The sequence below is a fragment of the Semicossyphus pulcher genome, unplaced genomic scaffold (assembly GCF_022749685.1).
Source record: "Semicossyphus pulcher isolate SPU_LCO1_2020_fin unplaced genomic scaffold, fSemPul1.0.p SCAF_18, whole genome shotgun sequence".
Lineage (NCBI taxonomy): Eukaryota > Metazoa > Chordata > Actinopteri > Labriformes > Labridae > Semicossyphus > Semicossyphus pulcher.
Window position 1 is genome coordinate 17446337 of NW_027211691.1, and position 116559 is coordinate 17562895.

Sequence of the window (116559 nt, forward strand, 5' to 3'; positions counted from 1 at the left end):
TAGACATCTAACAAGGGACAACTCCACTCTGAGAGGATTAGTGTAAGTCGCACTGATAATGAAATCATGGGCTGAGTAGCTCTTGGGAGGATTTTTATACAAAAGAAGCCTGAATTACTTTGTCTTTTCTTTTTCAAATCCGTCCTTCTCTATGGTGAGAACATTAAGAACAGTATGAATTCTGCAGCGCACGTCGCCCTGTGGCCCCCCGTCCCCTCCAAACATTTCCAGCGTCCATAAAGAAAGTGCTTAGCCCGCTCTCATCAGCAGCGGAACACATCGTCATGGCATTAATCTGCTGTAAGGCCCGCATCCGCTTTCACACCAAGGACTTCAACTGGGATTACACAGACGATCAGCGTTCCCTCGCATAAATAGATTATTACACAAACTAGGTTCAGAAAGTGGGCTGTGCTGCGGTGAATAGTTGAGTGTCATCATGAATGTCTAAATTATCATAGAAACATAAGAATACAGTGTAAATATCCCGCTCAGTTCTTAAGTGAAGTTACCGCTCAGTAGCTTTATTGTTTGTAATGAACCGTTACAGTATTATGCGATGTATATGGTGTTAACCTAATGAGGTTAAATGATGCGATATTGAGATGACACGTTTGTTATACTTCTGAACTAACTAAATAAAACATTATTTAATTTTGGAGTTAGAAATTAACTTTCTATCCTGAAGTCAAATGAAGTAGAAAGAGTGTTCTGCCATTAAAGAATCTCTACGCTTTAACGCATTGCTTCATGTTCTTCCAACAATGTCACATATGAAGTGGCTGGTCCGAATAAGTGAATCTCAGAGGTTTACGGTCATTAAAATCCAAGTAATACAGAAAAAAATATATTCAAACAATTGAAAACAACACCTTACGACTTATTTTAATGTTGTTTATCTTTGTCCACTAGCTGTCCATGACCTTGACCTTTAGTTCTACTTGAACTGATACGAATAATAATAACCCTTAAGACCTAAAGGGGTATAGATGTGGGCAAGAGCAATGTTTGGGGTCTGTCATGGAATGCTGTCCCATTATCCCATGTGATATGTCCCATAATGTCATTTCACAGGATATCATGGCCATCATGTTACGCGGCATGTTGTATTCTGTCAATCCACTTTATGTCATGTCATAGAAAGTCATAAGTCAGGTCCTGTGTCCACTACGTTTCTTTGCACTGGCAGCACCAGTGACCTCACGTTTGACCGTTAAGTTCACGTTCTCGTAAACTGCTCTGTATGCTCCATATTTGCTTTTTTTAAGGACATTTTACAAAGAGAATGTAAAAACAATGGAAAGGAATCGTCCCGTCCCTTCCTGATTTTGATTGGTCTTGAGGGAGAAGTGACATTAACGAGCGCATCCATATCATGTAGTTCCACAGAATGTCATGTCATGGAATGTCGACACATTTTGCTTCGTCATGTATTGTAATGTGCCATCATGTCATTAGCTGTGTCCCAATCTAGGGGCTGCAGCCTTGAAGGCCGATTGCGTCACAGAAGTGTGTCGAAGGCGGTCCCAATTCGAAGGCTCCTTCAGATGCGGCCGACAAATGCGTCCTCCGTTTCCCCGGCCCATCGCATCCCGAGATGCATTGCGCGCCAATTCAAACTAAATGGCGGACTTTAAAACGGCCGAGGAATACACTTTAAAATGTAAAGGTTTTTGGTTTCAGCTGAATAGCTAACTTTACACGTTTAAGAAAATGAAAGGGCCCTTGAAACAAATTATCTTTAAGATAAGAGGTTAACTTACGCAACGTTAGTTATGCTAGCTAGTTATCCCGCTAGCTACCTTTTGCTAGGCGACAGGAGCGGCGCTCGGTGACGCAAGGGTAGCTTTAACGGTCTACGCAGGCTATGAATGGAGCATCCTCCATGGCCCGTGGATTGGGACACAACGATTGAATGTTCTATCATGTCATTCCATGTTGTAGGAAGTTCTCCGTCATGTGTTGGAATGTTATGTCACACTATATCATGCCTTTTAATGTCACGTCAATTCACGTTGTTTCGTGGCTCGGAATGTTAATACGTGACATGTCATGAAATGTCTTCACATACTCTGTCATGTCACTGCATGTTATGTCAATAGGTCATGTCATGGAGTTACATGTCTCCTTATTTATGCCATCACATCATGTTATGTAATATCATGTTATATTTAATGTGGCTTGTGGAGTCTGTCACATTATGGCATATCATGGATTATTTCTAATATGTAATCATGCCATGAAACTGTCATGATATTTCATATAAAGGTATATTATGCTCTTTCATGGTCCACTATATTATGTCATGTTATGATGTTTCTATAACATATTATTTTTCACTTTAAATCTGTTGTTTGATATTCACAGTATTGGAAGGAACCTCTCTATTCAGACACTTCATTGGAAGTACCTGTTCACCCACGCTTTCACATCACCAGGTGAGGATTTTCAGTTATCTTAAAGTATTTACAGACTGAGTCATGCGCAGACGCCCTCTTGTTGTCTTTGACGCACCATAAACAGCTGTTACTTGTAAAAAGGTTACATTTTTGTTCGCCTAACACTGTGAGACATTCACCAGTGACTTGAGTTATGTAGTTCTGGTCAGAGGATGAAGATTTCCTTGAAATGTCGCGTCACAATCCCAGTGAAACTGACCTGTAGCTTATGCACAAAAAGCTCGGGGAGAATGTAGGTCAAAAGCTAATTATGTGGTCTGGCAAGTGGGGCTTATATCAAGATATTTCACAAGGACTACAACAGATCTGCCTGCACATGCTTGCTCAAGACTTGTACCATGTGATCGCTTAGGCTATTATTTGTTTGGGTATGGGATACAGTCACACCTTCACCTCATGAACTTAATGGTCTTCAAAAGCCAAAGTCCAAACGTCAGTGCGAGCTGTCACGACGCTTTTGTCGACTTAAATCAAAGAGAGATTCAACCACGATCGTATTTGTCAAACCCGTCGCTCTCGGAGGGGTCTCGCAGAGGAGAAGTAATTTAGGGATCAGGCGGGGCGAGCCACCTGTTGAAAGACAGAGGGTAAAAGGTATCTGCAAGGCCTTCCCAGCATGCCTCTCTTCACAGCCAGGAAGTACAGTTTCAGGACTTAACGTTGCATTCCTCACGCTGCCTCGGCTGTGATCTCACAGGAATGCTGCTCCCAAAGTGTGTGAGATTAATATTTAACACAACATCGGTTGAAATGCTGAACAGGGTCTGTGGTTTTGTGTGGCTGTGTTTTCTTAAGAGCTCTGCTGCCACCGTTATCAGGTTCTCGTTCATAACAAAGTATTTATGGACTGTCTTTAGTGATTGATGCACAGGTGGGTGCGCTGTTGTTGTCCCAGTGTACAGGCTTGGTTTTAAGGGCACAGGTAAGATTTTGCACTGCTTAATAACTGTATTTTTATTCTCAGTTCTCTCAAGATGTAAGTTAACCTGTTAAAATCCACCAGATCAGGGTTAAGGTTTTGGGACGCCAAAGACACCACAAACGAAAACCTCACTAGCTCCCAAGTAGTATGGCCCAAAGGTCTAAAACTTTACGGAGATGTAGCTGAGACGGCGTCAAAATTACGTGGTAATTTTCATAGAAGCACCTTAAAGCATGGCCTTGTTGATGCTTCTCAAAGATGTCTTACTGAAGCCCACGAAAAATAACTTTTCCTTTATATTTGAGAGGATATAGTGACGGTTTTATTTTAATATAAACTTAAAAGAAACATTTTCACAAACTAGACTATAGCATATGGACTGTACAACTCAAGGCGTTTATACGCTACATGTCACATTCACCCTTTCACACACATTTGTACACTAATGTACCATACAAGGCCACCAATAAGCTCAGACATTCATCGTAGGCGACGCAATTTGGGGCTCTTGCCCAAGGACGCTTCCTCATGTAGACTGGTGGAGCTGGGTATCGAACCGCCAACCTTCCATTTAGAGGGCCACCCAGTCTACCTCTTAGCCGCAGCCGCTCCTCATACATGTATTTTTGCCTTACACTTCTTCTGTCAAGCTTTTTAACGGCATTCGATTACAAAAAAATGGTGGTTTTAGACAGATTAAATGATGAAGATAAATTTCCCGTATAATTTAACTGAATTATAGTGAACAATTTAAGCAGGAAGTCAGTGTTTTTCAGATTCTTTTAAAGCTACTGGGTTAATAATAGAGCCGGTAGATGTAGTTGATCCCGTTTGGAATATTAGCCACTGAAAACTAGTTGAAACATCAATTATTCAAATATCTTTTTGCATTTTTACATGAGGAAAGTTAAATTATCATCCTGCTTTTGAAGCCACAAATTCATACATATAAATTCCTCATTTTAAAGTATTTTCATCTGATTAAAATGTCTTCTTCACCTTCTATCTTCCTAACACAAACGTTGCCGAGACAGTTTAAAAAAGGTAACATTCACTGACATCAGGAGAAACCTGGGTCCACATATTGCTATAGCAACAACAGCCCGGGCCATTGAGATATGAACAATGTGACGGGGCGAATGGAGCCGGCTGAGGCTGGCGGCGCAGGAGAGATGGGAAAGTTGGGCTGTAATGAAGACGTATTGGGTGTCTGCTGCAGTTGTGCCGGAGATCATTCAGGACGACGTTATTTGGTCCTCCTGCAAAGTTATTATATTCTCCAAATTCAGAGGGATGATGGAGATTTGATGGATTTTCGGCAAATTAAACCGAACGCACATTTTACTAAATTGTTTGTTTTTTTACCTCATGTATTAAAATTGTGATAATTGGGCCTAACAATATGCAAACGGTTTAAAATTAGACTACACACATGCTGTTAGTTTGTCCGTTAAAGTATTACCTACCAAACTTACATGGCTTCAAATTGAATTAATAAAATATACAGATTTAAATTTAAAAAGAGGGAAGGAAACCAAAAAGCAGCTTGTAGGTAAAGAATGTGGAGAGTCTCAAGACACAGGAAAAAAAAACAGTAGGTCAAACATAACTCCCTCGGAGCGATCATTGCACTGATTGGGTGACAAAGATGAAAAAGCTCCTTTCAATAACTCAGACTAATGTTGTGCCTTTGCTCAGACCGGCTGTTGCCCCGGGTGCGTGTGAAATGCTTGGCGTGGACAAAGTAAACCACGGCCGGTGCCCATGCTCCATTGTCCTCAAAGCCTCCTAAAGAGGTCTCTTCACAGGTCCAGCAAACACACTCTCCAGACTCTTGGCATATCTCTGAAGATCCTCCTTTTGTGTGAGGAAACACATTACTCTCTCAAGGAGAGGAACAGGGGAAACAAGGCAGCGCTGGTGAAAAGGCTTAAGTATCTCACCCCCCACCCCCAGACCGCCTCTTCTCCTTGCCGGATGATAATTGGGACGAAACACTTTTTTTTGGGTCCGGGCTTAATTCAGTGAGTAAATTGCAACATGGGAAAAACATGAATGGGGCCCAAGCTGTGTGGTGACTCAGCCACAGAAACGCTAAGAGTCGCTCTTTGTGGGCGCCTACAAAAGGGAAATGTTCTGTTAATCAGCATTGTTATATAAGTAAGTGTGCTTTCCTTCAAAAAATGTGTGATTGAACGCTCCCTCCGAGGGAAAATATTGATAGTGAGGGATGAACACTGCAAATATTACCCGAGCATAACGTTGGGAAAGTAAACCGGAGGGCGCTCACAGTTGTAACATCTGTGCGTCCGCTTCATCCGTGCGTAAACACAAAGTTATGAGTGTGTTCTGTGACTGCATCAATCGGTCATTTCTCACAGCCGTTTCATTCCTCGCAGTTGGCATGGAAAACAAGCCACAATGCTGACCTGACCAGCTTATGCCGAATTGTTTCCCTCTGCTTGTATGAAAAAAAAAATGCAAAGCAGATTAAAATTCAGCGAGGAATGCGGAGTATGCCTCCGTGCGAGGATCAGCAACAGTCTAAACTACGCTACACGGTTGTTTACTTCACGTACAGAGGAGGTAGCTAACGAATGATGCACCTCAGAAAAAAGACTTTACGCAACAGCTTCACAAGTAGGTCATATTTAGTTGTAAGTGAGAGAAAAGTGCAGAATAAGTAGCAGTGTTCAGGTTTTGATTGTGTGTATAGTGTGCCATTATAAAAAGAGGCCAAATAAATATTATGCAGAGGAAATTATGAATGAAACCGCCTCATACAGGAGCTACTAACACTTAAAACCTTGGGCAGGTCCCGCTTCAACCAGGAAATAGATTGAAAATAAGAACAAGAATACACAAAAGTATAGCTTCAGGCAATCTCAGGTGATAATTTTCCAAATTGCTAGTCTCCTCTTTCTACTGTCTCAGTGTACAAGTTCAAATCCCTCCTCAGACAGACGACTCTCTCATTACCGCTCTCTCTGCACAGATGATGGGAACAGGTAAACAGGTAGCACTACAGCGGTGAGCCCAGTGTGAGTCAAGATGAACTGAGGAGTAATGATACAAAAGAGATGGGTTTCCAGTATGAAGTGAAGTCACACTATTTGACAGGCTGAAACAAAGCTTGATCAGTCAACCCAAAATGTTCATTTCAAAAATGAATCATTTAAGCGCTTAAAGGTACAGTGAGGAGGTTTGAACTGGTTGTGAAAGTCTCACTTTAATACTGATGACCTACAAAGAAGATATTCCCAAATACTTATTTTTAATACCTGTCAGCGCTGCAACAGGCCGGGATCAGGCACGCAGAAGAGCCTATCTTAGCATATTCCCACACGAAGCTAAGCACCAAGTTGTACATTAGCTGAACGTTAGCGAGATAAAGGGCATGATTACCAAAGAGTGACTGACTCCACCTCTTTCTAGTATGTCCTCCGTATGATTAATTGCAAGACATGGCTATGTACATTCTGTGGAGTTGCTGTAATACAACTCCTTTATGATATAGCATGTTGGCATTTCTCAAGAGCTTCTGCATATCTCGCTTGCTATCTGCTAGTTTCAATGTTAGGCTAAACTATGTGTATGAATGGTACTAAAATAAGGTTTAAAAACTGGAGTGGAGTTATGACAGTTACGTAACGTGTTGCATCTTAAATATATATTTACTATAGCTGTTTCCCAATTCAGGGGCTGCATCCTTCGATGGACGTACTTCAAGGCTGATTGCGTCACAGCGGCATGTCGAAGACTGCCTTCAGATGCGGCCGATAAACGCGCCTTCTAATTCCCGGGCCAAGAGGGATCCATCTGGAGCATACTTTGCCGTATTGGGATACGTCTGGGCCGATTCATTGCACACCGATTCAAATAAGATAGTGGACTCTCAAGCAACTGGGGAATACGTTTTGTATTTGGTTTCAACTTAATCTAGAAAAAAAAAATTTTTAAACTAAAGGGGCCTTGAAACTTCAAATTATCTTTAAAATAATAGGTTAAGTTACGTAACGTTAGATAGGTTGGCTAGTTAGCTAACTAGCTACTTGTTGCTAGGCAACAGGAGCGGCACTTTGCATAACCAGTTGTTCCCGCCCTTACCCTTGAGTCACAAACAGGAAATCCCCCGTAGACCAGACCGTCTCATTTTAGTTCGGCGATTTCAGTTCTACGAATGACTCATCCTCCGTAGCCAGCGTCCTGCGAAGGATGCAGCCCCTGAATTGAGACACAGCTTACATATAGATACTTCCCTCGTCACTGTGCGTCCTGTAAAAATCTGTGTTTAAAAAAATAAAAAGAAGTCACATCTTTCTTTCGCTAGCTTTAGGAAAAAAAGGCATAGGCTGGCTAGATCATGATCTTTGAGACACGAGACGTACCGCCTTTGTCCACCGTGGCCGCCAAGCTGCACTGAGCATACATTAGACAGTTTGTGTTTATGTTTATACCTCTAATGTTACCGAGCACCTGATCAGAACACAGTGTACTCGCTGCTTCAGTGAAGGATCCTGGGAATGTGCTCCGCGTTTCCTGGTGTGTTCTGTATATTCAGCGCCTGCAATGGGCAGCAAACCGAGACACATAAAGGATGATAATCTCCTTGGAATTCCTCTGCATTTTCTTATAGAGACGAGGGGAGTGATGGACAGTGGGGTTGAAAGGTCAACGGGACCAGTTTGCTGAGGCCCATCTGTCGGCTCCTGCTCTGTTTACGCACCATCTCAGGAGTGAAAGGCAAGCGTCTCAAGAGCTATCCTGTTCTCATAACACCACAGCGCTTCATATTGGTGGAGGAGACACAAGGGGAGCTTGTGGTGGTCTGCGCCCGGCTACCAGCAGTGTCCCCCCTCCTGCGGACAAAACCTAAGAAGGGATAGAAGAGGCTTCGACTCGAGAGGGCCTTCACTTCACACTAGTTTGATGCTGCAGATTTCTAGACAATGTTAGCAGATGAAAGCTACAAATACATAAAAGCTTTAGATGTTTTTCTGTTAAAGCCAAATCACGTCAAACTGCTGCTATTTATAGACTGCTTTAACAGATTTGACACGTCTATAGAAACACATGACAGAGGTAAAAATAGATAAAACAACAGACAGTAAACGTTGGAAACAAACGCCAAGAAGCAGCCTGTGTGTGCGTGCCCCTTTTCAAAGGCATGCGCTATAATTACAAATATCACCATCAAAATGGGATCTACACTGTAAAAAAAGAAGTGGTTGTTTCAATTAGAGAGCCGGCTTCCTATTAGCTTCATATAATCTTGTTTATCAGTGTATTTTTCTGTTTTCTTTGCGCCGTATAAAGTTAACTCAGGAAGAACACATTTCATGCTTTTAAAATGACACATTCACACCTGCAGGCCTGCCGGGTCTGAAACGCTCAGTAAGTGCTCCTTACCTGCCTTTTCGACTCGACAGGGAGTCGTTTCATTCACAAAATCTATGATTATAAGTTTTAATAACACCGTGCCACTCAATGAGAGCTGACTGAATATCAAATGGTGATATATACAAAATGAGATGGTTATCCCAGCCATTTGAAACTATGATACTGTACTTAGAGTGCATTTTGCCTTAACTTGTAAAAAATTACAGCCCTGGCTGTGTATTTAAGAGGAGCTGACTACAGTCAGAAGGCAATACATGAACAGCCCATGACCACATTAAACAGCACTTTAATATTCCACTTCAAAGATGCAGAATAAGAGCACCAGGAGCAACTACTGACTGCATAAACAATAATTTCACACATCATTATAAATATTAGTTGAAATCTACTTTTCAGCAGGATTTTATTGTGTTAACCTTGCGTAATGAAAGGGTTGGACGATGAATATGAGAGGAACAGTTCTTTCATATTTTATTTGCAGGATACAACTCGAGTATTAAACAGTTTATTTAAATATAAAATTGTTAGCTCAGCTTAGCATAAAGGCTGGAAACCGCTGTCCAGAACCTCTAAAGCTCTATCTAAAATGTTATATTGCTTTTCTTTAATCTGTATATAACCAAACTTGTTGCTTATACAGGAGGTTATGTGAGGTTGCCTTGCACAATGACGATGCCAAGACTTGGAGTAAAAGAGTGAGATGTGCAAATGGCAGAAGAAAACAGAGGCAACACTTAAAAAAGTAAAAGTTTAAGTGTTTTTGTTCTGTGACTCATTCTTAAAATGAGGTTTACACGAGCCACACCACAATTTTAAGATGTTATTCTTTAATATAAAAGAGGATGTAATTACCAAACAGCCCTGTGAGCAATGTTCATTACATTAATCACAGGAGATTAAGCCGAGGTAACATCAGTCAAACACTTCAGTGGCGTGAACCCTCCAAAGAGGAAACCATGAGGCTAAATCTTTGGAGATAACCTCACTTTGCTTTAGAGTTGTGTGAACTAGGGAAATTCCTATTGTTGGCAGATGTACCAGCAGGCCTAGAAAGTCCTTTAGGCATCTGCCGTGCAAGTCTTGGCTACACGAGACACAGCCCGAGGAGCTCAGACAAAAATATTCAAACCCTGAATACAAAAAAAGAAGTCATCACACCGGTGCGTGAACAACATAAATTGACTTGTCAACCGATGTGTAAAAAAAAATCACAATTATGTCACCTTAATTTAACGCCATTCAGTAAGTAGCTAGTAAGAAATAATGATGGGACAAATGGGAACATCAAAGTACTAGTGAAACATTTAGACTCTCTTTGTGAAGGCAGACGTGGGCACGCCCGGACAAGCCTGCGTGAACATTTAATAAATCTTACATTGAAGGAGGAAAACCCTTAACAGATAGATTAACTGCTGACAGCTTTATGACAAAATTACTATTGTTGCACTCGGAGCACTCATCATTAGTTAAATCAATGCTAAGGCATGATCATTTATACTATACCGCACTCCCGGAGTCTCAGTCAGCCCTTTCATTTGGTCCCAGTCTATCACCAGTCTGCAGCAGAACAACACACAGGCTCTCCTAATAGCCAGTAGTTATGACAGTATGTCATGTGATACCTAATAGCTTTTAACAAGTACTCTATATCTCAGTAAAGTTTCAATAGAATTTGCAATGAGCTTATACAGTGTGTTTAAACTGCAACTTTAGACGGTTAAAAGGGATTTTCTGCTTCAGTTTGTTTGATTTAGTTTAACTTCTTTTGGAACCAGTGCTGAAGCCCAATTTAGTCAAACTGGGAACCAACACTTACCGGCACCATCTGTATTTACTTGAAAAGTTAGCTAGTTTACTGGATAATCTTCGATGTATTTAAAAATGGCTTATGTGCTGGATTTTTGAGCACTCTGTAAACATTGTAGTACATCATAGCATGCGTTAGCTTACTTGTGGTAAACTTGCGATGACACCGTTTTACACCCATTTTTCAACACAGGAAACAGTACAAGCAACATTTCCTTAGTTTGAGATGTTAATATTTTTAGTAGCCAATACAGCAGTTAGAAACATTGGGCTTTACTTGCTTTTTTCAATATAGTTCAGTAAATTGTTTACGGTGTTTCAGTGACATTATTGCTAACATGTTAGCTAACAGTTGCCTACTTCCTGTAGACACGGAAAACGTTAGCATTCATGTGTTTTTAGCCACCAGTGTTGGCAAACTACTTACTGTTACATATTACTTGTTGAAAAAGAATTAACTGTATTTACTCCTCAAAAGCAAAGGTTATATCACTTATTAAATTGTCCATCAACAGCTAGCTTAGCTGCACTCCTGCATTTCTGTCTCTGTAGCAGCTAAATGTTTTACTAAGGTCATTGCTATGTAGCCGCTAACTGTGTCTGTTTGATTAAGATTAACTTCTTTTGGAAGCATTGCTGAAGCCCAATTTAGTCAAACTGGGAACCAACACTTACTGCAAAGTCTGTATTTACTTGAAAAGTTACTGGATAATCTTTGATGTATTTAAAAATGGTTTAACACGCTGGATATTTTGAGCACTCTTTAAACACTTGTAGTACATCATACATGCAGGTGTCAGCTTACTCATGGTAAACTTGCAATGATACAGTTTTACACCCAACACAGCAAACAGTACAAGCAACATTTCCTTCGTTTCGGATTTTTATATTTTTGGTAGCCAATACAGCAGTTAGAAATATCGGGCTTTTTTTGCTTTTTAAAAAATGTTTACGCCGTTTCATTGACATATTACTAACATGTTAGCTAGCAATTGCCTATGCTTCCTGTAGACATGAAAACATTAGCATTCATTGGGAGTTGCAAAGATTATATCACTTATTAACTTGTCCATCAACAGCTAGCTTAGCTGCACTCCTGCATATCTGTCTCTGTAGCTACTAAATGCTACATTGCTATGTAGCCGCTAACTTTGCTGTATAGTTAGCTTACAGAAAATATATTTAGGCTTCAGGTCATTAGTAGTAGACCAAACCAAAACAGTAAAATTGTGGGCTGTAAAACCAAAACAATTAGCTTAAAGATGCTAAAGCGTACTCTGTGGGTTTGTCACTAAAAGAGATGTCTCTTACATTACACAAAATTATTTAATTCATTGCTAAACTATAAACATTGATAAGTACAGCTTTAAAAATGTGGCAGCCCATCAAATAGTCCAGAATTCTGTCATCAATCATGTATTTGAAGGTATTTCTGCTGTCTTTTATTTACATCTTGAGGATAATGTGAACTAGCCTGGGGGAGTTTCACTCTGCTGTCGCCTGTTTAAAACTCATGCACCTGAAGTATAACAGCAGTCTTTAATACAAATGAAGTGGAAAAACACCCCAAACAATACCAACTTGTCTGAGGGAAATGATTAGGCTAAATCACATTTGTTTGGCTAAAGCAGCTTAGAGCAAGAAGCATGCAACGCTGAGGAAATAACACAGCCACTGGTGAGGGGCTTAACAAATACCAAAAGTCTGACAAAACAACAAACAGTCGGGGCTAATGGCCTCATTCACTCTGTGCTTAGGTTCATGGTCCAGCATGAATTTCAATGTTTAGCAATGTTCTGAATGTACTGAGAGTGTTTACAGACTTTTATCCTACATCCAGCTTTCTGCTACTTTTACTGCTTCGAGGTCCATGGGGAAAAATAAAATCATGTGATTTAATTTAGCGTGAATTAGATTCTTCCTTTCCTCTGTAAGTGACTAAATCGTTGGCAGGATAAATCATCCCTTACCTTTACAGCTGTACTACCATTGATGGACGTCTTACTCTTGGCAATTTCTGAGTTTTGACTACATCTCTTGTAAGTGCTCGCTTCAACTTTGAATCTCACTCGACACATTTCCCTGTCAAGACGGGGCAATCTAATATGCCCTGAGCCTCGGTTCAGCCCCCTTTTTTCTTCTTCAGCGACAGCCGCACAAGCACAGCCCCAGCCGTTCGTAACTTCATCTCATTCACATCATCCATCACGAAAGGTGTGTCTGTTTACAAAACCTCGGCGAACGCGACACTTAGCACGTCGGCGGGTACAAAGCCCCCGCTCGAGTGATCTGGGCCCGGCAATGAAAGATGAAAGCTCAGACTGAGACTTGCGCTCTGAAGCACGTGTCTGGGTGATGCTCTCATCGGCCTGCAGACGGACAGGTGGAGGAGAACAAGTGTGAAGACGGAGGGCAGGGAGGATGGGGGGTTAAGCCTCGGCCAAGGTTGGGCTAACCTCATTCCCATTTGATACACTTTGATATGTGCTCTCCACCTGAGCCCAGACTGTGAGTGTGAGGGGCGATGAGCAGGGACTTGTCTGACGCTTTATGGGATGCGCCGTTTGTTTATTAATCACTAGGTTCTGTGATGTGTCTCTCATCACCCCAACAGGTATAATTAAGCTTTAAAGGGCATGGGAGGCTTGATGTGTCTGCAATTCATTTTGTTTTATCTCCTTCTTCCTTTTGAAGTCACTGCTGCGTGGGTTAGGTGTGAGTGTGGAGTGTGTGCGTGTGTGTGCATGTACAGTAGGCGTGTGCGTGTAAATCTCTGTATGGTCAGAGAGCTTCTTAATAAAGATTTTCTCTGTGGTTCCCATGTTGCATGACCTTCAAAATGTCTGCTTACACGCCAGCTTGTTTTTCTCCTGACACGTCTTGTTTAGCGTCGGCAGATTCAGTCGATTTGAGGAGTGACAGTTCAAAGGTTGTCAGTTTGTGATGGCCAGGTATTGTGCTGCTTGTATGACATCTTGGGTTCCCAGCAGGCAGCTGCGGCGGGGTTGTTTTCAGCGCAAGTATGTGACAGATGTTTGGAGGGGATGTATATACAAAAGCGTCTCATGTTGACTGACGCAGCGCTATTGACCTGATCAAAAGGTCAAGCGAATTGGAATATAGATCAGAGAAATGTTTGAATTTCATGAGTTCTTCCCACTTCATCTCAACTAAAAATAATTTCAGGTGTCAATTGAGATTTGTTGAATTTGATGATAGGCAGGAATGTAAACAAGGCTGCGTTGCACAAACCTTGATCTTCCATTTCAGCTCTCGCCTCGCAAATCAGATCCTCACCTTTACCTTAAACACTCTAGCATCTCTTTTCCCACATTAGAAGCAAAATTAAAGATAAGTTGCATCTGAAATATTTAGCTTGAAAGCCAAACAAAGTTAGAAAAAACACTAGCTACCGGTAAGTAGGCCAAACTTTTGTCCATGATGTGCTTCTTCTTGGTTCTCTTCCATGTGATCCTCTGTCAGGAGCAGGCAAAGGTGTGAAAAGATGAGAAGCTCACCTGTTTACATTGGCAGGCAAGAGGAGACTGAGCAGGCAGACAGCCAGTAGCTGTCACTTCTCCTGCTGGATCCTCTTGTTGTGTCGCCTCACATGTGAGCGGATCGATGCAGCTTGTTGCACTTAACATGACGAGCACGGGTCAGGGGAACGTTTCAGGATCAGTCCTCCTGAAGGAGCGCTTATGTAAATTGAGATGCATGTGGTTATTTTCCTTGACTGTATTTGTTTCAATACTTCCTTCTTTAACTGTCTGTAACTCAAATCTTAAGTTTTCCGACATTCAACATTCCCGTCCCCGGCCAGTTTACAAGCTGTCTCTCAAAGTGTTCTCACCTGAATGCCTCATGGGAAATGCAATTAAGAGGTGTCAGTCAAACATCAAATCAGCAACTTCATGCATACAACTTACTAATTCAATCTGTGCTGCAGGAAAAACTCACATTTACTGCAAATCTTAATAGTTTACAGACAGATAGGATTAAGTTAAGGTGTTTGTGTCGTTAAAAGAGCACTATGAGATGCTATCTTTCAAAATACTGCGATAGATAATCATTCATCAAATGATCAGAGGAATAGATCAGATGAGACAGACAATGGAAACAAAAACATCTGTGGCTGCACTTTTGGCACATCGAGGAACAAGTAAATAAGTGTTGCTCCTTTATCTTTCATCGCGCACTAAAATTACAACAAAAAAACCAAGAGACTTTGCTTGTTTGGCAGAATCTCAGCGTGCTTTGAAGTGTGCGAGAGATGGTGAATGACTTGCCCTCTTAATGGTGAAGCAACATGTGTCATGCAGTCAGAAGAGATTTGGTGTTTTTTTTTATGTTCACTTTGCTTTTGATGATCAAATTGTTTTGGAATTGGTTTTTCTTGGGTGGAAGTTTGCATTAGGAATGAGACATGACCCACGGCGAATGTTGCAATGCATTGCACATGCAATAAGTCAATCAATCAAGTTTTATCTATAAAGGGCCAAAGCACAACAAAAGTTAACTCATGACACTTTAAGAGCAGCAGGTATTTAAGAGACCCAACATTAAGGGGAGGGGTTTTATGCTAATTTCAAGCTTCACATTTCACTCTGTGATACCTGTGGAGTAGCTTAGCATAATTTACGGTGAAAAAACTCCTCTCTTTTCTCACACTGGTGCTCTGTGCAGGCCCTCATACAGCCTCTGCCTGAAACGCTCTGTCTCAGCTCTCAGCTCTGTCCCTTTAAGAAACCCCGCCCCTACAAGTACCACTTTCTTCTGATTGGCCAGCTCTCCGAAGCCTGCTGAGGCTGCACTTCGTGACGTCATAAAGTGCAGCATGTAGAAATAAACTGTGTGAAACCTGATGTTCACAGCAGCCTGCAGGCTGAGCTGAGAAGCCTGGGGATTACTCCAACATACGTTTACCGACAGATTCGAAACTTTACCCACGTTTAGTCTGGACATCCAACATTGTAACATTATGTCTTAAAATGTGAAACAGCATAATACCCCCTCTTTAATCCACCAATTAGCAAACACTTTGCAACAGTGGCAAGAAAAACTTCCCTTTATTTGGCAGAAACCTCGAGCAGAACCAGACTCACCGGTGGACAGCCATCTGCTGCAACCTGGGGCGAGAGAATCTTTGCATTTAACAGCAGAACAGCTTCTTGTGTTAGTCTGAAGCAGATATTCAAGGTTATGAAAAGTTCACTAAACTTTTCAGAAAAATTATCAGCATGATAATAACTGACTGCAATGACAGAAACCATGTTTGAGAAAAATGTATTTGACGTGTATTTTGACTCATGTCCCATCTGTTAACATGCAGGAGGAGGGCTTTATGACCTATACTGCAGCCAGTCAGCTGTTTCAGTGTTTCAGATGTTTTGGCTTCACTTTTAGGGAGCCGTCATGTCGTCGGAATATATAAGGGGGTTATGAGGAGTGGCAGTTTTTATGATATATACTATGAGACGTGTAATTCATTTACTGCCAGAGATTTTCCCATTCCATTTATTGCATGGCGTTTATCCTTTTATATCTTTGAGTGTGTTAGGCCGTTATGGGCAATGTTGGAAATCAATAAACAGGACTGATTCCCGGATTTTGATTTGCCATACATCTTTGACATGAGCCTTAAAAATAATATCAAATATGAGAAGGCCAAAAAAAAGTACATATAAACAATTTGGACCCTTTCAAGTTGCGTTTTTGGCACTTTAAGTTTTAGCACTGTTGTTGTCTTAAACCGGTCTTAAATTGTGTGCAATTACGGGCTAAATATGGCGCTTCCCACTATCTTCCCACCCCTCATCACGTAAATATGGACTCATCCGCTGTAGTACATGTAGGGTAAGAGGAGGAGACAGCAGGGTCCTGTGCAGACGCGGAAAGTCCCCAATTATGTGGTAATTCTAGAGAGTGGTTGTGATATTTATTCTTATTGCCCAAAGAACTTGGCATTTATGAGACTCACCACAAACACATTCCCCACGGCACAGGCAAACTTCAGGCTCTTTGCTCTCGTTCAATCAGATGAAATAGCGGCTGGTGTTGATTTATGGTGGAGTTTGGAAGGAAGTCTCGGCAGCTACTTATTTGATTCAGGTGCTCTTTAAAAAAATTAAATAAGTTAATTAACTTTACAGTTGCTCCTCTTTGAAAAGGCTGATTAATATGTGTTGTCCATAGACATGAGAAGGATCATATACCTTTTAATGTGTTGATCTGAGGAATATAATCAAAGATTGTTCACCTTGCACCGCAGCATCTGGAAATTATACAAGACAAATTTGATGGCAAGTTTTGAATCAAGAAAATATATTATTTTGCAAAATCACTGCCATACATTGTGCTTAGAAGACCCTACAAAGGTCATCCGCTGCACTTTGTGCTTAAAAGGTATGATTTACCTCGACTGGGAGTGCATTGTATGTAATCAGCATGGAGTCAAAATGTAAGGATGAAAGGGAATGTGTAGAAGTTGCAATGCCTCTCAGACACAGCGGGGGTGGCTGCATTTTCAGTGCTCGTGCCCTCACAGGGAACAATTTATGGCCATTATGGTGGTCTATTTCTAGCCATAGTGATGGATTTAGCTCAATTATTGTCCATTATGGAGAAAGATGGCCACACCACAGTGCTAGGAGTATTGGTTCCCACTGCAGAAACATTACACTGAAATCACTGCTGCGTGTTCAGCTCAGACAAAAGTAACCGAAATGTAAAATTCGGTGAGTCTGTGACAGATTATTAATGCTGTTTTTAACTGTTTTGGTCATACTTGCGGTTGCAGCTGACGACTCTAGCTAACAGCATGTGAGCAGTTCTCTCAGAGCACTCATTTTTTCACCATTTTTATATTTGAATAATTTTGAAGCCTTTTAAATAACAAAGGATTAAAGACTGACACTAAATAAAGAACATTATCATTAAGGAAGTAAATTATTATTTATTTACCCAGTAATATCCCAGTCACCCCTTACATCGGTCATCCTTATTACTAGGATGACTGGCTAAGTAGCTCACGTAACCTAAGAAAGCTTATCTTTAGCTAACAACATTTTGTGGTGTTACAGGTTATGTTTATGGGGTAAAAACCCCCATATATAATATGTATATAATAGTACATCAACTGTGTTTAATTGTGTTAATTTTTATAGTGTATTGGTGACATTATAGTTAACATTAGCAGCGTTATCCTGCTCTATTGGATTTAGTAAGGTTTAGCGTAGCCTACACTTCACTAACCAAACGCAAAGCTGTCATTTGAGATGGTGACATTAGCCAAACCCATTGGTTAGCATTCATCCTAAAGCTTTTTTATTAGACCATAACCTAAGAAAATACTGCAATATAACAATTAAGAAAAAGTGTACACACTGTTTTGCTAGTTCAAGTGTGGAGGCTAGGCTAAGAGCTGAACATTTGATCTTAGACTGAAATAATACCTAAATCTTAAATTACACTTTTCCTGATCATACCAACTCAAAACTTCAACTAATTGTATATTTAATATTTCTGTTTGAAATCAGCTTAAAACAGTCATTTCAACCGATTGATGGAGCTAGTGTTAGCTTAATAAGCTAGCTAGCTAGCTACAGCGAACAAAATCTTCTAACAATAGTTGTCAATTTAGCCAGAAAAAAACGACAGTAACAAGCATGAATCACAAAGGCTGCTTTTGTCTAACTTTGTCTGAAATCAAGGACCTATAGTGTCATAAATTAAAAGGGATTTTTAGTGTTTCCTTTTCCACTGTTGTTGTAACAAACTGCATTATGCGCTGTACTGAAGTCTTTTAGGCTATTCACTGTCTACACAACTTTGCTAATTGCTAAAAAATTTCCCTACACAGGTGATGACTCATACACAACTCTATATCCAATACTTTCAGTATGTTTCTGTCTGAATAATGGAGAAGAATTGGGAAATAGAGGGTTCCGATTATTCCTGGCACCGGGATGCTGCAGTGGCTGTCGTCTCGCCAGGGCTCAGGCTGGCAGTCAGCACAAACTGAAGGTAATTGAGGGGGAGAAGTCCCAGCCAGTTGCACAGGGGGCCCACACGGGCCTCTGAATGCCACCGTAGCCCCCAGCGGGCATTAATCAAAATGCCCGATCAATAACTTCTCAAGTGCTAATAAGCACTGGCACATTTCGTGATATGTGAGCCCCTTCATCATTTCAACTATCCGGAGATTTATAGGAAATCCATTGTTAGGTCCAAAGTATGAGGTAATGTAGCACTTAGTAAATGAAGTAAAACCAAAAGCCTGAGGTGATTTGTATTTCATTTACAAAGGACATGTCTAATCATTAGGAGCTCCATCTCTCTGAAAAGCAACCAAAAGATGCCTGTGTTCTTTTATAGTTTACTTACTCAGCAATGATGCAGGAGACAACAGCAAGTAGTGATGCCTTCACTGCCCTCCTCTCCTGACTGGTCCACTTCCAGATAGCCACGGGGGACTCCTATCCACCGCGGAGTGATTCAAGTCATGTTAGGGGAGCATTATGGGTCAAGTCATAAAATAATTTGATTTCTGTCCCCCTCCACTGTCTCCTATCAAAGTGATTGGTCTCCTGGTCATCTCACTGGCTGACATAATTGTTAATTAACCATTATGGGCTGCCCTCTCTCATCTATATCTCAAGGCAATTACTCATTTGACAACAATGCAATATATCACAGTGCATGATGTATGGACACAGAGCTGTTTTATGAGTATGAACTCAGTATCATTAAAGTGTTGCACCTTTACTCGTGTCCAGACGCTTTATTTACTTGAGAATTGATTGCTTTCATTTTAGTTATCACATGATATTTTCTACAGGTGCCTGAGACGAATCACAGCGGTTTAGTTTTCACCTATTTTTGATGAAAATTTGCAAAGTGTTTCCTTCACATGCAGCTTTTCCCCCTCCTTATTTCCCCCCACCTTTTGCTTAAGTCATCAGCTCTTTGCACGTCAAGGTGAGTTGTCTTTTCGAAAAATACCACAGATCAGGTAAAGAGGGCCGGGGGGGAAGAAAGTTAAATAAAAAGCTCTTTAAAATGGTATTCATAAAGAAAAAGACAAACAATGTACCTGTTGAAAATAAAAGCGCACACTGAAATCCACTCTGATGACAGTTGAGAATGTAGGCTTGAGCCCCATCTTTGCCATATCTTTTAAGCGTGATTATTTACTTAAAACAACAAACCAAAGCCCCAAGTCTGGCGTTGTGGACGACAGGCCTTTGATTGAGCCCTGAGCTTGAATTCTTAGCTAATAAATTGTTCCACGCCTTTGTCTAGGGCATTAACAGCAGTGGTCTGCGTTTTTCTTGCCCTAATCTCAAGAATGCAGCAGCCTCTTGAGAAGCTCAGGGGTTTCCTCCTCTCCCAGAGCCGGGTCTTCACTTTGTTTTCTTAGATTGACAGGCCTCACCGTTAGCCCTCTCCTCGGCCATCTGTTTTCACCAATTCTGACTGAACACATCAAAGTCAATCAAGGCTGCAAAGCATTTTAAAAGTCACACACCCTCGCGCCGTGTGTGAGAAACGAAGCAAACTTTTCATCAGGCGCACAAAAAGACACGGTTTGCACGGCGTGTTTGTGTGTATGGTTTTCCATGTGAGGGTGACCTGGGAGGGATCCCTTAGCTCACAGCACAGGTATGAGCAGCTTAGCTTTGTTCAGCGCCTACTCTGACGACAGCTCGGTGAGTCACCTAGACACAGAGATTTACCTCCTTTGGTCAGGTTCCAGCTATTCACTGACAACTCCCTGACAATAAAATAATCATTAGTGAGATTGAGACACAACACATGGTTCTCGAGAAGCAATACTGTCTTTGCACGGTGTTGGAGATGATAGACATAAATTACTTTGTAAATGTAAAACTATCACAGGTAAGTCAATGTAATTAGTAAAAAAACCCCATCAGAAATGTTATTTAATCATTATTACAAATGCATGAATACATAAGCAGTGGTTACATTTTTTAATTTCTTTATAATGTTGCTAATTTTAAAGAAATAATCCTTAATATCTTATTAACTAATCTACTGTCTCATTAATTGATCTACAAAGAATGAATAGGGTTATATAACTTATCACTCATTTGAATTCTCTTTGGCTTATAAAACGGGTGTTCCCATTTTAATGTAATTATAGTTATTACATTAAGATATCAAACACATCACACAATTGAATTTATGGTGGTTTTTAACTTGGCAGTAATAACCAATCAGCTTACCCAAAGGTCTGAGCTCAGCCAATCTGAGGCAGCGATGAACCTCCGCGTGGAGAGGAGGACGTTCCTGGAACTGGTTGCTCGGTAACCAGGCAAACACTGTGTTGATAGAATGGCAATGCGGAAGGTTTGGATTTTAGTCGCTTTTTTAACTTGTATAACGTTCTATTTTAAAGAAAATGTGGCGGATAAATCGTCATAGCTTCTTCTTATACGTACATGTATTCTTTTGAAATGTGAGACTTGAAGCTAGTGTCGTGAGGAGGACGGAGTTAATTTGTCCCGTTGCCTGTTTTGCACCTGCTAGCATAATTAACGAGTTAGCAAACACCTGTGTGAAGTTAGCGCCACACGGTGCAGTTTACATTAAAACCAACCAATTAATGCATTAATTTAAGAGAAAAATAGCTTAAATGTACCGCCTTTTAGTGTCAGTTTTAAATATTTTTGCCACCCTTATTGCTGCATCAGTGAATTATCTTGCTCTGACTAAGCACTACTTGACATATTCCTCCTTTTTTGCTATTGTTTTGTCTTTAAGTTATGTTTCAGGATGCATTTAATTATATTTATTGCTTAAAGATAAATATATGGTCTACATTTTCTAATTTGCGAGAATATAATAAGGTTTTGCAGGTTATCAATTTATTTAAATGCTGACTTTTGTATCATATTTTACAGGGCTTCACATCTAATGCTAGCAGCAAGCTGGTGGTCAACTCAGTTGCCTTTCAGGACCACATCACACGCACCCTGCTGCAGCCAAATTTCTTACTTTCTGACCCTTTCCTGAGAAACAAAAGAAAAGCACCCAGAAATCCACAAGCAAGAGGAAGAGTGGAAGACAGGGGTCTGCAGGGACACGATCCGGAAGAAGGGAGGGAATATGTTCTTGATTCTGCTCCACCTCCTTTAACATTAGGTAATAAAAGAACTCGCAATTTTGAGCATTCATCTATGTGATTCATTCAACTATAATTAGTGTTTTTCTTATTTCTCGTAGCTCAGAAGTTGGGTTTGGTGGCTTCCCCTGTAGGAAAACTGACAGAGGATAAATGGATGCAGGTCAAGGCGAGGTCTGTTCAGCAAGGGGAATCAGCTCAGCCCTGTGCGATATGCAGGGAGGAGTTTCGCCTTCAGCCTCAGGTATTTCCCCCAAACAGTAACTACTGTTAATACCCTGTGAGAGTCTTTTTCTTCTACATGTTTCCAATGATCTGTCTGTCCTCAGGGAAACCTGTGTTTCCGTATGGGCACACACACACAAAGCCCCCCCATATCCCACCTCCCCCTGCAGTTCCTGTATGTTCTAATCTGTGTAGACAACTGTACAAATTTACCCATACTGCCTTGGAACTCAACTGTGACGTGATGATGTAGCAATCAGTGTGTTACTGTGAGGGTCATTCAGTCTTTTACACCTTTCCGATCCCCTTTTAAGATGCCAATCTCCTCAAGAATGCGGGACTAGAATAGGCGGCCTCACAAAGCACAGTTGCCATAGATGCACGTGTAAATATTAGTTTGACTCAGGGAGGGAAAAGAAAGTTAATTAGAGCCTGCTAACAAGGGAAAGTGACAAGAGGGAATCTTTGTTGATTTGGCTTTTTCCTGCAAGCCTTCATGTTGTAACAATGCATTTGTGTGCTGCTGTCTTGTTGCATTCAAGCAATAATATGACAATTAAAAATGCTTACAGCAGCAGTCGCACTGAATCAGAGGGATTGTGTCTCGTTATTTTAATACCAACCACAAATTGTCTTTAATTGGACAATAAATAAAGCTTTCTATTAAATTTGTATTCCATTTCTATATTGTATCTCTCTTCGTGAACTGTAGCTTGTAGCCTTGTGAAATTTCTCTGTGCTCTAATGGCTTGTTGAGCTCCTGGAAATTGTACACAGCAGGGGGCCCTTTCACTGGTGATGGAGTGTGTTGGTCAGGCCAAAAACAATGGGAAATCAATATGCCTCCCCCCTGCCCTCCAGAGATCTGAGTAAACTGGTTTGTGTGCCAAGCCCCATAGCTGCAGCCGCCTCCTTTCAGACGATAAAAGAGTCCCTCTCACAGGTAGAGGAGACTATAGTCCAGGTCCCAGCCGGCCCACAGGGGGTCATGCTGACTCCCTCTATCCTCTCAGCAAATAACACTTAAAGGCAGATACACACATTCACATACGTGCAGGAATACACACAGATTTAGCATGGCTTAAGACTCACATACACACACCGCATGTGCACAGACTGTATACAGTAGTAAAGCACTTAAATAAACCTGACAACCAATACACGTCCTACAGCATCCACTCAGTCAGCCTGTGAAAGTGTAGAATGGTTAAGATTTAATTTATGTCTCTGTTTCTTTTTAGGTGTTGCTGTCGTGTTCTCATGTTTTCCACAGAGCCTGTTTGCAGGCGTTCGAGAGGTTTTCAGGGAGGAAGTGCTGCCCGATGTGCAGGAAGGAGAAGTATGAGACGCGGGTGATCCACGATGCAGCTCGCCTCTTCAGGCACCAGTGTGCCACCAGGTACATGCACTAAAGCAGAAACATAAATATAGGCAACCCTATTCACAGTACTGCAGATAAAGAATTCAACACACAGCCTTAAAAAGCAACTTCACAATAGTGTGTGGCAGTTCGTTGGCAAAAAACGTGCGATACAATCCAATATCGACACAGGGGTTACGTTCAATATATTCGCATATATTGCGATATTGTTAGCAAGCCGATATATTGAAGAAAACTTCATATTATACAAAACATGTAGCCACACTTGCTATTCTAGTTTAACTGACGTTCTACATATTAGAAATAATGTTGTGTAATTTTCAATATATCAAATCAGCTCTGTCAAGAAGCTAATCACTTCACGTAAACATAACAGACAGTTAAATTGCGACCGGATTATTGTTTGTTTATGTATTTGTTTGTACGTGTGTGCGTCTGACTGTGTGTAGAATCCAAGCGTGCTGGCGAGGCTATGTGGCTCAAAAAAGGTACAGACAACTAAGGAAGACCGTCTGCCCAAAAGATAAGCGACTGCGACGCAAGTTCTTTGAGACAAAGGTGAATTTGGACCTGAAATTGATCACACTTCTAGATTCTTCTGTAGATCACACTGAACACACAAGGTCGAGTTGACTAGCATCTGCCTCCCGTCTCCTCTTCCTTACCTCCTCTCCTTGTCTCGACAAATCCAGACGGTTCAGTTGGTCAAATAAAGCCTGTGACAATCTTCTCATGTTGAGGGTTGAAATGTGGGTTTCAGGGACTCACTGACCCCTCTGCTAACCTGCACACACACGCACGCACACACACACCTTCACCTGCTCTCACCCTCTCAGGCTCCTTTGATGCTTTGTGAATCAAACACTGTTTGTCCAATCATGCTGAGAGCGTTTTGTGTTATAGTCAAACAGTCTGGACCTTCCAGGGTCAACACAAAAGCATTATTTGGGTCTGGTATTCCTTCATCTGTCTAAATGTCTGGTGTGTGCGTGTGTTACTGGGTCAGATAGGCGAGGCGCAGAGGTGAGGTTGAGCAGGTTGTCATTTCGGGCTTTGTTCTCTATTCCCCTTTAAAAGCAATAAATCATGCGACGACTGGACTTGATGGAGGGATTATTTCAAAGTGGCTTCAAGAGTTGTTTGACTCTGACGCTGTGTTGCCTTCATGGCCGCTCTCAGGAAAAGGGAACATTGCCACCTAGTGAACCTCCCCCAACTGAGGCCTTGGATGACCAAAGACGAGACCGGTCACCATTTGCTTAACCAAAGATCATTTATTTACAGATGCAGTTGTTGAATTCCTCCAATGACTCTGCTTTATCATACTTAACACATGATCTGTATGTCCAGTGTCTTTAAGAACAGGCCCTGTTTGTTGTTGTGTGGTTGTTGTAATCATGCAGAGTGCTCCTGAGCTTCAGAGGCTGATTAAGCAGAAGTGACAAATGAGTGAGGGCCACACTTAAATGTGTTCAAGGGTCGGAGCGTCCTACCCATCCCCCTGTCACGGTCCATCATCTGGCCTATAAACGCTGCCTTAACATGTCACGTAAACAAAGACACAGCACTAACAGAGCCAATTAACTGTGTTCTAACACATTAGGCCATGTCCGAGTCCACATGCTGCGGATGGAGTCATAGACGCTGTCAGCCGCTTTACATTCAAACTGTGTGATTCAGTGATGGTGGGTGGTCATGAGATTGTCTCATGTCTTTTGTCACGCCGAGGATGATCTTCAAGAGCTTTGAGCTGCGCAACACAGCGCTGACAGGTCTGACGGACTTGATTTTCAAGGGGAAGACTTATTTGCTTAGCTGACTGTAATGCAAACAGGCGTGTTAGTGCCGGGCTGGAACCTGTGCGAGACGGGGAAACCTATTCTTTCAGCTTTTTTCTTGTGAAAGCAGCAGGGCAATAAAGCATCTTTGTACCATGAAGCCGCAGGTGTTCCCTGGAGGAAAAAAACAACTCCCGCGTATCAGAAATCTTATCAGCTGATCCTGATGCCCAGCTTTCAATTTTTACTCACTTTGGAGGTCCGACCTTCAGTCAACACATTAAGGGGGACACTACCGACACATAGATGGATTGCTGTGAGATAACGCCTTCCCTGCTCCGCCTCCTCCTCCTCTTCCCCCTCCGTGTCGTCTCTGTCCGCATCTCCTGTGGAGCAAAGGCAAAGTTCAGAGGAGGCTGCTCTGTTTGCCCTGACTGTCGAAAAGTCAGCCAGGCTCATAAAACCCTCCATCCCAGTGGTCAACAGTTGTTTAATTAGTGATAAAAGCCTGGCTGTAAAGCAATTCTGATGCCACTGTGACAGTTCAAGGGATGGGGCTGTATGTGTGTGTGTAGGTGAGTCATAGACGGAGAGAACACGTACGTGTGTGCAAGCAGGTGTTACTCTGTGAAACATGTTGCAGTAATGACATTACTTCTCCCAGCTATAATGCAACAGAAACTACATGTAGATACAATTTATTAACATAATTTGTTTTGCAGAAAAATGCCAAACAATCCGTTTCAGCTTTCTGTTATTCGGTATTTTGCTGCTTTTCTCTTTATTATATGATAGCAATAGCTTGTAACAGCCTGTTTTTCAGACAATACAAGCATTTTGAAGCAACAACTTAAAGTTGTAATCTTGAATATCTCTGTTACGTTCTCTTTGGCGGCACCTACGCCGACAAAACGGTTATTGCGGGAGCACACTTCCCAGATATCCAGACAGTGTCGCATGTGTGACGTCCACGTTTGGCTCCGGTTGTAACTCTTGATTTTCCTCACTGACGGTCGCTTTCCTTTTTAGACTGTTTGCCTTCATCTGAGCGTCGAATTTGTTTCTTTTTCTTTGGATTTTCACTTATTGTTGAAGTTGTATCTGTAGTCATCGATCTTTTCTTTGTTTGTTCAGCCATAGTAGATTACTGTTTACTCGCAACACTTGCAGAGACCGGAAAAGCAGCCGCTTAGCTCCGCCTACCCTCTCTGGCAGACCAACCACTGCTGGGTGATGGAAAACGTGTCACTAACTGGGCGCTGCTTGTGATTTTTTACGCATATGTCGCCACCAACACCCAGTCCATAATAATACTATATACTGCAAATGCAAAGGCTTTCATCTGTGGGCCATAGGCTCAATCACCATCCTGTTGCCTCATTCAGTGATAGTGAGTTAACAGACATTTATTTACGTGAAAATCTTGGAGATTACACTTTAATTCAGTTTTCTGTTTATCTCATCAGTTATTGAATAATGAAGAAAACTCTTTATACTAATTTGGTTTATATTTCCAGAGCTTTCACCCCACTGCTCTTCTACCTGTGGCTGCAGTTTACTTGGTTATGATGGCGACGGTTCGGTTGTCATCATTCAGCTCGATGAAGATGTTGTTGCCTACCTTCCACTTCTGTTAATTGGTCAACCGCACGGCGCTGGAGAAACTTATATCTAAAAATAGCCCTTTCATTGTCTACCGAACATGTTATGGACAAAAACATGCATATGCAGGCATTAATTGTTGCCTAGCAACAGCTGCTGTAAATGGGAGGAGACAGATGAGTTCTGGGAGGACAGATGCACGAAAGACGTCTTTTAAAAAACGTCAATTTGAGAATGAAAGAGGTGACCGGGCACTTCAGCGACTGGAGATAATTATCTGAGAAACTGGGTTGTATTAAGACTCAGGTACGAGTCCTATTATTACCACAAATATAATGTTTAAAATGTCTTTTTATTTTAATCATATTCTTTCAGCATAAATGTCTAACTGCTGTTACAAAATCTTGGTCACTCCTCAAGGAATTACATCATAGTCGAGAAATCTTTTAATCTCTCTAAAAGTCACATTTCAATAAACTGGAACACCAGACACAACCCAGGAAAGGTGTCAGAGATGTGTGTTTTTCCATGTTTCCCAGCACTATCTTCCTCTTTTTACTGGTTTCCATTAATTCTCCATGTTAGTGGGAGACGTGACTGTATTGATCTGGCTGTTTAACAACTGCACCCTGTCAGCGTGCCTCAGCCATTACAATACGCACACACACAATTAGCCTTCGCCGAAAACACGACTCTATTGTGTATCTGAAAGAAACATGCCTCCTTTGTGCCACTGAAATGCTTTTTTCTAATTAGTTGCAGGAGTTGAATGACAGCTTTGTCCGATACTGTCACACCGACACGGAGGCTTTTCTGAGTGATATCAACCGCTCGCTGTCAGCAAGCAGACGAGTGTTCCAGCAGCTGGAGAGGAAGAGCGTCTCCGAGCCTCGGGAGGACGACTGGGACCGAATACAGAGCCAGGTCAGGAGCGAGACACACTTCAAGGCCCCGTGAAAGTATTAAACCCTCGTCTGATTCTTCTTCTCTTGACATGTCAACGCTTGCATGGGGACGACGGCATCACAGCTGCTGTACAGAAAGAACAAATCTCCCCGGTGTGATCATTCATGTTAATAAAGTGAATGGAAATGGGGACTAAAGCTAATAATCCTCCATGTTTACAAGAAACACGAGACGTTCTGATGATGCACGGCAGGCTTTTCATTGCCCGGACCTCTGCGGAGGAATTGAAAAGACATTAAGATTTGCTGTTCCATAAGGCTCCATTGTTGGCTTTCATTGCAACAAGAACCATTTTCCATAGAGGGGGGTGGGGTGTGTGCAAAGAAGATGTCTTTTTTTCCCCCCCTTCTTCTTCTTCTTCTTTATCTGGTGTGAAAAGGTTGAGCACGAGGCAGGAGTGGCTCAGCCTTGACATGGAGTATCAAACAGTGAATGTGCTTTCAACACATACCTTGCACCTTTTTCACGGGTGCAAACTCTATAAAGCAGCGTGCAGCTCGTTATGAAACATTTAACGGCGTGGCATGTTGGCCTCTAAACACAGGAAGCTGTCTCTGGTTAATCAGTGGCGGAGCTGTGCGTGTGTTGCTTTGTTTTTATAAGGATCACTGATAAACATGTTATCGCCTCCCGTCTCATCAAACCCGACAGGTGGTTGCCAACAGTTCTTTATGCTGAAAAGTCACTGTTTTTACCCCCTAACCAAAGCAGAAATGTACCCAACTGGAGGTGTAAATAATCTTAAATAAGTCAAAGAATTTATGTTTGCAGGTTCTCAAGAGAGGCGACAGGGACTGCCCCATCTGCCTGACAGCTCTGTGCAGCCAGAGCGTCCCAACAGAAGCAGGAGCGTCCAATCCTCATCGCAGGCGTGCCGTGCTCCTGTCCTGCTCCCACCTCATCCACCAGCGCTGTTTGGAGGCTTTTGAGGCCTTTGAAGCGGAGAGCAGACCCTCCTGCCCCCTGTGCAGATCTGTGTACTACAAAAAAGTCATCTAAGCAGGTACAGATACATGAAATATGGCATTATGATCTCACACACTAATATTTATAACCTCTTATATACCCTTTATTGTAAGCGAAATAACGAGGGCGTCTTACAGGGATTTACCCCGGTTTAAAGGAGTAGTGTCATCATTTTTGGAAGTCGGCTTTGTGGAGACGTGATAACACTAATGGAGTTGTCCTGATATCATTACCAGTATCTGAAATGCCTCTGATTCAGCCTGTGTGAGATAAGGTATCGGCGTGTAGGCCAGTCAATTAATCGATGTGATAATCTATTAGAACGGAGAAAAATCAACTTGTTTCATTTGAAGTGAATTCTTATTTGTTGCTCCAAAACAGCAGGCTAACATAGCAAGTTACTGATTTCAGGTCATTTATCACGTCCACAGCAAATAGGGAGTTGCTAGTGGAGAGTGTCACAGCTAGCAAAATGTTAGCTGGTCTCCATGTTTTCCAGCATGTCAGAAGGTGCTGCTGTTAGCATTAGCTCAGCTTCTGTCTATGTGCTCTGCATTTTTTTAAGGTTAGTTCATCATACACAAGGTTATTATGTGCCGATCAAAACCCATAAGATAACTGACTTAAGTAGTGTCACATCAACGATCAGTATCTCTGCATCGCTCTTTGGCAGACACAAGAGGGACAGATGTGCCAAAAAAAAGTTGTACTTGGCAAACAGCAGCCAAGAGTCATAACTTCCTTCACTCGTTTCACCTCGAGGTTGACTAGTTGTCGGAATATTTATAAAGATTCTTATTTGGCCTTTTATTATATAGGACAGCTGAAGAGAGACATGTGGAGAGTAGAGACACGCATCAAATGATCGGCAGACCGGGAGTCGAATCTGCGATCAGTGCAACGAGGACTGTAGCCTCTGTACATGGGACGCCTGCTCTACCAACTGAGCTAAACCAGCGCCCCAATGTTGGAATATTTATGTCATTTAACTCTACTATATAGTTTTATCACAGATTTAACAAGTGAGATATATATAGGTGAATATTTGTAACTTCCGTAGAGCCTGGCTAGCTATACCCCCTGCTTCCAGTCTTTATGCTAAGCTAAGTTAATGGAGTCTTGGCTCTAGCTCATATTTGGTGCACAACTAAGAGATTGGTAATAAGTATATTTCATCTGTCAGTCTGTGTTGATGTCACAAAGATGAATGAAAACACGTATCTGAAGCATTTTTCTACTTTTATTTGCAAACACACAAAACATCAAAAATAACGAAACGTACATTTAGCAAACTGAGAAATCGTAAAAAATACATTCACAAAACATGTACAAAAAATGACATGCAGAGACAAACTGACGTACAGACAGAAAAAAAGCTGCTTCACTTACAGTACAGGCCAACTCTCAACTTTGAAACCCCCCACGTAACAGAGATGTACTGTAAAGGCAACTAGAAAAGATTGCTTGAATAGAAAACGACCTTTTCAGTTCTTACCTCCAAAACTACGGTGAGGTGAATGATGGTGATGTCTATTTAGGGGTGTGACGCTTCCCTGCTAAGTATAACGGAGCTGGAAGAAGTTTTACTTAAAATTCTCCTTTGCCAATTTAAAATATCCTTTTTTTGTCTTCCACATCACTTTGGGCTATCTTGATTATTCACAGTATCTAGAAACAAATGAAATGCACATACAGGAAGCATAAACCGCACAGATTCCCGTCTGTAAATTTGGATAAACCTGAGCTCTTGAAAACCAGACACACGCTCCTGCTCTATCTTTGGGAGGGAAGGAGTCGTCATACGTTCAGGTCACCCTTTACAAAACATTCTCCGGTCTGATTTGCTCACTTGAGAAGATGGCTCAGCATGAGTTTTGTGATTGAGAGTAGCACATTTTTCATTAAATCCAGTCTTTGTCATGTAGCAACAACCAATGGCAGACAGCTTTGTTGTAAAACATTCCCTGTCCTAAGAAATAAAAGTTAAAAATGCATAAAATATAAATTAAAATGTCCATACTTCCTTTTTTTTAATCATGTCACTTTAGCCACCATTAAAACACGACATCTATGACACCATAAAATCAACACCATTAGATCACTCGAACCTATCCTAGCAAGTGCTCAACTTTTATGGACAATGAACGAGTCCAAAACGGAGCCTCTCACTAGATAAGAGCTACTGTGACGACATTCAAAAAGCAATGTGTGTGTTATATGCAGCTGGCTTTAGACTAGAAACTTGGTGGTGTACAGGGGGATCACAGTGGAACTGTCTACAGACAAACATGTACACGCACTGTGCATGTACATAAACGACACAGAACAAGAAACAACCTTAACACTAAGCCTGCGAGATGCTTGTCGTATAAGGCATTTAAGGTGGTTCGGGAGACAAACAACGTCACAGTTCAGAAAACTATGCAGCAATACAACAACATGTAAATGGGGCCTGAGTCACAGAGTCTAATGGCTGCAAAGTTTCTCACTCATGCTTTCTGTATGTGAAGACTGTTCCAGGTTTGCATTAGATTTAGATGTTTATAAAAAAAAATATGTACAACAAAATACAGATAGCTTAGTGAGTCAGACCCTCAGTGGGCTCGACAAGAGCCCAATATTTACATCCAACTAATGCAAAAAGAGGTATGAAACAATATGTACATGTAAATACAACATTTACAAAATGACTAAATTTGACCTTTTTTTCCTGTGCCCTGTGAATTTAAAATAGATTTTTGGGGGGGATGAGCAAAAATGTGACATTTTCTTACCAAGTGCATAATAAAATTAAAGGGAGTAAAACCACAGCATCAGCTCCAAATGCACTAAATCATTTGAGCCGGGATGGATACAACTCCCATGTAGATTCCCATTTGGAGAGTAGCTCAAGTCTAATCTAGAGCACCTAAAAAAAGTTCTCACTCTACTTTGTACAAACTAATGACATCATCAATAAAGTTAAAGCGCACTTGAGTAAAAGCCAAATAAAAAGACGAACGACAGCACGAGAGCTAAAATCCGAGGCCTGTCGGTGATGACAGAGCCGGTGCATATAATGTGAACTGTATTGCCGTGCTGTTTAATGTGGTGTGATGAGTGTGAATGAATGACTTCTTTCATGCTTCACTAAACACATTTTGATCTTAAACCAATTAAAAATGACACATTGACTACCTATCATTCCTAAATCAGTTCACATACCCATCAAAGATTATTAGAGATGCATCTCCGACACCGATTTCTGTGGACATACTGACATGAAAACTAATTTGTTGGGGGGTCTATTTACTGTGTGGCGAATAGAGGAAGAGCAGGTTGATGGAAATGAACCTTTCGTCTTTGAGCTAGATGTAAGAAAAAAAGACAGAAGCTGCTTTGTTTCACCTGCTATCAGCGCTTACTTCAGTCTACTGTGGTGGGGATGGGAAGCAAGAGATGGGTGGTTTAAAGTCACAGTCGCGGTTGAGGTCAACATCAAGGTCACTGCAGTGATGCCAGTCTATTTCACTCCTCGGCCTCATCCCTGGCTCTGTCCCAGCCTCCATCCGAGACGCAGAGGATGGAATGTCACGAAGCTAAATTGCTCTCAGCCTCCATTTGCAGCATCCGTCAGACACTGCTCGGGTTTATTAAGTTCCTTCCAATCCCTTTCACCTTTCAGCAGTCAGGCAGTACTGTCGAAATCTCCCTTTGGCTGTGCTAAGGTGTGTGTGTGTGTCTACGCATGTGTGTGTGTGTGTGTGTTGATCTATCGTCCCTTTCACAGAGTTTTCTGATGCCCGTTGGCCGAGAGCTTCCCAGATTCAGGGTCCGTGGGGCTGTTTGACAGTTGCAATTTATCCAGACCTGGGCAGGGGGAGATAAGGGAGAGAAATCTCATTACAAAGCCTCAGACTTTCACTTAGACAGAGGTATTGATGTGCTTTTTTTCCCCCTCACTGCCTCTGTCTGACGTTTTCTAGCCCCATCCCACCCTGTGTATCAAACACCCCGGGCCTGTCACCACAAGCCTTTGAGACTCGCCCCATCTTCTGTCACATGTCAGTCCTGCAGCACATTGGATCTCTGCAATTTCTCCCATTTTGTCACTCCGGGTCGTGCTGTCTCAGAGAAATACACACTATCTCCCTCCAAAGCCACAGAGAAGGTCGGTGCTGTCACTATTTCAAGCTGAACCTTTGCTGTTACAAAATTGGGATGTAATTGAGTCGTCAAACTTTTAAATATGAAATAGATTGCTTTACATTTTTATATCCAAACATTCAGCATAGAAAGGGCAGGATGGTTAGTCAGTCAAAGCAGGACCATGAAAGATTATGTGCAATTATTTAGCTTATTAACAGGTGCACGTAAAAAGATTTGAAAGAGATATTTACCCAAGGCCTTTAGAAGTTCCTCTCGTACTGCTGAGGTGAATTTTCTCACAAGACAGAGCGTTGTCACGACCGCGAACAGCAGGTTGTATGAAAGGACGATGTAAAAGTTTCCCAGCCAATTGAATCTGCCAAAGTCTCCCAAGAGATCAAACCTGGTGATACCTGCGATGAGAGAGGGCACAAATAAGGGTTAGAGAGCGGGTTGACACCGAAAAATGTTTCCTATGTTAAATTTATAATGAACAAAACTCTTGGAAAATAAAAGGAAGTAAATGTGGCATAGTCGACCCTTCACAGGTTGTGTACGTTGCAAAATCTGTCCAGCAAAGATTTGAGGCTGCAGCAAATAACATTTAGAAACATCGGTTCTGTCTGCACTTCACTGAATGTGTCTGAAAGATGGGCTTACATAGACAAATATGTATTGTGTGTGTTATAATCTCAGCTTGAAAAAGTATCAACTGCATGGGCCATCATATAACTGATTGTATGGACACTTATGTTACGTTTGGACCATTTTTTCCCATGTAAAATGATCTGTCTATCTACAAGCAGATTTCACATCAGAAACAGAAACAAATGGGCATAATTGCAGTGTCTTAAATATCTATGTTCCTCCTCACATCCAGATTAAAACAAACAAATAGACATTTATATATAAAATGTACAGGTAGGATAACAAATGTACAAGCAGATTTAGGTGTTTTTAATGTCTCGTGATTCTGATTGTGTCTTATAGGACTGCTCCCCAGAGGAACATGAAGGGATGGCTGACTAAGTATAGCAGCAAGGTGGCGTGCAGGTGGACTTCATCTCTCTCCCAGGACCTTCAGACAGAGATAGAGGAGGAGTTCCTCCTGCAGGCTCCTCATAACTCCACACTGCGACACCAATTTTGAACCAGCTGATTGCTGACCGGAAAGCCATGCAAACACCGTCTCTGCTCATGCATTGTGGCCTGCGCATCTGGATTTCCCTGCACTCGACCACAAGGATCGACAAGCTGTGCCGTCCAATCATGAATTAATGTAGGGATACAATTAAGCTTTCAATAACCTGATGTGTAAATTTATATTTAATGTTAGTGAGGATGTTTAGAGATGTTATTTTGCATGTAATATTGAAAAAGGCAATTACTGCATCACTACATTAAATCTATGCAACCACAACGACTTTCTGTATGCAGAAATGGTAGTGAGATGTGGCACGGTTAGAAAGCTCAAGTCTCTTCACATTCTACTTCTCCAGTAACATCTTCACAACCTCTGTCGTCAATTAGGTCGGCCAATCGATTCAGTGTCTGGAGAGATGTATTTACAGCCGCAGTAAGCAGTTTGCAAGCATCAAGGACCTTTAACAAAATTGCCTGTGAAGAGCCAGAGAGAGATATGATGGAGACCCCAGTCGATACGGCTTGCCACTGTGGTCTGGCTACATCCATTTCTAATGCCCGAGGTTTTGATCTCGGTTTGGTAATTTGAGAAAATCTAATTGGGGGTAAAAAGATGCTTGACATTTGAAATGTCAGGCGAACAGTAGCAGAGTTGGAGACATTAGCATGCAGCTGGCCATACATCCAGGAAGCACATGTCATCAGGGCTGTCAGGCCCAGTGGGATTATTTTCTATACATGTGAGGAACACTTAATATAAGACATTGGCTTCCTGCTTCTGGCTATTAACAGATCTATAAATTACATGATAAAAAGCATCTATGATAAGAGTTCTGAAAAAGGAGTAACAACCCATTCGATCAAAAACAGTCCAACCATTAAGCTTAGGGGAAATCATCCCATTCTTTTTCTCCACTGATTTTCCGTCTGCTCTCTATTGTATCTTTCGTATAATGGTCAAAAACATCAAACTAAAATAATACTTACTAAAGTGATAATCTCATAATTTCTCAGTTTTGTTCTATTTGGCGGCACCTTATAGCCATAAAAGGCACATACGTCCCAGATAACCAGACGTCTACGGTTGGCTCCCTCAGTTATAATTTCCTCACTGACGGTCGCTTTCCTTTTTAGAGTGTTTGCCTTCATCTGAGCGTCGAATTTGTTTCTTTGGATTTTCACTTATTTTTGAAGTTGAATCTGTAGTCATCGACCTTTTCTTTGTTTATTCAGCCATAGTAGATTACTGTTTACTCGCAACACTTGCAGAGGCCGGAAAAGCAGCTGCTTAGCTCCGCCTACCCTCTCTGGCAGACCAACCACTGCTGGGTGATGGAAAACACGTCACTAACTGGGCGCCGCTTGTGATTTTTTCTGCGAATGTCGCCACAGGCACTCAGTCTGTAATACTGCAAATGCAAAGGCTTTCATCAGTGGGCCATAGGCTCAATCACCATTGTGTTACCTCATTCTGCGATAGATAGAGACTTAACATGAACATTTACATGAAAATCTTTTAGATTATATCTTCAACCACTGCAAAACGTTGCCCACGATAACTATAATATCATGATAGAGCGATTCTGCGATAATTGATATATAACAAGACAATCATACAATGATGAATCACAATACCTGATTAACTTCTTCTTTGATTTCTGTTCACGTTACCCTCATTCATGTCATAAGCGCCACCGTGAGGAGTCATGGAGTAGTGATGCGGTGAGTAAAACATCGATATTTGGCAACAGCCTATTGATAATTGTATTGCATGAGTCAGGATGACGATATTTTGTTCCACCCCTAATCTGCAGTAGTGTTCCATCATGCAACACAGACTGATTTTTAATACTAGCTGATGCAATTATTAATGTGACGCAATGATATGTCTGTATAACTGGATAATACTGCCAGGGCTGGGTTGATACAGCCTCAATGCAGGGTTCCCAAGACAGAACTATTGAAGCATATGTATGTTATAAAACCCAGTTAATGTCAGCCGTTACATCCAGCAGAGCGGTAGGAAAAACTTTTAGCACTGACTCGGAGTCATGTTTCTGCCCACCTGATAAATATAGGTCCATTATTCACTCTCTCTTTTAAAACTATTCTAATTGTCTGCCTGTGTCTGAGGAACACATCTTGCTCTCTAGCTGCTAAATGCTCCACTTTGCTCAGGAGCGAGTCTCGATCTGTGTCTGCCTGCAGTTTGGAGCTTTGTGAAGAGTGGGTATTTAATGAGCCGAGGTCGCTATAAATCTCCAGAAGAAGTACAAGGGAGCTACAGGTGATCATTTTCAAGTGACCCCTTTAACATTGTGACAGTGCTTTTTCATTGTCATTTGATACATTATTATGGAAATATGGATAAAAGCAGATTAGAAAAACTTTCATGCATCTAAACCTGCACTTAAGAAAGCCTGAGAACATATATGCTACACTATGCACAATATTATAGCAATGTATCCCCATGGTACCTAAAACGTGATAAAGTTAAACCACTACACAAAAACACATCCATTTCTTGTGTAGACACTGGTGACATTGGTTACTACATTGCTGAAACAGACTCAAGCATACGTTTGTGTTTTGGTAGTTTCCCCGTCCTCTTGTACAGTCCATGTTTCCCCCGCTGACGTAGACAAACCACCTCACGTCAACACACAAAACTCTTTCTTGTCTCCTAACATCTCACTCAACTCTCCGCACGTCTTTTTTCTTTCGCTCGGAGGCCTTTTTTTCTCTTCAACTCTGCCTCATGCATTTATTCCTTTTTATCTATTCAGCGTCACAAAGCAGAACCTGTTGATATTTTGTAAAGCCCCCAATGAGTCACTGTATGCTCACTCCGTCCCATTTTCCCACTCTGTTGGTCTCTCTCACACACACTCAAATACACACACAGGGTAGAGCTATTTGAACAGCTGTGCTCTGCACTCTGCATGTTTATTAGTGCCATTGTGATGCTGCTTCTCCTGTCATTTTTACCCCTTCACCCTTTCTAATGTCACTATGGGAAACTATAGGAGAATTCAACGTGTTAATGGTTTTCTGTTGGGGGCTGCACTGAAGAACTGTTGTGAGTGAGGGGCATTTACTCTTTTGGAAGTTTGTGGTTATTGTGGCATCTTTGAAAATTCAACTCAACCTACATTTCTCTTAAAGACATCATTTTAATTCTTCGACTAACAGCAGATCAGTACCAGTCTTATGTCCTTTTCCTAAATGTAGAGCTAAAGCAGATTATCTTAGTTTAGCATGAAGATGTAAACAGGGGAAAAGGCTAGCCTGGTTCCGACCAAAGGTAGCACAATCATCTCGAAAGCTAGCTCACATTTAATATCTTGTTTGTTTATTCTGTACAAAAAAAGATTTTGTCCAGGTAGCACAAACTCGTGGAATATGTTGCCTTCAGAGGGAGCAAGGCTAGCAGTTTCTCCTTGTTTCCTATCTTAATGCTAAGCTTAGTATCTGCTAGCTATAGCTTCATATTTGAAGGGCCAGTTAGGAGCTAATGCCATTATGGTAGAAAGAAAATGCAATTTCGCTCTGTGTCTTTGGAGGACGCTATCCGCTTCTCCAACGGGCCCTGGAAAACCTCCGCCAGGCTACGTAAAACGCATCATCTAGCGAAGGCCAGGGAGCTCGCTAAACTACACTTCCTCGATCTAGGACGCCCGCCTCCGATGTCATGTCTCGTTCAAAATAGTCAGGTTTGAAATGTAGACTGCAGACCCGAAGATTTTTTAGACGATCCACCGGTATAATCTCATCGTATTTCAGATTCTTTTTGGAGCCATTGCCTGCAGCGATAAATGTCCTTGACTGGAAAACGGTAGTATTTCACTCCAGTGTCTTGCATCCCTTTGAGGGAGGGGCGCAATGCACACTGGGTGTTGTTGGAATATAAAATGAGCGAAACCACAAGCTGTTTGTACGACTTTCTCCCCAGCTATGGCGCCAATTTCAAATATTATGGCTTCTATCAATTACAGAGAACACCAGAGACTGCTCCTTTAATAGTCAGATAGGAGTGTGACATTGATTTTCTCATCAACTCTCAGTATGAAAGAGAATAATCCTATTTCCCACAATTTTACACTGTTCCTGTAAACATTTAAGCTACGTGTAAATGGTGAAATTGGCATGCACATACTTAAGTGCGGGCAAACATGCACACCTGTACTCACCTAGAGTTCTGGACATCACCGGCAGGGCTGAGCTCAGGACCAAGATGGACACACAACAACCAATGATCTAGAGATGAGAACAGATCATCAGACTTCAGATCTATCATACATAGGATGTAGTTTTTTTTAGGAGGAAACTGTGAGACGTGTGTGGAACAAGCTAACATGTTCCCTCACATGTGCACACACCACTTGATGTTAAATTGGTTCCACATATTGTACAATTAGTACCTCTGAAGTTGCTCATTACCAAGTTTTCTCAGTTGTCCTTTCAAGCCCTTTCACTGGAGCGTCATGGCTAGTTAACAAGCCTCACCACTCCCAAACTCATTACCAAGTGAATAGGTGCCACTGTGGGCCAAAGAGAGCACACATCCTCCACCCCCCTCCCCAAAAAAACCCCACTCTCCTTCTGATGTACAAGAAAAGGGGGCTTGCACTTTGCCAGTGTTTGCGCAACCCACAAACAAATATTGGACAGATCTACTAAAGCCATTGAGGGGGCCCGGAGGAAAACATTAGTGAGTAGTAGGAGTTCAGAGAAGGGAGGTGGAAGGGGAGAAAAAAGAGGAAATAGATGAAACACAGGGGGTCCCAAACACATCAGCACCTCAGGAGGAATCTCAGCACCCTCGCCCCCACTTCACCCCGCACCCTGCCCCTCCACTCGTCCTTACCGTTGTCATGGTTGTGTCATCCTTCCTGGGAGTGAGGACCTCAAAGACTCGCAGGCTGTAGAAGCCAAGGACCGAGGACACCATCAAGTAGCTGTTCAGCGAATGAATCAAGGAGCAACAACACTTCTCTGCTCAGCAGCTTCACTGAGTCTGCACCTTTTCAGCTACAATAAAAGGTGACGAAACAGCACATCATGTTTTCCGGAAGGTGACCAGCTGAACTACGTCCTGGGTAAACAAAGCTGTCATGACAATGTTGCTCTTGGCCGTGGAGCATGCTGCTTCGGCCACAGACAAAGAGAGCAGGGGGGGGGGGGTCACTGAAAGGATACAACATGAGGATGATCTCTAGCGCCGCTTGAGCCACACCAAATGTGGACAGAGAGGTGTTCCCAATGCCTCGATCCTGGAAGATGAAGGCAGAAAAAATTAGAGTCATCACACAGCAATCTTATATAAACACATCACAAATAAAAAAGGAAAATGGGAAATGACAGCACTGCAGGCAGTTGCACCCACATGCAATTACAGAAATCCTGCAAAGTGAGTGCGCCGTGCACGAAGAATTTCCCCCACTTGAGAGAGACAGAATCAAATTGGCTAAGTAATGAATGGAACAAGATGAAAGAGGCTCTTTTCAAATCACTGTCGATCATACAATATGTGAACAGGTGTTCAAACAAAAACGGCACATTGCTTACGGTAAGGAGAGTGTACTGGCTGAAAGCACGCCAAAAACATAAAAACAACAAAACAAATACTTCAGCAAACACACACGGCGAATAATCCATCCCCCCCCCCCGCCCCCCTTCCTAAACCTCTAAGACCTTTTGAAACCGGAGCAGGGAAAAGGCATACATCTACATACGCTGCACATACCAAGCATCTGTGTTGTCAAATGATAAATATTTGCTTTTGTCGGACTTGGCGCTGGGGTCGATCCTCCGAAGGATCAGCGTGTTGTATAGAGCACCTACAGTACTGTGCATTATGTCTGCAAGTAGGACGTGACCACAGTCTGCTTACTTTCAACCTAGACCGTTAAATACTTCATATTTTTAAGCATAACTTGTTTTATATTTTAAAACTGATTGCTACATATTCAGATCTTGTAGATGGATTAAGTCTATATGATTACAAGTGTAGTATTGATACATAAACCCTCTCATGCATTTGTATCATGTGTACATAGCTGGATATATTTGTTTAGCACTGCCACTTAAACACAGCATTTTGCCATGACATCGAGGTACTGTGCTTAAATACGGAATTAGGTATTACTCAAATACAAATATATATTAAGATATATATTCTGTGGTACTTTTACTTTATTTTCTTATATTTTTATTGTACTTTCTAACCTCTCCTGAGTGTCCTTTTCTTGATTTGTTTTGTAAAAGCGCCTGAAGAAAAAAGGAAAGCCTGGCAGGTTGTTTCATGCCTTTTTATGCAACTGTCATCCTGGGAGCTTACTGCAGAGCCATGGTGCAGTGCTCTTTCTCTCTTACACGGGGAATTAGCAGACAGCATCTGATGTAATTTATTAATGGAGGGAGGGCGGGCGTGCATTAAGACTGTGTGTGTGTGTGCGCACTCGCGATATGCGTGTATGCGCGCGCTTTGGACAGCTAGCTTTCACAGCGCGCCTCCTTTCAACTCTTACTTCTTTTCATTCCAGTAGCAGGAACGGTGATGGAGTGTGTGTTTGTGTGTGTCAGACGGAGGGAGGGGTCTGCGTGTGTGTGTGGACGGGGGGGGCTGGTAGATTAGTCTGTGCTGCCTGCTAGGACTCTTTCAGCAGACACGTTGCATTTGTTGCTTGTAAGATTAGCACCTTGCAATACCTGCACAGTGAAAGGTCAACACTGTGTATTAGCCTGCAGATGACCGTTTGACCTCAGGTGGGTCCAGAAAGTAATCGACACTTTTTTTTTTAAACTTAATGTCCTTAAACATAGAAAGCAAAGGTGACAAAGAATATCATTATACTTTCATTTAATATTTCATGTTACTTTTTTCCACTGTAGCCCCCTATAAACCCTTAATATCCACTTATTGTATACCAGATATTCCCCCCGAGCTACCACGTCTCTAATGAGTCGGTAAAAGAAGCAGTCATGAAAATACAGTAAATATAATACATAGAAGTGCTATTAAATTCAGGGTTCTTAAAGTGCCTGAATAAATGAGTAGATACCAACATACTACAGCCAGTAAGACCATCATAAAGACAGTTGTTTAAAGAGGGGGTATTATGCTGTTTCACATTTTAAGACATATACTGTATATAATGTTGGATGTCCAGACTAAACGTGGGTGAAGTTTCAAATCTGTAGGTAAAAGTATGTTGGAGTAATCCCCAGGCTTCTCAGCTCAGTCTGCTGTGAACGCCAGGTTTCACACAGTTTTTGTGATGTCACAAAGTGCAGCCTCAGAAGGCTTCGGAGAGCTGGCCAATCAGAAGAAAGCTGGCTTGTAGGGGTGGTGTTTCTTAAAAGGGACAGAGCTGACTGAGTCGTTTCAGGCAGAGGCTGTGTGAGGGCCTGCACAGAGCACCAGTGTGAGAAAACTGCTAATTTTTCTATGCTAAGCTACTCCACAGGGATCACAGAGTGAAATATGAAGCTTGAAATTAGCATAATACCCCCCTTTAATGTCCAGTTAATACGGACATCAGTGCACATCAGCAGGTTAACAGTAAAGTGTTTATCCCAAAGACCTTCCATAATTGATCAGTTTATTGAATACCTGGTCATTAATTTAATTCTCAGTCACTCTAACAGTACACACAACTATTAATCTATTCATTAATAAATGTCCCACTGGATGTCCACCCATATTGTAGCTGTATCTTTAAACATTTAAGTAATTAAAGCGATGAGTTATGCTTTCTTTACTTTTGGCCATGTATTTAATTCCCCTTCATCTTGCCATAAAAATGACATCATTTATCTCATTTTTTTAAGCTGTAGAGCCACGGACATTTAATGTGCAAAGAGTGGAACAACAGTAGTCCCAGTGGTGCATTCGTTCTCACTGAAAGACCATCCTGTCAAATCAGTCTTCATTTCAGGGATCAGTTTCTCTTCATTATTTTGAAATAAAAATGAGACGTGTGATGTTGAGATGTCTCACCCTAAATGGGAATTAATGTTCCCCTCTTGCTCTGCTAACCTTACTGGATTTTAAGATTAATTCACATCTTTTTATCATGGCCAGATTAGATATTTTCATTTTTACACTCACTTATTAACAAAAGTTCAGAGGTCATAGCCTCAGTATGCACGCCTGAAGTTGTTCCCTGTGAGTTTGTGTGTGTTTAGAGAAGGCAGGTTTAGTGAGGTGAAAATTGCCGTCCAGTTGCACCTAATGGTCCATTTTACAAAATACAGTGTCAAGTGTGGCGGCGACCAAAGAGAAGGGCCCGCAGTAACTATTTTATTGGTCCCTCTTAGTGCTTGTTCATCAAGCTGTAAAACACCGTGTCCTTTGACAGAGGCGGCTCCGGTTCCCCTCCTCTGCATCCTCCTCCTCCCCTTCTTGTTGTTTCTACTCTGCATTCTAATCTCCATCCACCTGCTTCTCCTCCCTGCTCTCTCCCTTCGTCTGCGCTCATCATCCTTCACCTCCATCCTCTGCTGTGTAAAAGGCAACTGCTCAGTATGCTAAAGACTACGGCGGGATGCTTAGAGGGAAGGGAAGACAAACATTGACAGGGCACTTCCATTGTGCGCTCCCCCCATAACAATCAGCGCGTCGGGGCCTCATTTGACTTTCCCACAGTCTGAGTCTCTTTCCTCCAGCAGTACCTCCTCCAGACCTCAGCCCGGCCGCTTTCTACACTTCTTTATATCACTCTCTCCCCTCTGTGCTTATCTCCTTCCACAGTGTGCGGGTAACTGCGGGGGAATTTCTGTGCTAGAGGGGCAGAGACTTAGAGAGTTGGAGGGCAGGGTTAACGGGGTGAATAGATGGATATCATATCAGTATCGATTGTTTTGGAGGACGAGACCTTCCCCCCGCCCCTCGTAGCGCTCTGAGATCAGAGGTGTGGCATCCATCCAGCTCAACAAACGCGTAAACCATTTAGTGGGGCCACACTGTCAGGGAGGACAGCTTCAAGCTGCATGACAAGTGTAATTTGGGGGATTTTCTGCAATGTGTCATGCCAAAGAAAACATCTCTGCTCAATAAAATAATTGGAATGTCGAGGGCAGCTCTGTCAGATGCCCGCGAGACGAGAAATGAAATGAGGGAGAAATAGGATACATTATGTTGCCCCCCTCTCAGACAAGAATGCAACCACAAACGCACACACGCACACACACACGCGGCCCTCTGTCACTGCAGAGGAGATGAGATGAGATAAGGAGAGCTTAAAACACATTGCATGTTAGGCGGAGATGAGAATCTCTGTCAGTTTGCCTCACAGTGAGAGCCCTCTACCTGGCCCTGTCTACCGCTGCAGGAGGGAGGAAAAGCAGCTTATTCACACAGTGTGGACTTGAGACACGTAGCGAGCTCATTGAATCCGCACACGGCTGTGAAATGACTTTCAATGAGCTTCCAAAACAAAACCAGGGGCACAAGGTTGGGGTCTGATTAACATCTGCTCGGGCCTTTTATTCCAACATGCATCTGGGCATATCCGGAATTTGATTTATGTCACCGCCAGGAACATGGCAGGTCTGATAGTCAGGCTCTTCTGCAGTTTACAGTCTGGGTGTGTGTGTGTGGGAGGGGAGGGTTGAAATGTAGGCTTACTGTGGATCCCTTGGGCATGGCAGTCTCATCCACGAGAAGGTAGAGGATATTGAATGCCACCATAAGAACGGAGATTGTCTGCAGACGGAGAGGAAGGTAAAGATTTGTTTACACATGACATGGTTATAAAAAGATTGATCTAATCCTCATAGTATCCGGCTTCATGATATAATTGAATTGTTGGGGCCTGGCTGATCCGTAAGAATGGTTATGCATAATAACCACCTTGTGATTGTAAACTGTTCCAACATTAAGCTTTCTAAAGCCTGAACAATGTGGGGGTTGTTCGGTGCACGTGCCATGCCTCTCACATGGCCCTTTTTCCGCCTTATACAACGATATCAGACGGCATAAACAGTGTTCCCACACTATAATCTGTTGAAAATCACAGTTGTTGCAGGTGGCTATTCAGCATTGTCTTAAACAGCTATTAAACAAAAGTAGTTTCCACACCCAGACTACGTGGGGAAGCTGTCAGAGGATGGGGTTTGAGGTGTAGGGTGTTAGTCCCCGTGGCCACCTGCCAGGCTGAACACGCCATGAGTAAACAGTTTGAGCTTAATGATAGGTCACTCACCGTTCCTGAGAGCAGGATCAGCATCACTATGGGATACAGCAAGTTCTTCTCCCAACCTGATGCTTTCTTTCTTCTCTCTGAATGAGACAAATGTGACATTATTAATCCGAAGAAATTTACGACAAGCAGCTTTTTAATAACAAGATCCAGAGACGAGCTGAACTCCCCCTCTACAGACCACTGTCGGTTAATTAATATGTTCATCAAAACAACCTCAAGCCCTGTGGCTTTATTTACCGGGGTTGTACAGGTGGGTTCGGTAAAACACATCACAAATGTGTGTATCAAACACTATCTCACCTCTCATCGAAACCACCCCCTCCAGGTAACACCCATATCATAACCTTTAAAAATAATGCTCTTCCTCTTTAATTAGCCACACTCGTCATCGCCTTAATTAGTGGAAACAATAATAAATCCTGGATGAAAAGAAAAGCATCAAAATGAGTTCTGTGATTTATATTTTGGTCAGATTGTGTGTGTGTGTGTGTGTGTGTGTGTGTCCAAACCAGATGAAAGTAGGAGTTTATATCTTCCATCTTCCTCTTATTTTAACAGCTCATCCGTCATGTTTGTAGACGGTGCTGACAGACTTTACTATGAACTGACTGCACTTTATCTTCTCTTATGGACATCCTCACCCCCCTTACTCACTATGTGTATCTGACTGCCCTCCAGTCCTTGCCATATTGACTTTCTTTCTCCATTTCCAACCTTGTTAGTCCTCCTTATTCTCAAAGTGCACCCACCCTGCCTGCCCGAGAAGTTTGCCAAGTGCACTTTATATGCACCATCCTTCTAAATTAATGACATCACTAAAAGGCTTGCTACAATATAAAGTTTGCATCTTGTCCAATATCCTAAGTGCCTTTGTGCCCCTCCTCCCCCCACCCCCACCCGGCTCCCCAAAAGGCTCAGGCCTCATTTATAATATCCTAAAATGGATGGAAAATTATCAGGCAGTTCTGGTCCAAGTCCAAATTAAGAAATTAAGGCAGACGGGAAGAAAGCGGCCGCCTGTCAGCAATATGCAAAAAGCAAACTTCTTGGCATTTATTTCCGAGGCAATTCAAGGTCTCAAGACAAAATATTTCAGCCCTGTCACGGAGTACAAATACTTACCCAATTTATTCCTATGATTCCTGACGTTGTCCAGTTCCTTATTGAGCTGGTGAGCAAAGCTTCCTCGAGTGTAAGCGTATGTGGACGATCCTGCAGAGACAGAAACCATTAAAGTTAATGACACATGTTGTAGGGCTGCGTGATACTGAAAAACATAGCAACAACAGCTTTTTGTTCTGCCACATTTATTGCGATTTTTCATACATATAAACAATAATTCATACTTGTTATTATTTGGGACTTTCAAGTCTATTTTCATCTGACAAAACAAAATCTCTCTCCTGATTTTAACACTTAGTTCAGCCATATTCAGCGACTCTGACAGCTGCATGAAAAAGTAGAGAGAGTTCAGGTTGAGTGACGATGTTCAAATGTATGTTTCATCAGTGTGATCAGCTCTGTGGCGGTAACTCGACTGGACGACGAAAAGCTCACAGTCTCCTACTTCCTGTCAGCACACAAAACTCATGCCGTGTGTGCGCTGCTGGTGTAGCCGCCAAAAGTAAACACTCCGCGGCACTTCCGCTCCGTGAACAGTTCGTTTATTCAGCCACAATGTTAACGAGCACCGGGACGAGGTGCCGCTAATAACCGCGGACCCACTGCAGGCGACCAATTCGCCTAAACTCGCATCATTTTCTTTAAACGCATGATCATGACAGAATGAGGGAGAAAAGCTGTTTAAAAGTGGCGCCACTTGCCTGGTTCGTGTCGCTAGGTATCCCAGCATGCTTTGAGCAGCGAATTGGCCACTTGCAATTCAGAATGAATCGGGCCATGTGAGTTCGCTTTCAGTGTGTCTGCACTGTTATACCGGGACGAGGTGCTGTTAATAACTGCAATACTCTCACACTTATAAACCACGCAAGGTGATAACCCCGCCGATATGATCTGTGACGGCAGCCGCGTCATGTGCTTGTTTACATTTTACATGTAGGTGACACAGGGAACAAATATTTTTGAAGACACATTTTTCCAGAGAAGGAATACATCAGAATGTCAAAAAGCCCATAATTTTTCTTGTTGTTGATTGAAAATGCCAGAAAACACAAAGAAAAAGAAAAATTGAGGAGTTTGAACTGGATATTTTTTTTGTCATTTTTTGCCTGATTAAACAACTGCAATCAATTATAAAAAAAGCAGAATCACAAACTATTTCTGTAATCAGATAAGCACCACTTCTGCATCAGTGTACTGCATCTTTCAGACCACATAAAATTCAGTTTGAAAGCAGTGTTTTCATTTCTCAAGCAGCGGAAACATCAAATCAGATAAAAAAAACAAAGGATGATGTCTTAATTAAGAGGATGTTAACTCCTCACTGTATTTGTTTTATGGTATTTGACTTATCTTTATTAAGAAATCCCATCAAAACAAGCGATCCCTCTCCGAACATAACAAATGTGATCTCAAACAAGTAAAAATAATCTCTTGTGTCAGGAGCTGTCTCGCACATGCCACGACTGGTCGAGTGGGCTGGAGAAGACAGCAAGGGATTCTCCAGGAAAACCACAAGGCCGGCTCATTTAAGGCTAATTTATCTATTTTACTCTGTTTTCCTTCCAGGTTGACGCACTAGCATAGAGGCCCCGTGGAGCCAAAGTGGAAGAGTATCCATTTGCATCCCCTGGGGTGATTGGCAGATCAAGACCAATTAGTTCAGTGTTACACCGTTACTAGCGTGCAATAAAAATACCATCTTTCATCTTTGTTACAGGAGTGACGGACCAATCACTTTGATCAAACCGTTTTCTTCCCTCTGTTATTATGACACGCCCTGTCTGGATGGCTGTAAGTAGGCGAAAGGAGAGAGCGAGACGGGGAGAGAGAGAGAGTAAGCAGTGTGTCTGTGCCCTCGCAGATACCTGTCCCCGGATCTAAAGAGGGGAAAGTTTGAACCCTCCGAGCTAATGCAGTCACAACACAACAGGAAATGTCACGGACAGTTCAAGCACTCTTTTGCTCCACAGACGAACCGAGCAATGCCTCGGGGAAGCCAAGTCTGCTCAGCCGCAAGTAAATTAATCCATCACCTTTTTGCATAACATGAGCCTACCCTTCACTGAGGCTGATAAATCATTGATCACATGAATAGCAGGCTTGTAAAAGTCATGAAAAATAGGCGAACAAACTAAAACAAAGAACAATATCATCACTTGTTTCAGGCTGCAGAGGGAAACGGTGAGAATTCAACTGCAGTATCTTCGATGACATCACTCCTCCAGACTGAAGTTAAATATATCCTTCTCTCCTTCTGCTGGCAGCATCAAGTAAAGGGCTGAATTACAGCGCGGCAGAGATGCTGAGTGAGGCTTCTGGCAGCCAGGAGGGCCCGGAGTAATTCAACGTATCCTCTCCAACCTTCACCACAGTCGAAAAATTACGTCATCCACACATATGCTAAACACCACGCTGAGGCATCAGAGGCACCGGCAAGGTCATCGTGCCGCATAGCATCTGGACCGGCACTCTGTTGCTCTGCTATCAGCAGATTAGGGTTTGAGAGGGCAGCGTGGACAGGTGTGAATGCCACCATGCCTGTACTGCAGAACACTTGTGTAGTCAGGTTACTGGACTGTGCTTTAACAATCTCTTCTAAGCAAATAAGAGATGCAGCAAAGTTCCTCCAGCAGTGACTTCATCACCACGGTTCTTCACAAGGTACTGATTTGATTTTTCAATTGTTTCTTTATTTTCCTGGAACTTTCTATCCATCTTTAGATAATGCTCAGCTAATGACATTGTGTATCATTATTCTTTCAGAAGTTTTCAGTTGGGGAGTAATCTACTGTATATTCTTTTTCAATTAAGCTCTGGCTTCCAACATTTACGAAAACTATAATCAAGATAAAACGGTTATTTTTTGCCAAATTCTGTTTCACAATGATGCACTTGTTTTGTCTTGTGTATCATTAATCCAGCACACCCTTTACATTAATAGTGACTTAATTAAAAACCCTAACTGCATTCACATTGCTTCAGGCACACTGTATTATCTTATTGTCCAGATTGCCGTGTTTTGTCTTTGACAACACTAACAAATTTGCTAAACCATATTTCATTTCTTGTGAGTTAATATAATTGTAATGAATGGCATTTGATAATGTCTCATAATGATTGCAGGCCCCTGAATTGAATAATATATATCATGGGGGTGAGAATCTCAGGGTAACTTACAATACGATACGATACGTGGCCCGCGATAACGATGATATCCCGACAGAGCAATTCTGCGATAACTGATTTATTGCAAGATAATCATATAACAATATGTCATCTGATTAACTTCTTCTTTGGCCAACTCATTTACATTCACGTTACCCTCATTCATGTCATAAGCGCCACCGTGAGGAGTCATGAAGTAGTGACGTGGTGAGTCAAAATGGCAGGGAAATCTGTTAAGAGTGCCGTATGTTTGTAAGTTAAAATATCGGTATTTAGCATCAGCCAATCGATTATTGTATCGCACGAGTCAGGACGATGATATACTGACGTATAGATATTTTGTCCCACCCCTAAAATATATATTACAATATATTGTCTTGTAACAACCACATTTTACTACTGTGTTAAATAATTGTGTACCCAATATTGACTGATTTACGCCATAATCAAGCAGTCCTACTGGGTGCAATGCAGCTGATCCTTAATTGTTTCGGGTCTCATGTTAACTAAGTTTAAATTCTCCACAGAATTCGGCCAACACAACCACTACCAGGCTTCATGTGGATCAGACAGGATGAATAACAGTGAGTAAGAAACTTGTTAAAAATATTCCTCAGAAGTTAAATGTTTATCTGACAGTCCAAGGGGCATGACTCTAAACATATTAGCCCCATTATACTCTGGACAAAGCAAACAGTCAAACATGTTCAATCAGCCGATTTAAGCCATTACCTTCTGATCTGCAAAATTTAAAAATATCAACGCTATCATTACAAATGGGCAATTACATGTACAGGGAGCACAACAAAGCGCCAGATGTGTAAATAAACGCTGATGCATCAACTGATGTGGCTCAACAGCGCACATCTACAAACACAAACTGGGTAAGAGGATAATCTGCTGGAGGAGCTGCATGCAGAGCGGACACAGGTGAAGCAAGGAGACAACATTGCTCGCCTCTGGAGTGTGTCCTGTGAACTGTTCCTGAACTGACGTCTGCTCAGCGCTCTCTGCAGATCAAAGGAACGCCACTCTGGCCTTTAGAGTGTGTGTGAAGGCTGAGTGTGTGAATGTACATACAGTATGTGCATAAAAACATTCATGTCCTTCTTAGCCTCTAATTCCCGCCTTTTTTTTTTACAGGCTAAAGAGGATTGCAGCTCAGGCCTCAGAGCACACATGAAGTTGTTGACCATTTTTTTGGCCTCACAGAGACTTGTAAAGATCAAACACTGTCGCAGATGATAAGGAACAGATTACAATTATTCTATCAGTAACTTCAAAGCGGGGGAGTGTGGAATGAGCCCTAAGGAACCATACGCATTGGTGGCAGTCTATGGAGGTGACCGGCGTACCATTCGAAAACATGCCCATTATCAGGAAGCCATCTCCCTTACCACCCTGGTTTGAAAGGACGCTCATCCCCTTCCTTCACTCGCATCTGTACTCTCGGTTGCGTGCTTGAGTTAATATTAAAGTAGCTTTTGGAACTCGGCCTGAATACTTCCTGCTTTTTAAGAACGCCAAACAAGGAATTTGGGAACACAGAGGTCTGGAAATGCAGGCTGAAAAAATAACGTCTTCAACAACCTTAAACTCTTTAAACTTTTCCTTTGAGTCCAAGAAAAGCACGAGGCTCCTGGTCTCCTTTTCAGGAGTCACTGAAAAGTCGCTTTAATGTCCACAGGACCGAGCCAAAAGTTCTTATAAAAGATTTCATTTCCATCCTATTACCCGGGCTGCCATTCTAGGCCTCACATTAAATGAGGCAATCATTTCGCCTGCAGTGACAGTGGCTCTGCAGTGTCTTAAATGGATCCTTAAAAACTTCCTTAACGTAAAATATGGTCCTGGCCGCGGTGGCCGCTTCACCCTTTAAAAGAAAGTTACGAGAGTAAGACAGTGGTGGGGAAAGGCCAGTGTCGGGTGTGTGGATTTTTCTACTGGTGTCTGTGTATGTCTATCTGTGTGTGAGGTGTGTGTGTGTGCACGGCTGAATTTTCAATGCTAATTGATTCCAGTGTGGCGTGCTCCATCACACCCAATAGGGCAGTCAACCCCTCTCCTCTCCTATAATGTGCCAACACGTCTCCCACAGACATACCGTTTAATCTCCTCTGAAGGGCTTCCTCCTGCAAATGGATGCAGTAAATCTGCTCATCCAGGTCCTCCAGGATCTAAAGGGGAGGGAGCAGAGGAGGAAGAGATGAAATGGGTTATAATTAGGCCCAAAGTGGGACTGGAGAGATGGCAGATGGGAGGATGAGTTGGTGATGTATTTGTAGTCCTCTGTCGCACTTCTAAGTGGCCGAGTGAAACAGATTAAGATTGGAGGAGCAGCGTGGCTTTAAGTTTCAGGTTCAACTGTGTGTTTAAAATAAACTTCTAGCTTTAAATTTGTACTTAAAGCTCCTGTGAGGAGTTTTTTAATGGTTATGAAACAGACTGAAATTGTTTCTGATTACTCTTTATGAGCTACAAAAGCAAACCAGACCATCAGCGAGGAGATTGATTATTTCTATTTAGTTATTTTGAATGCCTGAAACTGCTGCCGGGGGGGGGGGTTGGTGTCAGACGAAGCGTTTAACTGCATGCTGCCTTTGTTTACATTTTTCAGGGCAAAACTTTAAAGTGAGCGATACATATGACTGTTAAAGATAGCAGGGTGAGATTTATTGTTAAAAACCACCACTTAAGCATGTACAGGACAAAATCAGCACACAGATAAGAGGTACTGCTTTGTCCACAGGGGGCGCCAAAATCAACACAAACAGAAAGTCCCTCACAGCAGCTTTAACTGAACTATAAATATTGCTTATTGCTTAATATCACTTACTGTTGGCTTCACTAGTAACTGGCCCATGACGCTGAACATCCTGGACAATCCCACAGGAGTGCACACTACAAATGAGACAGAAAACAAGGTGATCAGCTTGATTGATGTTACTTTAATCAACCGATATATTTTTGTTTTTTTTCTGGACATATGAGAAGAAATTAAATGGCTTACTGAGTAACAGCAGTCCTCCCATCAGTGATATGCAGGAGTAGAGGTATGGTAGGTAAAATTCCCAAAGATCTGCAGAAAAAATATTGAAAATATATTTGAAAAAAAAGGTAGAAAATAAACAAGAAACTGTTTAAACTCCATGCACAACAACAATTTGTCTCTTCTGCATTATTTGTTAAGGGACTAAACAAACAGCTTGCAGCTCATGCTACACGCACAAACATATAGCAAAAAAACAGTGCATCTTCCAAACAAGTGTATCTTCAAAAATGTTGAACTATTTCTCATAAATACCAAGTGTCTCTTAATAATGAGAGAAAAATAAATGTCACAGAATGCTTTAAAAACGTACCGTAGAGTGACTCCATACTGGCTGCATCATTGTCAATGAGTGCTGAAGCCACCCACACAATGCCCAGGATGAGTAAAGCCAGCAGGAAGAGCATCACAAAGGTCTCCAAAATGCGTGCCTTAATGCCCTGACAGGAAAAGGGCACAGAGGAGAGATCTAATCAGACAAGGCTAATACAGTATATAAAACATAAGGATGTTATATAAACAAATGTGCAAAAAAGCCAGGAGTCTATATTTCCCACATCAAACTTTTAAACACAAATCAGGAGTCATTTACAAGACATGTCCCTCCTCCTCCTGCATCCTGTCTCACTCATATTAAACACCATCATTTCCATTCACAGCACACAAACATGACATAAACGCTCCCACAGATTCCTGTGTAAAACAGCTCTTTTATACACACATATTGTGGTCTATAAAGTGGCTCTAACCGGGGCTGGTGGTTGCAGAGGTGAAATTAAAAAGGGTAAGGAGGGGAGCGGGGGGGTGCTCGAAGGAGCATGAAGCCTGGCTGGGCCAGCTACTGTCTGCGATCAAGAGCAGGCCTCCCATCTGGGGCAGATTAGTCGCTCCCTTAGCACCACGGTCGTGTCCCGGGCCGTGCAGACGAGAGGGTTTTGGGGTAATTTGGGTTTTCCGGGTCACAAACTGCTGAGTGGTTAATAAAGTCCTCCTCTACCTGTTCACACAGTTTCCATTTCCCCCCCTGCTGGAGAGCCGAGCTGTCTAGCACTGTGAGATAGATAGGCTCTCTCATACACATGTCAGCTCGGCTACCAGGCGCGGGATAACAAGGGCTCTCTGCCTTTGGAGAGCTGCTTAAATTAGGCACATATGAGCAATTTGTTACCAGCTAACATAATGGCTGTGCGGTTGCTGTTCAGTATTTGCCAACAGGTAGATGAAGGAGGTCTCTCTTTGAAAGTCGCCCCTGTTAATCAAGTGGCTGTAGAGAATGGAAATGGTTTCAATTGTGCAGATTAAATCAGACAAGGCTTCGTTTTTTCCCAACACAGCTCTAACTTCACATCCAAACCACCTGTCCTTTAGCTTCTGCCGTACTTCTCTTCCATGCAAACTAATATATATTCCTTCCTTATTGACTCGCTGTTGTCTCTTTTGCAGACATCTTTCTGACAAACAGCATACAGACCTTCATGGCTCACAGACATTTTTAATGTCTGCACATGATCACCAAACCACTCAGTTCGAAAGTCCCCTGCAGCATCCTTTCGCTATTACTGAGCAATCTCTCGCCTCTCGCCTCCTCTTACGGTGATTTTATGGAAAAGCCTCAGTGAGTGATTGTGGAATTTTCTAGCACAACAGGGAGGAGAAGTGGGCAGGGTCTGGAGTGCCCCAGTGTGGCCACGGTGGACACTGCAGCCACTCGACAGGTAATGTTTGATCGGGTCTTATTTTGACTGAATATATAAAATTAAGACATACATCACAGTGATAACATACCTTAACGGACCCGTATACACATAGTTACTGATGCCATAAACCCCCCACTCAATGAAGATCAATACAGTAAAATTAAAGAGTAATATAGCCACAAATCTGACACAGACATTACATTTTGCTGACGGCCTCATGCTCTTCTGCACACAGAGTTCACTAGATGCTTTCTGCAATAGCTCGACTGGGCAGTGGGGAAAACACCGAGAGCAGGAGAGGAGAGAGAAATGGATAGAGAAGAAATAAAGAGAGAGAACAACAGAGAGAGAGACTGGTGGAGGAGAGGAGTCAACGTCTGAGCGCATCTCATTCCCCGGAGGTAAGAGAGGTGAGAGAGGAATGCTTTCAGGGACTTGAGCCACGTCCCACACGCGCTCTCTTAAGGATGCATCAGGACGAGCGGGAGCCAGAGGCGGGACGTGCGTCCGCTCAAGCGCACCAGTCCACCTTAACAGGCTGCCCATGCCATGCTGAAGGTGTATTCCCTTTAGATAGGTCGCTCAATCATTTATAAGACTCAAATCATTACCCATTCAGATCATTTAGGGCAAAGGCAATGCTTGTCACCTCCCTTACTATCATCCCTGGCTCGCTGGAAGAACAATCCTCTGCGTCAGACGTGATTTGACCGTGCAGGAGAAAGAGGACGCTGGTCTCATTGATCGGTCCACATGCATGACTTAGCACACTGAAAGTCTTACCTATTACTGCAATAGAATAAAGCCCTTTGTTTCCATCACAAAGGTAGAGAAGGGTGAATATGGTATAAAAATAGGAGAATCCAACTAACCTATTATCACTGATCAGAGATAAAACTGTCAACTGGTGAAGGAAGGCAGCAAAAAAAGAAAAAGACCTGAGCCTTGGCATCCAGAGCGCCCGCTGAAAGTTTCTATTCTTGCCATTCTAAATGTGTAACTACCTCTAAATATAGCAGCTCTGAAATATTCAGCATCCCCTGATCCTCACACCGACATCGAGTGAGGGGCTGCTTAACTGCAGCTATGCTCGAACAAGGCTGGAGAGACTTCCAAGAAATGGAAGCGTGTAGTGGCCAGAGAGGGAAAGTAACCGCTTCATATGCAGCAGCAAACAAACATGCATGAATTCACGTACGCACACGCACACACACACACACACACACACACACACACACACACACACACACACACACACACACACACACACAGGACCAGCCGAGTAAATCAACCTCTAAATCCACCCAATTACACAAAGCCGCAGAGGGCCTGGAAACAGTTCACAAGCTTCTTTTTTTTTTCCCGCCTAGCTTGTGCTGCAGAAAAACTAAAGCCCAATCTGGTTCACCGTCTTTGATGTAGTGCTACGGCCGGTGAATCCAGCAGAGAGTTCACCTCTGAAAGTGTGAGAGAGAGATGATTTTTGGATGTTGTTGGGGGAGAGAGAGAGAGAGAGAGAAAGAAATCAGACAAAAGGAGGAGAGTTAGGTCATGCAGGAGCTTCCTAGTTGCCGCCATCAATCCTTAGCAGGTCAGCAGGCGGTGGCAGAGATCATCCCGCAGACCATCCTTCTGCTCACTGTCAGGGGCGTGTGGAACAAGGGCCAAGAGTGTAATAACCGAGGGAGGGGGCAGGGTCCTTTTTTTCCCCCCTACCTAGCAAAAAGGGCTGCCCTCTTTGCTAAAGACGTGCCAGATGCCCAGGGACCTTATTAGTGTATCCTTCAACCGGTCGGCCGCAGCGCAATGACCGTGTCAGAGACAGAAAGCAGAGGAGAGGGACACTCCCCTGTAAAGCTGCACAATCAACTTCTAAAGACTCTTAATACGGCTTCTTAATAAAGCACTGATGACACGAAGCCGCTGAACACGATCGGCATCACGTCGTATGGTTCAAACCGAAAGAAGGCGGGAAAAAGGAGAAAAAAAAACATTGATTAAAGTTTAGTAACTTGGTTTTTGGGATGTGAATTAAACGTCCGGTTTCCCTGCTGGTTTCACGACTGATTCCCCAGATGAGTCAGAAAACTCAAAGAGATTAAATGAAGGAAGTAGCTTCAGTACTTTCTGATGTTTGCAGAGTTTTATTTGACATCCTACAGTGACCACAGCTTGTTCTGGTTACAGAGAGGTGTCAGACTGATGCGTCTTCAAAGAATGAATGACTGTAAAAGCAGAAGATTAGAACCTAGTAGCCTATAAGGATAATAGTCCTCCCTACTTTGAGTTAAATAAATGAGCTGTAGTAATTCAGTTAACATGCTTTAAAATCAAGAAAAAAAAGTGAATACTTGTGTCGGAAAATGAGCTGCGCTTCAGAAGTTCTCACTTAGTTTAGAAAAACTGAGTCACGAGAGGCGCGTAAAAAAAGAAATCCTGAGCAACTCGCTTGTTCCTTTTTAAATTCCCAGCTCGAACTAATATGTTGCCATGGCAACGAACATTGTAACAGGCAGCTTTAGGGAGACATTGTGACCTTAAAGGAAGGTATGTAAACACCACTTTATATTCTCCGGCTGGCCCTGCCCGAAAGAAGGCCTGGGAAAAATGTCTGCATGTGCAGGAGATTTGAAATAAATATCCAGGCCCCCATTGTGGAGCTCCAACAAAGACGAGTATCTTAGTAACACCACGCGGGGTTTGCTCGGCGAGACGTTTTCTCTCTCTCTCTCTCTCTCTCCCCCACCTCCCCTCCTCTCCCTCCACAATAAACACACTTCTCATCATTGGCGGGTTAGGGCTTAGGATGAGATTGATGAGGAGTTTCTTTAACTACCAGATGAAACCTGTTGGCCCTTCGCTGGGTCAGTCGGGGGGTCAGACTCGTTCCAACTCGTTTCAGGATCAAACACATTTCAGAGGACTATTCACTGCAGAGCGTTCTTTACACTATTTATATTGTTTCTTAATGCGAAAAACTAATTCTAGAAAACCTAACATTTAAAAAAATAAAAGGAAGTTCTGCATAGTTTTTTTAACAATAGTTGTTAGTAACTCGTTTAATACAATCATTATAGCTTAAGAAAGTAAGATTAGATTACACTACAAACAGACCAGAACAGGTCATCAATCTGTACCTTGATCTAATAGTTTGTGAGTTAATATAGCTTCAATATACCACTCTCTATGTACAACTATTATGCAGACTTAAGATATAAATAGAAGTCTGAACAAAGGCTGTCAGAGCACACTGATCATCTTAATAAGGATGCAGCTCTTATCATTCTAATGCCATCTACTGGTAGAGTGAAGACAACTATAACAGCTAAGTGAAATTAATGCTAAAGTGGGCTTTAAAGGGCCCTAAACTGGGCTTAAAAGCTTCCAAACAACACCTAATGCGTCCCTTTGAAGGCTGCTTTTCATGCAAGACGCAACAGCAAAAACTAAGAGTGGCACAACATGATCAGAACCAAAAGACCTGAACCACACGCCGACCTTTAGCGGCCTCAGTGATGCAAAGATTTGAGAACACAGCAGTAAAAGTGGGAGACATTTTACAGCAGCAAATAAAGCCGGATCATAACATCTGACATCAAGAGCCTAAGTCGCTCTGATACATCCACAATTTGGACAATTTGTGAAACTATTAATCACCGAGGTGACAGAGCCTCTGAAGAGGTGAACAGTTAACATTAAAAAAAAACATCCACATTTCCATCTTTATTCTGGTGGCGTCTTTTAGTACATCGTCAAAAGTAAACACGGCCACATGAAAAGGCTGACTTGGAGCGTTAGCAGTGAAATTCATCATTCACTTCATTTCCGCAGTCAAAAGGACCTCGCAGTGCCATAACATTAGCCCAGGAGGTTAAAATGCCACATAAAACCTTATGACATTGTGCTCTAATGCTGTTATTAGGAGACGGATAATATCACATTATAAAAAAGGGGGATCTGTGTTTTACATTCCTCTCGCTGTTGGCCGCATGATCGACTCTGCAGGCGGCTCCGCTTTTATTTAAAAGGTAAAGCAGGGGTTGTCACCTCCACCCCTTCCATAGCAAACACACAATATATACCGAGAAGTGCAGCTCAACACTGAACAGTGCTTCCTCTGAGCAAATTTATGGAAGATCAGTAGCGAGAAACAGTCTCGCAGGAATGAAAAAAGAACAAAAAGGAGAAAGAGGCCCGCGTCCCGCTTCCTACACGTCAGGGCCGAAAGAGAAATCCAACCGAAACAAATTAGTGGGCTGAGGAAGAAAAGAACTGGCGATACACTACAGTACAGACTAATTTTTATGTCCTTTTGCCAGGAGGGACATAAACCAGAAAGGTTTCAAACTGTGACACAGGATAGAGGTGTATTAAAAGTAAATCTTTCCCCCTCCATTTTGCGAGGCTCTATTGTGCTGTCATGTTGCTGCCACTTTATGGACTTTTGGAATACGAGCTCCCAGCCTTCGTTTTTTGGGGGTAATCAATTAAACGAGGAAGTTCGCTGAGCCTTACAACTCGATTATTAGCCTGTCCTTTTGAAGTTTTATTTTAGGGGGCTGGGGAGGGGGTGACAAGGAATCAGGCTTTAAATCAGTGGGGCCGATGCAGCAGTGTTGAAGCGTTTGCAGCCCGTGGCCTTATTGGAAGGGTTTGTCAGGATGTGGCGCTGGGCGAAGTCCAGATTCAGACTTTCATGGTTAATGAGCTTTCCGCGGTGGCAGTTACAGTCAGTGGCGTGAGTCAGGGAGAGGGCAAGGACTAGGCACCTGCTGCTGCTGCTTTGGCTGTTAAGAGGAAATCCCTTGCATGTAAGGCAAAATAATACATCAACACAAAAGACAGAAAATAAACAAAGTTCCCCCCTAACTCCAGGTTCATAAATCACTGAAGTACCAGCACCACAAAAACTGGATGATTTTCAAGATGACTGTTCTCCAGAGTTTTACAGTTTGTTCCAGATTTTGGAAGCCCAGCAAAGTGAGACACGTTCTTATTCTTAAAGCTGTTTTTTATTAGAAGTGGTGACCTTGTGTAACACAACGAACCAAAATGAAAATGATGCTAATGTACCTTTTTGGATCCTGCAAATCCCTCAGATTCCAAGAAGAAATAGGCAAAGGGCATCAGGACAAAGAGGCAAAGGTTGGAGAAGAGCGACACCAGGTTCCACAGACCTGCAGAGACCAAATACATATAAGAAGGTACACATGCACAAGCTATATTTTATAAGTCTACAGTCAGTCCAATATTTTAATGTGAGAATGTGATTATTTCTAAAGTGTCCTTTGAGAATTAATAATATGTAGTTGTAAGGGGAGTTGTCAACACCATGTTTTATCTGACAAGTAAACCTCCCATGTCCAAGTCATGGACTCTAATGCCCCCTGGTGGCTGTTGCAGCACCACACACCCTTACCCTATTGGTAAACACAGACACTGATGTATTACTTCGTCTGCATAAATGACAAAGTTAAAAACTGAGCTGATATTTTAGTTAAATAAATAAAATAAATTCTGCAAGTCACCACCTGTTTTAGGAATACAAATACAGAATTTCAGAATAGTTGTGATGCCTCTACAGCAGACAAGTGCAACACAAGTCCTGCAGGGACCTCTACTGTGCAAAGAAATGCATGTCAATGTGCACTCTCCAGCATCACTTGTATTGCTCAATTTTGAATTAAGTGACGTTTGAAGAAAAAAAAAAGTTTTCTCTGAGAAAAAAAACCCTCAATAATGTTTGAATGAAGCTTTATTCAAACAATAAAGCTTTTAAATTGTTAAAAGCCACTATTCTCTTTTAAAGTTGTCATTACCAGTTGTGAACACAACAAAGAGAGGGCCACATTATAAAATTCAATATGCTGTGGTGCTTTCTGTATTAAGACAAAAACTTGCTGCATATAACTTAAGAGTTAGACAAGAAGGTACATTTTAAATCAAAGCAAAAGTGAAACAGATCCATAGAGTTTGGACAGCCCGGTCTATTTATATCATCTTTAGTCCTGTGTTTTAAGAAGTAGTTTTCTAAGTAAAACTCAAAGCTTGAAACTTCAACAATACTTTTCCTTTTTTGGAGTATCTCAGTTTAATTTTATTGCATTTTAAAGGAATTATGTTATTTCACATTGTTCCAATACATCCAATACATAACATGAAACTGATGTCGTGCAAAGACAATTTATAGCTGTTGCTAATTCTAAAGACTTTTCCATAGGAACTCTTCATAGTCCCTGAACACGTGTTCCTGCCTAATCTTTCCTATAGCACTACAATAAAAAGGGTGCTAATGAAATGGTGTGGCCGAGTAACAGTGCAAGCATGAATAACATTGCTGGTTCGAGTGTTTATAATAACGTGTCTATATAAGTTTGATGTTTGATATCAAATGAGATGAAATGTGTCAGACGCATCAATTCACCATCTCATCTTCTGAGTCACCAATTTCCCCTGCCTCCAAAATGTTCTTAATGCATGGGTCAGAGTATACGTCCTACGTTCCATATACATAGGCTACAGTCCTCGATGTGGCCGCCTCAGGCTCGTCTATTTGCCGCATCATCCTCACTCTTTCTTCCCCTGTTTCCGACACTATCCACTGTCTACTCTCTCTCTCTCAGTAAAGGCATAAAAGGCAAAAATAATTATAATTTTGCAACATTTATAAATGAGACCCCTAGTTTGCTGGTACTTAAGTTTTAAGTAATGTTCTAGCACAAGGAATGATTACAAATTCCCACGTTGTTATGAAATGAACACAGCCGTAGTTCTTGGAGCTCAAATAGAATCATTAAGTTTTAGCAGCTCTCTTGATAATTTCGGCTGAACTTAATACATCTCTGCCAAATTTTACAATGTCTACATAATTCAATATTAATCAAGCATTTATCAATTTATAACTGTAAGAAAAAAGTCATATTTCTATTTTAAATACTTGTATGAATTAATTACTTTAGCTATCTAACACAGACAAACCTCTGCCCAGTATCTGAGGAATATTTAACACACAACTGTTTCTTAAGCCACCATTTATGTGACTGTTAGTCCACACAACAATTTGTACAGCATGTTAATCAACATATCTACTGATTGTGACATTAATTTAAGCAAACAAAGATCAATCAATGTTATGTCAAGTGTGTTAGACAATATTTACTTTGTTTGAAGAGCAGAAAGGGAGAAGAGCACATTTAACTGAAGGAAAAGACACATGAACTGTGTGATCCACTGACCGTGAATGAGGGAGCCATTGAGCCACTGAATGTAATAGTTTTTGGGGAAGGAGAGGAGGATCTCGTTACTAATGATTGAGAAAGGCAGTAGGAAGACGGCACCACCCGACACTGCCAGGGTGAAGGTGCACAAGTACAATCTGCAAATGGAATCAGACACACACAGACACACACAGGTGTTAGGACGAGTCAAGATAAAGACAAACAGGCAGAATCACAATAAATTTCATTTTTAAATTAGATTCAATTTAGAAGTAATCACATGAGGATTAGTTTCATATTACGTAACACTATAAAAGAGCAATTTTAATATTGTGAAGAGGATTTAGAAGCATGTGAGATATTTACTTATTTATTGACAGCAACCACTTTTATAGCGCTGGATGTAACTACCAGTGAGCTCTTCTCAATCTATACTTCCAATCATCATTTGTCTCCTCACTTTAACCCCCCTGCTCCACTCCTAGGCCACAACACACGCACTGGCTATGTTTCAGCAGCCTGCCATTTGTAGAGATGCAGATGCTGCATGCCTCCAGATTGGGCCCAGGGGAGTAACCATCTGCTCGGTGGTCCTGAGATGGGCAGCACAAAATCCCCTCTTCACCGCATCACTAAAGGAGCTCATTAACTGAAACACTTTGTATTATTTGCCTGGACCCTTAGGTGCCATTCTGCTCTGTGTGTGGCTACAACAGACACCCTTGAGTGTGTTGTGTACTGTAATCCTAAACGGAGTGCAACATGACACTCTCAGCCACAGTTCTGTCAGACATTCGGAGTAGATAGTGGTAGTCAGTGAATTAGTGCAATGCTTTTGGATTTATGTTAGTATATTAGTAATAAGGCTGTTTTTTAAGGATAGTTATTATCAAATAATCTGCAGATTATTATCTGGATAAATTAAATAACTGCTTGATAATAACTGAAGAAAAAGTTAGATACAACAGATGTTAGTCCCATCAGAAATGTACTGACACCTGGACCCCATTCACAGATTTCACTCTGACTCTGTCTGTCTCCTCTGAATCTTACTGTGTGGAGAAGATTATACAAATGTACTGTCTGTATTTGCCTAATAAGTCGGTCTACTAGTGAAAACAACATGGCCCCTTTGTCTTCATACAGATTTGCTTAATTATAACAAGTTAGATATTTTTATTATTGCTATTGTACTCATTATTTTATAAAACGTCAACATTCCCTTTATATTTATTTATTTATCCATATATTTTTTGTTATTAATGTATTTATTATCCTTTTTCTGAATTGGAATTGGCAGGCGATTAGAAAAATCTCACAATTGATAAAATAGATCTGAAAAATTTGTGTAATTGAACAAAAAAACATTTTTTAAATTATTAATTGATTCAAATATATTGTATTTTATCACTTTATTCTTTCTTAAAATAGTCACCTTTACTTCTATTTGCTTACTTTTGTCCATTCTAACTAAATACAGGCTTGGATACCTTATTCCTATGTAACTTGTTAAATATCTAGTTGCTCTTCAAAGTTCATTTACCAACAATGTATTAAATGTACTGTTCTAAAAAGAAGAATCAACAGAAATCAGCTTTACTCACGATATTCTGTTGACAACAGCATCTTCATCCTCATGGTCATCTGTGAAGGAAACCAAACCACTTCAGTCAAAACATGCTTAGAGTTGTCCACATAAACACTACTTAAAAGAACACATAGTTTGTACTTGTACACACTGTAATGATCATGCTTTTGCTGGTTCAAGCTAATAACTTACAGATTTGACAGAAACAGATAAATAACAAACAATAGTTATGACAGAACTATAAACAATAAGCAATAAAAATGTGTAAGACTGGACAAAGTATGCTCATGGAACTGTTCTTGTTAGTGGCATTTTAATATTTCACACTGTAAGTGAATATTCGCCTACTAAACCAGTAGGTGTAAGAAACAGAGCAGTCAGCAGATTCCTGGTGCAAAGTGGTCTACTTTCAAAATGTGACAAGGGAAGCCGAGGTGACCTGGATGCACTAATTCTGTCCTGGAAAAACGGGATACAGTTCATCATGTCTACCCAGACGTCCCTCTTGTATCTTACCATTTAAGTTGTTGAAATTCAAACCTTCTGTGAATCTTTATTATTTGACAGGACAGGTTTTTTTTAAAGGTTTTATGCGACAAATTCTATTCATTAAAAGCAATGTGGGGCGGACACAGTGTACACTGATACAGAGCTGGCAGCAGCAGATTACACTACAGGGATGGGTGTGGTGTCTCACCCATACAACTAAAGTCTTCTTGGCTGTCACGTCCCGTAAACACAAAGGTAGGCTCTGTCTATGTAAACACAACATAACCAGATGGACAGGCTGACTTCTCCTGTAGTAACCTGTGATCATTGATCCACCATGGACACGTTTCTGCTCTTTAAGTGTTGCAGATGCTTTGAGACGAGTTACAGAGGTACATGAGGAATTCTGTTCCCACAGTGTGAGTGTTGTTGCAGGAACACTTACCAGTCTTCCTCTTGTATCTGGTTATGATGCAGTAGGACACGATGTAGAGGACTGCAAACAAGAGGAAGCAAATCTGAAACGACAACATCACAATTTAAGTCAAGGATTTACTATGACTGCAGATTGAAAGAAACAGCTTTAAGCTAATTCTGGTACAATACATCAAATGTTGATGATACAAACAAACTGAATAAAGAAAAAAAAAGAAGCACACACAAGCAAGTAGTTATTGACAACGCAGATTTCAAACTTGGCTCTCCACTTCCAATATGTTTTCATGCACTATGGGTTTGTTGAACTTAGTTTAAATTTTAATCCAAATATTATGATACTTTATATAAAATGCAGACTATAGGTCACAAGACTTGGGTGTAGCCCACACTGTGCTTTGCTCTATATGTGCAGACCTACTGCGATTTGATAAGCTAACCTGATGGGAAACGCAGTTGTGAACCTGTGTCATGTGAGAAAATCTAACACCGAGTATTTTCCCATGACCGTGAATTTGATACATGTGGTTATCCATGACATCTTTTCTGCAAAAGTTGTACACTTCATGCAATTTGTTCTATTTAACAAACAGCCTGACACGTTGTTTTTACACACTGTACTTTTTAGGGCTGCAACTAAAGCTTTATGGTTTTTTTCTACTGTTCGAAAATGCCCAAACAATTACCTGATAGGCAAAATATTCAAAATAATCAACCTACAATCATCTCTGACAATTTCAACTGTAATAGTGGATTATCTGAGTCCTTGAAGGTGTAGTCCAAGCAGGGCAGAGTTCTGAATACATAGTAAATTTAGACCTCCTATGCTCTCATATTGTGGAATATAATTCTTGATCACTTTGTATTTGCACAATATCTAAACGTGCATATTTATCTGTGCAAAAACAACACTACATTTGGTTACGGCCTGTCAGAGAGTGCAAAAATGATCAGTTACAAAGCTGTAAATTCCATCTTGCCCTGTTTATCTGATTAGAAAGAACAACAGTGAGCAATGCATCACTGTTTTCCAACATCTGACAATACATAATAGGCAAATGCTTCATGCAAAGTGTTCCAGAAATCGCCAATGAATGGAATTTATTAGGTAACCGCTGCCTTAAAACAAGCTGGATGGTCTTACAGAAAGATCACATTCCACATTCCCCCCTTCTACGGTGACAGTGACTGGGACACAACTAATGTTAGAAGCTCCCACTTCAGCACTTTGCTCCCTGTCAACATTGCACAACTCGTCACGGCCAAGCTGGGATTATTAAATGACTCAGCCAGACACCAGGCAGAGCGTGTACATTTCAGACGGACAAAATGACATAAAAAGAGATGCCAGACCTACTCAGTCAATCTGGGAGGTATGTGGTGTTATGTGACAGTGGGAGCGAAAACAGTTTTCTTATGCCAATGCAGTCCCTTTCAGACAGGGAGACAGCTGATACATTTAATAGCTACAGAACTGTGGTGACAGAGGCTCAAGAAAAAAACATGTCCACAAAGGGTGACACCCAGAATAACACAGAATCGGGTGTACAGAGCTGATAAACTGGCACAGACCAAAAGATACAACAGCTCGGAAGGAGATTATGACAAGCTATAAGCAGTCAAGATAACAACACTACAACTACGAGCGTAATCACTCCATTTCCCCTTAAAGAAATAATGATTACTATTGTAAGCAATGGAACAAGAGCAGGTAATAGCCAGTCAGGCCAGTTTGCAAGCACACCCAACCAGCATAGGAAGAGTATTTCTCACTTTTATGATATATGAACTCAAGCTAGAGGTGAAGGACAGTAATTATAGTTTTACTTGAGAGAGAATTGTGAAAGTCCTGCAAGAAGATGAGCTGATCCGTCTGTTTTCATGCACTGTAGTAATTCTAATGTTAGACTCCTTCCTTAGATATCAGATGTGTCAACATGAAACATAGGTTTATGCACTTTAAGGCATTAAAAGTCAACTGATTAACAAGCAGACTGAAAAAAACAAAAGGCATCCTTGTTTGCAAGCGTGTAAAAGCCTGAAAATGATGTTAGACACACATGTTTGGAAGTAGAAGTGGAAAATGCACTGAATCCGACTATGACACACCATCCTGTGTTTACCTTATTGCTTACGGTAACATGGTTGTCTCTGCATTCTCCAGTAATTTTATACGGTCTAACCACATTACAGAAGAAACTGTTTCCCACACGCCAGATCTATCTCGTCACTGAGTCATGTTTACAACTTGAAACTTACACCAGTGTAACACTGGCTGCAAAATAAGCATGCACACCAATATAAATTTAAGCCCACAGAAATACATCCAGAAGCTTAATCACCTTAAACTGTGTCATGACAAGATCATGCAAAGGGGTCTCAGGTACAGAATGTTGACATGGGATACTGACAAGACACTTAGGACAAATTGTGCAAGCTTAAGATATTGAGATATTGAGCTTGCCTGCTGCAGCTGAGACATTTGATAGTTTCTATATTTCAGAAGTGTCTATCAGGTGTATTCAAGAAGACCTGCTCCAGACAAAGTGCCCCCTCTTTAACTTCCTCACTTAAATTGTCGGCTAGACATCAAGACACAACGTGTGTATAATGGCCAAGAAAAGTGTATTTGATTTTCATTAGAATAAGATGTTAAACATCAACAAGCAATTTCCTTAGACATACAGCCATTTCCCCTGAACAACATAAATATTATAATGTAAGATAAAGAAAATAATATATAGATTTCTTCTACTGTGGAGTTATTAGAGAGGGACACATAATACAGACTGGGACATTTTGTCCATGTCCAAGTTATAGAGCTTCCTATTGATCCACATGCGCAGTTCATATAAGTCTTTTCCAAAATCATTATGATAAAAGTTAAGACGTTGCTACTCAATCAACTGTCAACGGTTGCTAACGTTAACGCAAGCTAACTTTAATCAGCGCGTTCACCAATTGTTTTATTTTTAAATAAACATGATTAGACCAAAAAGTTCAGTGGCCATAAATTAGTTATTATTTTTATTGCACAGTAAAATAAACTATTGTTATCAAGCTTGATAAATTCTGCCGTGTCAAACTGACAGATGAAGCTAACGTTAGCAGCCGTTAACGTCACATGGCAGTAGAGGACGTTGTTAGCCTGCTGGCCTTTACTAGCACCTCCGCACAGTACTTACGATGTACTCTCTAACTTGGCTGTGGAAATTCTGCTCTCTGATAGTAACGTCGTCTTCTTCCATTCTTCATATTGCAAATACAAAAAAACTACAGACTCACTACATGCTAGCATATACAACAGCGTCAACTCCTGCGTCTTCTCCTCGCAGCAGAAATTGCCCTGACTGGTTAAAAGACAGTTTGCATCGAAGGAAACCCGCTCCGTGCTGAAGAAATAACCGCCCCAAAATAAAGTGCGTCATCACCGTGCGTCTGACGTTCGGCGTACCCCGGAAGCATATGGTCACGTGCTTATGGTCATTGCAGCGATGTTGTCCTCATGAGATACATGTGCAGTTTAAGGTATTTATGTTTTTAAAATAGGAGTTTTAAGGCTTTTCTATATCTGTCGAAATTTTAAAGCCACTATTGTTCGACCAAGTTAGCTTGTACATTTGAAAGAAGGGTAGCTGGTTAAAGTTAACGTTATCTTACGTAAAGTTAGCACATTGTCATTATCTTTAGTTGAACGTTAGTTTGTAGAAATGAAAGGTAAATGGAAGCAAAACAGCAAAAAGAAAAAGGGAAATGTAGTGTTGCAGAAGTACATGGTGGCAGTGGATGAGTTTATTAAAAGCAAAAGTGGCGCTGAAGAGGAGGAGAATGACCATGGCTTGAGATTTGTTAAAAAGAAAAGCAGAAAGGAGCTCCGCAAAGAAAAGCGAAAAATGAAGAAAGCCAAAATGAAAAGTCATTATGAGGGTAAAAAGACTCTAAGTTTACCACCTGATGATGGTGAAAACTCGGTGACTCCTGCTGATAAACAGCAGAAGAAGAAGAAGGAGAAGGAGAAAGCAAAGAAAGAAGTGTCACAAGCTCCAACAGAGAAATCAGACAACTCTAAAACACCATCATCTTCCAAGAAAGGCAAGAAAGTCAATAAGCTTCAGGAATCCAGAAAAATGGCACTTCTGGAGGCAAATGAAGACGAGGACAGAGAAATAAAGAAACTGGAGCGGGCTCTGGGATTAAACAAGAGGAAAAACAAAAAAACTCTCCCTCAGTCATTTGTTGCAGACGGCCTTGATTACATCCTTGGTATGCTGGACTCTGGCTCAGCAGCTGCGGGTATGTATGATGATGATGATGACATGGACATGGCCAAAGACAACTTTGAAAAGCTCGATGAGAACGAGTCTCAGCTGTCAAATGAGGGCGAAGAATCTGGAGATGAGATGGAAAGCGGAGGCAGTGATGAGGATATGGGTTCATCTGATGATGAAAATGAGGAGGATAATGAAATGGATGATGAGGAGGAGCAGGAGGAGGGTGATGATGATGATGATGAAAATGAGACAGCAGAGGAAGAAATGGAGGGTGAGCTGGAAGAGAGTGACCAGGCTGACTCTGACCATGAAAATGAAGAGGAAACAGAGGAGGAAGAAGAAACCCCTGACATGGCATCAGACTCAAAGGCAGAAACTGTGAGTTAAGAAATATTTGTTTCTTGTTGCTATGATATCTTGCTGCTGTCTGCTGCATGATGGATCCAATTGCAAGTTACATCTGTTATTGTCCAGGTACAAACTACAGCGGGTAAATATGTGCCGCCTCATTTGCGAAACGCTGGAGATGATAAACGCAAAGCAGAGCTCGAAAAACTGAAGAGGAATGTGAAAGGCCTGGTGAACAGGTAAGTGTATTATGTCTTTTACAGCAACGTTAACCACAGAGCCTGATCAATATATCGGTTAGCCGATACAGTTGGATGATATGACACTTTGACAGATATATATTGGCATGTATGTTTTCTGAAATGCGCCTAAATGAATGTTTTTAAGGTCCCGATCAGACAGAGCACGTTTTGTATGCTGTAAGCTTGCTTCTGTTAAGGCAACCACCGAATTATTACCTGTCAACATAACCGTTATTTTGTGAACTGACAGATCTGTTCCCATTTACTTTGGCTTGCTAAAATACTTAACTTTGTGTTCAATAGATTAGTTATATCTGAATTAAAAGATGGACATGCGGAGGGCACTTGCTCTGGCTTTGATGGAGGGTGAGAGGCTGTTTACATTAAACACAGGGAAACAGAGATCCGTGTGGGTACATGAGACCCACAGAAAGAGGAAAGTACCAACAGCTGGCCAAAGAGCTTCTCCTAGATGATGACCATTTAAGAAGCCCCGCCTCTCCATTCATCCGAGTGGACAATTAGAAAAAACAACAGTGACGTTGTTCTGCTTTGAGCTGAAGTTTTTTCAACGCAAGGCGCTCAAGAGCATTTCCCCAATAACGCAAGGCGCTCAGCAACGCAAAGGCAGCGCCTAAAAGTTTCCCTCTCATTGAAACAACTACAAAAAAGCCGCCTGCTAAAATGCACTCTGTCTGATCGGGGGTGTTTAAGAAATCTTGTTACTACCAAAACTGTCCAGCAGAGTGTGCTCAGACTCTACTGTTTACAACTACTGCTGCATCAGTTATCAGTGACTGTTCCCTCTTAAGTTGGTGTATGCATCTGTTTCAAAAATGCTGTATTGAATATTGATCAGGCTCTGGGTCAAACAGTAGATAGGCGCATCTTTGTTAAAAATGTTAATGAGTCAGTTTGTCAGCTTGATTTCTCAACTGAGCAATGGGTTTAATCACTGCACAATTTGTATTTTATGCCAAATGAAACACATTAAGCCAGATTCAATAAAAAAATCTGACCCCTTTTTATTCTTTTCATAGTAAGGTGTATTTCGGCTCTTGCATCATAAACTTTGGGACCTTTTACTGTATTAAACTTCCAACCAACAAGAGATTTTTTCAGTATTTATAATTCCATGTCAGTCCATATAATACCTGCAAGTCTACCTTCATCTTTCAGATAACTAGCACTAGTTGCAATTGCTCGGAGACACTCAGCTGGGTGCTTCTTTGTTATATACACACACAGCTGACTTGCAGTAAACAGGGTTCCCACAGATCCTTAAATGGTCTTAAATTAAAATCAGGGAAAAAAAGGTCAAAAATTTTCTTAAATTTACCATTAATTTGCTGTAGGTATTAAATTTGCAGATGGTGCATTTAAGGCTGATAGGAAAATTGTCACGCAGGATCCTAACATTGCTCTAACAAAGAGTATAGAAGCAATCTAAGCTGTTTGATATCTGGCTGTGTGACATCGTTTTGTTGTAGTCAGTCATTTGTGGCTGGATACAGATAAGCAAAGATTGGGAGATGCGTGTTTAGCTAAAAAACGGGTGGAAGAAGAGAGGTTTCGGAGGTGGTGGAAACAATGGCGTAATTTATGCCGAAAGACATTCTCGTTAGGGTCAAAGGGTACCCTGATCATATCCTCCAAATCTTTGCAGAGGAAGGGAATCATCGGGGCATCTGAGTAGAACATCTTGAGACACTCGTGAAGAAGTGCATCTTCGCCAAGATCCATCCAGGCTTCCATAATGACAAAGATTGAATTTGCACTATTCTCAGCACTGACTGAAAGAAAGGAAAAGTTAGTTTTTTCCCCCAAAGTAGGAATCACTTAATTCTCTTTTCTATCAAAGAAATTGTTCCAATGTTTTTGGGGTCTTAGATAGTGTTTGTTGTGGTCTTAAAAAACATTGCCATTGTGCAAGAGCCCTGATTAATCTGTAGTCCCAGAAACTCAATGTGATTTCTTAAAGTTGCTGCTTTATTCTCTTAAACTGTCCAAATTTCAATGATATATTATAATGGATGCTTAGAGAAGCAGCTCCTCACGTTTAAACCAGTAAATGCTCGCTATGGAGACGTAACAAATGATTGAAACTAAGCAGAACACATTGATTTTATTATGATAGAAAGTGTCAGTCCTCCTGCCACAATGAAATTCTTTTTAAAGGAATAATTCACCCATTTTCTAACTTCTTCAGGCTGAGTGAGCCCAACATGGCGTCAATCAGCGGTCAGCTGGAGGAGCTGTACATGAGCTGCAGCAGGAAGGACATGAACGACACCCTAACAGAGGTGCTGCTGGCCGCCTGCGTCACCCCGGCCCTGATGCCTGACAGACTGCTGATGGAGCACGTCCTGCTCGTCAGCGTCCTCCATCACAGTGTCGGGCTAGAGGTAAAGAACCATGACTGTCACCGAGCTGCTGCGTGACTTTTGCTTTTTGGTTTAAACTGAAAAATGCTCTTAATTTAATTAATAGTTACTTTCTTAAGGCATTTCCTTTAGCTTATCGTCTCATCCACTGATAAGAGTGACAGCAGGAGTCTGTAGATCTTTGTTTTTCCTGCCTGTGTTAGCAGCATCTCTTCTGAGGTTCTTTTTCAAAGGGATTAGCTGCTTCCACACACCTCCACTGTAAGCTAATGCTCTCTTAATGGATTGGAAAGTGATATCTAACACCTCGGCTTCCTTTGATTTAAGTGTAATAGGATTTTATCTCTCAGCTGTTAAGACACAACAAGATCATTAGTTAAATTGGCAGCACTCTGAAACGCTGGCTTTCCACACACTTTGAGGAACATTTGATTATTGAATGAAAACGTTTTACACATTTGAACTACGAGTCTATAATATCACCTTTTCTGATCATTTTCCAGGTTGGGGCCAATTTTCTGGAGACGGTCGTGCGAAAGTTTGACGAGGCGTACAAACACCCGACCGAAAGCAAGGAGTGCGACAACCTGATCGCCATCGTCGGCCACCTTTATAACTTCCAAGTGGTGCATTCTGTCCTCATCTTCGACATACTCAAACTTTTGGTCGGAGCCTTCACGGAGAAGGACGTCGAGCTGGTTCTGTTTGTGCTGAGGAATGTCGGCTTCGGCCTGAGGAAGGACGACGCTCTGGCTCTCAAGGAGCTCATCTCGGAAGGCCAGCGCAAGGCCAGCGACATGGGCTCCAAGTTTCAGGATCAGACCAGGGTAGAGGAGCTGGATTACTTTGATTACTTTTCATCTACTAGACCTTAATAATCATTTAAATATTTCAGATATTGGCTACAGAATTGGGTAATAAGTGTCTTTTCATTTACATCTCAGGTGCGTTTCATGCTGGAAACAATGCTGGCTTTAAAGAACAATGACATGCGGAAGATCCCCGGCTACGACCCTGAGCCTGTGGAGAGGCTGAAGAAGCTGCAGAGGACACTGGTGGGTGATCTTCACTTGTACCACCAGGTGGCCCCAGAGTTCCACCTTTGCAGACCCTAAAGTGCAGAGTCCTGCTAGATGCCTGTGTTTTTTAAAACAATTCATCTGCTTCAAAATAACAGATTTAGTGTCGTTCTTTAATATTTCACAACTGGTTTTAGTGTTTTACATGCATGTTTTGCTCATTCTTAGTAAATGTGCTCCTCAGATCCAGCGCAGTGCAGGGGGCAGTGACTTGAAACTGAGGGTCTCTCTGGACAATCTCCTGGCAGCAGAGCAGGTGGGCCGCTGGTGGATCGTCGGCTCCTCGTGGAGCGGAGCGCCCATGATCAGCGAGCAAGGGAACGCGGCTTCAAAACCGAGCACTGCAGAAGGACAGGTAAGAGTAGTGGAACCAGTGAGGACGCCAGCATTACGGCAGAGTGCATCCCAGCACAGACGGGTTTTAGGCATCTCTTAATGCACACGTTTAAGCCATGTCAGTGACTGGATTTAAATCATTTCTCATCTCTATATACGTTTTTTTTATCCATTTTGATTTTAAAATGTCAACAATTTAATTATTGTACCCTCAGATATTGAATTTCCCTTTGAGGATCAATAAAGTTATTGTTATTGTTATTAACTCATTCCTTTCAAAGATTTGACGTGTGCTGTGGCTTCACATTTGAGTCCGTCTTCTGTTCCATTAAATAAAAAATAAAAAGACTTGTATAAAGACCTTTTTTCTTAAAGTAAGGTACTTAAAAATATAGTTTTAGTATCTTTACAAATTGTATAAAAATGTATTAGTTCATCCAGTTCTACTCACTTACTTAGATTAGATTCTTATTTGTCCTTTCCAGGAAATGTGTTGCAGTCTGAACAGTGCCTCTCGGACACATAGATTACATATGCACAAAAGGAACGTAACATAACGACATGACACATATACATATATAACAGCACTTTCCCTCCCTTCAGTTACCGGGTAGTGTTTAATGACGCTATAGCGGAGGGAACAAAACTCCTGCCGTAGCCCTTTTACAGGCCAGAGTCCTGTATCTACCTGATGGAAGCAGAGTGAAGGATGAATTGAGGGGGTGTCCGGGGTTATCCGTTAATGTCAGCACTTTGATGAGAGCATATGGCTTGAGCCGCGTTTCTCAAGTAACTGTTATTATTGTTTTATTTATTTTAGTTCAGTGCCAAAGTCTTGGATCTGGCGAGGAAACAGAGGATGAACACTGAAGTCAGAAGAAACATCTTCTGCGTGATCATGACCAGCGAGGATTACCTGGATGCATTCGAGAAGCTGCTCAGGTATCATGTGGTTTACCTTTGCCTTAATCGTGCCTCTCTTTAAAGTTGGTCAACTGGAGATAGAAGAATATGACCAGCCTTTTTACCATGATTCATTTCAAAGTACCCTTTTATTTGCTCTGTGTGAAGGATGGGCCTGAAGGACAAGCAGGAGAGGGAGATCGTTCACGTGCTGATGGACTGCTGTCTGCAGGAGAAAACCTTCAATGCTTATTACGCCGTGCTAGGAGAGAAATTCTGCTCTCACGATCGCCGCTTCCAGGTACGCTAGCTGGTAAAAACCTATCCTGAGACACACACCTACCATCAGATTACTACATGCAATTAACAGCATTTCTTCAAGGCAATTGTTTGATATGTAAACACTTTACTTTTATTATCTTTAGAGCAGATCAGCCTGATTTAAAGTATCACTTTATTATTATTTTATATCTAATTTATAGGAATAATTTCTCTACTTGTGCACATACTTTGTATTTAATTTATGTGTATATTTTCTGTTTATTAATCGTCTATAAGCACAGCATGTTAGTGATAAAGTAGAACCGTTTAATGCCATAGTACATTCTGTGTGTGATCCTTTTTCTATCTTTGTGTATGCCAATTAAGAGTTGCAGCTTTAAAAGTAGAGCAGGCAAAACACTGTATAATTAATTAAGAGACAATTAGAAGAGCTGCATTTCCGATTGACGACCTCCTGTGTGTGTGTGTGTGTGTGTGACCACCCAGTCCCTTAAACTGTGTGTGACCTGCTGCATGTGGCCTGTAGTTCACCTCTGCAGTGTGGGAGCCTCTCACACCTCTCACCTCTGATATTATTCGACTCAAACTGTGAGTACAAACAATGGGGGCGAGACCACACTTCCTACTCCGCTGCCATGTAGGCCGCGGGGCCCGTATCGTGACACTGATGACCATTGTCCCCATCAAAGAGCTCAGAGCAGAGCTGGTGGGAATGTTTGCTTTTCACGTGTAAACTGCATCTGGAAGAGAGGATTACCTGTGCAGAGAAGCCACTTTACTATTGTTGACTCTCCTGCTCTTTTATGGAATCATGTGTTTATCAATTAGTTGTACAGTCTTTCAACTTTATGCACCTTTTTTCTTCAAGATGACCTTCCAGTTCAGCCTCTGGGACAAGTTCAGGGAGCTGTCCAACCTTCCCAGCAGCACCTTTAACAACCTGGTGCAGCTGGTTACCGGCTTCCTTCAGAGGAAGTGCCTCTCACTCGCCATACTCAAAGTAAGTCACCTGCAGGTTGAAGCGTTCACCGTGTTACCTCTATATATGTAACGTTAATAATCTGTGTTTCTCTGTGTAGGTGATAGAGTTTGGAGAACTCGATAAACCCACGGTGCGCTTCTTGCGTCAGGTGCTAACCAAACTGCTAAAGGAGACCGAGCCGGAGGACCTAGCGAGCATATTTGGAAGGTAAGCTTCGTTATGCATGCACTTAGTTTATAGAGGTTTGAAGATTTCAACATGCAAACAAAACTGGCAATCTGAAGTCATGCTAGCTGCACTTTTAGGGTCCGAACAGACAGAACATTTTTTGGAAGCTGGGGCGAGGGACACTTTTTGCACCTCCCGTTTTTGGGGAAACAATCTGAGCGCGTCGAGTTGAGAAAAGCGCCCGACGTCATTGGCATTTTTTCTCACCGTCCAATCATATGAATTAAGAGGCGGGCCTTCTGTGGGGATGACAACATCAAGTGATTGCTGTGATCTTTCCTCTTTCTGAGGGTCTCATGTACCCACACGGATCTCTGTTTCCCTGTGTTTAACATATTTGGGAACAGCCTCTCTCCCTCCATCAATGCCAGAGCAAGTGCTCTCCGCCTGTCCATATTTTACTGAGACATAACCAGTAGGTATTTTGGCTAGCCAAAATAAATGGGAACAGTAACGGTGAGATTGACAGCTAATGATTCGGTGGTTGCCTTAACCACAGAAAAAAAAGCCGCCCTCCAGCTCCTAAACGTGCTCTGTCTGATCGAGACATAAGCTTCAGCAGAACAGGCAGTGCGATGCGCCTCACATGTCACAGCCTGCAAAACGCCCTCAGTCTGATTGGGCCCTTAGGCTGTACTTTTGCACACCTGTTTTAGCTAAATGCTAACATCCGCACGGTAACATGCTTGATGCTAACGTGATGATGTTTAGCAGTCATAATGTTAACCATCCCTGCATTCAAGTGGTGTGTTTGCTCACATGTAATTTTTAATATAGTTTAAGGTCATAATTGTGATTTAGCATGTAATCAGCTAATAATTGCTTAATAGAAATATACACAGCTAAATAAGTAAAGGCGAGGCTGATAGATTAGGGGTCAGACCAGAGTCGGCACGATTCATCCTTAGGTTAAAATTAATGTTGAGAGAGAATATCTTTGCAATCCATCCCATCATAGTACAGATTTATTAGCTTGGACCGAAATGGTGGTTGGACCAAAGTTGCCATCCTCGGAGCCAAGCTGCTAGCATGGCTAAAAAAGTCCATTGCAACTGTCCAGCGACGTTAACCTCCATTAACCCACATCTTCTCAAGCTACTTTTACTGCTTCTGCACCCTGTGAACATCTGAAATCAATGTCCCTCATTGTTTCCCATCGGCCAGGATTTCAGGAATCCCCAAGCTAGGAATGCTGCGGGAGGGCTTGAAGCTTTTCATCAGCCACTTCCTGCTGAAGAATGTCCAGTCGCAGGGACCAGCTGAGCAAGCATCGGTGCTGTCGGAGCGCGCCCAGGTCGCCTCCAAAGCCATGGAGGCCAAAGAGGCCAAGCTCAAACTGTAAAACACACACACACACACACACACACAGACCAGAAACAAACAGGCTTATTTAACCAAACTGAGGAACAGAAGACGGCTACAAAAACCCCAAATTACAGTTTACTTTAAAGAAGTATTTATAGTTTGTTGATATTATATTCATGTTTTTGCTTTGGGAAATTCTTGTACATAATTGTTACCATGACGATTTTATAATCCGGATGATTCAGATGCCTTTAGAGACACACAGGTCTTATAAGCTTGTATATTATTTTGGCTCAGTGCATTCTGGTTCAGCTCAAACCTGAATACATCGTCCATTATGTTGCTTGTACATTCATTTTTACAAGTTGTTCAACATTAGTCATAAAAACTTCAATAAACCGCATTTCGTCTCAGTACCCTTTTTCATCTCCCAATTCTTCTCCTTCTTCTCTTCTTCTCTACCGCCGTCATGGAGACGCTGTAAAGCAGGTCTTAATATCATGGAGCTCACACACCTGGAACCATTCTTCTTGGCTTCGCTGAGTCTATTTACACTCTTACACACAAAAGCACTCTGCAATAAAATCCCCTCGGCCTTAAACACCACTGATTAGTGAATATTTCTATGTTCGTTTTCTGTTGATATTTCCACCTGGCTTCGGTGAGTGTCACACACAAACAAAGCGAGACCGAGAGGGACAGCGCTGTCGTTCATTCACTGTTTACACGCTCTGATGAAATGACCCCCAGGGCCCTGAGTCTAGCCTATTCTGTTTGCTCGCTGACACCCGTCTCTGCCCGCGTGGTTAGCATAGCAGAGTCATTCTGTTACATTTGATACTTGCTCTTATTAATAAGCCTCGTCAGAGCGGCCTGTATCAATCAGAGAGGCTGGAGCGTGGGCTGAGGTCAGGAGCGGGCCACCAAGGTCAAACAGAGGAAATCTCCTTCACCGGCCACACTGTAAGTTAATTCGATTTAAGGTGCACCATCTCTCCATTCACACAAAGAAAAACCCACTTTGAGTAGCAGTTGTGTTTTTATCGAGGAACGATGAAGACTGCTGCGAGAATTTGCCGGTTCAAAGGTGGAGATAGTGGGATCAATAGGCCCACTGTGCACTCCATACACTGCCTATTGTCTGCAGCCGGGAGCCGCAGACTTGCCGTCATTTTCACCTGGTGTACTCCGGTGGGGGTTGACCCTCGGCTGAACTTTGATTTAGTCTGCTAAAAGCTAAAGCAAACAGCTGAAGATAACCAGCAGATCCCTCAGTAATCCTGCTACAAATGGGACGTAATCAGTCAACCGCTGCTGTAGTTTAACGCTGATGACTGAGGGAACAATGACAAGTGGGACCGTTTTGTGGGGTTTCTGTACGGTAACTGATGTAGAGTTTAAACCCACTTATGGACGAGTTATGTAACTGGCCTTATAGCTAGTTGCCCAATTTAATAAAATACTACAAAATAAAAGACTAGGGTGGAAAAAAAGATCATTATTCGAGGTAATAACACACCTCGAATAAGGGGATGGGGTGTTTTGTTTGCATTTTAATAAGTATAATCTTATGTTTCCTGTTAAAAGCAGAGCCCATAACTCAACTAGCATATGTTTTATATTTCTCCTGGATGCATTGTCCTTGGTTTAAAATAAGCAAGAATGGCTCATATAATTTTTAAGTCCCAATTCTAAATTGAAGAACAGGCAAAACTTAAAAGGTTAGACAATGACCGTTTATTGCTGTATTTGCTGATAAAAAAAAGTATCTAGGGGCTAATAATATACCATAGAATAATATTATAGTATGGTTACAATGTATTTATCAGTTTGTCTTAAGGCTAAACAAGTTTAAAATGATTCCAGCCCTGAAAATAGTCCCTGAGCAGCCCAGTTGTCGCTCAACGCGCCGTTTAAAGGCTTTATTAATGCGAGCCCCATTGCTAGTGTGGTGTGAAATGTTTCCTCCGTCTGCCTGCCTACTCGCTGTTTGCTCTCACTGCACGTTTGCACAGATCCGACAGCGCTATTAACAGTAATTCCCATGACCCGAGCTGTCAGAGCAAGGAGAAAAACACCCAGCCTCTGTCCGCGTCCGAGCCGCAGCACCCTGCGAGTCAACCGTAAATCAAGGGGACTATTTTTTTTAAGACTTGCAAAAAAAAAATACCCGCTGAGTTTTATATAAAACATTTTATTTCACATTGTTTGCACCAATAGACGCTAAACAATAATTTATCATGCACTGGTATGACCATTTTTATAAATACAGTATAGAAAAATAAACAGAACATTATTTTCCAGCGTAATATGGATTACTACGGAACACCATAAGGAACAAAATAGGCCAAAATGAGAGAAATCAGCGGACTATTTACTGTAGTTTGGTATTGGATATTATTGAACGATTATTGCCGATAAACTAACCATCACAGCAGAGAAATATTGCAACATCCTGAGCCAGTTTACAGCGTTTATAAACCATGCAATGTGTCACAGTTTACCGAGAGTGAAACATGAATTTACTCCTGATTATTGCTTGTTTTTGACTCAAAGATCGTCTATTCTTGACCTAAATTTTATTCTTTATGACAAAAAAATGCTCATAAATTCCATGAAGTTCATTAGAGCTTGGGTTACATGCAACTGCATTTTTATAGCGAGAATCCCCCCAGAGTCATTATAAATGGAGATCGCCACCTTCGCCCCTCTTCATCTTTAGGGCTGCGGACTGATGTCACTGGCGTGATTCCTCTCGTCGTCTGAGGAGCAGTCTGACGAGTTATACAGGAAATTATCGCCCTCGTCGTCGTCACTGTCTCTGAAGTCTCTAATTCTGCCATTTTTAGAGTCTGTCTTGCTGTTATAGTCCGACTGTTCGAGTCCGTCAGATTTCTCCTGGCCGCTCTTGGAGCCCTTCTTCTCGGCCTCCTGGGCGGCCTGCTCTTTGGCCTTCTTACTCCTCTTCCATTTCATGCGTCTGTTCTGGAACCAGATTTTAACCTGGAGAAAAGAAAATAATTCAGTTCAATGAGTTTGAACGTATAGAGGAGGAGGCTAGCTGTGCGTAACTTATGCGTAAAGATTGCGTAAAGGTGACCAGACGACCTGGCATTGACCTTTGCGTTTTAAAATTCTCCTACACTTAAAAACACGTCAAAAAAGATATTTAATTTAATTTAGATTTTTAAAGATCCCTTTTATAAATTAAAAACTAAATTTAAATGGGTGGTCTTATTGCCATTTACCCATGCACGTTTTTTATTTAAACCAATGTCTGCAACAGTTTGGATGCTTCATTGTAACTTTTACAAAACGAAACAAAGCTAATTTATGTTCCTTCTTTTTTTTTTGAAGACTTAAACAAGGGAACTCAATTTTTCTGGAATATATTACCTGAGTTTCTGTGAGCATGAGGGACGTGGCCACTTCAAAGCGCTTGGGTCGTGACAGGTACTTATTCAGTTTGAACTGATGCTCCAGCTCCAGCAGCTGCTGACTTGTGAATGCAGTTCTCGGTCTTCTGCACTTGCCAAGGAGGTTGGACTGCGCCTGAGCTGCAAGAACACAAACAAAAAAACAACATAAATTTCAAACAACTTCGAAATACACTTTTTTTATTCATGTAATAAAGTGCGAACAAATAGATAAATGTACAAAAGCCTGCTCAAAATCAGCTCTCTGCTGTTATGCAGTAATAAAACAGGATTATCCGTGCCCTCTTTAAGCAACAAGGTCATCCACTCATGAATATGTCCATAGAGGAGCTATTTGCTTCTCCATTTTGAACAAATCTGTTAAAACGAGCAGAAACAAGAAGGCAGTATCTGGTGAGCAAATAGCATGTCGACTGTGGGTTTCACACTCCTCTGCTACTTTCCCACTGTCCATTATCTGTCCATTTTAGTTCCTCTCAGAAAAACCATCAGTGTGTGACAGCCTCTTCATTCAGAGGAGCAAAATATCTGAGGGAAATGTGCGCCGAAATGTCCAAAAACTGACTTAATTTTAAGGAGGAAAAATATAATTTCACGCCTCTATTTATCTGAGTCTTAAGCACAGTGACTGAAGCTTTCCTAATGCAGCATCATGTAGGGTTGGATCATGTTTTTATGTCATTTTTTATCATGTTTTCTCGTAGAATTATAGCCCATAAAGCAGCCTTTTGGGGTATCAGTACTTTTAGATCAGCATGGCCACAATAAGTATTATATTCTAACATTCATTAAGTCAAAATAACACGTGGAACATTTTGTAAAGAAGCAGCCACTTACAATTAAAGTCAGACATTTTGGGCAGCATCATCCCGGCCGTGGACACCCGCAGCCAGTGGTCCAGCTGGAAGGTGCTGGCTGTCAGTTTGATGGGATCGCTGGTGTGGTGGTGATGCGAGCCGTGTGGATAGGAGTAAGACAGGGCAGGGTGTTGGCCTGTGAGCGCAGCTGCGGAGTAGGTGTACATGGGGTGTCCGTAGAGAGCCTGTGCGGGGATCCCTGCGGTGCTCTGCGGGTGTAATCCAACCATGCTGTGCGGACTGTTGAGGAAACCCGGTTTGGGAATCAAACCGCAGGTGGAAATCCTCGGAGGAGACGGCGTCTCCGTGCGTAAAGACTCTGCGCCGAGATCCGGGACTGCCACGCTTCCCGACGTCGGGATGGAGGAGGAGGACAGGGAAGTCACCAGCGCGAGCGGAGAGGTCTGCACCTTGGGGGTATCGACTGCTAACAGCGCGTCAATGCGGAAGTTTTTGGACTTCTCCATCGGGCCGCGTGCTCGTCGCCTCTGCTGCCGTGAACGAAGGAGAAGTAAGCGCCGATTTCCCACCTCTCAAAAGTTGTGATGTGCTCCGGAGTGTGAGAGAGGAGCTCCGTGTCACACTTAATCCCTGACACATTGAGGCGATTGGTGCAGCGGGCTGAAGGGGGCCGGACCAACGTCACGGAGGTAACAACGCCTCTTTGCTCTCATCACTGTGCAGCAGCGCGAGTGCTGCGTTAAAGCTTTCATAAATAACAGGGAAATGTAACAGTATAGAAAATAGTTTGAAATTATAAACTATAATTCGATGTTTTGCTTGTATATAATTCATTACATTAAAGACGCAAACTCTTCCTTTATGCTCCTCCTGCTGCACAGTGGTTTTGAGACTTGCTTACTGTACACATCATCAATGTTACCAAGGTCACAGGAGCAGGTGGAGTGACGTTTCATTAAACATCTGCAGCCAGAAACAATCCAGAATACCCAGCACATGAACACACTTATTATAGAAAGGATTGTCTTTCCTACAAGATGCAATGGAACCGGAAAATGTGCTGTAATTGTTTGCATTTTAAATTTAGTGAATCAAAACAAGAGGGGGTCGTGGATCAACATCCGAGAATCCCTTAAAATCAAAGCTCATATTAATAATGATAAAAAAAGAGAGTACAGTTTAAATGACGAGCCAAGTTATTTTATTTATGTAGCACACAACAGGGGTTGACCCAACGTGCTTTACAGTTGATGCAGGCAGACAGAATATGCAGTGGCCTGTTGGATTGAGTGTTTACCCCCTTATAAAACAGAATTTTCAGCCCTACCTAACATGTAAGGCGGTATGAAAAGTTATCAGACTCATCTAAATGAAATAAATCTATATGTTGTGTGCGTAAAAGGAAAAAAAAAAAAAAGAAAGCATGCGCACAAGTGAACATCTTGAGCCGGAGCGACCTGAGAGGCCAACAGGGAAATTGAAGTAAAAGCTCTCCTTCTGTCGCTCTCCAGAGCCGAGGGTGACAGACGCACCCTGCTATAATGGAGATGTATACCAGAATTAATTAGGTGAAACCCTCACTGCTTCTAACATCAGCAAACCAAGTGTTATTTTGTGACTTTTGCTTATTGATTTTCGTGCATTAAAACGCGATTTTACAGTAAAATCATCACGTTTTTGAGCAGATATAATACTGAAAATAAGGTTTCATTTTTCTTACATAATCTGAAATATCACAAGGGACAATAAATTGGACTTTTGACATCCCGGGAAAGCTTTAAGAAGCTGTCAAAATAAGTCAAATTCAGGCGCAATCTGTGCGCAACGACCAGCAAACATTTGGTAATTGAAAGGCTGAGAGTGAACAGAGCAGAGAGATGGAGCTAATAGGCCCGTGGCTCCGGGTGACTTCGGTCTAATAAGCCACTTAAAGTTAATGGAAGAGGAGGTCAAAATGAGAATTATTGACACCCAGTTGCCCTTAACCTGTCTACCAATAAAGCTGATTAGGTTTTGTCAATTCATCAGCTAACCGCGCTCCGGGGACGTTTATTTGCTCGGGGGAAATCAACAAGTCACCGCGTAGTTTTCAAGTAAAGGATCGCCATTTAATTGTGGACCCTGATGATCATGACCAATTACAGGATGATAACGGGGAGATTGATGTGAGTGGGACATGCATGGGCCTGCATGCGCGTGGAAAAAAAATAGAAAGAGAGGAGTAGGAAAGGATGATGCTTTGTTTGTGTGTAAATGGTGCAAATGTTACCGATTTAATAGATGCTTTGGTCTTAAATCATCATAGTATTTATAAAATGAGCTTTATTTATAACACAAATGTATTTCCGGTTCTTTTTTTTCTTTTTTTTGATCTCGCTTCTAACGATAAAATAAAATAATATCCATACCGAGTGTCATATTTAAACATTATAATATTTTGAAGGATTCTAATAAACATCTTCGCCTCTCCTCAACGAAACCGGAAGTCTTACTTTGCAGATCTCTAGTCAATTAAAGGCATTTTCTCAGCCTCCCTCCGGCATGATTATTATTCTAACAGCCGGACTCTTTTCTTGTCCCCACCGCGGGTTTAATTTCATTAAGGGCCCCGCATGAATATTTCTATTAAAGCAGCGGTGAAATATGGAGCCATTTAGTATTGGCCTTCACCGATCAGCAGGATTTATCGCTCCTCTTCATCACATCGAGAGGAGAGAAAATTAATAAGGCACCCAAGATGGAACCGGACCCTAAAACCTTGGTCTTTCCTGAAAGCTGTTAATTTGCTCTGTAATTACTTTCACAATTAACTAAAATACAAATCACGGTGACAAATCGGGATAGTTTATATATTAATTAGGCTACCTTCCGTAAATGTGATCAGTATGAACAGGCCATTTAAAGGCACCTGCACTGTCTCTTTTAATCCGATAAATAGCTTCGTTTAATTGACACAAATGTGTAATATTGCTTTTTAAGAAACATGTATTTCATAGCATTGTATTCCTGATATGTAAGAGACAAAGTCAAGTAGCTGCAAGATTGCAGTCTAAAATTATAATATTTAATAAATTCGATCTTGGTGGTTAATTCGTCTCAGACGTGTTATCAATGAAGAGTACCTGCGCCGCCTTCACAGTACAGTATTATCTACAGGCCCAGTCAGATGTTATTGATGAAAACATTTGTCTTTTCCTCCTGCTCGTGCTTTTAAAGCTTTTATTCGTTCAGCCAATAAAAAGCCCGATAAGATATACGTCATCCGTTTGTCGACATAACAACGACAAGAACGACAACAACAACAATGATAACTATAATAATATAATTATTTTCTTCTAGGTGTGGTAAATCATGGGGTGTTGAACGTGATGATAGACTTGATCATTATTGATATTTTATGGGGCGTTTGCAGTATTTAGCATTTTTTGCTATTTAAAAAAATACCACTTTTGAGCTTTATTTATATCGCTTTTTTTGCAGAACTAATGCACAGGAATTGAAGTTGTCATTAAACAATGTGGAACACTTTGTGCACATGTACTCAATGTATTTACTCTTTAAATATGTGCACACATGCTTGGTTAATAAAGCTGATTCTGATTCTGAATAAGTTTCAGAACAAATTTATGAGCTTCAAATTCTAGATGGACAAATTGAAAATGCAGATCGATTAAAAAAAACTGTATAAAAAAGGTAAATTAAAAAAACACTCTTTCATTTTCTCACACCACTATTGCCAACATATTATAATATAATCATGTAAATCTTCATATGCAAAAAAACAAAAGAAATCAAGAAATACAAAGAAATGTACTGTTAGGCGTTAACATACAATTAGTTCAGATTTATTCTGTTCAAATGTATTCTTCTAAATGAAAACACAACTATTGAAAGTTTAACAGGAGATATGCAGCTTGATAGCTCAGTTCAGCCATGCTGTAGAAGTCCCATTGTGTGTAGAGCTGTTTGTAATGTTAAGAATGCATTGTAACATTGATGAAATGAATGTGCAGTCCAACATTTTCTGTTTACTTTCCTGGGCTGAAAGGCGAAACTGTGTGATCAGTGTTAAGTTGGCTGGAGACTCCATTTGGTTTAGCTGTATATAAGGAAGACTGTTCTGAGTCCAAGGAATGAGCCCTGAGGTACACCACATGTAATTAAACACCGTGTGGCGATGAACACATCCACACATTAGGAACTTGCTATTGATTAAAATTAAGTTACCGGTCAGGTTCATTGCAGGAGCATTCATAATATTTTTTTTGCCTCAGGCTGTATTGGTTTAGTTATCTGTCATTCAAAAAGTAAAAGAGCACTTAAAATCACACATTTCCACCCTAATCCCCCAATTGGAATACATATAATTCCCTATGTGCAACATTTAGAACTAAAGAGGCCTTTATAGTAAATCTGTTACAACAAAAATCTCCTGTCTTTTTCAAGGTTTCAAGACAATGTACGTATGTTATTCATCCCCCCATGTCCATATTTTAAAATACATTGAAATATTCAAATGGCTCATTCCAAGATAAATAAAATAATTTTAAAGACAAATTAAACACAAAGTGGTCATAAACAGTATTTTTGTGTATTGTAAACATAATCTACATCCTTTCTTTGGGTATATATCAACTGGCATTTTAAGGAGGTTCCTATTATGCAATTGTGTCAATAAATGATGATATTCAAAATGTGCCACTGGGATAAATAAGTCTGTTAAAGATGTTAGACTACATTTTTTGTGCAGAATATTTAAAATAGCTCACATTCCATCCATTCTTTCTATTTGCCCACACATTTCAAAATAAAAGACATGTTTACATTTCTTTTCAGACATTTAGTTTTTGTTGAAAAAAATCATCTGTATTTCTTTAATAGTGACACAATAACCATAGTGATTATGTTTACTGAGCAATGAAAATAAAGAAGTAAAACAATAACTTAACATAGAGTTCCTGTTTAATCTATCCAATAGACAACTTAAAAAAAAAAAAAAAGCTTTATTGAACAATTACAATACAAGCAGTACAAACAAGTGCTCATAAAATGTTAAATGAGTAATACATTTTCAAATTTTTATTAAATAAATGTTGAAAGGACAGTCAATATTCAGATCTGGGACAAATAAGTTATAAAGTACATAAGGAAAAATAAACAAACAAACAAACAAAATGCTACTGTGCTGGACACATCTCTCCTCCCCAAGAATCTCACCAAAAAGCTCTACTTATTTTTTACATCATTTTAGTCCTATCCAATTGCCTACATGTAAACAGCAGGCACACAAACGTCACAGAACCTTCTCAATCGATTGAGTTGAGAGGCGGGTTTAAACCGCCCGCACATGATTGACACATATTTTATCCAATCAGCTTCCAGAAACGTCAGGAACCGGAAGCAGTTAAGTTTGCTGTTCCCTGTGTTGTGTTGATTTCTAGAAAGAGAAGGAAAAGGGGACTTGGCGTTTGGATTAACCTAAGCTACCTTCCTAGAGTTATTGTGTGTGTTTCAATCCTTATTTCAAAAGTCAAAGGTAAACGATTCTCATTCTCAGATGCGTGTCCTGTAATATGAGCGGTGTCAGAAATGAAAGGCGAATAGGAAGACAACCCCCGTGAAGTTAGCCTGAGTGGTTAGCTGCTCAGCTAGCTAGCCGCAGTGCTAACGTCAACAAAATCATGTTTCTCACAAATGCATAAATCAGTTTTGCGACATGTCATGAATATGTGTTTTGTAATTTGTTGTCTCTGTTGCTCATTGTGGTGAGAACGTAAATGGCAACGTTTGAAGCCTGACAGCTGCTGAGTCATGAGCTAGCTAGGTTAACCGGCTGGCTAACTATTGTTGGAACAAAACTGAAGCTGTCAGCCGGATAATCATCTGAAGTTAACCTCGTGTTCTGTCGTCACAAATGACTGTTTTATTTGGTCATATAGATTTGAAAGAGCAAAACACAGGAGCTTGCTCTCACTGATATTATTAGCCTTAGTAACTGTTTTTAAGTTAGAGCCAAGTCACGAGTACTGAGGTTATTTTTGTTTCATTCTGACACCGGTTTCAGTTTTAGCTCTATTTTTGTTCAGGATGTTGAGCTCGTTTTGGTTTGATTTTCTCTTCCAGAAACCAATAACATCCTCTGAATCAGTCAATGGGAAAAATCTAACAATGTTTAGCTTTGAGGGAGATTTCAAAACAAGACCCAAGGTTTCACTTGGAGGAGCAAGTAAAAAGGTGAGTGAACATTTTTCCAGGCAAGGTGAAGTGGAAAAGGTGACAAAGTGTGCTTCTGGGGATACATACTATCCATGTTATTTTATACCTAAAATATTATTGGCATTGACGGTGAGGCATGCGATTGTTTGAATTAATTCTAAAGGTTGTGCTTCATTGCATTTCAGGAGGAGAAAGCATCTCTGCTGCACCGCACTCAAGAGGAAAGAAGAAAAAGAGAGGTAACTGTTTGTGCTATGCTTTATTTACAAGTTATTTATAAGTTATCTGGACTCCAAAGCCACTGCATGTGTCTGTATTGTGTTTTTATTAAAAAAGCCCTTGATCATTTTCTTGTAGAGACAAATTCAGGTCATGTCTACGTATTGTACTTTTGAACAACCAAGTCATGTGAATATGAAAAGTAAATACAGAATATTAATTTGCAAATTGTTATAAAAAGGCAATGGCCTCTTTTGTTTCACTGGACATCGATGCAGTTATTTCATCATCTCTAATGTGTGTTCTTTGACAATTCAGGATGAAAGAAAACGACTTAAGAATGCCATTATCATTCAGTCCTACATACGAGGCTACCAGGACTTGAAACGACAGGTAAGTTCAAAATCACAGATATTTTGCAGCATCACAAGGGTGCTCTGAGGGAACTCTGAGCAACCCAATCTGTAGGTACTACTAAGTGTTAGCATCTTACATAAGTACCTTTGCTGTATTAGTAAGTTACAGCAAGTGAGCAAAGAATAGCAGATGTATCTAAACACATCTAGTGCACATTTTAAGATCTTAACCATCGCCTGTATGTTGGCAAGGCAGATAAGTGATTGTATACTGTCTGTAATGTTTGAAAGATGTAACCTTTGCCTCCTTCTTGCAGTATGCCATCCAGAGAGCCCGGTTTGACCAGTGTGTCAGCCAAACGCTCTCAGGGGGAGCGCAGCACGTGTTGGATGGTCCTGGTCTGAGCCTCCTATCAAGACAACTTATATATTTCTACAGACAGAGTGTAGATGCACATAGATTGGTGAGATATGGAATTCTTTGATGCTCCTTAATTACAAGTACTGTACATGGATGTGTATTTTACAAACTCTGTCTATTTGTGTGTTTTATAAAGATATGGTTGTGCCAGAACCTGGTGAAACTCCACAGTCAGTTTGTGAAGCTGCTGGCGGGCCAACAGAGAGAAACATGTGTGTTTCAGATCAAGAGGCTCTTAGGCTTTTGCTGCAGGTACAGTCATTTTCAAAATGAATAATTGAGTCATATTTTTAGCAGCTGACACATAAAAAAAGGATGATACTGAAGAAAAGTGCAGCTCACGATCTCACTCGTCCCTCTCTTTTTGTTTCCTCAGACTGCTACAGAACTGCAAGGATGATGGTTTAAATGTTGCCGTTCCCATGCGGATGCTAGAGATCTTTTCTTCAGAGAAAACTTACCTTCCCGTTAATCCAGATGCTAACTATGTAGCTTCATTACTCGAGCAGATTTTGCACTATATGGTCCAGAAAGGTGAGTTCACAGTTAGCTTAGTCCAGCTTCTACAGTAGCACTGTTTGACAAACCTTTAAGGCCTAATTGTCCCACATGAAGAAGCGATCAGAGACAGTGAATGTGTGTCAAAATCAATGGGTTTCACTCATTTCAACTGCACTGTTTAAATCATTATTAGCATCTTGATTTATTTCTGACACCAAGTAAACTTCCATTACATGTCTTGAAGCCTAATTTACTAATAAAACTGGCTAATTCTTCTTTAAAAGCAAAACTATTTCACGTATGGGAAAACTCTTCTTCAGTTTATGTTTCTGGTCATCATCATTATCACACCTGACCTCCACTCTTTGCTGCAAATAGAAACATTTAAGGCTTTACTAACATGTTAAATGTGTGTTTGTGTTCATTGATGTTTCATAAAATGTTCTTAACATCCCACCTTTCTTCTCTTCAGGATACTACAGGTCGCTGTATATTTTAGTGAATCACAGACTCCCCTCCAGTCTGGAGTACAGCGACGCTCCTTCTGTCCCTCTAGCAAGCACACTGTTGGAGCACATCCTCAAACCTCTGCACTTTACCTACTCCTCCTGCACAACAGGCGCAAGGTACAGCACCAGACTAACTTCAGATCTTTGGATACATGATGGCAGGATGAAACCTAAATATTTATTATATATAGTTATGGAATTTCTTTATTCTAATCTGTTAGAAGTTTTACTCCAGGAATGTGACACTGCTCCAAAGTTATCAGTTTCCTCTCCTTTTGTATGTATTTTCTTTAAAGTAGTGGGCTCTTAAAATGTCTAAAAGGGCTGGAAAAAATAAGTGGTAAACTTACAAGGGCATAGTTTTCACTGTAACATTGGTGGGGACAACAACTTTTTAAATTTATTTAAGTTATATTTTTTCTGGCAAGATTTTAAATATGATCCATGTTCTTATATATCTTAGTCGTCTCGGGAAGTTTAGTTGACAGAGAGTGAGGACAGAATTATTTCCTTACTTCATCTGCACTCTTCCTGTCTTTTGAAGGAATTATGAATTCACAAACAAATTATTATTGTTTCATCATCGCTTGAAACTGAAAAGAAGGAATTACTTTAGTATATTAACTCCATCTCTGTGTCTTTATCTCCACCTCAGTAACTATTAGCAGCAATAAATTGGTTTTATTCTTTATTTTATCAATTAATCATAATGGATAACTTTTGTTACCACACGGTTTGATGATGAGCTGTTGCATTTCAAATGTCCCACTGTAATCAAAGACATTAGGGCAGGGATATTAATTAATATTAGTAGCCTATGTATAATATTTATTTCTTGGGGAGAAAGACAGAGAGAGAATGCATATGGACAGCATGGACGCGGCGCAAAAAGCGGACATTTGAGCATGAGACATGTTCCGCTGTATACATTTCAGTTTAGTGAAGTTAATGAACTGAACTGTAGACTGGAGTCCTTGTTTACAGTGACAGACAGAGTGTCATATGCACGACTCCTCCGCAGGTTGAAAGTGCAACAGTTATGTGCATCATATATTCATTTTTTGACAAAATTATTGGTAGGGACAAGTCAGTCATTTCTGTATGTCCCTACCCAATTGTACGCCCTCGTTGTAATAACTTCATCGTTGATGTTGGAAGTTGTATTTTAAGAAAACCAAAATCAAAAAAAGAGCAGAGCTTTTTGTGCACCTTGTGTCCTTGTTATGACTTTGTTACATGACCTTCTTCTTAAAGCAAAAGGCTAATTTCCTGCTATAGCCTACAGAGTATCATATATAAGTATGCACATAATAGGATGATTAGGATAGACTTAAGTTTGGGACGTCTGCAGACCTCCCAAACTGCTGCTTGTAAAGCACTCAGATACAACAACCTCCTGATAGCAGGAAAAGGAAAAGTCTTTGTCCCTGGAGAATTCTTTAAAAATCATCCATTAAACTGATCAGACATCCTAAAGCAGTTTTTTGTCCCCTCCAGTCAGTGACAAAGCAGTAATTGCTTCGAAGACCAATTTACAACAAGCCATAAAGGACCCCGAGACACGCTCGCTCGCCAGAGTGCAGAAAATCCGGCTGTTTGCCCTCAGTTTCAGACATTCTTAATAACAAACGACAGGGAGCTTCTTTTCTTCTTTGAAGAAAAGCAAGGCGGGAGTGAGAGAAACTTGTGTACACACTGACTCCTACAGCTAATTATCTCACTCGGCCCACCAGATGTGTCGACCGGGCCACACAAAGCAGCTGTTTGGAGACACAATATTGGAGCAGAGAGAGCGAAGTGATGTTAGAACAAGCCTACCTCATAGCTAATTTCAACGAACATACAGAGTTTGGATTCGTTCTTATTTCACTCATGAGTTTAAAGGAGTGTGTTAACTTGTGTTATATCTTGTCTTCCTACAGGCAGTTTGTATTTGCAGCCTTTACCAAGGAGTTCATCTCTGCGCCGTACACCGAGCAGATCTTTCACTTCTTTATCCCGGCGCTGTCCGACCTTCGTCTCTCGTTCCCGTTCGAGGCCTTCCTGAGCTCGCTCCAGGCCACCGTCAGCTCCTCGGCATCACCACAGAGCCAGGCCCCGTGGGTGTTTTACTTTGTCCTCTCTGCCGGGGAGAACTGCTTAGGTAGGTTGCGTCAAAATAAATATAGCTCATTAGTAGCATACAGTCTAAAGATGAGGACGGGATAATGTTCTCACTTACATTATGATTGGTGTGTGTTGGCAGGCTCGCTATCAGAGGAGGGTCTCCTGCTGTACCTGCGGGCTCTGCAGACGCTGCTGCCGCTGCTGCCTGTGTCAGAGAGCAGCAGCAGGCCTGAAGTTAACAGCGACTCGGAGGACGACGATGACACTGGCATCCATCCTACAAGCATGCAGGTACGATGCATAAACACAGATTATATTAACATCAGACATTAATTGCAGTCTGGAAATGTTATTAAAGAAATTAGCGCACTACTTGCCGTCTTCTAAACATCATGTGTTTTGCTCCACATCAGGATGACACCAGGATCTCTGTGCAGCTGATCACGGAGGAGTGTGTCCACAAGCTGGACACGAAGCATCAGACCAACGCCCTGCTCAACCTGGTGTGGAGGGACTCGGCCAGCGAGGAGGTTTTCACTATGATGGCATCCATCTGTCACACGCTCATGGTGCAGCATCGCCTCATGGTGCCAAAAGTCAGGTACAGATGACTAAGACTCCTAAAGACTTTGAAAAAGGACGGTGAATTTGTTTTAGTCTATTGTTTTTACAAATTTGAGCGTCGAAATGACTCTTCTGGAATCGGTCCTGTGATCCCGACAAAGATCGTCCGATTTTTAAAGAGTAAGATCCTTTTTGTGTAAACAGAAACAGAAGTCTCGCTCGGAAATCTCGTAGGAGGTGAGGTGTTACTTAAACACAGGACGGTGCTTCAAATGCTTTATCGTCGTTGTCGATCAGGTAAATAATCAGCCATGGCTTTTGAAATATATTCCTGCAGGCGGTCCTCTACGTAAACAAATCCTCTCTCCAACTCGAACTCACGCTTCCACCATCTCACCACCCGCGAGATTTCAGAGCGAGACTTCTTCTTGAGCGAGACTTCTGTTTCTGGTTACACAAAAAGGATCTTACTCTTTAAAAAAAGGACGATCTTTGTAGGGATCATTTCCGTAATGTTGTCGGACACCTGGAGTAACAATCTGAGCCTGTCAGCTGCAAAATGAAGCTCTTTTAGTGGACGTACTTTGATTGGGCGCAATTGCCCCAGGGGATTATGTTGCAGCCATTGCGGCCGTATCGCGGCTACGGTGGAGGACATCTACTGGACAGATTCTAAAAAGTTTTTGTCATTTCAACACCCAAATTTGTAAAAATAAGGCCGAGGTTAAAAATACCGAACTTCTCCTTTTATGTATATACATTTAAAACAGTTGTTGTTGTAGATATCCTTTCCTAATTTCACTAAAATATTTTGGTATTTTTAATATAGTAACTGTAACGAAGGTGCACTCCATAATGAAGCAGGTGTTTCTGATTCATAAACAGACAACAAATTTAAAGCCCCTTTTCATTTTTATTAGATATCATAACATTTTACTCGTCTTGTCAGGAGCGTTCGTGCATTCGGAGCGCTTGTTTACACGGCCGCCTGATTGAGAGCAAAACTGTGTCTTTATGTGTTTCCGCGCTGTAAGCAGTAATGTAAATAACGGCGAAGCGAGGCAGGCGGTTATCAGCGGTCCGCACCCACTGGCATTTACAACCGGCAAAGGAAGCGGGGATGTCAGGGAAACTGTCAGTTCTGGATGAGGGCAATTACCCCTTCTCAGGTTGATTACATTAGGGCCAGGATGTCAGAGGTGGGCGGGAGGTGATGCAGACTGAGCTTCGTGGATGGTCAACCTGCTCTAGTTAATTATTAGTAGAGCTGGTTGCTGGGGTGTTGATGCATAATAATCATGTTTGTGTATCTGTTTTAACTCAAGCATAAAAACTAAACATGACTTTGCAGTGGCACATAAAGAGCTCGAGTCTGATGCTCAGTTTGATTTTGCAGAATTTACTAAATTCCCTTTATTCGCCTTAATTTTTTTAACGGCTTCCTCCGTCTCCTCGCTTTTACCATAAATCCTGCCCCTTCGTCTTCCATCATTATTGGATATCTGTACAAAATAATTAGCTCACTGAGAAAGATTAATCACTGCAGGAGTGGACGGGATAGCTTTACAAGAGGCTAAGGGGAGCAAATTGCATCCTGGCCTTGATTTACTGCTCTTACAGCGGGGAAAAAAGAGCGAGGCTGGCCTGGTCGTGCCGCCGGCCCGGCACGCTGCCTTTTCAATAAATATGTAAAAAGATTATTTTAACCTTAAAAGCTCTGCGGTGGAAACAGATTGCTAATTGTTCTAAGCTCAGGTTTGTTCTTGTGAGTGAGCTGTAATGTCACTTTAATTGTTTAGAAGTGGATATTTGGTGTAATTTCCCTTTAATTGTTTGGCTTCACCGAATGTAGCACTCTGTTGCTAACAGGGCTGATGAAAGTGGGTCCTTCGTTTGCTTTTCGGTGGTCGCTGTGATTTTTTGTGCCGTCGTGAGATAACGATGCCGATCGTGCCGAATTAATATGAAGGTTGAAATTCACTCGTTTGGTCTTTACGGTATCAAATCTGACCCTGTTATTTCTTCTGCTCAACACAGATTCTTTCATTACCTCAAAATGAAATGATCCCGCTGTTATTCATCAACCTGCTTCCACACACACACACACACACACACACACGCAACCCCTTTTGATGTCTTGACTTTGTTTATTAGTGCTTCATTCCATGATTGAAATGGGGGTTTGGGTTCTCCGGGGCCGTAAATCAGCGTGTCAGCTGGCATTTAGTGCTTTGTTTCCCATTTCAATCAAACACTCGCATCACTTGTTATGAGCCCACGGCACTACTCCCCGCTTCTCTCCTGAGCCTTGTAGCCCTGACAGATGGCGCGTGTGCTCGGTAAACCATTTTTCAAGCTGCATTGAGGGCCCGTCTGACACTCCGCTCCTTCTGCTCATTTCCATTTTGGGACTTTTGAATGGGTTTCGGCAGATTGAATTGGAGTTTGAGCGTTGACATTGAGACGAGGATAATCAACGGATTCCCCCTTTTTTCCCGTCTCTTCTTCTCCTCTGACCTTTACTCCTCTCCTCTGCTGAGAATACAAGACGCTGCCCTATTAAAAGCGAGCATCCTTATAGGTGTCAGCGCTGTCACTCTTAAACAAGGGCCTATTATATGCAGGGGCGCTTTTTTAGCTTACTTAACACATTATTGTCACCTGTACTTACCCTGTGTGTGAAAAGCCATGCAATTTAGGCACACACGCATACACTCGAACAAAGAGCAGCTTCACACCTCGGCGCCACAGCAGAGCGACTTCAGCGAGGTATGCGGGCCCTCCTCGGCGTTATCATGCAATCCGCTGTGAGTGTGGAAGCATGCCGGGCGCTGCGGGGTCACAGCGAGGACCAGGCATCCCCTCCTCCTCCTCCGCCCTCCATTGTCCTGCGCCCCTGGCCATTAAGTTAAATGGGGCTCCAGCAGGAAGCCAGAGGGGCTGTTTATGACCCGAGCTGGGTACCCTCGCCAGCAACTAGTTTACTAATGGAAGGTGCCTCGCCTAAATAAAGCTTAATGGCTCATTTAATCTCTTTTCGGCCCTCGCGAGGTATAAAAGGGGAGAGAAAAGGCCAAGAAAATCCTGCCTGTTTTTACTTGTGTCCTCTGGTTAACAAGGCAATGTTAACAATCCCTGCATAGCAGACAGATTGACGGAGAGTAATTTTACTGTCATTCGCGCTGATTGTGTCATCTGACTGAAATAGCTCTCAGATCGTCTTCCTGGCGAGAGCCGTATTAAAATAAATATCTAAACTGAATGTCTTATTTTTCCTCTCTGCAGACTCCTGTACAGTTTAGCTTTCAACGCACGTTTCCTGAGGCATCTCTGGCACCTCATAACTTCCATGACGACAAAAATGATCACTGGGTGAGCTCATTCAAAGCTGATTATTCTCATATATATGTTTGTGGATTTCTGTGTGTGTGTGTTTTTTGCCTCATGCACTCTCTCTCTCTCTTCCCGCAGCTCCATGGTGCCTCTGCTGCAGCTGATCTCGCGAGGGTCTCCCATGTCGTTCGAGGACTCCAACCGCATCATTCCCCTCTTCTATCTCTTCAGCTCCCTCTTCAGCCACTCGCTCATCTCCGTGCATGACAGCGAGTTTTTCGGACACGAAATGGAAGGTAAAAGCATGATGGGCTAATAAGGGTAAAAAAAGATGGCAGCTGTCTCCCCCTACGTTATTAGAAATACAAATATACAACAAGCTAGGATTGTGCGATTCTTCCTCATTTGGCACTCTCAGCAAAACAGTCCCTTCCCCTGCTCTGTTGATTTCAGCAGTCGAACAGCGTCTCGCAGCCGTGTAAATGTGAAAATCAATATCTGTAAAAGACGGTGAATCCATTCCTGCCTCTCAACAGGTCAGACGCAGTGCTCCATGATGCCCTTCACGCTGGCAGAGCTGGTGACTCTGTCTCGCTGTCTGAGGGACGCGTGCCTCGGGATCATCAAGCTGGCCTACCCCGAGACCAAAACGGAGCACCGCGAGGAGTACATCGCCGCCTTCCGCAGCGTGGGCGTCAAGACGAACATCGAGGTTCAGCAGCGGATCCAGGCCGAGCAGAAACGCTGGGTACAACTCTTCAAGGTAGGAATGCTTCTTTTACTTTCTTATATTTGTCAAATAATGTTTGTAATGATGCCAGTCAGCCGTCTTTTTCTCTCTGCTGTGGTTCTCATTTTCCTACTGTCTCTAAATCCAGCGTGGTAAAAGAGCGGGAGGGCTTGGGAGGCCGCACTGTCCCTGTGCAGGTGTTTGCAGACTTTATAAACTGAAACACACACAGACCTGTGTACGGGATTGTTAGAAAACGGAAGTTGGATGTTTTAAGTTGACAGTTTCTACTAAAAACAGCAGGAGATTGTGCCACGTGAAAACTGTCTTATGCAGTCAGCCACTTGACTTCATCAGTAAAAACACAACCACAACACTGCTGACAGCTGCATTTAACATTTAGGGCCTGTGTCCACTGTGTGTCCCCACACATGGGGTAGACAGTAGCTCAGTCTGTTGGGACCAACCGTGGAATTAAGGCTGGTAGCTGGAGAGGTGCCAGCTCCTTTCCTGGGCATGGTTGAGGTGCCCTTGAGCAAGGCACCTATTCCCCTGACTGCTCGGGGCACATGTCCATGTGCAGCCCCCCTCACTCTGACATCTCTACATTAGTGCATGTCCATTGGTTCCTGTTTGTGCATGTGTGTGTTTCGGGCCTTTGCGTGTTTAGCATGTTTGTAAAAACAGAGTGACAACATTGAATTTCCCCTCGGGGATTAGTTAAGTATGTTTTCTTCTCACTAGCGGCGCTTTTTGCACAGGCAGCACCTATACTCAGTACAAAACCAATGCAGTTCAACGTTCTCATCGCTTTCAGCGCTCGGCATCCTCGCCTGTTTTTTGTCGCTGTGCTCTTTTCGAACACCACCGTTCTCGTCAACGTCGCTTCTCTCTCACCGACCAATCAAAAAACAAGAGGGGCGGGACTTCTGCTATCAACTTTGTCAACAATAGCGGAGGAGAAGCTAATCCTTTCGTTTTTTCGAGGAGAAGAATTTTTTTTTAAAAACCACCACTTAAGCATGTACAGGACAAAATCAGCAAAGAGATCAGAGGTACGGCTTTGTCCACAGGGGGCGCCAAAATCAATGCAAACTGAAAGTTCCTCACAGGAGCTTTAATATATTAAAGCAGATATTAAGCATACAGAGCAATTTACTTAATTGTCACTACGAAGGGAAACAGAAGTTCCATCAGACAACTTTCGTAACCTAGCAACAGTTACACTGGTGAGAAGCGCTTTGAAATTGAGGGTGACACAGGACCTTAGTGTTGCAATTCTTTTTATTTATTTTTTACAAAAAAACTGCTCAAAAAATTTTCTTTTAGCAAGGAGTAACGAAATATCAATCTGTGTTTTTCTCGTGAAAATGATGAGCAAAAATAAAATCCAGATGAAAGTGCTGTTTCAAGAATCAAATCCTCACATTGTACAAACAGCCTCACAAAGCTTTCTGTATGATAAGCAGCTGAAACCAAACATAAACAATAACATATTACAGAATCTTTCAATCCTTTAATTTTTTTAAGGACTCATGACGTTCTTTTCCGTGATGTGACGCAGTAACATTTGGGATCATTCTTGTGCGTGGAAGCACTGTGGCCCAATGCTCGTCTGTGTTGGTGGAAATCAAGCCTGAATGCATGAGCAGGCAAAGACAAGGTGGCGCGCTGCCATAGAGGTCACCCATTGCTTATTTACTCAGAGGAAATGAGGCAGAAAACAGCATTAACTTCATTCTCCTCGGCCCCTTTTTCTCATCGCACATCTCTTTCATTTCGCCTCTTCTCTCCGCTCTCCATCAAGGAAGCGGTAATTAAGCGACTTTGTTCTTGGCTGTTAGTCTCTGACAGAAAAACACTGGGAGTTCTGTGAAAGGTGGCAAATCGGCGAAGAGCAAGTCGGGTATTTTCATAAAAGATCTGCTCGAAGGCCTCCTGTCAGCTAAAACGACCCATTAAAGAAGTGGGGAGCAGGGGAAATGCATTTTCCAAATTGAACGGTGGGATTTACAGTCGGTTTAACGCCGCTGACCCCTAACACGCTAATGTTTGGTTCGTGTCATCAGCCGTCCCTCCCCATCTTTTATCACCTCCATTGTCGAGCTATCTATTTAATTGAAAGAAGTTAATTGAATGAAAATGATCAACTAAGCTTGTATTAATATTGCTAATGGAACTTTCTTCTTGGCCATGTTTGGAGAACGATGTCACGCTGGAGTTTGGGAAAGGCCCATTAAGGCTTGCACTTAACCCGATGGGCTAATTAAGGAATGCTTATTCATTCCCAGAGTCAGGGGGTAGGCCTGCTCCAAACCCATCGCCACGCGCCTCTTACAGCATTTTGCACTTGCCATTATTGCCGACTCCGGTTGCCTCGCAGTGATTGGCCGAGATTGATTGTCGCTCTATGAAAATGACGGGCTTTAGAGAGGAACGCTTCGATTGAAATAATCTAGCCTGGGCATTATATGGAAATGGAGCGGCTGTAACTGTTATTGGCAGACATAACAGCTCCCTTAACGAATCTGCAATGACATGCATGAGGTTATGTGTCTGACGGCGGCTAGCCTAGCAACTGCAAGGCCCAGTTAACGTGCTGCTTTAATCTGGAGCAAAGACCAAAATCCTGCTGGAAAAATGTACATTTATTTCTAACTGTGCAGGTTTATAAACCTCAGGCGCTATTTCTTTTTGTAGAGAATATTGATTACATAGCAGATATTCATCTTTAGTAGCCTTTTAAAGCGCATGCATGCAAAGAGAAGTTCAGACAAAAAAAAACGCACCACTTCAAAGCTCGTTTGGTCGCCTGAAACGTCTCGATGCTTTCTAACCATGAGGTTTCTGCAGGCTGGTCGTGAGTCGAACTCGTACTCGCAGCGCTCTGACCGGGCGCTGCCGTGTCTTTTGCATACTCTGCCCGATGGCTGATGTCAGCAGACCTCGTCGGTAATTAACCGGGCTGGACGTTGAGGGACGGCGCAGGTCGTTTTTCTTTTATACTCCCCATAAATGGCGCACTAATGGCTGAATTCTCAAATTGCTTTTTTTCTCTCTCTCTCTCTAAGCGGAGGCACCTCGTCTCGTTCGCAGCCTACTCACAGAAAAAAATGTTCTCTTCTGTGAAAACCATGTGAATTGTACATTAACAGTGTTGTTATGTTAATGTGCTGCGTGCATGTGTGTGTGTTTGATCTACTACCCAGGTCATCACTAACTTGGTGAAAATGGTGAAAGCTCGCGACATCCGACGACCCTTCTGTCCGGCAGGTCACTGGCTCTCTGAGGAGGTCAACATCCGAGCAGACAAGGTACCTGACCGGTTTGGATTTGTTCACTATCGGGTGTAATGTCAGATTTTTGCCCTTATAGTGAAGTAAAGCCTGATAATCTGGAACAAAGCTATGAATTGATCGCAGTGCTTAGTCGTCATTAATTAAAGGCTTTTAATTTGTTATTTTCCTCTTTAAAATAGGATTAAATCCAAGTCAGGATTAAAGCTGTATACGTCTTTTATGCTCTTTAAACACCATCTTCTATGTGTGGTTGGTTTGCTTTCTGATTAAATAGAGCAGTTATTATAATTTGCTATATCTATAAAGCACATATTAAAACTAATAGAGAACATCTTTATAACTTATAATAACCTCAAACAATAAATCTACAAGGGAAAACGATAGATAACACAAAAGCACAAGTGAGCATCGATACTAAAGCAACAACTGACAAGTGGAAGAGTTTATGAAAAAGATGTCTATGAGGCTTTTTTTAGAAGTCCGTTTTGATCTAAAGGGGTTTTAATAATAGCACATTTTGTCTGGAATCTGGACCAAAGCCTGCCATTACATTGTTTCATTACCTGTCTCTCTTTTTCTGTCCAGGTCACCCAGCTGTATGTTCCCTCTGCGAGACACGTGTGGAGAACGAGACGGATGGGCCGCATCGGGCCGCTTCAATCAACACTTGATGGTGGAGTAATCTGTTAACAGTTCATGATGCTACTTTGAATATAAGTCACACATATTTCAATTTATGTTCATTCAAAAACACACACAAATTATAGCCAACAATCTGTTTTCACCATGTCCAGTTAGCAATCCTGCTAGCTCCCGGTGTGTCAGCTGAGCTCAGCCTACGCTAACGCTGATTGTTGTGAGGGTGGCGGCTGCACTGGTGATCATGACGGCACATTATAGCGCAATCGAATAACAACTAAACAAACATACCTCTCTCTGCATTTATATTTTATATATAGGATGCAGCTCGCTTATAAAGATGAAAAAAAAAGTATGAAAAGTGGGTCTTATACACCAAATTTTACGGTAATAACAAAAGAACTATATTCACTCATGAGATCGTAGTTTTTTGAGTACCCCGGTACTTCTTGAAAATAAATATTTTAATGTTTTTGTGCAAAATATGAACACAAATTAAAACATCGAAATCCTTATAATAATTCTACATTTGCGCTGCCGCTTAAATAAAGTAGAGGGCGAAGTCTTAGAATATTTTCTGCAGTATTTGTGATCAGATAAAACAACCAGGCTCTACAGACTCATGCGCAGCACTGAGCGACTTCATTGGCAATGAAAGAGCATTTAGAATGGTACACAGCGATGCTGGTGTCAGCTTGATGCACGGCCCGGGAAATCATCCTAATTGCTGTCCAAAGTCACCTTCTCCCTGTTTGCTGTTCATACACCGCGGAGCTGTGCCTTCATACAGTATTATAAGGAGAAGTTTATATCAATGGTCGACGGAGGGACACGCAGGCTGGGCTTCATGCGGCTCTGGTACGGTGTGAAAACAAGCGGATAACAATGTGTGTATGATCTGCCCGCTCCCACTCAGAGGCTGTATGTGGATAAATCCAATTACTGTGAAAGTACCTGATGAACTCAGCCACATCTGCTCCATGTGTTTGTCTGGCCTTTTCTCATTTCCTTAAATGGACGGGCCCATGGCTGATGAACGAGCAACGTATTGACCACTCCGGGGCCATATTTCTCCTCAAAGATGGAAACCTGATGGGAAAATGCAGATCAGACTGACTAATTGAGCAGAATAATTGAGCTGCAGTGGAGGCTAAGTGAGGAGGGTGAAGAGCGGTTTAGCTATTGTGGCGTTTTTTTTTGTGGGCTAAAGAGACTAAACCCTGAGTTTAATACAAAACAAACATCAGCCTAATGGATGGAGAGCAGCGGGTGGACGGGCAGATCACATATGGGTCAATTAAAAGGGTGTAATTAAAACGGGGTGGGATGGAAATGTGTGCGTAAACAGTGGGCTGGATCTTACTTAAAGGAGGAGGGTAATGATGCTATTAGATAAGTGTTACACACAGAGGACACCTGATGTTGGGGAGTGTTCCACCTGGTAAAGTTTCCCTGTGGAAGGCTGATCTTATTCATTATTTGTGCTTAGTAAAAAGTGATCAGTAAAGTTATTATGAGTCAAAATCATCCGCCTTTTTTGCCACATTTGTGTGGATGAGAAGAAAAACTGATTGTTGCTCTACTGTGTTTGTTTTCCTGCAGTTGGTTTAGAGCCTCCGCAGCTCTCTGTGTCTGAAGAGAGACATCTGGCCATCCTCACCGAGCTCCCTTTTGTGGTTCCCTTTGAGGAGCGAGTCAAGGTACTGCACGATGTCCCACACAGGACTACAGAAAACATTAGGTTGTAGTTTCACAGGGCTTCCTGAAGGACTCTAAATTAGCAATCTACATATATATATATATATATATATAGAAGTGAAATCGTATGGTCGACCATAACTCACTTGGCGGTTATTTCCTCTGATGTCACACTCAGGGTGGGAAGCTCACTTCAAAGTTGTTAGTTTTCATGTACAAGTGGTGTGAGCGTAGAGTATCTGACAAATGATTGTAACTTCACCGCTTCTCTTTGGATTATTGACTGTAAAGACAATAAATACTTAAAATACTGGCAGGGCACTGGGCCATAGGTTAGGGTTAGCATTTTAGGTGTAGCCTTTCGAGCTAACATTACATCTAGCTAGGAATATATGTCTTTCCTAAAGTATTACTACTACTACTACTACTAATTGTAAAACTATCAGAGGGTAGTGTTAGCTAGGAAGAGGCTAAATGCTAACATTGGCTTCCTTATCTTTATGATCATTTGCAACCTGGAAAACATTTAGTAACAATGAATCACAATGCAATATAACCTGATTCCCTACCTTTTAATATAAAGTCTTTCATCTTCAAGCATTTTGAAGTATCATTATGTGTACTACTTTTAGATTGGGGAAGCATGCATCCATACATTTTATAGTTGCTTCGGTGATAACGAGTAATTTCCAGTTGTTTTCTCGACTTATTTTTCACGTTATCTCAAGAAAACAACGCTGCGACACCTCGACGTCAGATGATCGTAACTCGTATCCCCAGAGTTGCAAAGGCACAAACAAACAGAAATACTGTAGGCTCATTACTGTGGGCGATGGCAGCATGGCATGTCTGCTGTCCTGGCCTGTAATATCACAGAGAGCAGCCTGTTGTGTTATATATATATTATATCCCGTTATAATGAGAAAACAAGCTTTTTTATTTTAAGATAAAGAGAAAATAAATTGAGATCTCGAGAAAACGACCAGAAATTAAGAGTAAATAAAATGTATAGATGCGTGTCCACTTAGGCCTTCCGTAGTTATAACCTTCATTTCATCATAATATTTTAAGAGCTTCTCTGTCTGAATTAAAGCTGTCACCTGTCTTGACTTTCCTTGTCATTGCTAAGTCTTCTATAAGTCTGTTTTTGCTCTGAACTACCAAAAAAAAAAGACTGCGAAATAAAGAGATCGCACACGTATGATGAACGATTTATCGTAGAATAAAAATAAAAAAACAACTGAAAGGATTTGTCACTGACCCCGCCACCGGGCGCACACCTGTCCTGTAGATCTTCCAGAGGTTAATCTATGCTGACAAACGGGACGTGCAGGGGGACGGGCCGTTCCCTGATGGCATCAATGTCACCATCAGACGCAACTACATCTACGAGGATGCCTACGATAAACTCTCTCCAGAAAACGGTACGAACTGCAAAGAACTGTGTTTAATATGTGAGGCCAGAACCCTTCATGTTGTGTGGGAAACGTGCCACAGCTGCTGTGTTATCCCCTGGAAGAGGAGAGAAATCTCAGTGTTTTGCTCTATAAAACTATTGAGCATCAAGCTTCCAGTTAGCACTAAAGATGAAGGTTAGCCCTCTCCTTGTGCAGAGTATTGAATTTCGGTAAAGCATAATTGTGATTCCGATTATTATAATGGATCACATAAAAGCAGAATCAATTATTTTAAGTCACCTCTTTTGTGTTTGAATTTGAAAGGGCACTTGGGTGGGGGCAATCTGATTAAAAAGAGTAGTAGGCGACCTGGGCTGAAGACATGATCTATATCATTTATGTGTCTATAAGTTATAGCCGCCCTGATTTATCACAGTACATTAATTACTCTGAAAGATGACCTCTTATGGAATTTGATTTGAATATTCTGCAGGTCAACAAAGTGCCTTCTTGTTTGTTGGGACGTTAGACACCAGATTGAATGGTATTGATATTTTTCATATTTTGTATCCTTTTAACAAACTGGTCTCTAACGTTTCTTAAAGTTAGTAAACTTAAAGTAGTTGTGCCGAGGCTGGTGGTAAAGAAACTGTAAAGAGAAGAAAATTGTAGAGAAGACGACAATACAGTGGAGTAAAGTGCAGTTAAATGGAGACAAACAGCATCTCGATAGCGCACCTGATTGAGTACGTAGCATTTAAGGTTGGGTCCTTATGGCAGCTTAAAAATCTTGCTCCTTGTCAACCCCTCCTCTTCCTCTGCCTTTCCTGTATATCTTGTAAATGAGCTGTCACTGTCCAATAAAGGCAAGAAAATCCCCCCACAAAAAATGGAACTATTATACGTATCATAGAGATCATCAATCAGAGAGACAATGTTCAAAATTATTGAAGCTCAAATAGGGAAAATAGACATATGCACATATTGCACATGTGGACGGCTGCGGCTCAGTGGTAGAGTTGGTCGTCTTTCAATCAGAAGGTTGGTGGTTCGATCCCCAGCTCCCTCAGTCTGAGTAAGGTAAGTCTACATGTCGAAGTGTCCTCGGGCAAGACACTGAACTCCAAATTTCTCCCGGTGGCAGAGCCAACAGTGTGTAACTGTGATGACAGTTGGGCATTTAAAGGGCCAGTTCACTGATTTTCAACCTCAGTCCTGTCATGCTATTATGGGGAGCTAATGCCTTTGGAGGACGCTATCTGCTTCTCCATTGGGCCCTGGAAAACCTCCGCCCGGCTACGTAAAACGCGTCATCTGGCGGAGGCCGGGGAGCTCGCTAAACTACACTTCCTCAATCTAGGACGCCCGCCTCTGATGTCATGTCTCGTTCAAAATCGTCAGGTTTGAAATGTAGACTGCAGGCCGAAGATTTTTTAGACAATCCACCGGTATATTCTCGTTGTATTTTGGAGCCATCGCCTGCAGCGAAACGATAGTATTTCGCTCCAGCGTCTCTCGCTGGGCCGTTCCTTTCAGAGGGAGGGGCGCAATGCATGCTGGGTGTTGTAGGAATGTAGAATGGGCGAAACCACGAGCTGTTTGTACAACTTTCTCCACAGCTATGACGCCAATTTCAGATATTATTGCTTCTATCGATTACAGAGAACACCAGCTTTTCCAGGGGAGAATTTCTCCTGTAAGGCATGAAGTGCATATGATGTATTGTTAATAATGACAATGTACGTGAGGTTATGTCCAAGATTATAACATTTGTAGATAAAGTTGGGATTGTAACCGTCATAGAATGGGAGGGTAACCATCAACAGTTAGAAATTGGGTAGAATTAAAGATCACTGAGGTCTTTGGTTTGCCGTTGGTCACATTTAAGAGAGTAAAGATGAAGGCACTTTACATTGTAAAATTAAGCTTCATTAGATTATATTTTGTTTACCTCTTGTAACTTTTTGTACCTTCATAAATTCCTCCTCAGAACCCGACCTGAAGAAAAGGATCAGAGTCCATCTGCTGAATGCTCACGGTCTGGACGAGGCGGGCATCGACGGCGGCGGCATCTTCCGCGAGTTCCTGAATGAGCTCCTCAAGTCGGGCTTCAATCCCAACCAGGGCTTCTTCAAGACGACCAACGAGGGCCTGCTGTACCCCAACCCCGCTGCAGAGATGCTGGTCGGGGAATCCTTTACGAGGCATTACTACTTTCTAGGCAGGATCCTCGGAAAAGTGAGTAAAAACGTATACTGACTGTCCTTTGGGAACCATAGAGGAAGAGGAATGTCGGAAGCTGTTGGCAAAAGCATCAAGTTAATTTTAAAATGTAGTCTCAGACTGCTTTGATTTAACGGTCAATACGGTCAATTTTTTGGATCAATTGCAGTCGGTGTCAAGGCTGCGCTCGCTGTGTATGTAAATTCAGAGGTTGTTTTGGTGTTTGTTCTAGAAAGTGACAACGTTTAGAGAAATTACCGTCATTTGTTTCAGGAAAAGATCTCCGGTTTGGCGTTGGAACTTGGACCTGTAACTCTCCGAGCTTCAGTTTAGTTAATTACCCCGGTGCATAATCTGTTGACGCCATTGTTTTTTCCGCCGCTTCCTTCCTCTGATGGCACTATTTATTAGAGCCTAATGTTTCTAAATCATCCTTAATGCATGTGGTAGCGATTGTTTATCAAGATGCCTCCCTCGCAGGGGGGCCATCATCTCAACCCCGAGAGGAATTACCTCATGACAAGCGGTCGCCTCTCAATTAGGGCTTCCATTAGCCGATGATTCCTACCTCCTTGTTTGTGTAGTGATTGCATCGGGCTGGCACTAAATCAGCGGGCCCACACAGACAGGACATAAATAAGCGTTCAAAGCATGTGGTAATAGCATTTTGATCTGTTTTACAGTCAGGAACATCCAGGTCTCTTCTCTCTCGCTCGGCCCGAGATGGTCCGGTCCACTTATCAGAGCGTCGTAACTCCTCCTCCTCCTTCGTCTGCTCCTCTTCTTTTTCTTCTTCTCTGTTTTCTTTGCAAGTAGGAAATGATCAATCGGCAGCGTCGAGCTCTCCGCCCCCCACTCTGCTCTCAATAGCTAATGGTTCAGGCAATTAGTTGAGGGGAAATTAATTTGAATTTGACTTTCAATTAACCCTACCTTAAGTTCCTCTTTCTCCATAAAAATGGACGTTTGAGTGGCCATTTGAGAGGCGTATTGATATTTGTTTAGTGCCGTTATAGCCGGGATAAAAGGCGAGCGTTTATATAGATTGGGATTGCATCACCGCTGCTGCAGTGTGCACGGAGCACAGTGCGGCTCAAAGGACACGGGAGATTAATATTGTTAATTAATGTCCGAGGCGTGCCATTGTTGTGGAGGTGATGTATTACAGGCAGGAGTGGCTTGTCTAGGGTACTCACTGAAATGGGATTGAACATCAGAATAGAGGCCGGTCATCATCCCTCTTCCTCACTTGTCCACCCGGCTGACACGCTGAAAGATTTAAGACACAAACGGTGAAACGTGAAAACGGGTTACTTTGCTTTTGCGTTTGCGTCCCTCCGCACGTCACCCCAGTAAAGTTACTTTTAATCTTAAAGGAGAGCCTTAATGGGGGGAAAAGCACATTTCTCATTATGTAATATGATCAGTAGGAGGTTCTTCTTGTGCCTCATTCGTCTCTCATTAGCACAAAACCTTCAACCTCATCAGCGGTAACCTCTGAGAGAAAAGTTTCATCCTCCTCCTGCGGTCTCCAGCGACTGATCGCTCCCTGTAGAGGTGTGTGAGGGTGGCCCCCGCTGATTGATAGAGATGCGTTTGAAAGGCATTATAATTTTATTGATTCTTAATGTTGTAAATTAAGGAACGTATTTGGCAGCTAACAGAGCGCACCTGCAATGTGGCTGGCATTTATTCCACCTGATGGTGCCGCGATCTGCTTTAATTGCGTTGCCACTGCACTCACTTATATTAAAAGGCCCGGGCCTTGATAATTAATTCCTTCCAGGCAGAGTCATTTTGGCACAATTTCTGGCAATAAACACTCATAAATAAAGTAAGTGGCATTGAAAAAATAAGGCTACAGGTTTTTTCCATATACTTATTGCTGCCTCTTCCCGGCATAAGTGTTATTGATAGGTTTCAAGGGGCCACGCGGCGCATATGGTCGGAAACGAGCCGCGGCCACCAGAGAAATACTAAGTGGATTATTTTGCATAAAAAATAGACAATGTTTGAAGTTGTGCAATTAACCTGTGTTTAGAAAATAGCCGTGATTTATGCGCGCGTGTATGTTTAAGATGCATGCATTATGGAAATCCTCTAGATTTATAATCCATTTAGCTGATGCGGTCAGGGTTTTTAGCGCTATCATTTATAAAGACCTGTATATTTTAATGCCTCCTGCGGGCTCTTTTTCGGACTATTCCAGTACATTAGCTTTGGGTTTTATGAGTCACCTGCCCGGCTGTGGTTCTTAATGGTATTTAAGGTCAAGGTGAGAATTGGCATTTATAAAGTTTGAGGCGGGCGAAGCAGAAGCGTGCGTGTTTCAGATGGATTCTGTGTTTTGCTCTCAGTCACTCTGATGGGAGCAGATTCACCAACCTGTCCTTTAATTCTTTGATACAAGAGTAGAGTAGTTTATGCATGTTTTAATTCGATTTTTGTATATGTACAACTTGAAGCAGGCTGCAGTGCATTTAAACAGAATAACAATAGCTGTATGTAATGCTCAGAGCCTTTTTGAACGCCACCTGTCAGCAAGACATTTATGATTTTAAGACGGGTACTTTCTTAGTGTTTCAAGTCACTATTCAGTTAGTGATATTATTCAAAACAACAGAGATTTTAGCCAGCTACTTTTTTTTTAACTTTTATTTTGGCATTTGACTTTATTAGATATGATAGCTGAAAATAGACATGAAATGTGGGGAGGAGAGAGTGGGGGATGACCTGCACCAAATGACCAGCAGAGTCAAGCCTGCGATCAGTGCGTCGAGGACTGTAGCCTCTGTACATGGGGCGCCTGCTCTACCAACTGAGCTAAACCAGCGCTCCCCAGCTAGTTATTTCAAACCATAAACTGTATAAAAAGATGGACGACATGACAGCTCCCTAAAAGTGAAGCCAAACCCTCTCTATCGCCCCCTGCTGACTGGCTGCAGTATAGCTCATAAAGCCTGCCTCCTCCATGTTAACAGATGGGACATGAGTCAAACTATAAAATCAAAATACACGCCAAATAAATGTTTCTCAAACATGGTTTCTGTCATTATAGCTAGTTCTTATCATGCTGATTTACGTCCAAGTGTTTATTTTTCTGACAAGTTTAGTTTTAATTTGATGCTGTAAAAAGGATGATTGACAGCTCTGTTGACAAATCCGGCTCCTGCAGCCGATCTGTTCCTGATTAGCAGAGTAGAGGAGGAACGGCGAGAAGAGACGTAACTAAAACAATCACTACAGTTATTGAAGTTTACATATCTGTGAACGTCTGCTTCAGACCAACACAAGAAGCTGTTCTGCTGTTAAACACACTGACGTGCGGCATCGGTAATTTCAATATCGTACAGTGAGAGCAGATGGAGACGCGGCGTCCATCTATATATATACAGTCATTGTTTCAAACATGAAACTGTGCTTACCCTGTTTTAATCTCTGGCTCCATGTGTTTTAAAGAGGAGGAGACCTCTTAACAAACAATCTAGCCAGAACTCAGCTCCTATGCCCCCCTAATGTCCTGTCCGCTGACGAACGTTGGAGAACCATTGACTTGGAACAATTTCCCATTTTAAGGCCCGGGTTTGTTTGCATGTGCAGAGTGTGGAAGATCTCTGCGGAACACTTGGCTCTTGGTTAAAACAATGAAAGGACATAATGTGACTCTATGTAAAGTTTACAGCCTGTCATGCTGTTACTCATGCATGGCTTTGTATAGGAAGCTAAACGAGCAAAAGTGCAGAGCTCTGATGATAAGAATCGGTTTAATCATCAGTGAATTTTTAAGATCCTCGTCCTGCAGTTTTCCTCCACCTAACAGCAGTATTTCTTTATCTACAGGCGCTGTACGAGAACATGCTAGTGGAGTTGCCATTTGCAAGCTTCTTCCTCTCCAAACTGTTGGGAACCAGCGCTGATGTGGACATCCACCACCTGGCGTCGCTGGACCCGGAGATGTACCGCAACCTTCTCTTCCTCAAGAGCTACGAGGGCGACGTGGAGGAGCTGGGCCTCAACTTCACGGTGGTCAACAACGATCTGGGAGAGGCTCAGGTGACGGATGAATGATTCACATGCTCTTTTTTTCTCTCTGTCTCTTTTTCTGCTCTGGTCAGTAGCTCCGTCCTGTTTGGTTCCTCCATGTGGCGTTAATAATTCATTTCCCCCATGATGCACCACTTTTCAGCTCTGAGAGAGATAAAGCACGTCGCCGCTGTCGCCCTAAGCTCTGCTGCAGTGCAGGAAACGCAGCCGCTCTGTTGACCGTTCCACCTGCCTTTCCCCCCAGAAATTACCTCCCAACACGCCTGACAGAAGCAACTCGCTGCTCTTAAGCACGTCTCAATCCGAAGCTGCGGAGATGAGCCACCGCCACGGCTCAGAGCCACCCGCGCCCCGACCGGCACTCTCCTCTGAGCCCCTGTTTGCTCAGGGCCTTAACGCGTCTTATTAGCTCTTCTCAAACAACACCTGAAACGAGTCGAGTTACAATGTAGCCCTGCTGGTCACAAATAGGGCATCGCAAACGCGATAGGGAAAACAATTTGTGGAAGATTAGGCACACACGGGAGCAGTCTGCCCTCCAGTTGCCCTCGTGAGATAACCGAAGCACAGATAAGGACGGTAATTCTCTTACATTAGCACATAATCTGAGCCCTCTATGTGTGTTTCGGAGAAAAGAAGCAGAAAATGATTACCTGTAAGTGAAGCGTTGGCTGTGTCGACAAAATACGAGGAACCCCTGACTTTATAATACAATCTAATTCAGCATTGCTGCATTGAATACCTTTTTAAAGCATATCAATCAGTTCTTGCTCAAACTGCATCAGACAGGAGTTTAAGTCCAGTCCTTGCACCTCGCTATATTTTATAATGTTGCAATATTTGCAGCCATTGCATCAGTGATTCAGGCCTACCTCTATAAACTGCTAAATATTGTCTTAAAACTTGACGACTTAATAAGAATAAGACTATTTTAAATCTTAATTTGTTCCTTAAGTTGCTCCAAACACACGATCAACATGCCTAACGCCGGACAGCTGCGTTGGAAAAAAATGACCATTACGTTTTGTCCCCCCTGTAGCTGCCATGATGTCATCATACACCCCGCTTTATGAACAGAGATGAGCACATCCTATCAAGTGCTAACTGCTTTATAGCTAATGAAAAGAGAACTTGGGGCCAAATTGTATTGGACCAGATGTTCATGGGATGTGCTAAATTTAGCAGTGCACTTAGCCACACACACGGAGCTGTACCTTTAATCAGAGTGCTGCTGGAAAACATTTTTAATTACCTTTCTGTGAGTGAATTAAATCTGGCACTTGCATTGTTTGTTAGGCGGTGATATGCATAACTAAGTGTGCTGTAACAGAAGCTCCTGTGAGCAGGAAGTAAGGACGTATATCTGTGGAGAAAGCTTGCAAACAGCGTGTCTTTTTATCCCAGGTGGTGGAGCTGAAGCTCGGAGGCAAAGACATTCCTGTGACCACCGCGAACCGCATCGCCTACATCCATCTGGTGGCCGACTACAGACTGAACAAGCAGATCAGACCTCACTGCCTGGCGTTCAGACAGGGCCTGGCCAACGTGGTTAACCTGGAGTGGCTGCGCATGTTTGACCAGCAGGAGATTCAGGTACACCGCACATGACGAACAGACCTGTCCGTTTAGCTGCAACTCATTTATCACAGAAGGATAAATGTGTGTTTTTTTTCCTCATTTAATAGGTGCTGATATCTGGGGCTCATGTGCCAATTTGTCTTGATGACCTGAAAAAGTTCACAAACTACTCAGGTAGGGGCTCATCTCCGCTGGAGTTTCCACTTCCTGTCACACTTAGAAACACTTATATAACTTTTTCCAGGGGCGAACTGCTCCTTTAAGATCCTTCATGCACAATGCCCTTGTTCTTGTCTTGTCAACTTGTCTTAAACATTTACATATTTTAATGATGGACAACAAACAGACATTAGCAAAACTGGGAAGAAGAGAAATCCCTTAAATTCACAGGCCGATAAATATAGTGAGGTAATGTCTGTATGAGTCCATTGTAACACTATGTTCTCCACCTTCCTTCAGGCGGGTACACGGCCACTCACCCCGTCATCCAGATCTTTTGGGAGGTGGTCGAAGGCTTCACAGACGACGAGAAGCGCAAGCTGCTGAAGTTTGTCACCAGCTGCTCCAGACCTCCTCTCCTCGGCTTCAAGGTGACCGTCGATCTTCTTTGTCCTCCTTACGCTTCCTCTACAGACTGTACTACCTGTATCCTCCATTATAAGCATGTCGTACAAGCTCAACAGAAGGAAGTATTCACACTTAATGGTAGAGATAGACCGATATGGTTTTTTCAGGGCCGATACCGATACCGATTATAGGTAGTCAAGGAGGCTGATAACCGATATTTGAAGCCGATATTCATTTGCAGTAAAAGTGAAAATATTGGCGTCAAAATTTTGAATAATACAAACTCCAACACTTAACTTTGTTTAAATGCCTTTAAGCATATGCATCAGAGCCAAAATAACCCAGTTTTAAACTGATCTCTTATCGGTCGTCGGGTAAAAAAAAAAAGAAAAAAAAAGGCAGACGCCAATAATCGGCCCGGCCGATAATTGGTCTGTCCCTACTTAATATGCTGGTGATGAAAATGCTTAGACTGATAACAGCCCTCAGAATGATCATATTCACATTAGGTCTTATCTTCACGTCCACTGTTGTTGTGTCGTTCGTCTGCTTCCTCTGTGGAAGAACACCTGCAGCCTGCATGTGTGGGGCTTTGTCGGAGATCCTGGGCGTTCAAATATCGTCATTCAGACGTCTGCGGCAGGCTGAACTTCTGAACGTTTGCCTTCTGTGTGACACGGCAGAAAGCACCAATTTCCTGTTAAATGAACAGTTAAGCAAACTATCTCCCCCTCACCTCTAAACATTGTCTCAGCAGTGCTGAATCATTATTGCTAACCTATTTCCGAAATGATTTTCTAATTGGAAGCCGTTTCGCTCTCTCGCTGACTTGATTTGTGGGACACTTCGGTAGTTTGAGATGAGGGGGGGGAGGATCAGAAAGTGTTGCTCGAGACCATTAAAGACTTTTTTATGTTTCTTACTTCGTCAAAGCAGAAGCTGTAATCATCGTATGATTGGTTTTAGTACTCTTTATGACTCCAATCAGTTAAGAAATCCTAATTGAAGGGAACAAAACTCTCCTTAAAATCCTCCGCAGCACCTCCTCTTAGGTTTCAGAGCTCCCTCCCTCCTCGTTTAATCAATTTGACTTTGGCCAGTGTGTCGACGTCTGCCCCCCCACCACCACCACCCTCCTTCATCGTCTCTTCTCCGTGCCTATAATTCGTGGGGGGGAGCGGCCCCTGACCCGGCCCTCTGCTTGAGCCAGCTAAGCCTTAATTAGCTGTCGTGAAACGGCCCAGGATTCATTAGAGGAGAAATAGCTCTGTCAGGAGAAGCCATTTAAAAAAGATGATGGAAACTCTCTTTTTTTCCAAAATGATAGCCGAGGTAATGGCACTTTCTCAATAAGCAACGATAGTTTAATACGGTAATTGTCAGAAAAATGGGGTCGTTACGGCTAAGCCCCCGAAGAGCCATTTAATCGGGCGAGTATGGCCCGCTGAACCGCACGCGCTAACTTTAAATAGCGGGATGAAATCAGGGCGGGGTGGGGAGCGTATTCGCCGGTGCGCCTCGTGATGGAAACGGTCAGTGTCACCGTCTGCAGATGAGGTGGCCTCATCACGGGGAGGCTTGATTTAAAAAATGCCGGATGGACAACATGAAATGACCATTCCTCCTGTGTCTCATCCAAGGGTCAAGCTGTGGGCCGGTTTCCCACTCAGTACCTTTCAAGCACTAACCCGATTCCCTAAATTTATACTTTAACTGTATTACCTTAACGCTTAATGCCTCTCTTTTTACATTTATCCCCCTGTGGAATCTGACGTTTATTGCCTAATCAGGATTGCTTTGGACATTGCGTCTCATTTTTCCGTCGCCTCAAAATGTTCCAATCTCTCTCTTCCAATTTGTCACTCTTTTTTAACATTTAACAGGAGCTCTACCCGGTGTTCTGCATCCACAACGGCGGCACCGACCTGGAGCGCCTCCCCACCGCCAGCACCTGCATGAACCTGCTCAAGCTGCCCGAGTTCTGCGACCAGCACCTGATGAGGAACAAGCTGCTGTACGCCATCGAGTCGTCCGCCGGGTTCGAGCTGAGCTGAGGAGGGCGAAAGGCTTCTCTGTTCCTGCATCCGAGGACTCGACGCCACAGGAGTAAAAAAAAAAAAAAAAAAAAAAATAGGCTGGGAGAGAGAGAAAGACTTGTGAGAGAAAATACAAAACAAAAAGGAGGGGGGAGCAAATGATGCACTGACCTGCCTGACTTTCTGTGTTTGTGTGTGTGTGTGTGTGTATGAGCGTGTGCGTGCCAAGCCTGAGGAAGAAGGTGCAAGGATGAAGCAGGGTAGGAAGCCTTTTTTAAAAACCCTTTTAAGTAATTTAAATGTAAAAGAAATCACTTTTCAGAACCCTTCAGAATAAAAGCATAAGGATGATTTTTGCAAGAAATCTCGCGCACATGTACCGACAGTTATTTTTCACCAAAGATTACGTGGCATCATATAAAAAGGCAATATAACAGACAGACAGGGGGCAGACTGTAGGACTCTAAAGCCACCTCGTGGTGTGCCAAGGGCTGTGTGGGTGCGAAGGAGCTTTTGTGTATAGCCTTCATGTAGAGGTCATTGAAACACAAGTTTTTGTGATTTCTCCAACTATTATTATTGTTAGTAATAAACTTCATGTCTGAAACATACCGTAAGTGTGCACACGCCGTCTGAAGTGTGTCATCGACGTAGAATGGGGGAAAGTACTCTATTATTATGGATTTGTGAATATGTATATGTTTACAAGTACTCTTGTATTTTTCATTTATTCAGTATTTGTACAGGTTTGTTTTTCTTTCCTTTTGTGTGATGAATGGAAGCCTCGTGTGCTCACACATGCTCGATAAGGTGAACAATCTCTTCCCTGGTCAACAACCGTCAATAATAAGGCTCACAGATGATCAGTGTACCAACAGGGTGAAAAAAACCGAGTGTAAGGATATGAATAAACCCACTTTTCTTTTTGCATTTTCCTCCCAGAAGTCTCTTTTCTTACCGCTTGTAATTTACAGTAATGACCGAGACATAAAACAGTGCTTTGTGGGAAAATCTCCTCCTGAGTTTTATGGCCTCTGACATATAATTAAAGAAACATCCAGTTAAGAAACACTGAGCAGAACTATTCTGGCCTTGAGATGCATTATCGGGCTGAGCACAAATTAAGATTGTGTGCGTTCGTCATAAATCTCGCTGCCCTCTGATGCAGGAGGAAGATTTCCATCCCTCTTTGGACCGAGTCCATCTCTCCATCCTCTCCTCGCTGCTGAAACAGCCGACTCAGAGCCCGAACCCCCCGCACATCCGCCGGGCCAGGGAGCTCAAAGTGATAATTGGGTCTTAAAAACCAGACTTGTCATTGAAATGAGGGATTCATCTCAATTACTCTGAGATTTATTTAAGACTATTACCTCGTGATGGATTATAACTGACAAAGTTAATGCAGGATGTTATGAATCATCTTCAGTAGGTAATATACTTTAGCTTGTGGTAGGCCTTTTAAGGGCTAATTGAAGCTTTTAGGCTTGTTTATCTTGCTGCGGAGCGGGGAAACATCAAAAATCACTTGCAGATGGATTGTGGGTTGTATCTTACTTTGCACACGTTTGCTTCAAAAGTTGCATCAGTTGTGCAAGCCTTGAAAGCGAGCGATAAACCACGAGTGTGCCCATCATTGAAGCGTATCTGACGAGTTAATCATACCTAATTCAGCCTTTAATGAACAGGTCATAAATCATGAGATACAATGACATTTACTGCTGCAGGTATTGCATCAAGGAGAGCAAGTCTTGCAACATTCTCAGGGTTTGTTTTGTATTAACAGAGGGCCATCTGGTGGTTAAAAAGTGGTACTGCATGGAGAAGATTTTCACAGTTTACAGACCTATATTTTCTTCATCTGTGGGACGGTTACTGAAAATCCAAGCACCCTCTTCTGAAACAAAGCTTCTAATAAATAACAAAGGGTTAATCACAGCTTATTGTGCTGGTAATCCTCTGGAAACACCCCGAATGTGCTTATGTTTATACTTTGGGGGGGCTTTATGAATGTAGATTTCAAAGAAAGTGTAGTTATTAATTTGGCATAACAGAGCATTAGTACAGCGTCTGTGTGTGTGTGTGGCAGCGCAGCGCCCTGAGTGTTCTTTCTGCCTGTCCGAACACGCACAGGGAGGAGGCCAACCTTATTTCTGGCTTTCACAAATCTGCAAGCAGAGCAGCAGCTTTGTCGACATTATTTGGGGCGACTTTACAGCTTACAGTCGAGAATTATCCTCGTCCGTCTTTTAACCTTCCACATTTGACAGTTTATGAGCTCAATTGCAACCTGCAGTTATAACATTGAAAGAAAAGCATTAAAAAGTCCATGTTTAGAGGAAGCTATCGACTACATGATAAAGAATGACCCGTGCGTGATATCTATTGCTTTGATTCCCCCTGCTCAATGAGTCTAATTAGATCCTGACTGCCCATAATGTCCAGTGTAATTCATAGCCATCTGTCATTTTCATTGGTCTTCCTTAGCTGGCAATAGCTCCGGCTGGCTTTAACGGCAACAACGACCTTCATTTTCCATTTAAAATCAATGCAAGTCTGTAATTTCAGCCTCGATTTGTTCAAAACTGCAATAACCTGCTCGGCTTCATTCTGCTTCTTTGGGTTATGACGAGTTCAGCCTACTGATTTTCTTTTTTTCTCTAAGATCTTTTATCACCTGCCCAGTTTATTTATGTTACCTGAACATATGGAGGCCCATTTATGCCAAGAGAGAGGGCTTTTTTTATGCAAAGAGGGCTGCAATAAAGCTCGTCTCTTCACATCATCAAGACAGGGCATTTTCTCTTTCATTTTTGACCCCTTCTCTGCAGTGTATAGGTAGGTACAACATGACGTCCCCCTGACTCTCCTGACGCATTTGTAATGATTTAAATGTATAAGCTGATAAATAGAAGAATTAACTCCAGGAGCCTTGCTAGTCCAATGTGGGATACTCTCAGTCAATGGTGTTTCTCATTCTACATTATCGCAGAAGTCTGGAACACATCAAGGTCCCATCTTATCAGCACCTGCTGGCTCTCAAAGCCATAATAAAGCTGAAATTCAACACTTTCTCACACACAAATATTTCTGCTAACAAAATGAATACAGTGAAAAAACAATGCAAACCATAAATTGTAAATTGAGATCAAATACCAGGAACAAAATAAAGAAAAAGCACAAATTAAAGAGTTTTTATAGGAAGATAAAAATGAGCACTAGACTGAGTTAAATTATGAAAATGGCTGATAAAAGTATGTTTTTAGTTTCGCCTCCTTCACCAACCTGTGCAGGTTTGACCTCATATACTGTATTTGCTAGTTTAACTATTAAAAAGTTGCACTTAAACGCTTAAAGACAGCTTTGTGTTGTCATAGTGTAAAAATATCATGTGTAGCTAGCATAACATTAAGAATGGCTCTTCCTTATCTTTATACGCCAGCGAGCTAGCATATAGCCAACTGTACATCCTTGTAGAACAACAAGGCCTTCTTTAGTGTTTTAAGTTGTACCTGTGCTTTTTCTACCATACAGTATTTTACCCTCTTTAATTTGCGGAGATGCTCCTCCATAAAATTATTTTGAAGGCAAAGCTTTAGTAGTCCCCTGTTCCTCACATTGCACGACAGGTGGCGCAGAAAGCCGTTTGTCTGGTCTTTGTACATGAACGTTGCATGAGGGAAGCTAATGAACCCATATTTGTTTTACTTTCCGCAGAATATCCAAGGCGCGTGACAGGATTCATGTCTCAGTTTAAACACATTACACATGTAAAAAGCACTAACAGTCCTCTGTTCGCCGGGTCTGTTGAGTGTCATCATGGCTGTGTTTGCAGGTCAGTGAAACAGCGCTGCTTTCGACACTTCAAAGACATGGTGCTTTCAAATGCGCCTCGTAAAAACCTCGAACATTCAGAGAAGAACAAAAAAATCTAATTCACTTCGCTGCATAACACAAAAACTTGAATTGCTATCCCCTAAAATCAGAATCACATTGGCCTATACAAAATATTGCCATGGTGGGGTTGAGAAGTGTGAGTTGGGAATAGAGAATTAATTAGCAGGGTGAGTGCCCATCAATTTTCTTTAGCCCCTGTCCCCAAAAATGTCTGTACACATTCCTGGACCAGAGCTATCCTTTCAGGTCTTCGATGTACATTTATTTGCGTTCTGTTTAGTTGTGTATGGAAGCCTATTGCTGCCATGCCGGAGAAAAAAAAGGATCAGTATTATGTTATAACATGAAACGGTTCACGTTAAAACATGATAACTTAAATTGTTATAACATGAAACTTAATACGTTATAACATAAGTTGGTCTCCAGAGGAGTTGGACTCCCAGTGATAGGTACTTTGGGTGTAAACTGGCACTTGGCATCCATGGAGCATCCCGTGCCACTCCAGCTGATATGGGAGAAATGTGGCAACTTCCAGGGAGTCGGACTTATTATTCAATCTGTAAAGCCCCGTGCATTTTAAAATCCCTCTAAGTGTATGCATACTTAACCCTATACCCTTCTACTCACAATATCATTCACTGTGCTCAATAACAGCAGAATCTCGCCATGTCTCAACCCAAGTATGAAGTAGAACATAATCCATTACTATATTTTTACATTTT

At 41.9% G+C, this 116559-nt stretch overlaps 5 protein-coding genes across 5 annotated transcripts; 3 read left to right on the top strand and 2 right to left on the bottom strand.

The window, feature by feature from the left end:
* The first annotated feature begins 20868 nt into the window (after window positions 1–20868).
* Window positions 20869–28684, top strand: rnf32 (ring finger protein 32). Its single transcript, XM_069667908.1, has 7 exons — window positions 20869–20915; window positions 21509–21753; window positions 21835–21977; window positions 23200–23357; window positions 23789–23897; window positions 27476–27643; window positions 28457–28684. Exons 1-7 carry the CDS (start codon window positions 20869–20871, stop codon window positions 28682–28684), a joined length of 1098 nt encoding a protein of 365 aa, XP_069524009.1.
* A 1189-nt stretch (window positions 28685–29873) lies between these two features.
* On the bottom strand, window positions 29874–66213 carry lmbr1 (limb development membrane protein 1). Its single transcript, XM_069667538.1, has 17 exons — window positions 66078–66213; window positions 62903–62975; window positions 61985–62024; window positions 60399–60538; window positions 58237–58340; window positions 51780–51906; window positions 51428–51496; window positions 51254–51318; window positions 50522–50594; window positions 45253–45342; window positions 44131–44207; window positions 43554–43631; window positions 39122–39195; window positions 38790–38880; window positions 38113–38179; window positions 33031–33192; window positions 29874–32500 (listed from the first exon to the last, which is right to left on the bottom strand). The coding sequence occupies exons 1-17, from the start codon at window positions 66138–66140 to the stop codon at window positions 32415–32417; spliced, it is 1479 nt and encodes a 492-aa protein (XP_069523639.1). The 5' UTR covers window positions 66141–66213; the 3' UTR covers window positions 29874–32414.
* A 166-nt stretch (window positions 66214–66379) lies between these two features.
* Window positions 66380–75656, top strand: nom1 (nucleolar protein with MIF4G domain 1). The gene is made up of 11 exons (XM_069667327.1): window positions 66380–67541; window positions 67638–67750; window positions 69963–70158; window positions 70641–70964; window positions 71082–71192; window positions 71401–71571; window positions 72373–72494; window positions 72624–72756; window positions 73606–73737; window positions 73817–73926; window positions 75112–75656. Exons 1-11 carry the CDS (start codon window positions 66603–66605, stop codon window positions 75287–75289), a joined length of 2529 nt encoding a protein of 842 aa, XP_069523428.1. The 5' UTR covers window positions 66380–66602; the 3' UTR covers window positions 75290–75656.
* A 2314-nt stretch (window positions 75657–77970) lies between these two features.
* On the bottom strand, window positions 77971–80013 carry mnx1 (motor neuron and pancreas homeobox 1). Its single transcript, XM_069667791.1, has 3 exons — window positions 79527–80013; window positions 78649–78809; window positions 77971–78255 (listed from the first exon to the last, which is right to left on the bottom strand). The coding sequence occupies exons 1-3, from the start codon at window positions 80011–80013 to the stop codon at window positions 77971–77973; spliced, it is 933 nt and encodes a 310-aa protein (XP_069523892.1).
* A 4940-nt stretch (window positions 80014–84953) lies between these two features.
* On the top strand, window positions 84954–112873 carry ube3c (ubiquitin protein ligase E3C). Its single transcript, XM_069667827.1, has 24 exons — window positions 84954–85043; window positions 85631–85741; window positions 85909–85962; window positions 86261–86335; window positions 86616–86762; window positions 86856–86971; window positions 87096–87253; window positions 87693–87846; window positions 89652–89872; window positions 89975–90126; window positions 90249–90436; window positions 93685–93771; window positions 93871–94028; window positions 94269–94495; window positions 97672–97776; window positions 98347–98434; window positions 100003–100100; window positions 101390–101522; window positions 103486–103733; window positions 107559–107771; window positions 109167–109355; window positions 109448–109514; window positions 109800–109930; window positions 111791–112873. Exons 2-24 carry the CDS (start codon window positions 85676–85678, stop codon window positions 111959–111961), a joined length of 3246 nt encoding a protein of 1081 aa, XP_069523928.1. The 5' UTR covers window positions 84954–85043; window positions 85631–85675; the 3' UTR covers window positions 111962–112873.
* Window positions 112874–116559: the final 3686 nt, after the last annotated feature.

Bases quoted from the DNA above. Each gene is read 5' to 3' on its own strand.
- rnf32 (XM_069667908.1), top strand. From the start codon at position 20,869: ATGAACCTCCGCGTGGAGAGGAGGACGTTCCTGGAACTGGTTGCTCG. The intron at 20,916-21,508 runs GTAACCAGGCAA...GTATCATATTTT, and splicing joins TTCCTGGAACTGGTTGCTCG to ACAGGGCTTCACATCTAATG. The intron at 27,644-28,456 runs GTCAGGAGCGAG...TTATGTTTGCAG, and splicing joins GGGACCGAATACAGAGCCAG to GTTCTCAAGAGAGGCGACAG.
- lmbr1 (XM_069667538.1), bottom strand. From the start codon at position 66,140: ATGGAAGAAGACGACGTTACTATCAGAGAGCAGAATTTCCACAGCCAA. The intron at 51,319-51,427 runs GTAAGCCATTTA...TCTCATTTGTAG, and splicing joins GGGAGGACTGCTGTTACTCA to TGTGCACTCCTGTGGGATTG. The intron at 33,193-38,112 runs GTGAGTACAGGT...CTCTCATCGCAG, and splicing joins GGTGATGTCCAGAACTCTAG to GTATCACCAGGTTTGATCTC.
- nom1 (XM_069667327.1), top strand. From the start codon at position 66,603: ATGAAAGGTAAATGGAAGCAAAACAGCAAAAAGAAAAAGGGAAATGTA. The intron at 67,542-67,637 runs GTGAGTTAAGAA...GTTATTGTCCAG, and splicing joins CAGACTCAAAGGCAGAAACT to GTACAAACTACAGCGGGTAA. The intron at 71,193-71,400 runs GTGGGTGATCTT...TGTGCTCCTCAG, and splicing joins AGAAGCTGCAGAGGACACTG to ATCCAGCGCAGTGCAGGGGG.
- mnx1 (XM_069667791.1), bottom strand. From the start codon at position 80,013: ATGGAGAAGTCCAAAAACTTCCGCATTGACGCGCTGTTAGCAGTCGAT. The intron at 78,810-79,526 runs GTAAGTGGCTGC...GTGTTCTTGCAG, and splicing joins CAAAATGTCTGACTTTAATT to CTCAGGCGCAGTCCAACCTC. The intron at 78,256-78,648 runs GTAATATATTCC...TCTTTTCTCCAG, and splicing joins TCATGCTCACAGAAACTCAG to GTTAAAATCTGGTTCCAGAA.
- ube3c (XM_069667827.1), top strand. From the start codon at position 85,676: ATGTTTAGCTTTGAGGGAGATTTCAAAACAAGACCCAAGGTTTCACTT. The intron at 89,873-89,974 runs GTAGGTTGCGTC...GTGTGTTGGCAG, and splicing joins TGCCGGGGAGAACTGCTTAG to GCTCGCTATCAGAGGAGGGT. The intron at 97,777-98,346 runs GTACCTGACCGG...TTTTCTGTCCAG, and splicing joins TCAACATCCGAGCAGACAAG to GTCACCCAGCTGTATGTTCC.